The 144,179-nt window shown below is 44.3% G+C and overlaps 1 protein-coding gene across 4 annotated transcripts; it reads left to right on the forward strand.

Annotated features, from left to right (window-relative positions):
• Positions 1–6,152: 6,152 nt before the first annotated feature.
• On the forward strand, positions 6,153–82,828 carry LOC125467113 (protein phosphatase 1 regulatory subunit 1A-like). Of its 4 annotated transcripts, none has more exons than XM_048562533.2 (6): positions 6,206–6,414; positions 46,135–46,228; positions 54,852–54,883; positions 68,565–68,628; positions 76,105–76,235; positions 82,484–82,828. In XM_048562533.2, the coding sequence occupies exons 1-5, from the start codon at positions 6,313–6,315 to the stop codon at positions 76,227–76,229; spliced, it is 417 nt and encodes a 138-aa protein (XP_048418490.1). In that variant the 5' UTR covers positions 6,206–6,312; the 3' UTR covers positions 76,230–76,235; positions 82,484–82,828. The 4 variants fall into 4 exon arrangements, with proteins under 4 accessions (XP_059495241.1, XP_048418490.1, XP_059495242.1 ...); XM_048562534.2 differs by having other exon boundaries at positions 6,218–6,414; positions 46,135–46,201; XM_059639258.1 differs by lacking the exon at positions 76,105–76,235 and having other exon boundaries at positions 6,153–6,414.
• The last annotated feature ends 61,351 nt before the right edge of the window (positions 82,829–144,179 follow it).

The following is a 144,179-nucleotide window of genomic DNA, read 5'->3' on the forward strand; positions in this document are numbered from 1 at the left end:
CATGGTATGGTCAGTGATTATGGCTGCAGATCGTTCTGAAGGGGCCAGGCACACAGACATATTGTACATATGGTACATAGTGATACTGACAACATGGGGAGCAAAAGAATGAAGTCCTGAAAGCAGGATTTAGGGAGCTAGAAATGAAATCAACGAACAGAACCCAAAAAGTGGTAATCACTGGATTACATTCTGCTGCCATGTGAAAGTGAGTATAAGAATAGGAGGTTACTCCAGATGAATGCATAGCTGGAAAGAAGTTGCAGGAGAGAGGGCTTTAGATTCCTGGGACATTTTGAGGTGGGCAGTGGGATCTGTATAATGTGGAAGGGTTCCACCTGAACCCGAATTATACCAGCAACCTTGCAGCAGTTTTGCTGATGCTGTTAGGGATTTAAACTAATATGGCAGGGGGTGGGATCTAGGCAAAGAATGATGAATGACCAAATTTGGAAATAACAGATAGTGAGTCAGGAAGGCATGAACCTTACAGACCAGTTAAGAGACAAGAGAGTTTACTTTAAAGTATGAAACTGATGAACAAGGTAGATGAGATAACAAGGTGTAGAGCTGGATGAACACAGCAGGTAAGAAGCATCAGAGGAGTAGGAAAGCTGATGTTTCGAGCCTAGACCGTCTTCAGAAAATCTCAGATTCTCCAGCATCTGCACTTCCTACTATCTCTGAAACAAGGTAGATGAGTTGAGGGAACAAGTTAAAACATGTGGATACGATGTCATTGTTGTCACTGTGACAGGATTGAGAGAGGTCAGAAATGCATTACAATAGTCCAAGGATAACAGTGTGGAGCTGGAGAAACACAGCAGGCCAGTTGAAATGGTTCGCAACTGGGAGGTGCAGTAGTTTAGTGCGAACCGAATGTAGGTGTTCCACAAAGCGATCCCGAAGCCTCAGCTTGGTTTCCCCGATGTAGAGGAACAACTGCAACTCCCAGTCATGAACCACTTCAACTGCCCCCTCCCATTCCTCAGATAACATGTCCAACCTGAGCCTCCTGCAGTGCCACAACGATGCCACCTGAAAGTTGCGGGAAGAACACCTCATTCTCCTTGGGAACCCTGTAGCCCAATGGTATCAATGGACTTCACAAGCTTCAAAATCTCCCCTCCCCCTACCGCATCCTAACATCAGCCCAGCTTGTCTCAGCTGCCCTAACCTGTCTTTCCTCCCATCTATTCCCTCCTCCCACCTCATGCCCCATCCCATCTCCTACCTACTAACATCATCCAGCCTCCTTGATCTGTCCATCCTCCCTGGACTGACCTATCCTCTCCCTACCTCCCCACCTACAGTCACCTCCATCCCCGCCTCTTTGATCCGTCTGTCTCCTCTCCATCTATCTTCTCCTCCATCCATCTTCTATCCGCCTCGCCCATCTCCCTATTTATTTCAGAACCCCCTTCCCTCCCCCATTTCTGAAGACGGGTCTAGGTCTGAAACGTCAGCTTTCCTGCTCGTCTGATGCTGCTTGGCCTGCTATGTCCATGCAGCTCTATACCCTGTTATCTCAGATTCTCCAGCATCTGCAGTTCTTACTATCTCTAAGGTACAGATTTGACAACGCTAGAACTGTCATCATTGTTACAGATGAACGGATCCAAAGTATCCTATATAATGTCACATCAGAAACTTCACAAGGCAGAAAATCCAACCAGAAATCAACTTAAGTGTTCCTCAGTAGCAGAATTCTAGAGAACCGAACTGTGACCGAAAGATCCAAACCTGGACATCCAGGGATAAACTCTTGTTTGAAATTATCGCTGAATTCCAGTTAATCATATGAAAGCTAAGTTGAGTTGTGTGGCTTAACTTGTTTACATGATGAGGGGTTTTTTTTAGGTTTCCACATGCACTAAATCTAATTGTTTCAGTATTGATTGCAGATTTCTTAAGTAGCAAAATTGGTAGCTTGTGGTCATTTACACACAATAACATATTAGCAAACCGCTCGATAAAATTGAAAGTCATTCAGAGAAAGCAAGAACTGCAGATGCTGGAGTCAGAGTCAACAGTGTGGAGCTGGAGGAACACAGCAGATCAGGCCTAATCAGAGGAGCAGGAAAGTCAACGTTTCGGGTTTACGCCCTTCATAAGGACACAATTGTTTTACTTCTGATCTGAACAGCATGATATAAGAACAAAGACACCTTGGGGTGCAGGTTCATTGTTCCTTAAAAGTGAAGTTGCAGATAGATATGGTAATGGTTTTGGTGCACTTGCCTTTTGCCTTCTTATATACAAACCTTTAGAACAAGTCATAAAAGAAAATGCTTTTAAAAATGGCTAATGTGTCAGGAAGCAAGGTTTTCATTTTCCAGCCGCAATTATTTTTTAAAGCAGCGAACAATTTTGGGAGATATTTCTGAAGGACAGCAGCTGAATAAGTTATACATTAGATATGTACATATCCATTTTCTATTGTGGAGCCGCCTAGCTTTTGTTCAGGTTTTATTTTACTGTATAAGTAAGTAAACTTTCAATTTTATTATCAATACGGTGCGCAGCTGGAGGAACACAGCAGGTCAGGCAGCGTCAAAGGAACAACAAAGTCAACTTTTCGGGTTTACGCCTTTTATCGAAATGTTGACTTTTCTGCTCCTCTGATGCTGCCTGACCTGCTGTGTTCCTCCAGCTGCACACTGCATGTTGATAATAAAATTGAAAGTTTACTTACTTATACACTAAAACAAATCCTGAATAAAAGTTAGGTGGCTCCACAATAGAAAATGGATACGTACATATCCAATGTATAACTTATTCAGCTGCTGCCCTCCAGAAATATCTCCCAAAATTGTTTGCTGCTTTAAAAAATAATTGCGGCTGAAAACCGAAAATCTTGCTTCCTGTTACATCAGCCATTTTTAAAATAACAAAGCGTGAAGCTGGATGAACACAGCAGGCCAAGCAACATCTCAGGAGCACAAAAGCTGACGTTTCAGGCCTAGACTCTTCATCAGAGCTCCTGAGATGCTGCTTGGCATGCTGCGTTCATCCAGCTTCACACCTTGGATTCTCCAGCATCTGCAGTTCCCATTATCACTGATACAATCTTAGCCATTTTTAAAAGCAGTTTCTTTTATAACTTGTTCTAAAATGGGGCGGCTCAGTGGTTAGCACTGCAGCCTCACAGCACCAGGGCCCCAGGTTCAATTCCAGCCTCTGGCGACTGTCTGTGTGGAGTTTGCACATTCTCTGCATGTCTGTGTGGGTTTCCTCCAGGTGCTCTGGTTTCCTCCCACAGTCCAAAGATGTGCAGACTAGGTGGATTGGCCATGCTAAATTGCCCGTAGTGTTCAGGGGGGTGTGAGTTATAGGGGGATGGGTCTGGGTGGGATTCTTCGAGAGGCAGTGTGGACTTGTTGGGCCAAAGGGCCTGTTTCCATACTGTAGGGAATTGAATCTAATCTAAAAGGTTTGAAAATATGAAACATCCACAAAGATGGCATGAATTATTTTAGTAAAAGAAGATACAATCTTCTCACTGACTTTGGCATATATGACAGTTCCTTATGCAATCCGTGCAATCTTTATATTTCACTACAAGAAAGGAGGAGTTGAAGAAAAACAGCCAATTACCACTTTTCCCAATTGCACATGGTTCACCTTTACAAACTATCTGATGAAAGAAGAGTTTAACTTGACTTTGAAGTTTCATTCTATTCTTGGCCACAAGTTATAGAGAACTGGTTCTGCAGCAAATTTGTGCAACCTCTCCTCTGCCCTGCCACATACCATAAAGTCACAAACACATGTAATGTGGTGTCTGTGGATGAAAACTTGGAATTGTTCTGTGCAGACACAACATGTTAATGTTACTAATTTAGGATTAACTGTTGCATTCAGCCCTTGTGTATTATCAATGAGGAAAGATTTGTATCCAACTTTATGTCTGGGGCTCTCCTGTTTCTCTATCTGAATTGACAAATGCCACTGAGCAGAGAGTCCAGTAATTGCTGGAAAAAATAGAAATGTAAGGCTTAAATTGAAGATAGATTGACAAAATACCGTAATTATTACAGTGCAGTTTGAGGACATTTGTACCATTGAACCTCTTGGGCTCTCCAAATGAGTAGCTAATTTAGTGACATTCTCAAAATGATTCCTTGCAAACAGAAAGGGTCTACCGTTCCTTTGCAAATATCATTTTGCATTCAATTTTCAGATGCTTTCTTTGAATGTGCCTCTAAAAAGGTCTCCGGCAGTACATTGTTAACCTAAACTGCTTTGTTTTGTTCCAGATAGAGTTTTTCTCATGTCCACATTTTGCACTTGTTTATAAAATCAATTAATTTAAATCTGTGGTAATGGGAACTGCAGATGCTGGAGAATTCCAAGATAATAAAATGTGAGGCTGGATGAGCACAGCAGGCCAAGCAGCATCTCAGGAGCACAAAAGCTGCCGTTTCGGGCCTAGACCCTTCATCAGAGAGGGGGATGGGGAGAGGGGGAGGCGGACCGAAGATGGAGAGTAAAGAAGATAGGTGGAGAGAGTATAGGTGGGGAGGTAGGGAGGGGATAGGTCAGTCCAGGGAAGACGGACAGGTCAAGGAGGTGGGATGAGGTTAGTAGGTGGATGGGGGTGCGGCTTGGGGTGGGAGGAAGGGATGGGTGAGAGGAAGAACCGGTTAGGGAGGCAGAGACAGGTTGGACTGGTTTTGGGATGCAGTGGGTGGGGGGGAAGAGCTGGGCTGGTTGTGTGGTGCAGTGGGGGGAGGGGACGAACTGGGCTGGTTTAGGGATGCAGTGGGGGAAGGGGAGATTTTGAAACTGGTGAAGTCCACATTGATACCATATGGCTGCAGGGTTCCCAGGCGGAATATGAGTTGCTGTTCCTGCAACCTTCGGGTGGCATCATTGTGGCAGTGCAGGAGGCCCATGATGGACATGGGACATGGACATGGACATAATTTAAATCTGTGCCCTCTTGCCCACAATGTTCTCCCAACCTGGTGCGACTAGTCCCCCCCCCCCCCCCCCCCCCCCGGGTTTTAAAACCTTGTATAAACTTCTTTCAAAATTTGTTTCTCCTAAACAAAAAACAAAACCAGACTTAATAATTGTGAAGTCTACAAAAGTCCTGAAAACAGCCTGTAAACAACCATGTCAAGGCTCTTGAAAGTGGATTGGGTCCAGTAATTTCATAGCAGAGAGCACATAAGCTAGATCTACATAACTATCATTTTGTGCCATGCTGGGCTTAGGAATGATTAATTTAGCATTGTTTGGGTAGCTTTGTTTTGATTGTTTCTGGCCAACTCTTCCTTCCCCTGGCAACTAATTGTTTCTGTCATGCTACTGTTTTTGGGGACTGTGCAAAACCAGCCAAGACCTCTAAGCTGTGCTGACAATACTGTGTCTGCCATTGGTGTATTTAATGGAACTGAGTTTAGAGACATTCACTGTACATCTAATTTTGAGATGTTGTGTCGATACTATGGCATTAAGAGGTGTATTTTGCCATTACTTTTTTTTATGAGAAAGGCTGAGACTGAGGTAATGAGCGGTCTGCTCAAAGACAATAAATTTTGTGAAGCCTTGGGATTTTTTTTAAAGTTGGAACAATAGAAATAGCTTGAATGGGTGGAGTCAAAATCCAACAATGAAGATTTTTAGTTATAGTTTTAGTTCTCAGCAATTGCTGGAGTCTTGAAGCTGAATGTGGAAGCTCTTATTCCTCTCTTTGTTATAGCTAAAAGCTGGGGTTCTCTTCCTGCTGCTAGACAGGCTTATTTTATGTAACCCTATTTTACATAATTTGCTTCTACCAAGGGTTTGTTTATGAGATGTTCCGATATTGGAACAGTTAATTTAGTAGTAGGTAACATGTATATATTATTTTGCTAAGCATTTTCTACGCTAGTTATTTTATTTTTATTTTGTCTGTATTTTAAGTGAACTTTTGCTTGGTGTCAAGTAGTTTGACTAAATGAATTGCATCTGGAACACAATACCTTACACTTAGCTTTAGAGTAACCTAGACCGTAGTCTTTCGTTATATTCTTACTATATTTTGTGGGGGTTTGGTCTGGTCCATGACAATATCGATCTAGACAATCTATATATTCTGGACTGGAATTCTCTCATGAGACTGTGTTTGGGATATTTAATCTGCGTGTAACCCTTAATGCAGCTGAACTTTGTACTGTGTGATGACAGTTATTGCCTCGAGTTTGTAATCTGAAACTACCTCGCTATTTAGGGGTATGGAAGAGTGGGAGGGGGAAGAGAAGGCGATGCAGAGACTGGCAGTGCAGCAGCTGAAAGTTGTGCTGCAGACAGTGCAATACAGCTATGAGCAGAACTGCAGATTGGAAAATGGACAGTGATTCTCAGAGAATAAAGTTTGAAGAACCAACACTGGATTTGGGTCTTGACCCACAGATGGCAGAGCAGGTAATTATTATTATTTTTCCTCTCATGATACATAAAGGAATAAGACCCCACATAGCCCATCTAGCAAACAAGCTTAAAAAAAATAAGGCACATATTTCAATTATGTCATGTCATTTACTTAAAATTGTTTTTCTATTTCCGGCAATTGCATCCTCCACGTCAAGTCAAAATTCTGTCAAGTTCCTTTTGTTTTTAATAAGTCGTTTCCAGGTGAAAAAAGTTGTGGTAACCAGAGGACACAAAGTTAAGACCATTTGGAAACAAACATGACTGAAATGAATGTAATGGGTTTTAGTAATGTCAGTTCTGTGGGGGATCTCTGATTTTCAAATGCTGTATGAACAGCTGTTACCTTGCTGTTAGAGTGGAGCAGATTAGACAGATATGCTTTAAATCACTGATGTTGTTTTGACAGACTGATGAAATCATAATGATGTTGTGAGCAAGCAGAGTGCACAGATTTAATACAATTAATTGATGTTTAATGGAGTGCTGAAATAAGGACACAATTGTTTACACAATGATTTACTTCTGATCTGAACAGCATGAAATAAGAACAAAGACCCCTTGGAGTGCAGGTTCATAGTTCCTTAAAAGTGAAGTTGCAGATAGACACGGTAGTGAAGAAGGTGTTTGGTGCACTTGCCTTTCATTGGTCCATCCATTGAGTATGAGACTCCTGGAATACTGTGTTCAGTTCTGGTCTCCCGGTTATATGAAAAATGTTGTGAAACTTGAAAGGATTCAGAAAAGATTTGCAAAGATGTTGCCAGGTTTAGGGGAGTTTAAGCTGTAGCCTGAATAGGCTGTGGCTATTTTCCCTGGAGCATCAGCAGATAAAATCTCGAGTGGCCTGGATAGGGTGAATAGCCAAGGTGTTCACCCTAGGGTAAGGTAGCCCAAAACTAGAAGGTTTAAGGTAAGAGAGGAAAGATTTAAAAGGGACCTAAACGGCAACCTTTTCATGCAGAGAGTGGTGCTTATACGGAACGAGATGCCAAAAGAGCTGGTGGAGTGTGGTACAATTACAACATTTAGAAGGCATCGGGAAGGGTATATGAATAGGAAGGGTTTAGAGGGCCAAATACTGGCAAATGGGATTTCGATTAACTTAGGATATCTGGTCGACATGGACGAGTTGGATTGAAGAGTCTGTTTATCTGCTGCACGTCTCTATAAATCTATATATCTGCTTGAGGCCATTCATTAGCAACGTTTTGATTTGATTAGATCCCCTACAGTGTGGAAACAGACCCTTCAGCCCAACAAGTCTGCACCACCCCTTGGAGCATCCCACTCAGGCCTTTCCTGCTAAACACTATGGGCAATTTAGCATGGCCAATCCACCTAGCCTGCACATCTTTGGACTGTGGGAGGAAACTGGTCCCTGGTGCTGTGAGGCTGCAGTGCTAACCACTGAGCCACCGTGCCGCCCTTAATCAGACAATTGGACAGAGGCTGGAAGATAATAAAGGGCTTATGTAGATGGAACAGTTGCGTGAAGCTAACTAGGTGATTATTTTAATCTGGAAGAGATTTTGAACAGCAGTCCAACACTGAAACAAAATCCGTTGGTTCAGCTGATAAGGCTTTGCGTGAAGTCACATTTCTGAACTTGAGACCTCACCTCAATCGTTTGTTTTTTGACCGACTGTGAATGCAGAATGCAAGAGGTGGCTCCTTGTTTGTTCGGTTTAAGGTTGAACAGTTTGCCTGAGAATGGATACTCCGTGATGATTATCTTTCTTAGACTGCTCAATCCTCAAAAGCAGTGATTAGCTGCTGAGGGAACGGATCTGGTACTGACAAAAACAAAGTTGCTGCATAAGTTCAGCTGGTCCGGCAATATCTGTGAAGGAAAAAACAGAATTAACATTTCGGGTCCAGTGACCCTTCCTCAGAACCCCAGACCCAAAATGTTAATCTGTTTTTTTTCCTTCACAGAGCTTTTCCAGAAACTTTGTTTTTGTTCCTGATTTACAGCATCCGCAACTCTTTCGGATCTTGTACTGAGCTTGTTTAAAAATTAATCAGTCAATGATTAACCATCCAATGCAAAGTACCAGCATGGAAGATTAAATAGCAGGGCTCTTTTTGACACAACAGAACTTTTCCTATTGTCAGAGCAGAAACTTTGAGCTCAATTAATAACCTCACATCGACTTATGTTGTAAAAAAATTAAAGAATTTACAAAAAGGAAAAAAAGTGAAAGCACATCAAGAATTTCTACTTGAACTAGCTGCTAATTTTAGCATTTAAAACATGAAATAACACACCTGAATGCCAGTTGGTGTATGGTAACTTTAAGTGATTTTTGCTGCTGCTCTTAGTTGTGTACTGACCTTGGTAAATTGTACAAACAAGCAAGACAGCCAGCACACATATGGTGATAACAAGGTGCAGAGCTGGATGTACACAGCAGGCCTCGCTCTACACCTTGTTCAGCTCTACACTTTGTTATCTCAGATTCTCCAGCATCGGCACCTCCTACTTTCTCAGCACACATATGGAAACGGGTTAATACAGTGTGGAGCTGAAGGAACACAGCAGGCTGCAGCATCAGGGGAGCAGGAAAGTTGACATTTCAGGCCGGAACCCGACCCAAAGCATTAACTTTCCTGCTCCTCTGAAGCTGCCTGGGTTGCTGTGTTCCTCCAGCTTCACACTGTATTATCTCCAAGTACAGCATCTGCAGTTCTTGATATCTCTGGAGACTGGTTATAACTGGCAAAGAATGATATATAAAAATGACTGGCAATAAAACTGAACTAGGAGACCCAGCTACAAGTTTCACCTGTTGCAAATGCGTGTCATAACAAAATGAAATATGCAAAACTGACAAAAGAAAGGATTCTAAGGAGTGCCATGTGGAACAGTGACTGGGACGCTGTCCCTAATCACTAAATACAGGATTTAATGCAACCTATCCTGGAAGTATTTCGCAACTCGTCCAAAGAAGTACACTGAAATAATTCACAAAGACTAGATTCCTGTTGTCTTAAAATTGTCTGCTCAATTTATGTCTAACAGAGCTATTCAATTCATAAAATTTCATTCTGCTGTTCAAACAGCACTGCAAAATTTAACCTGAGTGATTAAATGCAAAATCTATGGTAAATTGACAAGTTCTGAAAGAAAATGATTGTATTGAATAGAAGAGATAAGAAGGTGTAGAGCTGGATGAACACACCAGGCCAGGCAGCATCAGAGAAGCAGGAAAGCTTTAAAATGAAAAGACTAGCAGGAGTATTTCAAAAATTAAAAAAAAGGGGGCAGCATGGTGGCTCGGTGGTTAGCACTGCAGTCTCACAGTGCCAGGGACCCAGGTTTGATTCCAGCCTCCAGCGACTGTCTGTGTGGAGTTTACACATTCTCCCCGTGTCTGCGTCGGTTTCCTCCCACAGTCCAAAGATGTGCAGGCGAGGTGGATTGGCCATGCTAAATTGCCTGTATTGTTCAGGGATCTGTGGATTTTTGGGGGATGGATTTGGGTGGGATGCTCCAAGGGGTAGTGTGGACATGTTTCCATACGGTAGGGAATCTAATTTAGTTTACCTGATGTCTGGTCCTGTCAGCTTTCCTACTCCTCTGATGCTGCCTGGCCTGCTGTGTTCATCCAGCTTGACACCTTGTTATCTCAGACTCCAGCATTGGCAGTTCCTACCATCTCTGTATTGAATAGAATTCGCTTTGGTTGCAATGGTAAATAAGTGAAAAAAAATGCATTTTGCTAATGGCTCTTTAGAAATAGTTCCTCTAAAATAAGCTGCACCAACTGATGTTTTGCCCTGATGTGTAATTGGGCTGTGACAATTCTGGCTGTTGATTGACTGTTGGCAATGAACATGGGAGCTGGCATTCAGTGTCCTATACAATGACATTGTGACGTAAATCCATAGTTTTGTGGGGTCAATTAATCGTTTCTCATCTTTACTGCCTATATTTCACAAGGCACATTATGCATAAATTGTCTGCCCTCATGACTTTTAAGAGCTTCCAGTAATCCAGGCAGCAGGCCTGAACTCGCTTTATCTTTATAATTTATTTTTAACTGCTTCCTGCCTAAAATGTCGCAGCTTTGATTCACCCTTAAGTTAGCTGCTGCAAATAAATAGGTGGCAAAGTCCAATGAAACGTGCAGCTTAGAAATGTAGCAATCTGCTGCAAGACCAAACACGGAACATCAGACACTCAAACATCAAGAAATGCACCAGACCTACATCATAAGTAAACAAACGAGCAGGGATAACAAGGTGTAGGACTGATGAACACAGCAGGCCAAGCAGCACAGCATCAGAGGAGAAGGAACACTGATGTTTCGAGCCTAGACCCTTCATGTCTTTCTCTGTCATGGTCAGAGAGACTCATTTATACAATGTTGTACAGAAACAAGCAAAGACATACATAAAGATAGCAAGAACTGCAGATGCTGGAGTGAGAGACAACACAGTGCGAAGCTGAAGGAACACAACAGGCCCTGCAGAATCAGAGGAGCAGGAAAGCTAACATTTTGGGTAGGGTTCTGACCTGAAACATCAACTTTCCTGTTTCTCTGATACTGTCAGGCCTGCTGTTTTCATACATAGACTGGCTTCCACACAGACAACTAGTCTTTCTCTCTTTCTGACCCACGCATACACATTCACTCACACATAGATGGACTCACATACTGTCTCGCACACAAACAAACATTAGTCACACATACACAGCAGATCTATCTCTGTCACACTCACATGTGCTCTATGATCCATTAGCCTTTACAGGCACACATGCATATGTGACCTCAGTGGCAATTACATAACGATACAGCCTTTCTGACATACAGATATGAGTACATACTCTGTTTTACATATATGTTTGAATTATATGGCATCTGATATGAGAGTAGGCTATTCCCTAGCTCACCTACAATTTGTTTCACATATGGATGTTGATCATGAGCTCCAAGCCTATCATCATCATCATTAGCCCAACCCACTCACCAAACTTGCTGAACTCCATTGGCAATGGTCTCCCAATGTTGGCAATTAAAATTCTTAATTTAGCTTTGATTAAAGGTAGGAGAAGCTGAGACAATAACCTGAGAGTTTACACCTGCAGCCAAGCTTGTACTCTGTCCTTCATAATAGATTCTATGCATATTTTGAAACAGAAAGCGAGTGGTTATTTACCCTGGCAAGATATGACCTGTGGAATTCTTACTTCACCATAATGTGGGTGGATGCTGCACATGAAAGCCATTCAATTAATGTGCCAGCAGTGATTCAATTGGCACAGACATAAGTCAGAAATTACATATTTTTCATTACTTTACTGCGATATTCCAAGTGCTGCCTTTGTGAAAAGATAGTTTGAGAATTGGCTGCATTTTAGAAAGTACAGTGCTGAGGGAATGCAACATCATGGCCAATAGGGCAATATTGAGGAGGGGAGGGGAAGTGACTACACCAGTGCTGGGCAGTACAGAGGGAGTGTAGCATTATTAGAGGTTGAGTACTGAGGCTCAAAATAAAGAAGGAGCAGGAATAGGTCATTCAACCCTCTATGTCTGCTCTGATGTTGAAGCAAATACTTCATGTGTTAGTGTTAGGTATTAGGGACAATAGAGTAACAGTGTAGTTAAGAAGGCATAAAGATGGTTGGTTTTACCTGTTATGGTATTGATTATAAAATAAGAGATGTCATGCAGCTGTAACAGAATTTTGTCTGGGCCAGAGCTGCAGTACTGTGCAGTTATGGTCACCACACTGCAGGGAAATGATTTGTTTACACTGGAGGGGTACAAAATAGATTCTTCAGGGTATTTCCCATGGGATAGACAGCTATGAAGAGAGGCCGCCCAATCTTCGATTTTTATATTGAGTGGAGAAGGTTGGGAGGGGAGCTGATAGAGATGAATACGTTTACGGGAAGCATAGACAGGTGAACAGAAAGAAGCTGTTCCCCTTAGTTGAGGGATTAATGGCAAGGGAGTGTATTGTTCAAGGGGAAAGCAAGAAGTTTTGATGGAATTTAAGCAACAGATTTTCACCCAAAGGTTAGCGACAGTCTTCAGAGATAATGGGAACTGCAGATGCTGGAGAATCCGAGTCAACAAAGTGTGGAGCTAGATGAACACAGCAGGCCAAGCAGCATCTTCTGTACTCCTAAGATGCTGCTTGGCCTGCTGTGTCATCCAGCTCCACACTTTGTCATCTTAGTGAGAGTCTTGCTCTGTCATTTCCCACTTTAGAAGTTCTGAGTTTGTAACTGGATTTTTGCTGTTCCCTCAGTTGTCTGGGAAAGTAATCAGAAACAGAGAATCTCCACAATGCAGAAGAGGCTGTTCAGCCCCTCCATTCTGCACTAACCCTCTGAAGACCATCCGATCAGACACAGCCCCCCCAGCTAATCCTTGAAATCCTGCATTTACCATGACTAATCCACTTTGCCTACACTTTCCTGAGCACTATGGACAATTTATCATTGCCAATCCATCCAACCTTCACATCTTTGGACTGCCTGAATAAATCGGAGCACCCGGGAGGAACCTACGCAGGCACAGGGGGAATCATGCAAACTCCACACATACAGTTCCCCAAGGCTGGAATCGAGCCTGAATCCCATATGCTCTGAGGTTAACTGCCCACCTCATAAATTAAAAAAGAAACTTGGGTGAGCACTTCAAGTGTCATAACATTCAAGGCTATGGCCCAGTACAACTGGTGTTTGACGTAGAGATAACAACGTGTAGAGCTGGATGAACACAGCAGGCCAAGCATCATCAGAGGAGCAGGAAGGCTGACGTTTCGGGCCTAGACCCTTCAGAAAATTTTCTTTTCTGAAGAAGGGCCCAGTCCCAAAACGTCAGCCTTCCTGCTCCTCTGATGCCACTTGTATTCTGTGTTCATCCAGCTCTACACGTTGTTAACTCTGATGTATGGCATAAGATAGTTCTGGTGGTACAGACTCCATGGACTGAAATGCTGTGTGATTCTATGATTAAAACCCACATTCCTGCCCTTTCCTATCAATCATTTAACTTCTCAAATAATACAAATTATCTACCCCATATTAAAGAAAAATTTAACAGCCGCTTCTATCACATTTTGAGAAAGTGGTTCAAAGACTCAGAGGTAAGGGAGGTAGTGAACTTTATTTCATACAATTGATAAGAATTAAGAAATGAGACTGTCAAAGTGATCAAAAATATTTTATTTAATGTTACAATACTCTTAAATGTCTTGAGTTGAATTCTTGTAAGTCTTATGTATTCAATTACATTGAAATGTCCCCAACTATGATTCTAACACTAATTTTCCAACTCTTACCGAATATGTTGATTATTCTTGGAGACAAACTTCATTTAATCATCAGGTCTTAATTGCACTGTATGAATGTTCAGGTTTTATGAAGCAAATCAACATTCAGTGCTGTTAAAATGTTAAACCAAGGGATGGGAGGTGGGTGATACTGTGTGTGATGGGACATAAGGCCACATGAAGTAAAAGCAGGAGAAGAAGACGTAATATAGTGAACTTGTTCAGCGTTTGAATATAAGCACGACTAATCTTGAATTTAACCTTAATTTTCCAGCCCCCTCCACAAATCTTGATTACACGAAGTTCACTATCCCAATTCTCAAAACTCTCACTGTCAGTGTGTTCATTTCTCACAGTGGTGGGGCATCCACATCCTCCCGCATTGGCATCTAAATACATAGGAGGAGTAACTAATATATCTGTCTTACATATCCCCGGAGCACATGCTCTGTCCTCCCCCAATTGATCATCTGAAATAACAACAGCTGTGAATAGGGATCCAATTCATCTACACACAGATGTACAGCATACTGAATTCTGGGCTTCTCAGCATCACCTTGGACTTGTCTGAGCAAGTCATGGTGCTTGCAAAATCATTGTAACACGCACTGAATACGTATCCAAAGTTACATGCTGGTCAGAGTCAAGCCCGCATGTTCCTACCCACATACCTAGCCCCAATCTTATGATGGAAGTTGATAATAACTATGCATCACCACACCCTCAGTGCAGGTGCAATGTCATTCAGTATGTTTCAAGAAAGACTTTTACATTCATGTTTAAGAGCAGTTAACTACAGATTTTAAATTGCAAATTCCACACAACTGTCAAATATCCAGATGACTTTTACTGATTCACATGTATCAGGAATTCTATTCCAAAACCATTCAGAACACATTATTAGATTGCAGGCTGTTACTCATTCCCAGGATTTAGTTACTCTGTACACAAACCAACTAACCCCCGCTAGTAGATTAGAGCCTTTTTTTCAGGCTTGTATGAATAGACAAAAACTGCCTCTTATTTCCATAAGTCAAGAATTCCATGTTTAAAAAGCATGAAAAAAAACTTTCAAATAGACCTTATTTTGGACTACACATTCAGGTATTGCTCTCTAGACCAGATGATCTCATGAATAGAATTGAATACTTAAGTACTTGAGTGCTATGTACTGACAACACGGAAAGAAGCATTTCAAGCATTCAGACTCAAATCCAATTTGTAATTCAGTATGGGGGAAACAAACTCACTGTGTTATCATTTGTTATGTTCTTGTTAATTACAACCCCTATCTTAGATATCAATATGCATCGCAGCCCCTTGTTGGATTATTCCATGTTTCACTACTGGAAACTTGCGGCTTAAATTTTAGCACACATCTGATCCATGAAATTGATCGTTCCATTTATTAATGCTCTGAATGTTTGAAGTTGGCCCTATCCTGTTCTGTTTATATGTGATATATTTTATTCTATATGAACAAGTACCACCTAAATCAGTTAAACTACAGTCTGTAACCCTCTGTCAGAATCACAGTCAGAGTAATTATAGATTATTCGATCCATTATGCCTACATCAAATCTATTATCAGTGTCAATCTTCTCTCTTTAATCCATACCTCTTCACACGTCTTTGCAGAGTCAAATTTACAAGAAAAGTCAAATTTACTTCTGACAACTTCAATTTACCCTGTCAAAATCTAACCAGGTGATTTTTGAGTTAAGATAGCTAGTAATACAAAATAAGATTGTGAGATTTTTTTTAGGTATGTAAAAAGTAAGAAACAGGCAAGAGTGGATATTGGACAGCAGGAAAACTATACTGGAGAAATAGCAATAGAGAACAAAGAAATGGCAGAGGAACTGAATTAGTACTATGCATCAGTTTTCACAGTGGAAGGCACCAGTAGTATACCACAACTTCAAGAGAATCGGGGGCAGAGGTGAGTGAAGTAGTTGTCACAAAGGAGAAGGTGCTGGGCAAGCTGAAAGGTCTGAAGGTGGGTAAATGACCTGGACTAGATGACTACACTCTGGGGTCTGAAGGAGATAATTGAGGAGATTGTGGAGGCATTTGTGGCAGTCTTTCAGAAAACAATAGTCATGGAAGGTCCTAGAGGTTTCAAAGACAGTCTAATGTAATGTCCCTGTTTAAGAAGGGAGGGGAAGGGAAATTAAACACCAATTAGCCTGACCTTGGTTGCTGGTAAAATTTTACAATCCTAAATACAAGATTGCAGAGTACTTGGAAATGCATGGTAAATTATGGCAGAGTTAGCACAGCTTCGTCAAGGGGCGGTCAAGGCCAAACAAAGTCAGTTAGAATTCTTTGAGAAGGTAATGAGCAAGTGAAGCAAAGGAGAGTCAGTGAAAGTGATCTATTTGTATTTCTGAGAGATCTTTGACAATGTACTGCACAGGAGGCTGCTAAATAAGATAAGAGCCCATGGTTTTGGAGACAAGGTACTGACATGGATAGAGGATTGTCTGACTGACAGAAGGCAGAGAGTGAGGATATAGGTTTCTTCCTCAGGATGGAAACCAGTAACTAGATCTTGCAGGTGAAGTAATGAGGCTACAGCTATTCACATTAAACATTAACAATCTTCATTTGATATGATAAGACTTGATTTATTGTAGAGATGCACACGCACACTTTATACTTGCAGATACATTTTATTTTGTTCAAATAGCTCACAATTAATAGTCAGTTAGTCAATGTGGTACTTTATAAATTCCTACTTTAGAAATAAAACCAGTCTGACTCCAAACCAAAATACAAACAGATTCTAAACAAGGCCTCACCTCTAATGTGTATTGTTTGACATAAAATGTCTTTACACTGATAAAACCTTTATTTTTCTCAAAACAGTAAATTGAAAGGAATTTGGGGATTTGTATATACATATTAATCAATTAAAACCTTCTAGCTGATTAAAGATTTAACAGCATCTTCGGTTTAATCAGTTGTGTGATCCTTTGACCTTTGACTTATAAATTCTGTGTCTGATGCCACCTCTCTCACTAACACCTGAAAAAGGAGCGAGGCTCCAAAAGCTTGTGTTTTCAAATAAACTTGTAGACTATAACCCAGTGCCATGTGATTTCTCACCTTGTCCACTCGTGTCCAACACCGGCACCTCTACACCATATGTACAATGAAAAGATTTGTCGCAAGCAGTGCAGGCAGGTCATAGCAAACAAGGACATACACATCATAGGGCACTTAGACAGAGCGAGGCATATAGGTTACAACTGCACAAGAGTTGCACAAAGCAAGATCAACATTATTTGAAGATAAGCAGTTCATTCAGCAGTCTAATAGGAGGGAAGAAGATGTTCTTGAACCTGTTGGTACATGTATTCAAGCTGCTGTGTCTTCTGCCTGATGGAAGAGTCAAAGCATAATACAGCATAGAAAAAGGCCCTTCAGCCCAAACTGGTCCATGAAGCCAACTCAGCTAGTTCCAACTGCCCGCATTTGGTCTATATCCCCCTCAACCTTCACATTGATCCAAATGGTTCCTAAATGTTGCTATTGTACCTGCCTCAACCACTTTCTCTTGCAGCCCATTCCATATACGCACCACTCTCAGCATGGAGAAGTTGCTCCTCAGGTCCTTCTTAAATATTTCCCCTCTAACCTTAAATCTATGCCGTCTTGTTTTCAATTTCCCATCCATGGGGAAAAGACTACATGCATTCATCCTAGCTATGCGCCTCATGATTCCATACATATGAACAAGATCACTCCTCACTCTCCTACATTCCAAGACAAAAGTCCCACCCTGGCCAGCCTCTTTTTATAACTCAGACCTACCAGTCCCGGCAACATCCTCGTAAATAACAAGGTGTAGAGCTCGATGGACACAGCAGGCCAAGCAGCATCAGTGGAGCAAGAAAGCTGACATTTTGGGCCTAGACCACATAGTTAAACTGGAAAGTGTACAAAGAACATTTACGAGGATGTTTCAGAGATAGTAGGAACTGCAGATGCTGGAGAATCCGAGATAACAAGGTATCGAGCTGGATGAACACAGTAGGCCAAGCAGCATCAGAGGAGCAGGAAAGCTGATGTTTCAGGCCTAGACATCCTTCAGAAATGGTGGAGGGGAAGGGGTTCTGAAATAAAAAGGGAGAGAGGGGGAGGCGGATATCTTCTCCTTTATCCATCTTTTATTCGCCTCCCTCTCTCTCCTTATTTATTTCAGAAACCTTCCCTCTCTACCATTTCTGAAGAAGAGTCTAGGCCTGAAATCAGCTTTCCTGCTCCTCTGAGGCAGCTTGGCTTGTTGTGTCTATACCTTGTTATCTCAGATTCTCCAGCATCTGCAGTTCCTACTATCTCTGAAATATCCTCGTAAATGTTCTTGGTACACTTTCCAGTTTAACTATGTCTATCCTCCAACAGGGTGACCAAAACTGTATACAATACTCCAAGGGCACCGTCACCAACAATTTGTACAACTGTACTCAATACCTCAACTGATGAAGGCCAGCATGCTACATGCCCTCTTCACCACCCTGTTTACCCGTGATGCTGGTTTTCAACAAACTCTGCACTTGTACTCCTTGGCCCTCTGTTCCACTTCTACAGGCCTTACCATTTTCTGCTTAAGTCAAACCATGTTTTTGCTTTCCAAAATGCAACGCCTCACACTTATCTGTGTTGAATTGCATTTGCCAATCCTCAGCCCACTTCCCCATCTGATCAAGATATCTCTGTAATATTGGTAACCTTCCTCGCTATCAATGATGCCACCTAATTTTGTATCATCTTACTAATCATCTTACAGATTTACTAATCATGCCTTGTAAATTCGCATCCAAATCATTTACATAAATAACAAATAATAAAGGCTCCAGCATCAACCCCTGTGGCACACAACTAGTTACAGACCTCCAGTCCAAGAAACAGCTTTCAACCAGAGAGCATTACAGGGGTGGAAGGAGTTTTTAATGACGTTGGCAGCCTTTCCATGGCAACAAGAAGTGTAAGTGGAGTCTATGCATTCCATGATGGTCTGGGGGATTGTGCAGACATCCTCTGTAGTTTCTTACGGACCTGGGCAGAGCAGTTGCTGTACCAGGCCATTATGTGCATGGATAGAATGCTTTCTATGGAGCATCTGTAAAAGCTGGTAAAGGCCCTTGTGGACGTGCCAAGTTTCCTAATCCAACTGACGATGCACTGTTGCATCTATGTGGGAAGTGCAGGCAGATTGTCGGCTATTGTCACTCTTAGAAACTTGACCTCTCAACCCTCTCCACCTCAGCTGAATTGATGTAGATGGGTGTGTGTCCTCCTCCTTCCTTCCTGAAGTTTTTGGAAAGTTTTTTTTTGTTTATTCATTCATGGGATGAGGGTATTGCTGGCTAGGCAGCATTTATTGCCCATCCCTAACTGCCCACAGGGCAGTTAAGAGTCAACCACATTGCTGTGGGTCTGGAGTAACGTGTAGGCCAGACCAGGTACAGATGTCAGTTTCCTTCCTCAAAAGGACATTAGTCAACCAAATGGTTTTTTCCAACAATCAACGATAGATTCATGGGTTCCCAATCAGAATATGATTTGCTGCTCCTGCAACCTTTGGGTGGCATCATTGTGGCACTGCAGGAGGCCCAGGATGGACATGTTGTCTAAGGAATGGGAGGGGGAGCTCTGCTTGGGAAGCCTGCAGCCCAATGGTATCAATGTCGACTTCACAAGCTTCAAAATCTTCCCTTCCCCCACTGCATCCCAAAACCAGCCCAGCTCGTCCTCTCCCCCCACTACTTCCCAAAACCAGCCCAGCCCATCCCCGCCTCCCTGACCTGGTCTTCGTCTCACCTATCCCCTCCTCCCACCTCAAGCCGCACCTCCATTTCACACCTACTAACCTCCATCCTGCCTCTTTTACCTGTCTGTCCTCCCCAGACTGAACTATCCCCTCCCCACCTCCCCGCCTCCCCGCCTATACTCCCCTCTCCACCTATCTTCTCCTCTATCCATCTTCGGTCCGCCTCCCCCTCTCTCCCCATCCCTCTTTTCTGACGAAGGGTCAAGCCCCGAAATGTCAGCTTTTGTGCTCCTAAGATGTTGCTTGGCCTGCTGTGTTCATCCACCTTCACACTTTGTTATCTTGGACTCTCCAGCATCTGCAGTTCCCATTATCTCTCCACTCACTATAACAGCCCGTTTAGTATAAATTCCAAGCAGAGTAGAATAAAATTGCATCAGCGCAGGCTACACTGATGAAGATACCTAACATGGTGGCGAAGTGCCTGAACAGAACAAGCTAGATCGGCGAGCAAGTCAACAATTTCATGAAAGAAATTCAGGGATTTAAATATACAATTTACTGCCCTGAGAGAACTAAAGGTTTATCAGTGTAAGGAAGGGGTGACATTTTAGGTCAGATAATGCATGTTAGGTGTGAGGCCTTGATTAGAATCGGTTTGTGCTTTGGTTTGGAGTCAGACTTGTTTCATTTCTAAAGTAGAAATTTATACAATGCAATTTACACATTGACTGACTGTGTCTATAAATTGTGTTCATTTTGAACAAAATAGAATGTATCTACGAATACAGATTCACGTGTGTGTGTGTGTGTGTGAGATGAACACAGGCTCACACACACACACGTGCGCACGCGCTCTCTCACATGCACATGTTCTTTCACATGCCCGCTCTCTCTCTCTCTCTCACACACACACTCGCTCGCTCGCTGTCACACACGCTCTCTCTCACACACGCTCTCACATATACTATCAAGCACACACAAACTCTCTCACTCTCAACACACACAACGCACATTTTCTCTTTCTCCCCCTCTCTCTCTATCTTTCTCTCTCTCTCACACACACACACACACATGCATACAAATCTCTGGGGTCAATCTGTATTTGCAAATACACTCTATTTTGTTCTGTGTCCTTACAGAACAGCAAGTGTTTCGCATGCTAAGAGTGGGGTAGAATGACAAAGTAAATAAGAGTGAGGCAGATGGAGAAATAGACCATCAATCCCATGATTCAATTAGCCAACAAATAATGCTAGTTAATTGCTGTGTCCTTTAGCTCCAATATCTGTCCCACTGTCATCTGTCAACTGGGGGAAATAGTCTTACTTAGCTTAACAGCCCAGTCACAATTTAATCTTAATCATATTCTGTCTCATTTTCCTATGTTCGAAGGGAAAAAAAAACACCAATCCGTTCAATCAGTTTTCATAACAGCCCATAAAATGTTCTGGGAAGTCTCCTCTGAACCCTTTTTAGTGCTATCACATCCCTCCTATAATGTGAATTCCATAATTGCGCACACAATAGCCAAACCAGTGAAAGTCTAAACAATAGGTTGTCTAACCAACATCTTATACAGGTGCCTTCTCCCTTCTTTTAAACTTTATTCCTCAACTAATAAAGGCAAGTATATCAAATGTCACCTTAACACCAGGCCACTTGTCCTGATCAATGTACTTGCATATCAAGGTCCCCCTGATTCTCAGTGTTTCCCGAGTTCTATATGGCCCAGTTTCATACATTTAAGGGCCTAGGCCCGAAGCGTCAACTTTTGTGCTCCTGGGATACTGCTTGGCCTGCTGTGTTCATCCAGCTTCACGCTTGGTTGTCTTGGATTCTCCAGCATCTGCAGTTCCCATTATCTCTTCATACATTCCCTTGTCTTGTTTGTCCTAGCCAAGAGCATCATCTCATTAGAATCGAATTCCACCTACCACTGATCAGCCTATCTGACCAGCCCATCAATATCCTCTTGTACGCTAAGGCTATCCTCCTGATTATTTCTGACACCACCAGTTTTTGTACAGTCTGCAAAACTAACTGATTAACTCTGCTACATACAAGTCTAAATAATTTATATAATCCACAAACAGTAAGGGAACATAGAACATAGAACTTGGAACGTAGAACAGTGCAGCATGATGTTGTGCCAAAATTTTACCCTAATCCTAAAGTCTATCTAACCTCCACCGCTACGTTACACTATCACCCATATGTCTATCTAATAGTTGCTTAAATGAGACAGGCTTCACTACCCTTTTCGGCAATGCATTCCATGCCCCTACCACTCTGAGTAAAAAACCTATATCTGACCTCTCCCCTAGATATAACTTCACTCACTTTAAAACTATACCCCCTCATAATATCTACCTCCACCATAGGAAAAAATCTCCGGTTGTCTAATCTACCTATACTTCTAATCATTTTGTACACCTCTATTAAGTCACCTCTCATCCTAAGTTGTTATACAGAGAAAAGCCCTAGCTCTCTCAACTTTTCCTGGTCAGACCTTTCCTCCATTCCAGGCAACATCCTGGTAAACCTCCTCTGCTCTTTTTCCAACACTTCCACATCTTTCCTGTAATAAGGCAATCAGAACTGGACACAAAACTGAAGATATGACTGAACGAGGCTTTTATATAGCTGGAGCATAACTTCACGGCTCTTGAACTCAATCCATCTGGTAATTAAAGCTAACACACCATTCGTCTTCTTAATGCCTGGGTGGCAGCTTTCAGGGAACTGTGGACATGAACCCCAAGATCCTTCTGCCCCTCCACACTGTCAAGAATCTTTCCATTAACTCTGTATTCTGCTTTCAAATTTGTCCTTCTGAAATGAATCACCTCACACTTTTCAGGGTTAAACTCCATCTGCCACTTCTCAGCACAGCTCTGCGTCCTATCAATATCCCTTTGTAACCTAGAACAGCTCTCCCCACTATCCACAACTCAATCCACCTTTGTATCATCCATGAACTTAATAATCCACCCTCCCACTCCTACATCCAAATCATTTACAAAAATCACAAAGAGAAGAGGACCCAGAACAGATAGTTGTGGTACACCACATGTAACTGAGCACCATGTTGAATATTTTCCTTCCACTAACACCCTTTGTCTTCTAAGGGTCAGTCAATTTTGAATCCAATCTGACACATTTCCCCCTATCCCATGCTTCCTTACTTTCTCCATGAGCCTACCACGGGGAACCTTGTCCAATGACTCACTTAAATTCATGTATACCACATCCACTGCTCTACTTTCATCCATATGTTTGGTCACCTCTTCAAAGAATTCAGTGAGGTTTGTGAGGCATGATCTACCCCTCACAAATCCATGCTGACTATTAAAAATAAATCCTATCTCTCTGAGCTCTTTCCGATAATTTGCGCAACATTGATGTAAGACTAACTGGCCTGTAATTTCCAGGTTTATCCCTATTCTCTTTTTTGAACAAAGGAGTAGGTTTGCCTTTCTCCAATATTCCAGCTGTGATAGGATTAGGGTTAGGGTTAGGGTTAACCCTAACCCTGGACAGTGAGGTCGAAAAGGAGGACAAAGGCCCACAATTTTTTCCCTTGGTTCCCATAGAATCCTTGGATAAATCCCATCAGGCCTGGGGGACTTATCTAATCTTCAAGTACCTCTAAATTCCTCGTACGTCTTCCTTACTAACAACGACCTCCTCTAGCCTATCAGCCTGTTTCACACTGTCCTCCTCTACTACCTGGTCCCTCTCAGTTGTGAATACCAAAGAAAAGTCTTCACTAAGGACCTCTCCTACCTCTTTAGGGTCTGTGCACAAACTCCTTTTACAATCCTTGATTGGCCCTACCCCTTCTCTGGTCATTCTCTTATTCCTCATGTATGCGTAAAAAGCATTGGAGTTTTCCTTGATCCTATCTGCCAAGATTTTCTTATGCCCCCTTCTAGCTCTCCTAAGCCCTTTCTTCAGCTCCTTCCGGGATAACTTGTATCCTCTAGAGCCTTTCCCGTTCCTTGTTTCCTAAACATTACATCAGCCTCCTTCTTCCTCTTAATTAGTCGTTTCAAACAGGCTTGAGCCAAGGCTCCCTCACTCAACTGTATCTTCCCTACGTGCTAGTGACAAACACATTGAGAACACACAGTACGCATTCCTTAAACAATCTCCACATTTCAATAGTGCTCTTCCCTGACAACAGGAACAGGCCCCTCGGCCCTCCAAGCCTGCGCTGATCCAGATCCTCTATGGAAATCTGTTACCTATTTTCCAAGGATCTGTATCCCTCTGATCCCTGCTCATTCATGTATCTGTTTAGATACATCTTAAATGACACTATTGTGCCGGCCTCTACCACCTTCGCTGTCAACACGTTCCAGGCACCCACCACCCTCCACGTAAAGAACTCTCTACACATTTTTCCCTAAAACTTTTCCCATCTCACCTTGAAATCATGACCCCTAGTAATTGAGTCCCCCACTTTGGGGAAAAAAAAGGTTCTTGCTATCCATTCTGTCTATACCTCTCATGATTTTGTAGATCTGAATCAGGTCCATCCTCAACCTCCGTCTTTCGAATGTAAATAATCCTAACCTAATCAACCTCTCTTCATAGGTAGTGCCCTTCTTACCATGCAACATCTTGGTGAACCTCCTCTGCACCCTCTCCAAAGCATCCATTTCATTTTGGTAATGTGGCGACCAGAACTGTATGCAGTACTTTAAATGTGGTTGAATCAAAGTCCTATGCAACTGTAACATGACCTGCCAACTCTTGTACTCAATACCTCATCCGATGAATAAAAGCTTGCCTTCTTGACACTCTATCCACCTACGTTGGCACCTGAACACCCAGATTCTCTGTGCATCAATTTTCCCCAGGGCTTTTCCACTTACCGTATAGTTCGCTCTTGAATTGGATCTACCAAAATGCATCACCTCGCATTTGCCTGGATTGAACTCCATCTGCTAATTCTCTGCCCAACTCTCCAATATATCTATATTCTGCTGCATTCTCCGACAGTCCCCTTCACTATCCGCTACTCCACCAATCTTAGTGTGATCTGCAAATTTGCTAATTGGACCATCTATACCTTCCTCCAGCTCATTTATGTATATCACAAACAACAGTGTCCCAACACGGATATCTGTGGAACACCACTGGTCACAGGTCTCCATTTTGAGAAACTCCCTTCCACTACAACTGTCTGTCACCTGTTGCCCAGCCAATTCTCTATCCATCTAGCTAGCACACCGTTGACCCCATGCAACTTCACTTTCTCCATCAGCCTACCATGGGGAACCTTGTCAAACAACACCTTACTGAAGCCCATGTATATGATATCCACAGCCCTTCCCTCATCTATCAACTTTGTCATTTTCTCAAAGAATTCTATCATGTTGGTAGGACATGACCTTCCCTGCACAAAACCATGCTGCCTATCACTAATAAGCCCATTTTCTTTCAAATGCAAACATATATCTTCTCTAGCAGCTTCCCCACCACTGAAGTCAGGCTTACTGTTCTATAATTACCTGGATTATCCTTGCTACCCTTCTTAAATAAGGGAATGACATTAGCAATTCTCCAGTCCTCCGGGACCTCACCCGTGCTCACGGATGCCGCAAAGATATCTGTTAAGGCCCCAGCTATTTCCTCTTTTGCTTTCCTTTGAACCTGAAATAGATCCCATCTGGACCTGGAAACTTGTCCAACCTTATGCCTTTTAGAATACCCAACAATTCCCCCCTCCTTATGCTGACTTTACCTAAAGTAATCAAACATCTATCGCTAACCTCAACATCCATCATATCCTTCTCCTCAGGAATTACTGACGCAAAGTACTCATTAAGAAACTCACTCATTTTCTCTGACTCCTCGCATAACTTCCCTCCTTTGTCCTTGAGTGGGCCAACCCTTTCTCTAGTTACCCTTTTGCTCCTTATGTATAAATAAAGTGCTTTCAAATTTTCCTTAACCCTGTTTGCTAAACATATTTCATGGCCCCTTTTAGCCCTCTTAATTCATCATTTCAGATTGGTCCTACTTTCCCGATATTCTTCCAAAGCTTTGTCTATTTTAGGTTGCCTAGACCTTATGTATGCTTCCTGTTTTCTGTTTGCTAGCCTCGTAATTTCACCTGATATCCATAGTTCCCTAAACTTGCCCTTTCTATCCCTCATTTTCACATGTGAAAAATAATGCGGCAGGGGCATGGGAACCAAATGAGGAGGTTAGTGGACAGTAAGGAGGTAGTAACTAAAGCCCGTAAGGAACTAGATAATGAAGGCAGTGTGACTAAAGGGAAGAGTAGGCAGAGAGCAGATGTTGAATACAAAGGGACAGGTGGTCTGAGGCGCAACTGTTTTAATGCGAGAAGTGTAGTAGGTAAGGCAGATGAATTTAGGGCTTGGATAAGTACCTGGGAGTATGATGCCTGCACTCTAATCAACCTCTCTTTAAAAGCCTCCCACATATCAAATGTGGATTTACCCTCAAAGAGTGCTCCCAATCCACATTGTTCCAGAAATAGTAGGAACTGCAGATGCTGGAGAATCTGAGATAACAAGGTGTAGAGCTGGATGAACACAGCAGGCTAAGCAGCGCTATAGGTGCAGGAAAGCTAACATCTCGGGCCTAGACCCTTCTTAGACGATGTATCAGATGAAGGGTCTCGGCCCGAAACTTCAGCTTTTGTGCTCCTAAGATGCTGCTTGGCCTCCTGTGTTCATCCAGCTCTACACTTTGTTATCTTGGATTCTCCAGCATCTGCAGTTTATCACTACACAAATCTATCAGTTCACTCATGTTCTGACAGCGCAATTCGACTGCTCCTGCTTAGCTTTGATGCTGAAATGAAGAACTTACCTCCTCGGCAGTCCCCTGGTCCTTGGTCCCGCCGCTGCTGCTGCTGCAAGAAATGGAGGGCATTGATTGCATGAGGTAAGTTTTTAACTGGAAAACTTACCTCCTGGCCACCCCCTGGTCCTCGCTCTCTTCCCATTTTAGTTACCCAGTTCTTGCCTAGCAGAATTATAATTATCCCTCCCCAATTATAAACGTTACCCTGCTGTACGTACCTATCCCTTTCCATGGCTATTATAAAAGTAACAGAGTTATGGTCGCTACCACCAAAATGCTCTCCTACCGACAGGTCTAACACTTGGCCTGGTTCGTTGCCAAGCACTAAATTCAAAGTGGCCTCTCCGCATGTTGGTCTCTCTGCAAACTGTGTCAGGAATCTTGCCTGAATGCACTGGGCAAGATCCGCTCCATATAAACTATTAGAACTAAAATGTTTGCAATCAATATTTGGAAGGTTGAAGTCATCCATGATTACAACCCTGTGACTTCTGCACCTTTCCAGTATTTGCCTCCCAATCTGCTCCTCCACTTATCTGCAACTATTAGGGGGCCTGTAAAAAAAATCCCTTGGGATCACATTGGATGCAGACAGAAATAAAAAAGTACCCCTCAGCCACCACCCTCTGCTTCCTGCCACTCAGTCAACTGTGGATCGAATTTGCCAAACTTCCTTGGATCGCATGGTTTCTTACCTTTTTTTCAATCTGTCTCCCTTATGGGACAACATTAAAACCTTTGCTGAACTCCAGACAGATTATATAAAAAGCATTGCCCTCATCTGCACACTTGGTCACTTTGAGAAATTAAATCAAGTTGGCCTTCCTTTAACAAAACCATACTGACTGTTCTTGATTAATCACTGCCTCTCCAAATGCGAATGAATCCTGTCACTCAGGATTGCTTCCAATAGTTTTCCTGCTATAGAGGTGAGACTGACCAGTGTCGATTACATGTTTATCCCTTGCTCTTTTCTTGAGTAATGGTACCATGTGCTCTGTCCTCCAATATCTTACCTGTGGGAAATGAGAAGTTGAAACTTTTTGTGAGCACCACTACTGGATGTGAGTTTGCTCGCTGAGCTGGAAGGTTCGTTTTCAGACTTCCGTTACCATTCTAGGTAACATCATCAGTGAGCCTCCGACGAAGTGCTGGTGTTATGTCCCGCTTTCTATCTATTTAATTATTTATTCTATTTAACCCAAGGAAGCCTAACCAGATAAAATAGAAAGCGGGACATAACACCAGCGCTTCATCGGAGGCTCACTGATGATGTTACCGAGAATGGTGACGAAACGTCTGAAAACGAACCTTCCAGCTCAGCGAGCAAACTCACATCCAGAACTTCAACCTGAGCTACAAATCTTCTCAAAACTCGCTAGCACCACTACTATTTCTTGCCTTGCCTCATTTAACAAGCTGCGATACATTTCAACCTGTCTCAGAGATATAGCTACTTATAAGCCTGCCAGACAACTCAAAACTTCTTCTCTGTGCTTGTTATTCCTTTAATTATATGACAGATTTTCACCCAAATTTCTATATCCATGCCTTCTCATAAGTGAACACTGGCCCAAAGTATTCATTTTGAACCCTACATACATTCCCTGGCTGAATGCAAAGATTATCATTGTGGTCCTTACTGTTCCTTATCTTTCCCTTCTTATCCTTTTATTCTTCAGGGCAGCACAGTGGCTCAGTGGTTATCACAACTACCCCACAGTGCCAGGGATTAGGGTTCCACCCACGAGTGACTGTGTGGGGCTTGTGCACTGTCCCCATGTCAGTATGGCTTCCCCTCACAGTTCAAAGATGTTCAGGTTAGGTGGACTGGCTATGCTAGGTTGCCCATAGCATTCAGGAATGTGTAGGTTTGGTGGATTAGCCATGGGAAATGCAGGTTTACATGGATACAGTAGGAGCTCTTTGGAAGGTCGATGTGGACTCACTAAGCCAAATGGCCTGCTTCTACACTGATGGATTCTATGATTCTTGATGTATCTATGAAACAACTTAGAACTTTCTGTTGTCTTTTCCCCCGTGTTGTTTCCTATCCCGTTTTAGCTCTCCGGATCTCTCTTTTAAATTCTCTCTTGCACATTCCATACTCTTCCAGGGCTTCAGCTACTTTGAGCCTTCGGTATTATCCCATAATCCTCCCACTTCTCTTTATCCAATGCTGGATATCCATTGACATCCAGGGTTATCAGAACTTAATAGTTCCATCCTTTTTCTCTATTGTAACTTGCTGGCCTTCTATTCTTCATACTTCCAATTAGAATTTTTCCCACTCTTCTGAGACAGATTTAGCTGTAACTTTCTGCTCCCAGTCCACTTTGCCAAATCATATCTGATCTTATTGAAATCAGCATTCCCCAGTTGAGAACTTTGATTTCATGCATAGGCTCATCTTCTTCCAGAACAATCTTAAAACAATGGAGTTATGATCACTGCCTGAAAAATACTTGCTTATTAATCCTTTAATCACTTGCCAAGCTTCATCTCCTAAATGTAAGTCCAGGGCCACGCCTTTTTGGTCCAGACTTTCAAAGCTGTTCATTTTAAGAATATCACTGCCTCCAAACATTTCACACAACCATTATCCCAGTTGATTTTGAGGAATTTGCCATTCCCTACTATCAATATCCTATTACTGTTGCACTTCCCGTAAATATGCCTACATTTATGCTGTTCTATTTAGAGTCATATAGTCATAGAGGTGTACAGCACAGAAAGAGACCACTCAGTTCAACTCGTCCATGCTGACCAGATATCCTAAATTAAATTAGTCACATTTGCCAGAATTTGACCCATATACCTCCAAACGCTTTCTATCCATATACCCGTCCAGATGTCTTTTAAATGTTGTAATTGTACCCACCTCCACCACTTCCTTTGGCAACTCATTCTATATGTACACACCAACTTTTGCATGAAAACGTCGCCCCTTAGGTTCCTTTTATATCTTTCACCTCTCATCTTAAACTTATTCCCTCTAGTTTTGGACTCCCCTACCCTTTGGATAAGACATTGACTATTCACGTTGTCTGTGCCTCTCATGATTTTATAATCCTTAATAAGGTTAACCCTTAGCCTCTGACACTACAGAGAAAATAGCCCAGCCTATCAAGCCTCTCCCTATCGCTCAAACCCAGCAATCCTGGCAACATCCTCGTAAAACATGTCTGAACCCTTTCAAACTTAACAATATCTTTCCTTTAGCAAACTGCTTTCTGTAAGATTTTTATCAGATTGTTATGGGATCTACAGCACACGAGTAGCAATGTGGTTGCTCCTTTTTTTGTTTTTTAATATTGACTCCTATAATTTCACTTGATGAACCTTCTACAATGTCATCTGCCGTGCTGTGAAAGATTCCCTGATCAAAATTAATTAAAGATGCTGTACCTTGGAATATGGAGCTGCAAAAGCTGTCCCCCTTTCAACTATGTTTCATTGACAGCAATGACATCATTTCCCTATGCTGTATTTGTACCCTTAACAATCTGCCTTATACATCAGAATCCTAGCATTAACAGAAAGACCATCCAGACTTGGCAAACTCCCTTTGCCTTGACCGGCGTCTAATGTCTATGCCTTCCTGACTCAATTTTTGTCACTTCTGATTTTTGGCCACTGATCTTCCCTGATAAACATGCTCTCTGAATTCCCCACCCTCTCCCTGCCAAGTTAGTACAAAACCTAGCCCTAACAGCACCAACAAGCCTGCCCATAAAGATGCTGGTCCCATTTCAGTTCAGGTGCAGCCTGTCCACCTTGTATAAGTTTCTCTACCTAAATAGTGGTTCCAGCGTCACAAAAATCTAAAGCCCTCCCTCCTGCCATTTCTCAAGCGATGTATTTACCTGGACTGACTTCTATTTCTTTATTCCCTCACGAATGGCATCAGAATTATTCCAGTCACTGCAGCCTTTGCTTCCTAATTTTTAAACTACTTACCAGATCACTAAATTGTGCTTTCAGGACTTCATTCCTTTTCCTACCTATGCTGTTGGTACCAATATGTTCCATGGTCTTTTCTTTTTTTGCCCCCTCACGTCAGAATACCGTGCAGCCATTCATTGACATCCTTGACTCTGGCAGAAGAGATATCATTCAGAATCTGTTCTGCTGACCAAAACATGAGTCTGCTCCTCTTACAATTGAATCTCTGACCACTATAGCTGAGCCTTTTACCCTCTCTCATGGCAGGAAGCCCACCCATGGGGCCATGTGGTTGGCTGCCCCTTGCACAGCGAACCTCCCCCAAAGTATCAAGTGGTATTTCTGTTACAAAGGGCCATGTTCACAGGGGTTCTTGAACTATCTGCTTTCATCTTCTCTACCTGGTGGTTATCTTCCTGCTTCATCAGTCTGCACCTGTGGTGTGACCATCCCACTGAATGTGCTATCCATGTTCAGCATCCCAAATGCTTCCCAGAGAATTTATTTGCATCTCTAGTTCTGAAATATGGTTTACCAGTGCCTTCAGCTGGACACTATTCCTGCACATAAGGTCACCGGGGTTAACTGAAGCTTCTAGAATTTGCCACATAGCGCAGGAAGTGTATATCACAGGTACAAGCCCAGCTGCGGTGAATTTTATGCCTCTGAGTAACTCCCTCTTCTTAAAGTATTTAACACTGTGAGAATGCTGTTAACGTAGAAACCTTACAGTCTAGATGAAGGCCATTTGGCCCATCAAGCCTGCATCAACCCTCTGGAGAGCATCCCCTAACCTCACATTTACCATAGTTACCTGGCCTGCACACACACTGACAAATGCAATGGCATTTCTATTATGTTACCATTCCGACTGCGCTCCCCCCCCCCAACCCCCAACCCTTCCTAATACAGGACCATAGCACTGTATCTGTGCTGGGAGCATCTGATTAGAAAGCTCAGAGGTAATGCTCCTCCTTCAGTATATACCTGTTAAACATGTCATGCAGTATATGATGGGAAACACAAACTGGGAGCTTCATTCTCAATCTAAGCCTGTCTTGTATCTCTCTTGAGAGGGCACTTTTGATGCAATGGCATATATTTTATATAGTATCAAACAGCGTGCTCCAGTTGTCAAGGCAGAGGTGCATGCAGCAGAAGATAAAGTTTTATTTTATGGCTAACCTGTTCTGTATTTGTTATAGGACTATTTGAGTATGTCAGGACAGAGTGACTTTGGATCTAACACGAAGCTCTGCGTCATTATCCAGTATTCAATCATAGAATTTTGCTTCACAGAAATATTGAGTCTGGACAGGCGAAGTTGTGATTTGCTCTGCAATTTATCCAGTGCAGTGTCTGCTCTCTGAATGTTTTGATGTTTGCAATATAGTTGAAGATTCAGTCTGCACTCAAGCTTCTCATAGACCTAACACTGTATTGTTTTGGACACACAGTACAGAGGGCAGAACTATGAACCCAGCAGTCAGAGGTGAGGTGGCCTGAAGTATTTTTTACGGTGTAGCTATCCCCATGTTGAAAATTTCAACCATGTACTTACCATGACAGCATTAAGTGCGATAGTACAGAGGGTCTCTTATTGTCTATGGATCATATGCCTAGCCTCCCTGGCATTACTCAATTGACCTTGTTGGGGAACTCTGATCATTGTCTGAACCTGTGCTACAGCTGTCCTCAGAGTGACAGGCACAGTCCAGAGCAAGAGTGACTTTGTATCCAAGACATTGTTATGGTTGTTTTGGCTGATTTATGGGTACAGTATGGATGAAGTGCTACTCTTGAACCATCTCAGCGCTTACAACTGTCTTGGGCAGATGCCGTGGGGATAATGTTTTATGTGAACTGGGGATTTTTGAAGTCTACACCAACAGGCAAGCTTTTCATTGTATCTAACCTGTGCATGTTAGCGAGCTTTAAGAAGATTTGTCACTCAAGTTGAGGTTCTGGACATGAGTTTGCTCACTGAGCTGGAAGGTTAGTTTTCAGACGTTTCGTCACCATTCTAGGTAACATCATCAGTAAGCCTCCGACGAAGCGCTGGTGTTAGGTCCGCTTTCTATTTATCTGGTTATGTTTCCTTGGGTTGGTGATGTCATTTCCTGTTCTTTTTCTCAGGGGATGGTAGATTGGCTCCAAATCAATGTGTTTGTTGATGGAGTTCCGGTTGGAATGCCATGCTTCTAGAATTCACGCACGAGAATTCCTAGAAGCATGGCATTCCAACCGGAACTCCATCAACAAACACAATGATTTGGAGCCAATCTACCATCCCCTGAGAAAAAGAACAGGAAATGACATCACCAATGCAGGAAACGACATCACCAACCCAAGGAAACCTAACCAGATAAATAGAAAGCGGAACATAACACCAGCGCTTCGTCGGAGGCTCACTGATGATGTTACCTAGAATGGTGACAAAACATCTGGGAACAAACCTTCAAGCTCAGTGAATCAGCTTACATCTGGAACAAAATAAAGACCCACTCTCTTGTGGACCAAGAGGAGGAGAGTGCTGGGTTGGAGGTGGAAGGAAGACGTCGGGTTGGCTGTGCACCCTTGCAACCGGTGGATCTTAATGCTGGCTTCGGCCTAACACTGGTTCAGGGGAGCAGCCAACCTGCAATGATGGCTGCGGCAAGTGCTCGTGCCCCAGGTCAGGGGGTCCGGAACACCATCCATGTTTCCGTGAAGAAGGTGGATGAAGGTGCACCTGTGGACCGCACCTTCTTCGTGAAGAGGGTCCTGTTGGACTGTTGTGGGTTCGCTGCTGCGGACATTTACTGCCTGCAGGATTTCCCCGGAGGAGGTTTTTACGATGTGACCTTCAGGAGTGCCAAGCTTTGCGAGCGTTTCCTGGAGGTTTTCAAGGAGAAAGGAGGTGAGGCCCCCCTCCCTGTATTGACCGCTGTCCCGCTGTATGTGCTGCCAGCGCAGAGGAGCCGTATGGTGACTGTACACACGTACAACCCGCATGTGCCAGCAGTTGATGTCCTGACCTTCCTTGGAAGGTACGTGAAGGTGGAAGGGGACCTAACTGACATCATGGACCCCTTTGGCATCTGGACCAGTAAGAGGCAGGTCAAGTTGTCGCTGAGGATGGACGCGGTCGGGAACGTCGTACACCCACCGTCCAGCTTCGCGATCGGCGGGAGCAAGGGCCACCTGACCTATGCAGGGCAACCTAAAGTCTGCCATGCCTGTGGTAGGTCAGGTCACGTGGCGGCCGACTGCAAAGCCACCATCTGCAGGGAGGAGGGACACCTTGCAAAGGATTGCCCATAAGAGAAAAGCTGCAACCTTTGCGGGGAAGCAGGCCACCTCTATAGGGCATGCCCGCAGCGGGGGACCACCTGCGCCTAGGTCGCCAGCAGGGCCAATGTGGGGCCAGACCCCCCCCGGAGGAGAGGAAGGGACCAGGGCCCTGCAAGGACCCCACTAATGTGCAGGAGGGCCAGGTCGTGCAGGAGGGCCCAGCCCCGCAGGATGGGCCCGAAGCCAGCAAAGCACCCCTGCAGGCTCCGCTCCCCGCCGACAACCCGGAGTCGATGGAGGCAGCAACAGGTGACCTAGGGGAGTGGACGACGGTCCAGAAAGTGAGGAGGAAGGTGCGTCGGCGGGCCCAGGAACCACAACCATCAGGCGGGAAGAGGCAGCTACAGGGGGGCTATAAGAGCTCCTCTGACGAGGGAGATTCGGAGAGGGCCCACCCGAAGCAGAAGCTAAAGATCTCAAGGGAGAAGGAAAGCAGCACCACGCTTCCAGGTGACGGGAGGCATCCTGAGGCTCCCTCTGACACCCAATCATGTGCCGCCGGGGCACTGGAGGGCCCCCCGGACCTTCCGGGGGGAAGGAGGAAACAGCGCGTCCCCAGCCTGACCCAGAGCCGGACTCTCCTGCCTCCGTACCCCCGACGGGGGGATGCCACCCGGAAGGCAGCACGGACGGTTTCCTGAGCCCAGAGAGCGTCCAGCAGTTAGCCCGAGCAATGGGCATGAAGGGACAGATAGAGGGGCTGGACCTTGGACTTGGGGAGGGTACTGCGGTCACTGCCCACAATGGGGGTACGAGTTGCGAGCATTAATGTGAGCAGCGTCAAGTCAACCGCAAGATGTGTGTCCACGTTGGCCTACCTGACCACCGTCAGGACGGACCTCCTGTTTCTGCAGGAGTGCGGGATACCGCACCTCAGCAGGTACGGGAAATGTTCTGGCGCCTGGACCTGTGGGCCTTCGATCTGGTCGACTGTCGCTCCTCGGGCCTGGCTATTCTGCTGCGGGGGCGCAACTTCACCATCTCTCAAGTTCAGGAGGTGGTGGGGGGGGGGCGCCTCCTAGTGGCTGACATCACCTACAGGAACGCTCCCCTGAGGCTGATCAACGTGTACGTCCCAGCGGTACGGAGTGAGCGTTTGGCCGTCCTGCAGCGGCTTCCACCCCTGCTGGCTACGTCCAGGCCGGTCATCCTAGGCAGAGACTTCAACTGCATCATCGATGCAGATGGAAGATCCGGCATGGGGACAGCGGGTGGGGGGGAGTCAACTGGACGTCACATCCAGATTCCTGATGGGCACGGTGAAGGACGCCAAGCTGCTCGACGTCTTCAGCGCCCCTGCAGACGGAGTGCAGCGGAGGTACACCTGGTCGCGGCCAGACGGGTCTATTTGCTCAAGGATAGACTTCCTGTTTGTGTCGTGGGCATTCTCGGTCAGGTCCACCGGCATCGAGCCAGTGTTCTTCTCTGACCACTGCCTCCTGCTGGCCGACTGTCACTTACAGGACGACCAGCCGGCTGGCAAGGGGACGTGGAAGCTCAACACAACTCTGTAGACCCCAGAGAACGTCGAGGAGCTTAAGAGGGAGTACGCCGGTTGGAGAACCTTGAAACCCCTCTTTGAGTCTCCGGGTGACTGGTGGGAGACGGTGAAGGAGAACATCAAGAGGTTCTTTGTCCTCAAGGGTGTTCAGAAGGCGAGAGAGAGGCGGGGAAAGCTGTCGCGACTCCAGAAAAGGGTGCAGAACTGCTCCTTCTGCAGTTGATGGGGGCCGATGTCACGGAGGACCTCCGCGAGGTGAGGGGCCAGCAAGCCTCGCTCTTCGCCACGGAGGCCTCCAGGATAATCATCCAGCTCAGGGTCCGCTCCGCGGAGCAGGACGAGACGTGCTCTCGTTTCTTCTTTCAGATGTTGCACAAAGAGAGCTCTGTGCTTAGCCGGCTGAAGGAGGACGACGGCTTAGTGACGTCGTCTCGGCCCGACATTTTGAGGATCAGCAGATCCTTCTATGCCGGACTGTACAACACAAAGCCCACGGACAGCACGGCCTCCGAGTCGTTCCTGTCGTCTATCACGGACGTCTTAGACGACGGCACGAGGGAGTGGCTGGACCGGCCGATATCCCTGGACGAGCTGACCAGAGCCCTCAAGTCCTTGGAGAGGAATAGGACTCCCGGAAGCAACGGCTTACCGGTCAAGCTGTATTCCGCTCTGTGGGACCTGGTCGGCCAGGACCTGCTGGAGGTGTACGATAGTGCGCTTCGGGCAGGGGAAATGTGCAAGTCCATGAGGAAGGGCATCATCACCCTCATCTACAAGAGGAAGGGGGAAAGGGAAGAAATTAAGAATTGGTGTCCCATTTCACTATTGAACGTGGACTACAAAATCCTGGCCAAGGTCATAGCCAACCGGGTCAGGTCTGTCCTGGAGTCAGTGATTCACCCTGACCAAACCTGTGCTGTGCTGGGCAGGAAGATCGCTGAGAGCCTTGCGCTCATCAGGGATACGATCGCCTACGTACAGGACAGGCGGGTGGACACCTGCCTCGTCAGCCTGGACCAGGAGAAGACCTTCGACAGGGTCTCTCATGCTTACATGAGGGACGTCCTCTCCAAATTGGGGTTCAGGGAGGGCATCCGCAATTGGATCCGGCTGCTCTACGCCAACATCGTTAGCGCAGTCTCGATCAACGGGTGGGAATCGGACATTTTTCCTGTCAGATCTGGAGTCAGGCAGGGCTGCCCGCTCTCTCCTGCCTTGTTCGTGTGCTGTGTGGAGCCCTTCGCCGCATCCATCAGGAAGGATGTGAGCCTGAAGGGCGTGACTATCCCAGGCAGCGGAGGCCTTCAGGTCAAGACCTCCCTGTACATGGACGATGTCGCCGTCTTCTGCACTGATCATCAGTCGGTGAGTAGGCTGTTGGACATCTGCGGCCAGTTTGAACTGGCCTCGGGTGCCAAAGTCAATAGGGGTAAGAGCGAGGTCATGTTCTTCGGGAACTGGGACGACCGCTCCTTCATCCCCTTCACCTTCAGGACGGACTACCTGAAGGTGCTGGGTGTTTGGTTTGGTGGAGCTGGGGCATGCACTAAGACTTGGGAGGAGCGTATCACCAAACTGAAGCAGACGCTGGGCAGGTGGAAGGTCCGGTCCCCCTCCATCGCGGGTAAGAACCTGGTTGTCAAGTGCGAGGGGCTTTTGGTACTGTTGTATGTGGCGCAGGCCTGGCCTATTCCCTGGACCTGCGCCGCTGCGGTCACCCGGGCAATCTTCCACTTCATTTGGGGGTCAAGGATGGACTGGGTCCGCAGGGACACCATGTACAAAGACCTGGAAAATGGGGGAAAGGGCGTACCGAACGCCACCCTCGCCCTGACGGCTACCTTCGTGTGCGGCTGCATCAAGCTGTGCATAGATCCTCAGTACACAAACACCAAGTGTCACTACTTACTGAGGTTCTACCTGTCCCCGGTGTTTCAAAGGATGGGCCTGGCCTCGTTGCTGCGGAACGCTCCGAGTAGTTGGACCATTCCGTACCACCTGTCCTTCGTGGAGAAATTTTTGAAAGGAAACACCTTTGACCACTAGGCTGTCAGGCAGTGGTCAGCACATAGTATCCTCGAGACCCTTCGGGAAAAGGAGAGGGTGGATCCTGTCATGTGGTTCCCCACACAGACTACCAAAGTCGTTTGGCAGAATGCCTCATTGCCAGAACTTTCAAACAAGCACAAGGACGTTGCTTGGCTGGCGGTGAGAGGGGCTCTGCCAGTGAGATCCTTTTATGCATGCCCGGAATCTCTGTGCCACCGCACGCTGCCCTCGAGGTGGCTGCGGGGGGACGAGACTGTCGATCACCTCCTTCTGGACTGTGCCTATGCGTAGGAGGTCTGGAGGGGGATGCAGTGGTATTTGTCGAGGTTCGTCCCGAGCAGCTCTATGACGCGGGACTCCGTGCTCTACGGGCTGTTTCCCAGGACGCACACTGAGACCAACATCAACTGCGCCTGGAGGACCATCAATGCAGTGAAAGACGCTCTTTGGTCTGCCCACAACTTGCTGGTCTGCCAGCTGAAAGAACTGACCCCGACCAAGTGTTGCAGACTGGCGCACTCCAAGGTCCAGGACTACGTGCTGAGGGACACGCTAAAGCTTGGGGCAGCCGCCGCCAAGGCGTGGTGGGGAAAGACCACGGTATGAAACCCCTCGTCCAGAATAGAGAAAAGGACCCTATCTGGTAACTGGGCCCAGCTGGCGCCTTCCCCAACTGGTCAGGGGGCCAACTGGGACTGTGCGGGGAGACGACTGCCGGGGTATTTTCTTTGCTTTGTTTTTTTCTCTTCTTTATTTGTTTTTTTCCTTTAGTTGATGTATGTACCCCCGGGTAACCCGGAGCGGCTTGCATGACTGGGTAGGTGTATAAGTATGTTTTATTTTTTGTACATCTTATGAATAAAGTATATTTTTTCAAATAAAAAATAAGGTGACAAAACGTCTGAAAACTAACCTTCCAGCTCAGCGAGCAAACTCACATCCTGAACCTGTGCATGTGATTGTGTTAAGCATGGAGGGAGTTTTAGTCTTCAGCAATGTCATACCTAATCTGACACTGTTTGATGGAGACAAACCACAGGGAGCTTTACACTGCATCTAAGCCCATTCTTTATGAGACCTATAACTGTTTCTTACAAACTGCATAGAGGTCTTTTTACTGTGTAGCTCTCTATGTACTGTACCCCCTCTGAAAGTTTCACAGAGTCATAGAGATGTATAGCATGGAAAAGACCCTTTGATCCAACTCGTCCATGCCAACCAAACAGCCTAAACTGATCTGGCCAAATTTCATATCCCTCTAAGGCCTTCCTATCACGTACCTATTGAGCTGCCTTTTAAATGTTGTCATTATTTGCCTCCACCACCACCTCTGGCATCTCATTCCATACATGCATAACCCTCTTGTGTGCTTTTTAAATCTTCTTGTTCTCACCTTAAACCTATTTCCTCTAGTTTTGGATTCCCTTACCCTGCAGGGGAAGACCTTGGCTATTTATCCTCTCCATGACCTGCATGATATTATAAACATCTATAAGGTCATTCCTCAGCTTCTGAAACTCAGGGAAAATAAACCCAGGCTATTCAGCCTCCTCCTATAGCCCAAACCAGTCAACCCTGGCAAAATCCTTGTAAATCTTTTCTGAACCCTTTCACGTTTCACAACATCTTTCCTGTTGGAGACAGGAGAGACCAGAACTGGACATAGATTCCACAAGTGGCCTAAGCAATGTCCTGTACAGCTGCAACATGATGTCCCGACTCCTATATTGAATGTAGTGACCGATAAAGGCAAGAGTGCCAAATGCCTTCGTCACTACTCTGTTTACCTGTGACACCATTTTCAAGGAACTATGAACTACACTCCAAGGTCTCTTTGTTTGGTAACATTCTGCTGGACCTTCCCATTAAGTGTATAAGCCCTGCCCTGATTTGCCATTCCAAAATGCAGCACCTCACATTTATCTAAATTAAACTTCGTCTATCACTCCTCAGTCCATTGGCCCATCTGATCAAGGTCCCGTTGTACTCTGAGGTAACTGCTGTCCACTGCATCTCAAATGTTGGAGTTATCTGCAAACTTACTAACCATACCACTTATGTTCATATCCAAATCATTTGTGTAAATGGCAGAAGGTAGTGGACCCGGCACCAATCCTTGCACTGCACTACTGGTCACAGGCCTCCAGTCTGAAAAACAATATCCAACCACCACCCTCTGTCTTCTATCCATGAGCCAATGTTTTACCCACATGGCTAACTCTCATTGTATTCCATGTGATCTAACCTTGCTAACCAGTCTACTATGTGGAACCTTGTCAAATGCCTTCCTGAAGTCCATATGGACAATGTTGACCACTCTACCTTCATTAATCTTCTTCATCCCGTCTACAAAAATCTCAATCAAGTTAGTGGCACACAATTTCCAACACACAGAGCAGTGTTGACTATCCCAATACCTTGCCTTCCGAAGCACATGCAAATCCTGTCCCTCAGATTTCCCTTCAGTAACGTGTCCACCACTGATGTCAGGTTCACTGGTCTATCATTCTCTGACATGTCCTTACCACCTGTCTTAGATAATGGCACCATGTTAGCCAAGCTCCAATTTTTCAGCACCTCACCTGTGGCTATCAATGATGCAAAATCTCAGCAAGGGGCCCAGCTAGCCCTTTTCTTGCTTCCCACAAAAGCTTGAAGTACACCTGATTATGTCATGGGAGATTATCCACCTTTTATGCATTTTAAAACCTGCAGCACATCCTCCTCTGTAGTGTGGACACTTTCCAAAACATAATTACTCACTTTCCCATGTTGTCTAGCTTCCATATCCTTCCCCACAATGAACACTGATGTGAAATACTCATTCAGTATCGCACCCATCTCCTGCAGTTCCACACATAAGCAGCCCTGTTGGACTTTTAGGGCCCTATTCTCTCTCTCTAGTTAATCTTTTGTCCTCAATGTAGTTGTGGAGTCTCTGAGTGGTTCAAGATGGCATCTCTCAAGGGCAACTAGGGACAAGCAATAAAAGCTGGCCAGCCAGTAATGCCTACACTTCGCAAATGCATTTAAAAAAAACAATGTCAACCCATTCTTCTTGACCAGGCCTATGGCCCATCACAGCTCCCATTTCAATTCCAATGCCTCGACTCCTTGAGCAGATCTCAGGAGCCGTGTGGAGATGAAAAATAAAAACTTCCAAAAATCAAATTCCCTGAATTGTACACACTAGATAACGAAAATGCTCCTCTTTCTTAAAATCCATTCCAAGCTTGTAAATATCTCATTCATATCCCATATTAATCTTCAATCTTTTTAACTGTTGCCTGAAAAGGAGTATTCAAACACTTTTACTGAGATATTCTTCCTTTGTGTGACAGACAAAAGGCAGGGAAAATGACTCAGAATTTAATTAAACAAACCCTTCTTTACTTAAGCCTTTAAATTCCAATGCTTTGTAAAAAAATATACAGAGATAATGGGAACTGCAGATGCGAAGAAGCATCTTAGGAGCACAAAAGCTGACATTTCGGGCTTAGACCCTTCATCAGAAAAGGGGGATGGGGAGAGGTTTCTGAAATAAATAGGGAGAGAGGGAGGCAGATCGAAGATGGATAGAGGAGAAGGTAGGTGGAGAGGAGCCAGACAAGTTAAAGGGGTGGGATAGAGCCTGCACAGTTGAGTATAGGTGGGGATGGAGGGAGGGGATAGGTCAGTAGGGGGAGGACAGATAGGTCAAGGGGACCAGATGAGGTTGGTAGGTACGAAATGGGAGTGCGGCTTGAGGTGGGCGGAGAGGATAGGTGAGACGAAGAACAGGTTAGGGAGGCGGGGACTGGCTGGGCTGGTTTTGGGAAGCAGTGGGCAGAGAGGACGAGCTGGGCTGGTTTTGGGATGCAGTGAGGGAAGGGGAGATTTTGAAGCTTGTGAAGACCACATTGATACCATTGGGCTGCAGGGTTCCCAAGCAGAATATGAGATGCTGTTCCTGCAACCTTTGGGTGGCATCATTGTTGCATTGCAGGAGGCCCATGATGGACATGTCATCTAAAGAATGGGAGGGGGAGTTGAAATGGTTTGCAACAGGGAGGTGCAGTTGTTTCTTGCGAACCGAGCATAGGTGCTCTGAAAAGCAATCCCCAAGCCTCTGCTTGGTTTCCCCAATGCAGAGGAAGCCACAATGGGTACAGCGGATGCAGTATACCACATTGGCGGATGTGCAGGTGAACGTCTGCTTGATATGGAAAGTCATGTTGGGGTCTGGAATGTGGGTGAGGGAGGAGGTGTGGGGGCAAGTGTAGCATTTCCTGCGGTTGCAGGGGAAAGTGCCAGGTGTGGTGGGGTTGGAGGGAAGTGTGGAACTGACAAGTGAGTCCCGGAGAGATTAGTCTCTCCAGAAGGCAGACAAGGGTAGGGATGGAAAAATGTCTTTGGTGGTGGGCTTGGATTGTAGATGGCGGAAGTGTCAGAGGATGATGCGTTGTATTCGGAGGTTGGTGGAGTGGTATGCGAGGATGAGGGGGATTCTCTTTTGGCAGTTATTGCGGGGACGTGGTGTGAGGGATGAGATGAGGGAAATGCAGGAGACATGGTCGAGGACTTTCTCGACCGCTGCGGGGTAGGGGGGATGTTGTGGTCCTTGAAGAACGAGGATGTCTGGGATGTACGAGAGTGGAATGCCTCATCCTGAGAGCAGATTAGATGAGATTCCCTACAGTGTGGAAACAGGCCCTTCGGCCCAACAAGTCCACACCGCCACTTGGAGCATCCCACCTAGACCCATCCCCCTATATCCCACACACCTCTGAACACTATGGGCAATGTAGCATGGCCAATCCACCTAGCTTGCACATCTTTGGACTGTGGGAGGAAACCGGAGCACCCAGAGAAAATCCACATGGACACGGGGAGAATGTGCAAACGCCTCACAGACAGTTACCCGAGGCTGGAATCGAACCTGGGTCCCTGGCGCTGTGAGGCTGCAGTGCTAACCACTCAGCCACCGTGCCGCCCCACATGCGGTTGAGCCAGAGGAATTGGGAATGGGGATGGAATTTTTGCAGGAACATGAGTGGGAGGAGGTGCATTCTAGGTAGCTGTGGGAGTTGGTGGGCTTGAAATAGGTATCGGTTTCTTGGTGCTTGCCTGAGATGGAGACAGAGAGGTCCAGGAAGGTGAGGGATATGTTGGAGATGGCCCAGGTGAACTTGAGGTTGGGGTGGAAGGTGTTGGTGAAGTGGATGAACTGTTTGAACTCCTCTTGGGAGCGGGAGGCAGCACCAATACAGTCATCAATGTAACGGAGGAAGAGATGGGGTTTAGGGCCAGTGTAGTTACGGAAGAGGGACTGTTCCACGTAACCTACAAAGAGGCAGGCATAGCTTGGGCCCCTGTGGGTACCCATGGCCACCCGCTTTGTCTGTGGGAAGTGGGAGGAATCGAAAGACATTTGTTTCAACATTAACTTCTTATTTCATCGAACATCTTCAGCTTTAACTCACTGCATTTCAGTTCACTTTATCTTACTTTAACTCTAACTCTTACTTTAACACTATAAGTTTGGCTTGAGTCAAATACTAACTAGCCTAATTTAAGTGAAGTGACCAACTTTGTTCTCTGAGATAGGTGTAAAGCTGGATGAACACAGCAGGCCAAGCAGAATCAGAGGAGCAGGAAGGCTGGCGTTTAGGGCCTTTCATCAGAAATGGGGGCGGTCAAGGGGGTTCTGAAATAAATAGGGAGAGAGGGAGAGGCAGATAGAAGATGGATAAAGGAGAAGATAGGTGGAGAGGAGGCAGACAGGTCAAAGTGGCGGGATGGAGCCGGTAAAGGTGAGTGTAGGTGGGGAGTTAGTGAGCAGATAGGACAGTCCAGGGAGGATGGACAGGTCAAGGGGGCAGGATGAGCTTAGTAGGTAAGAGATGGTGGTGGGGCTTGAGGTGGGAGGAGGGGATAGATGGGAAGAGGAAGGACCAGTTAGGGAGGCGGGGATGAGCTGGGCTGGTTTTGGGATGCGGTGGGGGAAGGGGAGATTTTGAAGCTTGTGAAGTCCACATTGATACCATTTGGCTGCAGGGTTCCCAAGTGGAATATAATTTTATTCTCTGTGCAGATCTCTCCACATGGTTCTTTGTCTTCTCTCTGACGATTACTTCAGGGAATGTGCTTCTAATTTGTTGTTTAGAAGTGTTGGCAGAGTTGAGGCAGTTGACTCTGAATTGAATCCCATGATATGCCTTTCCTTGAAATGCTTGATGTTGTGAAAATTGAAGGGAATCTCCTCTGGTACACCCTCAGTGTTGTCTCTCATTTGGGAGTACTTGATTAGGTCTGTGCAGCAAAATTAACTCTTTATGCCACCACATTGCACTTCCTTTGATTGTGTTTTGAAAGCTCTAACTAATCACCTTTAGACCTGTAATGATCATTGATTAATTTTATGCCAGGATTTTTTTCAGTCACAATGAAATCCATAACTCATTGTATTTTAACTGGTTCGATACAAAGCCTCAGCATAAAATCATAAATTTTATATGGCATTCCAGTTTTTAAGGGTTCAGATTAAGTTCTTCTTGTAAAAGCAGAACACCCACTCTAGACTTTACTCATTAAAGAAATTGTTGCCAGAAGTATATATATGTTATAAAAGTTCAGCTGCTCTTTAATCAAACATAAATGTATTGTAAAAACCGAAAGAACTATGTGTGCTGTAAATCAGGAACAAAAACAAAGTTGCTGGAAAAGCTCAGCAAGTCTGGCAGCATCTGTGAAGGAAAAAACTGAGTTAACGTTTCGGGTCCAGTGACACTTCCTCAGAGGAAACGGTACCTTTGTTTTTTCCTTCACAGATACTGCCAGACCTGCTGGGTTTTTCCAGCAACTTTGTTTTTGTTCATAAAATGTATTGTAACATGTTTCATTCTCCTTTCTCACCTGCTTCCCTCAGGTTAAGTGAGGGATCATAGAACATAGAAAAGTACAGTGCAGAAGCAGGCCCTTTGGCCTACAATGTTGTGGTGAACATAACTCCAAATTAAAGGAATCCCTTCTGCCCATCGTTAGTCCATATCCCTCCATTCCTTGCATATTCATGTGGTTATCTAAAAGAACTTAAACACCCTTATCTTATCTGCTTGCATCATCACCCCTGGCAATGCACTCCTACCGCTCTCCAAGTAAAAAAATTGCCCCTACATCTCCTTTGAACTTTCCCCCTCTCCCCCCTAGGACTAGACATTTCAACTCTGGGAAAAAGCTTCTGGCCTTCAGCCCTATCTACGCATCACATAAGTTCTGTCAAATTTACCATCAGCCCCTACCAATCCGGAGAAAACAAAGTGCATTTTTGTATCATGTCTTTATAGCTCATAACCTCTAATCCAGGCAGCATCCCGGTAAACTTCTTCTGCACCCTCTCCAAAGCGTCCATATCCTTCCTGTAATGTGACTAAGTGTAGTCTAACCAAAGTCTTTTAAAACTGTAAAATAACATTCTGACCCTTGTACTCAATTCCCCGACCAATAACGGCCATGCATGCATATGCCTTGTTTACCACCCTATCTACTTGTGTGGCCACTTTCAAGGGAGCTATGGACTTGAACCCCAATATCCCTTTATGCATCAATGCTGTTCAGCATTGATCACTCGCTTGTGTGATAATGGATTTATTGACCTGCCATTAACTGTATACATTTCCTTACATCTATGACTCTATGACTCTACTTATTCTCCCAAAGAGCAGCAACACACATTAATCTGGATTAAATTCCATCTGCCATTTCTCCGACCATATCTGCAACTAATCTATGTCCCACTGCATCCTCTGACAACCTCCTACACTATCCACAACTCCACCAATCTTTGAGATAATGGGAACTGCAGATGCTGGAGATTCCAAGATAATAAAATGTGAGGCTGGATGAACACAGCAGGCCAAGCAGCATCTCAGGAGCTCTGATGAAGGGTCTAGGCCCGAAACGTCAGCTTTTGTGCTCCTGAGATGCTGCTTGGCCTGCTGTGTTCATCCAGCCTCACATTTTATTATCCACCAATCTTTGAGTTGTCTGCAAACTTACCAACCCACCTGTCTCTATTTTCATCCAGGTCATTTATGTATATCACAACAGTAGAAGTTCTGGTATAGATCCCTTTGGAATATTAGACAATAGACAATAGACAATAGGTGCAGGAGTCGGCCATTTGGCCCTTCGAGCCAGCACCACCTTTCATTATGATCATGGCTGATCATCCACAATCAGTATCCTGTTCCTGCCTTATCCCCATAACCCTTGATTCCACTATCTTTAAAAGCTCTATCCATCTCTTTCTTGAAAATATCCAGAGAGTTGGCCTCCACTGCCTTCTGGGGCAGAGCATTCCATATATCCACCACTCTCTGGATGAAGAAGTTTTCCTCAACTCTACTCTAAATGGCCTACCCCTTATTTTTAAACTGTGTCCTATTACTAGTCACGGACCTCCAGCCAAAAGAACCCCCACCATACACTTTGTCTTCTATGGGCAAGCCAATTCTGAATCCAAGCGGCCAAGTCACTGTGGATCCCATGTATCTTAATCTTCTGAATTAGCCTACCTGAAGGGGCCTTGTCGAAATCTATAAACTGGATATCCAAAATATAGGATGCATGGGAAACTCAACGGTAGAACAAACATTAGACTCAGAATTCAGGAAAGACTGGAAATGCCAGAAGTAAAATTGGCAGATATCTCTGCTCTGCTAATCAAAAGAGCCAAATCACTCGCTTGTGTGAGAATGGATTTATTGACCAAGGACTTAATTGGAGGTTTGCTTATGTTAGTAGAGCATGGAGCTCAGGATTTATGTGATTTGTTATAAAGTGAGTATGTTGTATGCTGTCTATTAGCACTTCACCCACTATCAATGAGCAGGCAGATTGCCTATTTCTACCTTTTTGCTTATCGGTATTTGAAACATCACAAATGTGAGAAAATCTGATGGTTGTTTTCTTTTTCTTTAAGATACGAAGACGACGGCCAACTCCGGCGATTCTGATGATCCCCCATCAGCAGTTCTCTGGCGTATCAGGTAATCACACTGTACATTTGCTGAATGGTAAGAATCCATACCAATAAGATATGGCCTGACGTTTAACATAAATTTGTCAAATCAACTTGCAGCCCCTTTTACAAATCAATCCTTAAGCCTGGATAATTCTTTAGTTGAAAGAAAATTTGACTTTAGCGATTTTGTCAATTATTCAACATTTATAGAAACTGTTGTGGAGCCATTACTTCTCCTGTATCCATTCTCTTTAAGCCTATCATCACCTCGTCAGCTTATAACTGTTAAAATCCTGATGTTTTCTTCGAAACAGAATAGACTTATCTTTCATAACTGAAGCACTTCATTTCTGGCAAGATCCTGGTCAGGTACTTCCACATTCCTTCACCTTCACAATCTGGGTCAATTATAGTGCCACAGAAATATTCAAAATAAAACCTGTGCTGAGGCCTTTCAAATGACTTCTCTGTTTCTAGTCCAGCGTTTGCTTAAAATAGCTTGGTCAATTTGCAATGCATTTTGTCTCACCTCGCTCCCCTTTATGATGTTCCTCCTCATAATAAATGATGCTGGTATAAGGGCAACATTGTGTTTTTAATGGTAGATACTTCAAAATGGAGCTATCCTTGTATTCACAACATTCATACATCAAAGACTGCAAGATGGCACATTATTTCTCTCTTTCCTGAATGAATTGTATTACTTTAATTGCTATTGGGAGTTTTTTTTTCTAAAGTTGCAATCAATTTCTGGATGATATTTTGCACAAATTTGAGGAAAAATTTCCATCTTGCTCCTACTACATATCATGATGTCTAGCTTTTGATATCATCTATACTGTCATATATCATATCGTGTGACCACACATAGGATAGACTTGCAATCAGACTTCTGCTCCAATGAGATTATGTCAAATCCTGTCATAATGTTCAATTGAAATAAGTAAGAAAGGGTCAGCTGTAATGACAATGGAAGTATTCATTCCGTGTACAAGCAATTCTATTTTGTCATGTCATATAAGGTAAGTCTCTTCCCTCACTTGGTACTAATTACTTGCCTTTACATGAACGTGCAGAAATGCAATTAAATTGTAATTCTCGAGAACTGGCTCAATGAGGCGGAGATTTGTTTGACACAGATAAATAAACATCAGGTAGTCATTGAAACCAATCGAGCAGCAGGCATTGAGTTGTGCAGAGCAAATAACAAAAACATAACTTACAATATTGACTCTGCTTAACCCTTCTTATAAAGCAATGGGAGAACAAGATGTTATTTTCAAGCATTTACTTGTATTGAATAAACAACCTGTTCATTGTGTTAAAATCTGATTCAGCTTGGTAACTGGGATCCAATGTACACAGCAAACAAAGGAGTACAATCCGAGAGTCTGAAGCATGATTTAAAGTGAGCTAATTTGGAAAATTAGCCAAAGATAAAACATCTAACTACATGTAATTTTAACTTTGACCTGAATCAGAAATAACACAAATGTAAAATCACTTAATAGGCTTAAAAGGTCAAAAGCCGCATAGCAACAGGCTTATTTGAAAACACAAGCTTTCAGAGTCTCACTTGTTCCAGAGATGTTAGTGAGAGATGTGGCATCAGACACAGAATTTATAAGCAAAAGGTCAAAGGGTCATAGAACTGATGTGAATGTATTGAAAAAATCTAAGATGGCTGTTACATCTTTAACACATTGGAAAGGAGATACAGGTTTTGATTGATTAATATGCAAACCCCAGAATTTCTTTCAAGTCACTGCCTGAGATTACTAAAAGTTTTATCAGTATACCTCAGGCCACACCATACATTTTATGTGTGAGGCCTTGTTTAGAATCTGTGTTTTAATTTGGAGTCAGACTGATTTTATTTTCAAAGTAGGCTTTTATAAAATGCCACATTGACTGTCTACAAATTGTGTGCTCCTCTTGAACAAAATAGAATGTATCTGCAATACATCAAGTATGTTGGCACATTTGACACTGAACATCTCAGCCATTCCTCTACCTGTTTTGATGGAAAAAAATACGTACGGAAGAAAATGGAGACTCGTAAAAGTTCCATTGTGAGACCCATGAGTAAAAAAGATTCATATATAATCCATGAGGCTAATGCAGAAGTAATTGAAAGTTCAGCAGCCAAATAAATTTAAGAAGCACCAGACATATGAGGAACCGAGCAGAGAGTTTTAAATTGTAGCTGAAGGACAAGTTCTAGGTTCTAATAGTTCAAGGCACGCTCTCCTGCCACAACCACCTGCACTAAACCGGAAAATCAAGCGTGGTATGACCAGAAATTTGTAAGTTCATTCACTGATAAAGAACTGATATTAGCAACAGTTCCTTAAAAAAAACTGTAATTTAAATGAATGTGAGGTGATGCATTTTGGAAGATCTAATTCAAGAGTGAACTGTATGGTAAATAGAAAAGCCCCAGGGAAAGTTGATGCACAGAGAGATCTGGGTGTTCAGGTCCATTGTACCTTGAAGGTGGCAACGCAGGTGGATAGAGCGGTCAAGAAGGCATACAGCATGCTTTCCTTCATCAGTTTGGGTATTGAGTACAAGAGTTGGCAGGTCATGTTGCAGTTGTATAAGACTTTGGTTCGGCCACATTTAGAGTACTGTGTACAGTTCTGGTCACCACATTACCAAAAGGATGTGGATGCTTTGGAGAGGGCACAGATGAGGCTCACCAGGATGTTGCTTGGTACGGAGTGTGCTAGCTATGTAGAAAGGTTGAGTAAATTTAGGATTGTTTTCATTAGAAAGACAGAGATTGAGGGGGGACCTGATTGAGGTCTACAAAATTATGAGGGATATAGACAAGATGGATAGGAAGAAGCTTTCTCCCAGAGTGGGGGACTCAATTACTGAGGGTCTTGAGTTCAAAGTGAGAGGAGGGATGTTTAAGGGAGATATGTATGGAAAGTTCTTTATGCAGAGGGTGGTGGGTGCCTGGAATGCGTTGCCAGCAGAGGTGGTAGACGCAGACATGATAGTGTCTTTTAAGAGGTATCTGGACAGGTACATGGATGGGTAGGGAGCAAAGGGATACAGACCCTTAGAAAATAGATGACAGGTTTAGACCGAGGATCTCGATCGACACAGGCTTGGAGGGCCGAAGGGCCTGTTCCTGTGCTGTAATATTCTTTGTTCTTTGCTTTTTGTTATTAAGGGATTAACTGAAAACAATGGGGATAAATGAAAACAAGAAATGCTGGAAATCATAGTGGGCCAGGCAGCATCAATAGAGAGAGAGAACAGTCTGAAGTTATGAGTCGAGACAACTCTTTGTCAGAAACAAGTGAAAGTCAGAGCTAACATAATCAAAGAATGGAAGTGAAAAAGCGATAGCACTCAGGCTACTGTGCCTGGGTGTCATCCAGTTCTGTGTGCTTTTCTTTTTACTTTTGTTTGTTTTTCTTTGAAGTCTTTCTCTTACGTTTCGGCCTTAGTTGCAGCAACATCAGTGAGTGGATGAAGATGGTAGCACGGGCCCAGTGAATGGTGAGACAAAATAAATGATGAAGGAGGAGGCATCTGGTGGCAGCAGTGGCAATAACTCTGGGATGAGGCTGACGCAGCTCCATCCCAGCCCGAGGTCTCCCAGCAAGTGAGGAGCAGGTCCTAGGCTTAATCCTCTGGTATAGACTTTCAGGCTGAGACAAGGTTCCAAGTTTGTGGCTAGGCCCAGGCACCTGACAGTGGACGAAGCGACAGCAGCAAGTTTTGTCCCAACGCAGGACCCTGCGACACTGATATAGCAAGGTGTAGAGCTGGATGAACACAGCAGAACAAGCAGCATCTTAGGAGCAAGAAAGCTAATGTTTCGGGCCTAGATGAAGGGTCTAGGCCCAAAACATCAGCTTTCCTGCTCCTAAGATGCTGCTTGGCCTGCTGTGTTCATCCAGCTCTACACCTTGTTACCTCGGATTCTCCAGCATCTGCACTCCCTATTATCCCTGTGGCACTGATGGTGGCCGCATTCAGGGGGTTTGGCCCAGCACAAATTCCATGGTGGATATGGTAGAGGCAAGATAGCACCAAGGGGAGGAGACTTCCAGCAGGCATGTGGCAGTAGTTGCAGACTGTAGTCAGTTTTGCAGCAGGGACTCAAGGCATCGGGGTAGAGGAGCTCGGATCCGGGCTCATTGCTGAGTGAGAAGCAGAAGCTATTCCAAAGACCACCTAACTTTATTGAGATAAGACTGCAAGATGAACTTCATTGTTTTATTTTTCTGGCTTTATGTTTTGGTTTTTTATCCGTGTTTCAAGATGACACTAGGCAGTGGTGACACTTAACAATACTGTCTTTGTACATGTATTTTGCAATGAATACACGTAGCAATAAATCATTTTATTTAAAAAGTGCAAGCAATAATGATAAAAAGATGAGGAAACTAGCTTGGGACACTAGAAATAGAGGGAATTCAACACAAAATGTGTAACTTTAACACCAAGTGATTAAGAAATGTAAAAAAGTGGTCTAATATATAAGGACAAGTTCATATCAGACAAGAAAGCTCAGGTCAGCCAAGTTGAATGTGAAGGCAAGGTTCCTTACCAGTGTCCTAGATATCCACATGAGCTCACAGCTACAGGAACTTGGCAATTTATTAAACCAATATCTTATGGCAGTAACCATAAGTCTGTACTCAATCTGGATTTAAGCAGAAGTAAGATGAATTACTGAGCTTATAGTAATAGCACAATCTTTAACAAGATCTAATTCTACATACAGTTTAAGGGAGAGTTCACAATTATTATTTTGAATTTAAACTAAAAAAAAAAGACAGCAAGAAATCTACAGCTAGCAGAAGTGAACTTGCAATTTAGATTAAGTGATAGGCCAATAGAGATGCTGTAAGAAACATTTAAGGGGTTATTCCACAAACTGCAGAATAGATAAAATCCTACAAACATGAAAAAATACTAAGGGACGGACCCACCTCTCATGATAAAGAATAAAAAATCAATGGTAGTAGCAAACGGAAAGAAAGATATATAATTTTGCAATGGTAGGTGGCAGATCAGAAGATTGGACAAAACATCATTTAAAGAAAGGTAAAATAACACTAAAAAATTATTAAGGAGTGAAAATAGTGCACAACTGTAAGTTACAAAGAATGAATTAACAGAAAAGACATGTTTATTCAGATATCATCTTTAAAAAAAAATTAAGAAAATTGTAATTAACTTTATAAAAAATAAGTCTGGCTAATTAGTAATGGAAGAAAAAGAGCAGACAGATTGAACAGATATTTTGTTGGTCTTCTCTGAAGATGGAACTTGCGGTGTAGATAATACGAAGCTGTGGATGTATTGAATTTACACAATCAGAATACGTCTAATAAGGTGTCACATCAAAGGTTATTGTGGAAAATAGGTGTTCATCATGGAGGGTTGACATTCACATAGATAGAAAATTGGCTGTCTCACAGTTAATAGTTTGAGAGTTGGTGCCGGGAAGTCATCTGACTACTTTTGTAAAGGATTTGGATGAATGGGTTTGTGGTTTCCTGGCTGAATTTGCTGATGACACAGCATGAATTGGGATATAACGTAATCATACAAAAATAATATTGGTTGTTAATGAAGAATCATTGCAGAGTTCTAAAGGGTAAATTGTGCTTAACTAACTTGAGTTCTTTTGGAAAAGGTATCTGTTACAGCACAGACAGACAGGAATTCGAACCGGACTTGGAGTCTAGAAAGGGATGTAGATAGCTTAAGGGAGTGAATAAAGATCTGGCAAATGGAGTGCAATATCTGTGCTGCTCACAGATTGACAGGATATTAACACACTGGATGCAGTTCAGAGAAGGTTTGCTAGACTAACAGTTAGAATGAGCAGACTGCCTCATGAGAAAGGACTGGCTAGGCTAGGCCTGCATCCTCTGAAATTTAGAGTCAGAGATGGCTAAATGAAACATATGAGATCCTGAAAGTACTCGACCAGTTGGGTGCTGAAAGTATGTTTCCTTGTGTGGGTGGATCTAAAACTAGAGATCATAGGAAGAATAAGGGATTGTCTAATTAAAACGGAAATCAGTTTCATATCTTAAACAAGAGACTTAACTATTTATTAAATACACTAACTTCTGCGGAGATAAAGTTAAACAACATGATTAAAGCTGAAACATATGTTTTCAGCCCCCATTCACACAAAAGACAGACAAATATCCACAGCTGAGGGATAAAGTAAAAATAATAAGAGTGACCAGATTGATGAAATGACTTTCCTGGTCCATTATTTCACAAGCAGAAACATGGAAGCCTTGGCTTTTTTCTTCTCTCAAACATTGATCGGGGAGATCTTCTCAGTTCACTCAGGCAAACATTGCAATATTTCTCACTTATCTTTCTGATCTTTGGGCTTCCACAAGCCATCAGATTGGTCCATGAGCTTACAACACTTCATGCTGGTTCATCAGCAACCTAGAACCAGAAAATACAGCTTTTCCATTCTAGACAATAGGCTGTATACAGGTGAAACTTCTTCAATGGCATTAACCATGTAAATCCTTTTACGTTTTTTGTATAATTCAATAAGATCAAATTCTTCATTTTTTAGGAAAATAAAGGTTCAGTTTATCTAATTTCCCTCCATAGGACGGTGCACCTCCATTGCATAAATCTGTAGCAATAATAACCTTTCCAACATTGCCAAAAACTGCACAGAACAAACCTAGTGTTGTCCAAGTAAGCCACTACACAGTTAGAGCGTGAACTCATAACTGCTGCACTCAATCTCTTGTGATAAAGAAGAATCACCACGAGTTATCCTAACTGCTAACTGCACCTTCATTGCAGATTACTATGTATTATTGATGCTCAACACTCTTGTATATGTACAACCTCATGTAACTTATTATGAAGTGCTCTGCACGTTGCATTCCCACTAACAGTACGATTAATCTCCTTGCTTTCAACATTATATTATGTATAGTCTATATGAACGTGCAAGTTGAAATTTTGAGGATCATCCACCTATGTGATAAGAAAGATCAAATGGAACCAACTTGTTTAGGGCAGGCCAATTTCTCAGGATCATGGACGATCTTGTGGGAGATTGTCCTCACCTCCATACTGTTTGGCAATGAGAAAAAAACAAATCATGACCTTGATTGCATATTCAAGTCAATGCAAAACCTCTGTCCCGACATGAGCTGAGCGAAATAAAAATCAGATCATTCCTCAATGACTTCAACAAATTCAAACTGACTTAGCTGTCATTGCACTAACTTTGAAAACAGCAAACCTTTTATTTAACATTAAATCCTGCCCAAGCAGTCACATAGTAAATGCATAGAATCTACAGCGGATCACTGAACATCTATCCACCCAATATATAGAAATGAAGATAGATAGAAAATTGAAGCAGGTATAGGCCATTCAGCCCTTAGACCCTGCACAATTCCTTATGATCATGGCTGAACATTCAACCTTATTCCCATATTTTCTCCATATCCTTTGTGCCTTTTAGACTCCTTGAAATTGTACAATATTTTGGTCTTTACTGTTTTCTGTGGTAGTCACAGCTCTCCAGGTGAAGGAATTCTCATCATCTCTGTTTTAAATAGTTTGCCCCTTATCCTTAGACTGTTACCCCGGTTCTAGACTTCTCTTGACTTCGGGAACATCCTTCCTGCATCTACTCTGTCTACTCCTGATAGAATTTTATCACTTTCAATAATAACCCCCTTGATTCTTCTGAACTCCAGCAAATATAATCCTAACTGATTCAACCTCTCCTTTCTTGTGAGTCTTATCAACACAGGAATCAATCTGTTAAGCCTTTACTGCATTTGCTTCATAGCAAAAGCATCCTTCCTCAGACAAGGAAACCGAAAGTGCATATATTTTCATCAAGACATAATTGTAGACAATGTAATTTAAGCAAGACATCCCTGCTCCTATACTCAAATCCTCTTGCTACAAAGGCTAACATTCCAGTTGCCTTCTTGGCTTCTTAATGTACTGCATGCTTATGAGTGAGTAATGTATGAGAACACCCAGCTCTTGTTGAACATTTACCTCTTGTTATTACTGAATGGCTATAAAATAATGCCTCCCCTCTGCAAATTTGGAGATATTACATTTAGTTCCGTTAACAAAATCTTTCATACAGATTGAGAATAACTTGTGTCCTAGCACTGATTCCTGTTATACCCCACTCATCACTGCTTGTCATTTGGGGGGAAAAGCCTACTCTTTCTTTTCTGACTGTCAGACAGTTTTCTAAATCAGTCAATATACTGCACCTATTCCCATTCTACACACTAATCTCTTACGTGTGCCTTTGATCAAAGCCTTCTTGAAGTCCAAATAAGCCAGACCCATCACCTGCCCTTCACCAATTTATGTCCTTGAATAATCCTGATAGATTTATCAAACATGATTCCCTTTTCATGAATCTGTCAGACCCTGTTGTTGTTGGCCAAGTACTCAGCCTCTGTATCTTTACTCCTCCCTATTCTCACATGGTGTGCACAAACACATATGGACAAACAAGGAGGCAAACGAAAGCACTCAGATTCAATCTTACTCATACACTGTTGGCATGTTCAAACCAGCAAGAGGGATAATTAACAAAAATGCATTTATTTAAGCTAACTGTATGAATATATCTACAGTTATTAATTGGATTTCTTCTTCACTGGTAGATGAAAAGAAGACAACAGTCTGCCAGGTACAGGTAAGAGAATTTAACACTGACATTTCTGTAGTAATCACTTTCTATAATTGCTACCCAAAAATATTCACTGTATAGTTAATCTATAAGTTTCAGTCTGCCACTGTGACTAATGCAAAAGTTATTCCTTGTTTTGCCCAGACACTGAGTGCCCGTTTTATCCCCCAATGTATGCCCCACTTAGTTCGCAGTCTGGAATCTGAATGTATCATGTCATGACTCTCAAGGGGGCGTGCTAGAAATCAAGCCCTCTTATTCTCAGAGTTCTTATAAAATGTAAATATTTTAGAAGTTATTTATAACATTCCCGTATGTTCCGGAATTCCAGACCAAGATAGTTGTAACAATTTCTGTGTTTGACAAGAATTACTATTTATTACAAGTCATTAGATTTTGTTTACAGGAAACAGTTACAAGTCACCAGCATACAGAACTACAAATTGCAATTCTAATTCCATTATAAACTCCCTCTTACAAACGCACAAACAAACATAAAGGAGAAAATAGGTCATTGGGGGGAAGAAAGGAAGGAAAGCAGCTCAGTGGTTCATATTCATGGGTCGCTTGTTGCTGAGTTGATCCTTTTAATTCTTGATACTGTTCAGAAACTTGCTTTCCAGTCTACTCCACCGGATTGCAAGAGACACAGGTGCTGATTAATCTAACAAAAAGGCCTCTGACTAATCAGTTAAGAGTCACGATGACTGAAGCAAAGGTGAATTATTTCTCATCACTAATGTCCCTTAGGAAAGGAAACTGCCAATTTGGAACTGTCTACATGTGTCTCCAGACCCATAACAATGTGGTTGACTCTTAACTGCCCACTGGGCAATAAATGCTGTCCAACCAGCGATGCCCTCATCCCATGAATGAATAAAAAAACTGCAACATTTGTTTCGACCGCAGAGAACCAAGACATAAGCTCTTGAGCTGGTGGAGAACAAAATCATTTTCACTCTGACAATATTTTGCTGTCAGCTCCAAGTTTTCATTTAGCTGAGAAACAATCACATGTTGGCAGGCAAAATACCTTTGAATTCATAATTGATCACTAATCCAGAGACGCATCAACTTCATGTTGCTAATCAGGTCATGTCTCACAAACCTCATTGAGTTTTTTGAGAAGGTGACCAAGCATGTGGATGAGGTTCGGGCAGTTGACGTGGGTGTACATGGACTTCAGTAAAGCCTTTGATAAGTTTCCACATGGTAGGCTATTAGAGAAAATGCGGAGGCATCGAATTGAGGGAGATTTAGCAGTTTGGATTAGAAACTGGCTTTCTGTTAGAAGGCAACGAGTGGTGGTTGATGGAAAATATTCAGCCTGGAGTCCGGTTACTAGTGATGTGCCTCAAGGATCTATTTTGGGACCACTGCTGTTTGTCATTTTTATAAAGGACTTGGACTCAGGCATAGGTGTATGGGTGAGTAAGTTTGTAGATGACACTAAAGTTGGTGGAGTGGTGGACAGTGTGGAAGAAAGTTGCAGGTTGCAGGGAGACTTGGATAAGCTGCAGAATTGGGTTGAAAGGTGGCAAATGGAGTTTAATACGGATACATGTGAGGTGATTCACTAAGGGAAGAATAATAGGAAGGCAGAATACTGGGTCAATGGAAAGATGCTTGGTAGTGTGGATGTGCAGGGGGATCTTGGTGTCCCTGTACATAGATCCCTGAAAGTTGCCACCCAGGTTGATAGTGCGGTTAAAAAGGCTTACAGTGTTTTAGGTTTTATTGGAAGGGGGATTGAGTTCCGGAGCCGTGATGTCATGCTGCAACTGTATAAAACGCTAGTGCAACCTCATTTGGAACACTGCGTACAGTTCTGGTTGCCCTAATACAGGAAGGAATTGGAAGCATTGGAAAAGGTTCAGAGGAGATTTACCAGGATGTTGCCTGGTCTGGAGCGCTGGCCCTGGTCTAGAGCAAAGGTCTTATGAGGAAAGGCTGAGGGACTTGGGTCTGTTCTCATGGGGGAGAAGACGACTAAGAGGGTATTTAATAAAGACATTCAAGATGATCAGAGGATTAGATAGGGCGGACATTGAGAGTCTTTTTCTGAGGATGATGATGTCAGCTTGTACAAGGGGGCATAGCTACAAATTGAGGGGTGATAGATTTAAGACAGATGTCAGAGGCAGGTTCTTTACTCAGAGGAACACCCTGCTCTCCAATGTAGTTACCTCAGCCACATTAGGGGCATTTAAACAGTCCTTGGATAAGCATATGGATGATGATGGGATAGTGTAGGGAGATGGACGTAGTTTAGTTCATGGGTTGGTACAACATCGAGGGCAGCAGGGCCTGTTCTGCGCTGTATTGTTCTATGTTCTATGTAATCAAAGCTGTATCGTTGTATCGTTACATTGTATCTTGTCTCTAGTTAGTTAATATATAACACTGTCTTCATAATAACTGATAAAAGGATGATTGCATCTTCACCATATTAAGACTGTGGGCGTGAATCTCCTACAGTGATCCATCTCTTAGAGTGTCTGTTGAAATGTGACATGTATTAAGTTATATCACTGTGATTCCCTCATGAAGGACACTATTTCAGACTAAGTCCTTCACTGTGATCCTTGTACTTTTGTGTTTCCTTTGCATGGTTAATATTTGTTATTTCCCCACTGGCATTCTTGAGGAAGCGCATATCATTGAATGTAATCAATATCATTTTGACCACTCCTCACTGTGTTGAGCTTCAGCTCTTTTCTGATCAGTTCTGAACATGAGACCTTCCCTTTGATGATTTGCATGAGTGAGTGTCTGTGAACATTACCATTAGAATGAGATTCTTTAATAACCATCAGTATGCGAGGTTTGGTCTCTTAAAGAATTCAGTATGTGAGTACCTCAAATTGATCAATGGTTGTGTCAGTGCCCGCAATGAGATCATTCTGTTTTCAGTGCACATTCTGATCAGTGTGCAGAAGTGAGTCACTCAACATAATAGTGTAATTGTGAGATGCTATGTTTATGTACACATTTTTCAATGCGTTCAGTATGATGGCGGCTCAGTATGAATTCTTTAAACCTGTAAAACCCTTTCTCACAGGCTGTTGGGACTCACTCAGAGTTATAATCATGTTCTACGATTCCAATTCTGTGAGTAATTTATTTGTGTGCCCTTGAATGTATTGGTGTGAATATGAGGCACTCACTATGATAAATAAGTTAATGGGTATCTTGTTATGTTCAGTCTGTGATGTATGACACTCTCTGTCCATCACTGTGATATTTCATGAATGTGAGCCATTCAGTGTAATTGGTTTGAGGGGAGATCATCTCAGTAATACTTGCTTAATTGTGAGCCTTTCAATTAAATCAGTGAAGGAATGTGACCTTTGTGTGGATGTTAAGACACTCACTTTGTAAAGTAATAAAATGTGAGGCTGGATGAACACAGCAGGCCCAGCAGCATCTCAGGAGCACAAAAGCTGGCGTTTTGGGTCTAGACCCTTCATCAGAGAGGGCGATGGGGTGAGGGTTCTGGAATAAATAGGGAGAGAGGGGGAGGCGGACCGAAGATGGAGAGAAAAGAAGATAGGTGGAGAGGAGAGTATAAGTGGGGAGGTAGGGAGGGTATAGGTCAGTCCAGGGAAGATGGACAGGTCAAGGAGGTGGGATGAGGTTAGTAGGTAGATGGGGGTGCGGCTTGGGGTGGGAGGAAGGGATGGGTGAGAGGAAGAACCGGTTAGGGAGGCAGAGACAGGCTGGACTGGTTTTGGGATGCAGTGGGTGGAGGGGAGATTTTGAAGCTGGTGAAGTCCACATTGATACCATTGGGCTGCAGGGTTCCCAAGCGGAATATGAGTTGGTGTTCCTGCAACTTTCGAGTGGCATCATTGTGGCACTGCAGGAGGCCCATGATGGACATGTCACCTAAAGAATGGGAGGGGAAGTGGAAATGGTTCACGACTGGGAGGTGCAGTTGTTTATTGCGCAATTAGTACTCCCTTGTCTTGTTACTTCATGCTAATCTCCTCTGACCACCATCGATCAGCCCATCTGAACAAACAATTTTTGGGGCATTCATGATGCTGAAGATTAGATTCCCTACAGTGTGGAAACAGGCCCTTTGGCCCAACAAGTCCATACCGCCCCTTGCAGCATCCCACCCAGACCCATCCCCCTATAAACCTTGAACAGTACAGGCAATTTAGCATGGCCAATCCTCCTAGCCTGCACATCTTTGGACTGTGGGAGGAAACCCAGAGCATCTGGAGGAAACCCACACCAACATGGGGAGAATGTGCAAACTCCACACAGACAGTCACCCGAGGCTGGAATCGAACTCAGGTCTCTGGCACTGTCAGCTGCAATGCTAACCACTGAGCCACCGTGCCGCCCAAATGTCATGGTTAGCACATTTAGTGAGCTGATCACACCACAAGTAAGGGCTACTCAGGCAGAAAATCATTGGGTGGCCACCACGAGGATAAGTCGGCACGAACAGGAAGTGCAGGATTTCCCTGCGACCATCCCTCTTTCAAATAGAAATGGTTGTGCATACTGTTGGGAATAAATTCTCAGGGGAAGGCAATAACAGCCAAGTGTTTAGCATTACTGTTGGCCCTGCTGCATAGCAGGGAAGGGAAAAAAGGGAGAGCTTTATTAATTAGAGACTCATTTGTCAGGGAAATTGACAGGTGTCTCTGTGGCCATAGAAAGTCTCTTAAATGGCATTATGCCTCTCTGGTGCATAGGTTCAGGGATGTCTCAGGGCATTCATAAGGGGAAGATGAATAGGCAATAGTCATGGTACATGCCTGCACTGATGACTCGCATAAAAAACAAATGAGGTGCTACAACTGGAATTTGAAGAGTAAGGGAATGCAAAGGGATGTGAAAAAATGGGACATGTAAGGAACTTCTGAGGACAGAAAAGCGAAATTGTATCTTTCTGAATATTAAGAAGCCAGACTGGTAAGGCTGATGAACTTGCAGTAATGATTACCTTGTGGAAGTATGAAATTGTTGCAACAACTGAGACATGGTTGAAAGAACGACAGGACTGGCAGGTCCAGGGTATAAAAAGTTTAAGTCTAGTCATGGGTGGGGTGTAAGAGAGGTAGTGGCAATAAAGGTACATGATCAATAAAGAAGACCATTGCTGCCACAGTGAGGAAAGATGTCCGAGAAGGCTCTTCAAATAAGACCATCTGTATTAGAGTTCAGAAATTTAAAAAAAAGGGGATCACTTTGCTGGGAATATACGACATGCCTTCCAATAGTCAGAAGGAGATAGAGGAACAAATGTAGACAGATTGAGATGTGAGAGGAACATGTCAGAGATTTCAGATTTGCTACTGATAATTGGGAATGCATTGGTGTGAAAGAATTAGATGGAGTGGAATTTGTAAAATGCATTCAAGAGAGCTTTTCATACCTGTGCTTAGGTAGATTAGATTAGATTCCCTACAGTGTGGAAACAGGCTCTTCGGCCAAACAAGTCCATACCGCCCCTTGAAGCATCCCACCCAGACCCATCCCCTATAACCCACACAGCCCTGAACACTATGGGCAATTCAGCATGGCCAACTTGTAGTCCCACTAGAGATGTGAGGCCGATTCTAGAACCATAGAAACCCTGCAGTGTGGAAACAAGTCCTTCGGCCTAACAAGCCCACACCGACCCTCAGGGCATCCCACCCATTCAAACCCCACATAATGCACCTAATCTACACATCCCAGAACACTACAGGCAATTTAGCATGGCCAATCCACTTACTTCGCACATCTTTGGACTGTGGGAGGAAACCAGAGCACCCGGAGGAAACCCACGCAGCCATGGGAAGAACGTGCAAACTCCACACAGACAGTTGCCCAAGGCTGGAACCAAACATGGGTCCCTGGCACTGTGAGGCAGCAGCGCTAACCACTGAGCCACCATGCCACCCGATTCATAGGGAATGAACCCAGTAAGTTGTTGAAATGTCAGTGAGCAAGCATTTTTGTAATGTTGGTTGGAATTCTGTAAGTTTCAAAGTCATTATAAAAAAAGATGAGGATAGTACAGACATTACGCTGGGGAAGGTCAATTTCAATATCATTTGATTAGAGGGTGTCTGACAAACATAGGCTTTGAGTAGCTCCTTGCAAATTAGTTACATTTAGAAAGTGGGATACATTTATAAGGAGGATAGTGAGAATTCAGGGCCAGTGTGGTCAATCAAACATGAAGGTCAGTCAGCCCAGGTAACCCCAGATCTCCAGGGATATTGATTGTTTGATTTAAAAAAAGCCGATTTTTGGTACAGAGCATTAGGAACAGAGGAGGCTCTTCAAGGACAGTATAGGCAAGCGCTTAAACAAAGGGAATTAGGGCGGCAAAGAGGGACCATGAAATATCTGTGGCAGATTGGATTAATGTAAATCCCAAGCCATGTCTCAAATATATTAAGAGAAAGAAAGTTACCAGAGAAAGATTGGGGCTTATTCAAGTCAAAGTGACATTGGGTGCATGGAGACAGATGTATGTGAGGTCTCAAACAAATATTCCCCATCTTTATGTACAAATAATGATAGAATCCCTACAGTGCAGATAGAGGCTATTTGGCACGTCAAATCTGCATTAAACTTCCGTAAAGCATTCTAAACACACAACTCCTCTGAAACCCTGTTACAACAGCTAATCCAGCTAGCCTGCACACTACAGGGCAATTTAGCACGGCCAATCCACCTAATGTGCATACCTTTGGACATGGGCAGAAATCCACACTGACAGTCACATGAGGTTAGAATCAAACCACTTCCGGCTAGATGGCAGCAGAGCAAGTTGCTTCATTTGGAGATTCACTCGGCTTGGCTGATCTCTTTCCTTTCTTTTCTCCTCTTCTTCTCTCTCCTCTCCCCTCTGCAGTAATTCTAACCACCTCTCCAACCCTATTTAACTCCCTACCCAAGGAGCCAGAAGTCGAATGCACGGTTCATGTCTTGCAGTGACAGCACATTGAGCGGGGGCCAAAGCGACAGTGAGATAAGGGCTTGTGAGGGGGCAGTGGGTGGTGAGAGGGGGGCAGCAGTTGGCAGTGAGGGGGAGTGGGTGGTGGCAGCAGTGGCCTCCTGGATGTCCAAGCAGTGGAGAGGTGCCCATACCATTGTGGAGATGGGACTTGGAACTCTGAAATTTGGACATCTTGTTTTCTGGCTAACCTTTTGGCTCTGATAAAACTTTTAATTCTGGTTTTTGTAACCAGGTGGGTACCAGTGAATGGCGACGTTCTCCACTTTTCACTGTACATATGTATTCCTAAACTTAGTACATATGACAAATAAATAAATCTAAATCTAAGGTCCCTGATGCTGTAAGGCAACAATGCTAACCATTGTGCTTACCCACTTAGGAGAAAAGAGAAATACATTGTCATAGAGATTTCTGTTGTGAGGTCATGTTAAGATTCAGCAGGTGTAAAGGTGCAACACCCCCCTGCAACCAGCAGTGGTACCACTGGATCCGTATTGGGACTCAATGCTTTTTTTTTATGTTCGCTAACAACTTGAATTTAAATATAGAGGGAATAATTAGTAAGTCCGCTGATGGCATGAAGATTTCTGGTGTTGTTGACAGTGAGGATGGGCTCAGGCGACAGTCTGAATTTGATCAGCTGGTAGTTTGAGCAGATCAATGGCAGATGGAACTCAGTCCTGAGAGGGGTGAGGTGACGCATTTTGGGAGGTCAAATAAGGGGAGTATTTAGGTAATAAATGGTTGGTTCAATGGAGTACTAAGGAACAAAGGGACCTTGGTATAAAAGCCTGTAGATTCCTGAAAGTGTCAACACAAGTAGATAAGGCATTGAAAAAGGTTATGTGGGTTGCTTGCCTGCATTAACCAGGACATTGCATGTAGGAGCAGAGTTTTGTGACAACTTTATAGAGCATTGTTTAGGTGACAAAATTGTGCGTATAGGTTTGGACATCACACTATCCGAAAACTGTGATTTCACTGGAGAGGGTGCAGAGGAAACTTGTCAAGATATTCCTTGGGATGGAAAGTCTCACTTACAAGAAGTGACTAGATTATCTGACTTGTTTCCCTGAAGCAGAGGAGACTGAGGGGAGATCTGATTGTGTTGTTTAAAATTGAGGTACATTGACAAGGGAGGTTGTGAGAACATTTTTTCCATGGAAAACGTGGATAAGGGCAACACGTGGCTCAGTGAGTTAGCACTTCTGCCAGAGATCAGGGTTCGATTCCAGTCTTAAAATAATTTTTTTTAAAATTAGATTCCCTACAGTGTGGAAACAGGCCCTTCGGTCCAACAAGTCCACACCGCCCTTTGGAGCATCCCACTCAGACACATTCCCCTGTAACACACACCCCTGAACACTATGGGCAATTTAGCATGGCTGATCCACCTAACCTGCACATCTTTGGACTGTGGGAGAAAACCGGAGCACCCGGAGGAAACCCACGCAGACACGGGGAGAATGTGCAAACTCCGCACGGACAGTTACCCGAGGCTGGAATCGAACCCGGGTCCCTGGCGCTGTGAGGCTGCAGTGCTAACCACTGAGCCACCGTGCCGCTTTATTTGTCGGCCCATCTCCCCGTGTCTGTGTGGGTTTCCTCTGGCTGCTCTGATTTTCACCCACAACCCAATAATATGCTGGTTAGGGGGATTGATCACGCTAAATTCCCCATAGTATCCAGAAATTTGTAAGTTAGGTGGATTAGCCATGGGAAATGTGGGGTTACAGGATATGGTGGGGGACTGAGTGGGATGTTCTTTGTAGGGTTGGTGCAGACGCAATGGTCCAAATGGCTCCCTTCAGAGGGTATGACTTTAAGGTGAAGAGTAAATGGTTTAGTGGAGATCTGAGATTTTTCTTCCACAGAGGGTGGTAGAAATGTGGAATTTGCTGCATGAGATATTGGTGGATGCAGGTACTCTTGCAACATTGAAGAAGCATCTGGGTGAGCACTTAAAATGCCAGGGCATAACATATTATAGACCAAGTGCAGGCAAGTGGGATTTTTTCTGAAGAAGTGTCTAGGCCTGAAACATCAGCCTTCCTGCTCCTCTGACGCTGCTTGTTCATCCAGCTCTACACCTTGTTATCTCAGATTTTCTAGCATCTGCAGTTCCTGCTATCTCTGGGATTAGTACAGTTTGGTGTTTGTTTGTTGGCATAGTCATGGTGTCCTGAAAGGCCTGTCTCTGAGATTCTGTCTATGATTATATGACTTTATGATCTATGTCATCCTGTAACAGAAGACCTTCCTCCTCACTGTCAACCACAGCCAATCTTTCAGTTATCTGCTAATTTATAGAACTATACTCTGCCTTCTACCACTGAGGCAATTTTGGATCCAATTTGCCATGTTACCTTGGTCGCCATGTGCTATTAACTTTTTCTAATGTATCCCAAATGGGACCCTGTCAAAGCTTTGCTAAATCTATATAAACTACATTAACTACATGATGTTCATATACATATATCCACCTCCACAAAACATTCAAATTTCCTCCACATGATCACCTTCTGAGAAAGCCACACTGTTGATCTTTGATTAAAACAATTGTATTAACTTTGCTTCCAATTTCCACTTGTTCTCATACTCAACTGGTCCATCTCCAACTGCACCCTTCCCTTCCTCGATACCTCTGTTTCCATTCATGGGGTTAGGCTGGTCATGGATGTGCATTACAATCCCAACAACTTCCATAGTTACCTGGAATATATATCCTCACACCCCGTTTCCTGTAAGAACTCCATCCCATTCTTTCACTGTCTGCATCTTTCCCCTCTCACCCTAAACCTATGCCCTCTAGTTTTGGACACCCCTAGCCTGAGAAAAGTACCTTGGCTATTCACCCTATCCATGCCCCTCAAGATTCTATAAACCTCCATTAGGTCACTTCTCAGCCTCTGATTCTCAGTCTATTCAGCCTCTCTCTTCAGCTCAAACCCTCCAACCTTGGCAACATCTTGTAATTCTTCCAATTTTCACATCTTTCTTTTAGCTGACAGACCAGAATTGGCCTAACCAATGCCATGTGCAGCCACAACATGATCTCCCAACTCCAATTCTCAATGTACTGACCAATAAAGGCAAGCCATACCAAACGCCTTTTACACCACTCTGTCTACCTGCGTCTCCACTTTCAAGGAACTAATAACATCCACTCCAAGGTCTCTTTGTTCAACAGCACTCCCCAGGACCTTCCCATTAAGTGTATCAGTCCTGTCTGGATTTGTTTCACCATATATAGCACCTCACATTTATCTATATTAAGCTCCATTTGCCATTCCTTGGCCTATTTGTCCATCTGCAACATTGGTCACTTTAATTTCTCTGCCATACTTATCAATTTGAACATATCTGCCTTGAAACTGATTGCATTCCCGCTCTCAGATCAATCCCTGACTTTCTAATCAAACCTGCTGACAAGATTGGTGCTGTTCTTCTCTGGTATACTGATCTCTACATTCTGAAAGCTGAATGCTAGCTCTCAGACACCTTTTCCTATCCTCCTCACTATGTCACTGCACCATTGAGCACCAGGTTACTCTGTCTACAATAACCACTAATTTCAGTTCAGTTGATGATCTCCCCACCACTGCATGCAAGCTCATAGACCTCCAACACTGCACAGCCCACTTCTATTCCTTCCCAAAGTCCATAAACAGGACTGTCTGGGCAGACCCATTGTTCCTGCCTGCTCCTACCCCACAGAACTCATCTCTTCCTACATCAACTTGATGTTTTCTCCCCTTGTCTAGTCCCTTTCCACTTACATCTGTGATTCTTCTGATGCATTACACCAGTTTCAAGATTTAACATTTGTATGCGCCAGCTACCACCTCTTTACTATGGACATGCTTCCCTTTATACAACTGTCCCCCGTTAGGATTGTCTCAGCATTCTAGGGTTCTTCTGAGAGAAAAATATCTGAATCATCTCTATCCACCACCACTTTCCTCCACCTGGCTGAGTTTGTCCTTCCTTTCAACAACATCTCTATTAACTCCTCCTATTTTTCTTCAGCTGAAAGGCATGGCCTTTGGTACTGGCATGAGCCTCAGTTATGCCTGTCTCTTGGTTAGTTATGTTGAACATTCCTTGTTTCAGTCCTACACAGGCTCCCATCCACAACTCTCTCTCTATTTCATCCATGACATCATTGATGCTGCCTCCCCCTCTCCTCTGAAATTGGAATAGTTTATCAATCTCACTTTCATTTTCCACCATGCTCTCCCCTTTGCCCCAGTCCATCTCTGAGGACACTTCTCTTCCTTGACACCTCTGCTTTCCATTTCTGGGGGTAGACTGGCCAACAATATCCTTTACAAATCCATCAACACCTATGGTTACCTTGACTACACATCCACACACACTGCTTCCTGTAAAGTCTCTATTCCATGCTCCACTTTGCCCATCTCAAATGTGTTTGTCCCAATAATGCCAGGTTCTATGAAACAGCTGCCAAAAAGTCCACCATTTTCTTCAACTGAGCAACATGCACCATTGTGGTTGTCAGGCCCTCAGCTGTGCCTTGACTCATCTCCTGCATTTTTGCCATCACTCTTATCTCCCACCACAGTGATAGGGTACCCCTCAGTTGCAGTATAATCAGCATACACATCCAAAGGATCATTAGTCACCATTTCCACCACCTTCAGAGCATTCCACCAACGAACATTCCTCTCCCTTGTTGTCAGTTTTCTGCAGGGACTGTTCCCTCTAGGACACTTTAGTTCACTCCTTCCCCACTCCCAACACCTCCCCACAACTCTGTGGCACTTACTCTTGCAATCACCTTGCCTGTTTACTACTTTTGTCCTCATTATTCAATGGCACAGATATACCTTCCAGGTGAACTAGCACTTCACTCAATCTAGTCTATTGTATTCACTGCTCATAATGTCAGCCCTAAACTATGAAGTCAAAACAGAGACTGGGTGACTGCTTCGAGTTCTGTCTGCAAAAAAGGACCCTAAACTTCCTACTGCCTGCTACTTCAACACATCACCTTATGCACTCAACGTTTCTCTCTTAGGCTTACTGCAGTGAAGCTTCAGCAAAGCTCAGCATATGCTGGAAGAACAGCATTTCATTTTCTGCATGGAGACCCTGCAGACTTCAGAACTCCATACTGAGTTCAATCATTTTAAGGCCTGAGGGTCTTCTCCATGGCCTTACCACAAGCCACACACAGCAGACCTTTTCATTACATGGGTTGTTACCACACACAACCCATTGTCAGCTATTCATGGTGCCCGTTAGCAGCTATTTATTCTCTCATGCTGATCTTTACCCATTCCTTCGTCTGACTAACTGTTGATTTCTCTATCTCTCTGGACTCCATCTCCACCTACCTTTTAATCCTCCCTCCTCAAACACCCCCTTTTCAACAAATCTACTAACCTTTTTCCAGCTGCAATCAGTTCTGATGAACGGTCACGGGACCTAAAATTTTAGCTTTGGTTTCTTTTCACAGATACTGCCAAACCTGTTGAGATTTTACAGCAATTTCTGTTTTGGTTTTTCCTTTCCAGTAGCTGCAGTTCTTTTTTTTTATTGTTCTTGAATTTGATTCCCTCAATTTTATCTCCTCATCTTCTATTGCAATCTGTGTGTGTCTGTTAGTTACTGTTCTGTCATTGAGTACATTTAAGACTGAGATAGATAGGGGATCAAGGGTAATGGGGAGAAAGCAGTTGAGGAACTTATCAGCCATGATTGAATGGCGGAGCAGACTTGATGAGCTGAATGGGCAAATTTCTGGTTGTACGTCTTATGGTCTTATTGATTAGTGTGGAACTAAGTGCATTCTTCTCCATAACCAGTGTCTGTATGTTCGTGAATGCGTCACTGTGTTCAGTGCTTCACTATGTGCCACTCAATGTGGTCAATGTGTGGACGTGTTACTAACTGTCATTTGGCATGCACTCACTTGGATCAGTGTGCACACATTTCAACAGTCACTGTGTCTACTGTATGGAGGTGAACCTCATATTGCTTCCGCAATATTAGCAGTGTGACTGTGTGCTTCTCTGCCATTCTCTGCCACGTTTACAGTGTTTATTCTTTTGTGTCAATTTATTTCTAACTGTAGATGTACCTTGACATAATGTTCTTCCAAATCAAAACTGTTACATTATATATGTAAACTGCCATTTTTAGTATTTCTTGTGCTCGTTGTGTAATATTTTCTCCTAGTATTACATTGCTTAGAAGCTGACTGCCTGATTTCTAGAAATAAATTCCAATAATAAAAGCTGAAAACTAATGTAATAATGTATAGATTTTTAATACTGAGCCAAATAATCTTGGATTCTCCAGCATCTGCAGTTTCCATTATCTCCGAATATCAAGGACACAGCAGCTTTTCCTCAGAAATTGAATATCAAAGCCTCCCCACATGCCTTAACTGGATTCTGACTGATAACAGGATGAAACAGTAAATTTGAACTAGAGATTTGAGGAAATCAGCAGTGAAAAGAAAATAAGAGGTGTCATTTTGTGTGGACCTTAAATGGATCTGATATGAACTTTTAACTTCATTATCTTATGTTTACTGAACTAACAATATTTCTTCAAATTGTTAATGTTGTCTAGAGTACAGCAACACTGAACTAAACTTGGGAAACTCAACAAATTCAAATTATAACAATTACAGATGCCAAATGGATGTTACCAATACTAAATGATATTCTGTTGTCTTTACAGCCTTCCAAAGTATCCTCGCATAAAGAAGAACGAAGGAGTTTCCCTATATCTGACACAATGACAGGTCTGTAAACAAGAGATTGGCATTGAGCCAAGGGGTGTAGAGATATCAAAGTGTGTGTATAGAATTTTGGTGAGAGAAATGAGTTTGGTAGATGTGAGTTTTTTTTACAGGGTGTGTATAGATGTTGGTGTTCCATCAAGGACATATGGTTGTGTGAAATGCATTTGTTTTGCATTGAGTTAGGAAGGCTAATGCAACTTTCATCTTCATTGTAAAACAATTTGAGTGCGGGAATAATAAGATTTTGGAAACTGACACAGACCAGCCCTAAAGTAATGTAATGTGTGTAGTTTTGTCTCCATATCATAGAATAGTATTCTAAAATAAGATAAGCAATTAAGTTAAGTAGTATTCTTTCATTAATGGCAGGACACTACTTTAAAGAGAGATGAGCCAACTGGACAGATTATTTTATAGTTCTATGAAGAATGCAAGGTGACCTCCTTCACTCTAAACAAAATTTAAAGAAAAACACATAAAACACTAAGTCCCTAAGCGTACGAGTGGAATTAGGCCATTCGACCCACTGAGTCTGCTCCGCCATTTGATAATGGCTGATATGTTCCTCAATGTCATTCTCCTGCATTACCCCTGTAACCTTTGATCCCCTTGCTAATCAAGAACCTATCTACCTCTGGCTTCAAATACTCAATGACTTGGCCTCCATAGTCGTCTTCAGCAATGAGTTCCACGGACTGACCAATCTCTGGCTGAAGAAATTCCACTTAATCCTAGTTCCAAAGGGTTGTCCCTACGCTCTGGTGTTGTACCCTCAGGTCTCTCCTGGAAACATCTTCTCCACATTCACTGTGTCCAGGTCTCTCAGTATTCTGTAAGTTTAAGTAAATTACGCTTCATCCTCTGAACACTGTAGATGCCCACAAAATCATACCTGCTAATTTCAAACTGTGCTACAAGCTCATTTACATTGTTTCATATCTTTTGTGTATTAAATACACCATTCTCAGTCCTGCATCGACCACCCTCCTTCTCATAGTTGTCTCCTTCTCTTCTGTGCCTCAAATTAGATTCCTGATTCTTTCCATACTCTCCTGTCCTATCAGTTGTTCTGGAACCATTGTTAATCCTTCCTTAGCTTCCCCCTCTTCTAACTTTTCCCATAGTTTTCCATGCAACTGAATCCCACCCTACCCCACTACTTATTTAGTTTAAATCACTATTTACAGTGCTAGGAATGTGATTCTCCAGGTCACATGTCCCAGCATGGTGGTGGAACTCATTTCATCGGAACATCTCCCTCATTCCCCACAATTAGTGCCAATGTTCCATGAATTTGAGCCCATTTCTCCCACATGTTTACCTCTTTAACCTTGTTGACCAAATGCCAATCAACTCATGGCTCAGGTACTAATCCAGAGATTATTATCTTTTTGGTTTTTTAAAAAATTTAGTCCCTAGCTGCTCATATTCCCTCAACAGAATCTCTTTCGATATTGCTGGACCATGACATTTCAATCTTTTCCTCACTCCAGTTCCTCTGTTGCCCAGATGAGAGATTCTGATGCTGGGCACCTTGGGACTCTCAATTTTGGTGACAGAACAGAATCTATTCCCCTGACTCAATTACAACTACATTTCCCTTTTCTTCTCCCGTCTTGAATGGCTTCTTGTACCACAATACCATGGCCACATTGCTCATCTCTTAATGGAGTCATAGATTCATACAGCATGGAAACAGACCCTTTGGTCCAAACAGTCTATGTCAATCATAATCATAAACTCAACTAGTCCCACCTGCTTGGAATTAACCCATATCCACACAAAACTCATGTCCAAACTGGAAGAAATAATCTCAAACTTGTTAGACAAGTTCAAACTCTTTCAGTGTTACCCCCTGAGTCCCTCTAACTGCACTCTCATCCTGCTGTCCCTAGCAACTGACTGAATTCAGGGTAGTTAATCTAAGGGGTGTGACTGCATGGCTGAAATATAGCATCCAAGTAAATCTCCCCATCTTTGTTGTGTTGCAATGTTCAAAGCTCAGATCACCACTCAGCAACCCTGAACTAGAGTTTTTCAAGAAACTAACTGCTCCTCTTGCTCAATGTGGGAGCTCAGGGACACGGCTGATGTCCCTGACTCCTACACATGCAAGAAGTGTGTCCAGCTGCAGCTCTGTTAGGCCACATAATGGCTCTGGAGCTGTGGATGGACTCACTTTGCAGCATCTGCGACGCTGAAGAAGTTATGAATAGCATGTTCAGCAAATTGGTCACACTGCAGATTAGGATTGCTGAGGGACAAAGCGAATGGGTGACCAAAAGGCAGAAAAAAACACACGAAGGCAGTGCAGGTGTCCCCTGCGGTCATCTCCCTCCAAAACAGGTATACAAGCAGAATTTAGGGAGTTAGGAGCTGAGTTAAAAAGTAGGACCTCAAAGGCAGTAGTCTCAGGATTGTTACCAATGCCACATGCTAGTCAGAGCAGAAATGAAAGAATAGGCAGGATAACTGAGTGGATTGCAAGATGGTGCTGGAGGGAGAGGTTCAGATTTTTGGGACATTGGGACCAGTTTTGGGGGAAGTGGGACTATTACAAATTGAATGGTCTACACCTGGGCAGGACTGGAACCAATGTTGTCGGGGCTGCTTTTGCTCACGCTATTGGGGAGGGTTTAAACTAATGTAGCAGGGGGATGGGGACCAAATGAGGAGGTTAGTGGACAGTAAGGAGGTAGTAACTAAAGCCTGTAAGGAACTAGATAATGAAGTCAGTGTGACGAAGGGGAAGAGTAGGCAGAGAGCAGATGATGAACACAAAGCGACAGGTGGTCTGAGGCGCATTTGTTTTAATGCAAGAAGTGTAGACGCTAAGGCAGATCAAGTTAGGGCTTGGATTAGTACCTGGAAGTACGATGTTGTTGTTATTACTGAGACTTGTTTGAGGGAAGGGAAAGATCGGCAACTAAATATCCCAGGATATAGATGCTTCAGGTGGGATAGAGAGGGAGATAAAAGGAATGGAGGAGTTGTATTACTGGTCAAAGAGGATATCATAGCTGTGCTGAAGGAGTGCACTATTGAGGACTCGAGCAGTGAGGCAATACTGGCAAGGGCTCAGAAACACGAAGGGTGTGGTAAAAATGTTGGAGCCGTACTACAGGTGTCCCAATAGCGAGCGTGAGATAAAAGCACAAATATGTAGACAGATTGTGGGAAAATTTAGGAGCAACAGGGTGGTGATGATGGGAGATTTTAATTTTCCCAACATTGACTGGAAATCACTTTGTGATAGGGGTTTAGATGGAGCAGGATTTGTAAGGAGTATCCAGGAAGGTTTTATGGAGCAGTATGTAAACAGTCCAACTCGGGAAGGGGCCATGCTGGACCTGGTATTGGGGAATGAGCCTGGCCAGGTGGTTGAAGTTTCATATGGGATTACTTTTGGAATAGTGATCTCAACTCCGTAAGTTTTAGAATACTGACGAACAAAGATGAGAGGAAAGGAAGAGCGCTGAATTGGGGAAAAGCCAACTATAGCAAAATTCGAGAGGAGGTGGGGAATATGGACTGGGAGCAGCTGATTGAGGGTAAATCCACATTTGATATGTAGGATGCTTTTAAAGAGAGGTTGAATGGAGTGAAGGACAGTCATGTTCCTGTGAAAATGAGGGATAGAAAGGGAAAGATTAGGGAACCATGGATGACAGGTGAAATTGTGAGAGTAACAACGAGGAAAAAGGAAGCATACTTAAGGTCTAGGCAACTGAAAATAGACGAAGCTTTGGAAGAATAGCAGGAAAGTAGGACCAATCTGAAACAAGGAATTAAGAGGGCTAAAAGGGGTTATGAAATATATTTAGCAAACAGGATTAAGGAAAATCCCAAAGCCTTTTATTCATGCATAAGGAACAAGAGGGTAACTACAGGAAGGGTTGGCTCACTCAAAAGACAAAGAGGGGAAGTTATGCGAGGAGTCAAAGAAAATGAGTGAGATTCTTAATGAGTAGTTTGCATCGTTATTGAATGAGGAGAGGGACATGACGGATGTTAAGGTTAGGGATAGATGTTTGATTACTCCAAGTCATGTCGGCATTAGGAAGGAGGAAGTGTTGGGTATTCTAAAAGGCATTAGGGTGGACAAGTCCCCAGGTCTGGATGGGATCTATCCCGGGCTACTGAGGGAAGCAAGAGAGGAAATAGCTGGGGCCTTAACAGATTTCTTTGCAGCATCCTTGAGCATGGGTGAGGTCCTGGAGGACTGGAGAATTGCTAATGATGTCTCCTTTTTTAAGAAGGGTAGCAAGGATAATTCAAGTAATGATAGACCGGGGAGCCTGACATCAGAAGTGAGGAAGTTGCTGGAGAAGGTACTGAGGGATAGGATTTATTTACATTTAGAAGAATATGGGCTTATTAGTGATAGGCAGCATGGTTTTGTGCAGGGAAGTTCATGTCTTACCAGACTGATGGAGAAAGTGAAGTCACATGGGGTCTACGGTATACAAGCTAGATGGATAGAGAACTGGCTGGGCAACAGGATACAAAGAGTTGTAGTGGAAGGCAGTTTCTCAAAATAGAGAACTGTGACCAGTGGTGCTCCACAGTTTTGTTAGGACCATTGTTGTTTGTGATATACATAAATGATCTGGAGGAAAATATAAATGGTCTGATTAGCAAGTTTGCAGATGACACTAAGATTGGTTGAGTAGCAGGTAGTGAAGGGGACTGTCAGAGAATGCAGCAGAATATAGATAGATTGGAGAGTTGGGTGAAGAAATGGGAGATGGAGTTCAAAGCAGACAAATGCGAGGTGATGCATTTTGGAAGATCCAATTCAAGAGCGAACTATATGGTAAATGGAAAAGCCCTGGGGAAAATTGATGCATAGAGAGATTAGATTCCCTACAGTGTGGAAACAGGCTCTTTGGCCCAACAAGCCCACACTGCCCCTTGAACCAGCCCACCCAGACCCATCCTCCTATAACTCACACACCCCTGAATACTACAGGCAATTTAGCATGGCCAATCCACCTAGCCTCCACAGCTTTGGACTGTGGGAGGAAACCGGAGCACCCGGAGCAAACCCACCCGGGGAGAACATGCAAACTCCACACAGATAGTTGCCTGAGGCTGCAATCGAACTCGGATTCTTGGCGCTGTGAGGCTGCAGTGCTAACCACGAGCCACCGTGCTGCCCCATGATCTGGGTGTTCAGGTCATTGTACCCTGAAGGTGGCAACACAGGTCGATAAAGTGGTCAAGAAGGCATATGGCATGCTTTCATTCATCGGGCAGGGTATTGAGTACAAGAGTTGGCAGGTCACGTTACAGTTGTCTAGGACCACATTTGGAATACTGCATACAGTTCTGGTTGCCACATTGCCAAAAGGATGTGGATGTTTTGGAGAGGCTGCAGGAGATGTTCACCAGGATTTTGCCTGGTATGGAGGGTGCTAGCTATGAAGTGAGGTTGAGTAGTTTAGGATTATTTACATTAGAAAGATGGAGGTTGAGGGGGGATCTGATTGAGGGCTACAAAATCATGAGGGGTACAGACAGAGTGAATAGCAAGAAGCTTTTTCCCAGAGTAAGGGACTCAATTACTAGGGGTCACAATTTCAAGGTGAGAGGGGAAAAGTTTAAGGGAGATATGTGCAAGAAAGTTTTTTACGCAGAGGGTGGTGGGTGCCTGGAAGGTATTGCCAGCAGAGATGGTAGAGGCGGACACAATAGCATCATTTAAGATGTATCTAGACAAATACATCAATGACCAGGAATCAGAGGGATACAGATCATTGGAAAGTAGGCAACAGGTTTAGATAGAGGATCTGGATCGGCGCAGGCTTGGAGAGCTGAAGGGCCTGTTCCTGTGCTATAATTTTCTTTGTTCTTTGTAACACTTGTTGAGGTTGGTTGGCTCGCTGAACTGGTTTGTCGTTTTTCAGACATTTCGTTACCATGCTTGGTAACTTCCTCAGTGCACTCTGAGCTCAACCCCATATGCATTCTACTGTAAAAGAAAACCAGGCAATCCATCTCAATGGACTCCAGAGTTTAAAAACCAGGCAGGAAAACACACTGACGCTTCATCGGAGGCTGCACTGAGGCTGTTACCCAGCACGGTAACGAAACGTCTGCAAAGCAACAAACCAGCTCGGCAAGCCAACCAACTCCAACACCCACAACCCGAGCTACGGATCTACTCCAAAATCTTAGTTACTAACACTTGCTATAGATGTGCTCACTGTGAACCTCCACCAGCTCTCACATCATGAAGGCACAGCACATTGCCTAGCCCAGCACCTTGATCTAAAATACATTGCTTTTAATTTGTTTTCTTTAAAAATTACTTTTTTTTTTAGTTCATAACTTGTAAATATCTATTCTATTTACCTTCAGCCTGAAAGTTACCTAAAATGGATAGTTAAATATGCAGCTATAAAACATAGGAGCAGAAGTTAGGCCATTCCAGCCCATCGAGTCTGCTCTGCCATTGAATCATGGCCGATAAGTTTCTCAACCGTGTTCTCCTGCTTCTCGTAACCCTTGATCCCCTTAACAATCAAGAACCCATCTATCTCCATCTTAAATATACTCAATGACCCGGCCTCCACAGCATTCTGTGGCAGCGTATTCCATAGATTCACCATTCTCTGGCTGAAGAAGTTTTATATAGCCTCTGAAGTAAGTCTCTGCTTCTTCTTCTAATTCTCTCAAAATGAATGCCAAAGTTGCAGTTCCCTTCCTAACTACCGACTCAACCCCATTGCGGCTATTATAAACCAATGAACTCTGGTTTGTACTGGGTCACCAATCTGGGGCTTAAATTTATCCTATTTGGTAAGCACTTACAGACTATGTGCCAAAAAAGCAAACAAAGCACGTCTTCCCCTCTGCACCGAATTCTCACTCTGCCTCCTAAATCCCTGAATGATATATTTACTTGGGCTGTCCTTTCCATCCATTCGAAGCGCAAAATCAGGAAGCTTTAACAGGTCCTCTTAAATCGAGCTGAGATGACTTGTATTAGTTAAGCTTCAAGAGTAATCAACATTGTCTGACACCCTATTCAAGCTCCAAGTGACAGAATGAAATCTGCCCCAGAGACAGCTGAGTTAGCTTATTAACATTTTAGCTAAACTGCTGAATTTAAAAATTTGAAATGGAGAAAGAAAAGAATTTTATCATTTGTAGTATGTGAATGCTTGCTCAGCCAGTGTTTTAGTACATTTTGCATAAGTGAATGGTATTATAGATGTACAGACATGTTTTTGGAATTTTGAATGGTTACTGGAGCTGTGAAAATATTGTCTGGATTTATGTCCGAGAAATTTTAATTCAGATTCTCCAGTTGGAAGTTTATGATTAATTCAGTTCCAAAGTCAAAGCTTCACAATCCCATTTAGTTCACTTCTCCATGATTCAGGCCTGAATACTGATGCATGATATGCTGTGTTGTTGGCTTGGCTTGCTGTTTGACTATGTTAATATGTACCTTCTGTATCTTTGGAGAAATCCAAGAATCAGAACCTGGTGATGATGAACCAGACACTGCAAACTGTACTGGAAATCAGAGAGGAGCGTGTTCTCTTGGCGAAAACTCCTTGAGCTTGCAAAGAGGACAAGATACTGCTTGAACCCAGGTTAGTCAGTGGATTTCCCATGATCTATTCCCGTGGATAGCAATTCAATAAAAAGATTTGTTGGTAGAGATACTTCATTATAAAGGGGGAGAAAGGTTTTACAGTGTGTAACACACCAGGATAATTTTGTTTTATATAACATCAAATGAAACAGCTCTCCAGCGTGTTGGTACGTTGCTTGATGATAAATCAGTTAATGCACGGATTTAGATAGAACAAAGAACAATGCCACACAGTAACAGGCCCTTCAGTCCTCCAAGCCTGCGCTGACATATTTTGCCTTTCTGTACCAAAACTGTCTTCACTACATGATCCCGTATCCCTCAATTCCTTTCTTATTCATGTATTTGTCCAGGTGCTTCCAGCACCTCTTCTGGCTACGCATTCCATGCTCTCACCACCCTTTGTGTGAAAAATGTGCCTCGCACATCTCTTTTAAGCTTCCTTCCCATCCCCACACCGGGCCTTGAACCTGTGTCCCCAGTATTGATCCCTCCACCCTGGGAAAAAAGAACTTCATACCTTCCACTTTATCCACGCCATTCACAATCTTATATTAGGTTTGACCCTCAACCTCCTGTGTTCCAGTGAAAACAAACCCAGTCGATCCAAGCTCTCATCATAGCTAAAGTCCTCTATACCCAGGTAGTATTTTTTTGAAACTTCTCCAAAGCATCCGCATCCTTCTGGCCGTGTGGCGACCAGAACTGCATGCAATATTCCAAGTGTGGCCTAACTAAAATTCTATAAACCTATAGCATAACTTGGCTATCATTTACGTGCACCACAAACGGCAGAGGCCCTGGCACCGATCCTTGTGGAACACCACTAGTCACAACCCTCTATTCCAAAAAGCATCCTTCTGCTGTTACCCTCTGTCTCCTATGACTAAGCCAGTTCTGTATCTATCTTGCCAGCTCACCCTTGATACCATGCAATTTCACCTTTTTCTTATGTTTGCTTTGAGGGACCTTGTCAAAGGTTTTATTGAAGTCCATGTAGATAGTATCAACTGCTTTTCCCTCATCAATCATCTTTGTCACCTCCTCAAAAATTTGATCAAGTCAGTGAAGCACAACCTCCCCCACTCAGTGCATGCTGTTTATTGCTCATAAGCCCATTTACTTCGAATTGCATATAGATCTTGTCCCTAAGAATCATTTTCAATGATTTTCCCAACATCTTAATGAGGCTCACAGGCCTATGATTTCCTGCCTTGTCCCTGCTACCCTTCTGAAACAATGGGACAACGTTGGCTCAGAGATAGTAAGAACTGTTGATGCTGGAGTCAGAAATAACAGAAGGAATAGCTGGACGAACACAGGAGGCCAGGCTGTATCAGAGGAACAGGACAGCTGGTGTTTCAGGTTGGGACCCTTCTTTAGAAATGGGGGAGGGTGAAGGGAGCTCTGAAGTAAATAGGGAAGGGAGGGTAGAGATATGGAAGGTATGTAGATGGTCATAACATTCCTGGTCATCCTAGGTTCATGTAATTTGCCGTACCCTATCATTCATTCTCGAGGAATATGTTGCTCTTGAGCTCTAATCAACTGCTGTAATCACCCACCCACCTCACCCACCGAGTGTAACACCTTCACCCAATGGGCTGCTGTTATCCATGAATACTTAAAACTCATGGTTTATGGTCACTCCTCCTGAAATGCTGCCCCACTGAAATGTCAATCATCTGGCCAGGCTCATTTCCCAAAACCAGGTCCAGTACCCTTCCATGGTTGGACTGATTACACACTGTGTCAAGAAACCCTCCATAATGATCCTCTCAAATTCTGCCTCATCCAAGCCCCTCACGCAAGTGAGTCTAGTCAATATCAGGGAAGTTAAAATCTCCTACCACAACAACCTTGCTGTTTTTACATCTTTTGAAAATTTGTCTACATATTCTCTCTTCTATCTCCCGCTGGCTGTTGGGAAGCCTGTCATATACCCCCAGCACTGTGATTTCACCTTTCTTACTCCTGAGTTATACCCATATTGCCTCGCTTCACAAGTACAGTTGTGAGATACTCCTTTACCAGTAGTGTAATTCCCTCACCACTTTTACAACCCCCTTCTAACATACCTAAAACATCCTAAACCTGCCAATCTTGCCCCTCTCTCAGCCATGTCTCCATAATCACAAAAATGTTGTAGATCCAAAGCTGAGTTCTGCCTATCATATTCCTCACGTTGAAACGCATGCATTTCAGACCACTTCTCCTGCTCTTTGAGGCAGAATTCCCCTGCTTGTTCTTAGTTAAGTTTGCCCTTGGTTTCTGCCTTTCCCTCAATTTCTGTATCTACTCTATCTCCTCTGATTCAGATTTCCCCTGCCACGCCACTTTAAACCACAGTGTCAGGTAACCACTCCCCTCTCCTACACCCTGCCCCCCCACCTTCACTCTCCCTCTCCCCAACCAAGTAATCACTCCTCTCCCCCCACTCCCCGGGACATAAGTCCCTATCCTGCCTGGGTCTAACCCATCCAGTTTGTACAGATCTCACTTCCCCCAGAATCAATCCCAATGCTCCTCAAATCTGAAACCCCTCTCCTCACACCATCTTTTTAGCCAAATGTTCATCCTATATACGCTGCTGTTTCTACTCTGACTAATAGTAATTCTGAGATAACTACCGTTTTGAGGCCCTACATTTCAACTTTCTTCCTAGTTGGTTAGGCCGCATTTGGAAAATTGGAAAGATGTGGTGGCTTTGGAGAGGGTATAGAAAAGATTTACCAGGATGTTGCCTGGTAGAGAGGGCATTAGCTGTGAGGAGAGGTTGTAGAAACTTGGGTTGTTCTCACTGGAACAACGGGGGTTGAGGGGGTAACCTGATAGAGGTCGACAAGATCATGAAGGGCATGGACAGACTGGATAGTCAGAAGCTTTTCCCCAGGGTGGAAGAGTCAGTTACCAGTGGCCATGGATTTAAGGTGCAAGGGGCAAGGTTTAAGGGTGATGTACGAGGCAAGTTTTTTTTTACACAGAGTGTGCTGGGTGCCTGAAACTCACTGCTGGGGGAAGGTAGTGGAAGCAGATATGATAGTGACTTTTAAAGAGCGTCTTGCTAAATACATGAATAGGATGGGAATAGAGGGATACGGTCCCCAAAAGGGAAGAGGGTTTTAGTTGTGAGGGGCAGCATGTTGGTGTAAACTTTGGAGGGACAAAGGGCCTGTTTGCATGCTGCAATTTTCTTTGTTCTTTGTTCTCCGGATGTAGTGCCAATGTTAAATGAGGTCCCCGTCAAGAAGCCATCAAATGCCTGGCATGACTAAGTTTCACTTTGACTTCAGATTGTTCTAAAGAAAGGAGGCACAATATTGCAGTTGAAGCCAAACTATTAATTTGCACTAGTTTAATGCAACGTACTTGTTTTTGTTCTCTGCTTCCTTTTTTTAAAATAAATCCAAAAATCTGCATGATTTGTTAACCGACCTATCATTATAGTCATTATAGGTTGTAATGCTTTTGAAGGTAAACACAGTTCCCACCATTCTTGCATGAACTTAGGAGAATTTTCCAGTTGTAGGTTTGCATTGCAACTCTGCATTCTTATGTTGGAATGAATCAGTAGATAGTGCATTATGTAAAACTCCATCTGCAATGTGGTTTCAGTGAATAGTCTATACCGCCCCTAACCCACTGACTCCCGTATGTTGTTTCATCCTCTCCCATTCCATCACTGTTTATCGGTACTCTGTTGCTGTGCTATGCACTATTCCAAATTTTAGTTCTGCTACACTCATTCCTTTTCTGCTGTTAATTCCTCTCCTCCACCAGTCTCTACTAAACAGGTCTTTGTGTTTCCATTCTGCTGCTCTAATTGTTACTGTTTTCATTTCCTCCCTGTGAGTCTGTATGTATTGCTATTCAGTGTTTGTAGACCTTTGTTACTGCGTCAATCACCATGGACAATATTAATGTGTGTGTTTCACTACATCTTGCTTTGGAATCTCTCCAAGAAAAATGCACTTGCTTGACCGAAGGGTGTGGAGGAATTTTCATATGAAAAAAACAATGACCCAGTTGGATGTCTACTGAATAGAATTTAGAAGGAGGTTACCCTGATTGAAATTGTGAAAGTGCCAAGAAACAGGGAGGCATAGTCTCAGAACAAGGGGTTGCCAATATAAGACTGGATAGAGAGAAGCTTCTTTTACAACATAGTCAATCTGTGCAGTGCTGTAAAAGTTGATTAATATATTCAAGACTGTGATAGTCAGATTTTGTATTCAGTAAAGAAATTGAGAGTTATGGATGTAAGATAATAAAGAGGACTTAAAGGACATCAAACCAGGAATAATCTATTTGAATGGTGGAGCGGGATCGATGTGCCAAGTGATAACGGGAACTGCAGATGCTGGAGAATCCAAGATAATAAAATGTGAGGCTGGATGAACACAGCAGGCCCAGCAGCATCTCAGGAGCACGAAAGCTGACGTTTCGGGCCTAGACCCTTTATCGATGTGCCAAACTGCCTCCTTTTGCCCTGTGCGTTTTGGTCTTGCACTTTTGCTACTCTTGAGTGTCAGTAGAACTGTCCTTGTGCGTATTTTGATGGTGGGCTGTCATTGTGAGAGAATCTGTAGGTTGTCTGATCATGACTGCACGGGTTTTTTCCAAAAGAACTGAAGTCTGTACTTATGTTCCTAGAAGGATGAAGACTCATGATCCTATATTTTAAAACAAAAGAATTTCTTTTTTTATAATCATAATTCAAAAGAAAGCAAGGATTAATATCTTGTATGTAATCGGCAGAAGGCAAATTAGTGTGTGAAACCATATTTTTCAAATAAACTTCCATTTAAATTAAACATACTTAATTAGATGGACAATACTGCCAATCAAGTCAAGTAGATGCTGTAATCATATGACAAGAATTACGTCAAACCCTCGAATATTCAGCCATCACATCATTTAACGTCTGCTTAATTCATATTGTGTCGATTCTGTGAAAAACAAGACACAAAGGAAGAAAAATAACAAGAAAAATAACAAGCTGGATGAACACAGCAGGCCTAGCAACATCAGAGGAGTAGGAAAGCTGATGTTTCGGGCTGAGACCCTTCCTCAGAAATGGAGGATGGGAAGAGGAATCTGAAATAAATAGGGAGAGTGGGGGAGGCGGATAGAAGATGGATAAAGGAGAAGATAGGTGGAGAGGGGACAGACAGGTCAAAGATGCGGGGTTGCAGTCAGTAAAGGTGAGTGTAGATGGGGGTGGGGCTTGAGGTGGGAGAAATGGTTAGGCACTTCACAGCATCCCCTCCTCTGACCACATCCCAAAACGAGCCCAGCTCGTCCCTGCCTCCCTAACCATTCTTCCCACCTCAATCCCCACCCCCATCTCCTACCTACTAGCTACATCTCGTCTTCTTGACCTGTCTGTCCTCCATGGACTGACCTACCCCTCCCTAACTCCCTACCTACATTCACCTTTACTGGCTCCAACCCCACCCCTTTGACCTGTCTATCTCCTTTCCACCTATCTTCTCCTTTATCCATCTTCTATCTGCTCCCCCCTCTCTCCCTATTTTATTTCAGAATCCCCTTCCCCTCCCCATTTCTGAAGAAGGGTCTCGACCCGAAACATCAGCTTTCCTGTTCCTCAGCTGCTTGTCCTACTGTATTCATCCAGCTCTACACAAAGGAATTGCATGTTTTTATTTTCCAATACTGGATGATAATTGCATTCAAATTACCTTGATATGACCATCAGCACCTGTTCACAAGCCTCTGAACATTCACATTATTTTACCGTTCTCATAATTAGCTGTCTTTATTTCTTAACTCACTTATCAATTCAGTACATTATCGTTGTTTTTTTGTTCGGCAAAACACTACAAGCATTCCCATTACGCTTGTAACTGCCTGGATTGTTTCTCTACCCCATGCTATCCAATGCAACTTTTAGGCCCGACTCTTGAGTGTGATTGCATTTTACCTTCAAATATACGCTCCATTGAAAACAGGCAGATCCTCCAAACATCTGTCTTCATTTTTCCTTTCAATTAGCTTCCAAATTCCTGCAGTTCACTGTACATCAGGTCTGAACTGTACAAAATAATATTTAACTGCTGCTGGTCTAAACTGCATCTTAGTTGTTTACAGTACATGGTAACATTGATCACTTTACAGTTCTTCCCCCCACCCCCCACTCCATCAAATGTTGCTTTTGCTGTGTTGATGTTGTGATGGATTTCAATAATTCTAGTAGTCTTATTTCAGATTCTTGTTTAATTTCAGCCTGAACCTGCAAGGGGGAGTCGCTTTCCTTGAATGAAGGACAATTTTTCCCTCAACTTCTGAATCTTATTGACATGGCCTGTGTTCTCTATCATCTGACAGCAACTTGATCCATGATTTTCCTGAATAGTGATTCCCAGGACAATGCAATCAAAAATGCGTTTCACGAGGAGTTTTTTTTTCTTTAGTGGACCTACTACCGGATGTGTTATCCGTTTGTCAAGGACAATGCTCTGGGGTCATGTCTTCATATTCAAATATGGCACTGGTAAAATTCAAAGTTACATGAAAAAAATTTTAATAAAATGAATCTCAATAATAATAAACATTAAATTCACATTTACATTCACATTCTCAAATATTAGTTATTGAAGGAAATCTGATATCAGTGCCTAGTCTAGTCTACATATCTTACCAAAATCACATCAATGTGGTTCAGTCTGAACTGTGGTCCAAAATGGGCAAGCAAATTATGCACTTCAAGGCCAAATAGGCATGGGAAGCGATGGACAGTGACAGCCAAATTCCATGAAAAGTAATAAAATAATGCATTCAAAGCAGCTTCTGAACTTCAATCGGTTGAAATATACAGTGGACATCTCATCGATAATGCTGTCAAGATACTCCACTTAACTAATAAGTCCTCCCCTGATTTGTCCTACCAAAACGTAGCACCTCCCATTTATCTAGATAACTCCATCTGCCAGTCCTCAGCCAATCAGCCCATCTGATCAAATTTCCGTTGTCATCTTCTTCCTAGTTTCTTGTAATGACCTGGGATATTCTTGATCAGGTCCTTGGGTTTACCTATCTCTGTGTCTTAAGGCATCCAGAACCACCACTTCTGTAATGTTGACCTTTTTCAAGGCATAATTAAAAACCAAAAAAATTGCAGATGCTGTAAATCAGGAACAAAAACAGAGGTGTTACTGGAAAAGCTCAGCAGATCTGGCAGCATCTGTGAAGACAAATATAAGAGTTAATATTTCAGGTCCGGTTTTGGGTTTTAAGGAAGGGTAACCAGATTGGAAACATTAACTCCGATTTTATTCCTCGCAGATGCTGCCTGACCTGCTGAACTTTTCCAGCAACTTCTGTTTTTGGTCCTTTTTTCAAGACATCACTATTTATTTCCCAGAGGTCTACAGCTTCCTTGTCTTTATCCATAGTAAATATTGATAAAAAATATTTGTTCAGGATTTCACCGATCTCCTGTGACTCCACACATAGGCAATTTCACTGTTCTTTAAGGGTTCTCATCCTTTGGTTACTCTTTTGGTCTTAATACACTTGTAGGTTCTCCCTTACCCTATCCATCAAAGGTATCCAATGTCCCCTTTTACCCTCCTGATTTCACTTTTAACTGTACTCTTGCACCCCTATACTCCTCAAACAATTCATTTGATTCCAGTTGCCTATGCCTGATATATGCTTCCTTCTTTTTCTTGACCAGAATATCAATATCTCTAGTCATCAGTGCTCCCTACGCTTGCTAGCCTTGTGCTTCATACTGACAGGAATATGCTGGCCTGAACTCTCAATACCTTGCTTTTGAAAGCCACCCACTTGCTGGATGTCCCTTTTACTGTGAACTCTCTCTCCCAACCAACCTTTGAAAGTACCTGTCTAATACCAACAAAATTGGCCGTGCCCCAATTTAGAACTTTAACTTATGGACCTATGCTTTTCTATAACCATTTTAAAACTAATAGAAATATTGTCACTGGTCCCAAAATGCTCCCCTACTAAAGCCTTAGTCACTTTCCCTGTCTTATCTTCCAAGAGGGTTGAGTTTTGCTCCTTCTTACCCCTCCACATATTTATTGAGAATTCTTTTCTTCCCTGAACCCATTAACATATTCTTCCCAATCTCAGCCCTTAGACTGGGACTGCTATAGTACTATGTTTGGAAAGTCAAAATACCCTCCTGTTCGAATCCTATTATTCTTACAGCTATCTGTAGATCTCCCTACATATTTGCTCCTCAATTTCCCACTGACTGCTGGGGAGCTATCGTATAACCCTATCAAAGTGATAACACCTTTATTTCTTAGTTCAACTTAGCTTCAGTGAATGACCTCTCATGAATATCCTCTCAGTACTGCTGTGATGTTTTCCCTCATTAGGAATGCTGCTCTTCCTCCTCTTTTGTCTCCACTCTATCCTTGTTTAAGCATCTAGATCCCAGAACATTGAGCTGCCAGTCCTGTTCTTCCCATGTTTCTGTAATAGCTATGATATCCTAGTCTCATGTTCCCTGAGTTCATCTGCATTACCTCATGTATTGAAATAAATGCACTATAATTCATCAGTCTTTCCTCGTTCCCTGCCATGCTCTTTCCTGCCATATCTATCTCTTTAACTTTGATGCTGGCCTCAAATTTCTCTTTTGTCTCACTACCCTTTAGGGTCCCAGGCCCCTTTGCAGGCTAGTTTACCCCCTGAATAGCTCTAGCAAATCTCCTCACCAAGGTATTGGTCTCCATGTGGCTCAGACACAATTCATCCTTCTTGTAATAGGTCACCTCTGCCCCGGAGGAAATCCCAATGATCCAAAAACTTGAATCCTCTGCCAATCATTCATCCACCTATCCTCCTATCATGTGTCACCAGGAGTAATCCAGAGATTACTATCTTTGATGTCCTGCCTTTTTACTCCTTATATTCACTCTGCTGGACCTCATTTCTTTTTCTGTCTGGGTCATTGGTACCAACGTGTACAACAGCCGCTGGCTGCTCACGCTCGCCTTTGAGAAATTGCTCAAGATGTCTTTGGCCTGGGTATCAGGAAGGAAACGCACTGTCCTGGAATCCCACTCGGGGCTGCCTGCCTGTGCTCCTGACTATAGAAGTCTCCTATCACAATTGATTGCTTGGGAGTTTGCCATAGCGGTGGACAAGTTGTTGGAAAGGATCCTGAGGGATGAGACATATTTGAACAGTCAAGGATCTATTAGGCATAATCAACATGCTTTATGCATGGAAATGGTGTCTCACGAACTTAGTCATGGAATTATAGAATAATACAGCATGGAAAGTGGAACACCCAAACTGGTCTGGCTGACCATGGTGCCAGTTCAGGTGTTTCCAGTGCCTGCATTTGGCCCATACCCCTCTAAACTCTTCCCATCTATGGGTTTATCCAAATGATTTTTATATCTTGCTATTGTATCTGCCTCAACCACTTTCTCTGGCAGCCCATTCCATATATGCGTCACTTTCTGAGTGAAAAAGTTGCCCTTTAGGTCCTCCTTAAATCTCTTCCCTCTCAGCTTAAACCTATGCCCTCTATTTTCAAATCCCCATCTGTGGGGAACAAGACTAAATGCATTCATCCTATCTATGCCCCTCATCATTTTATACAACTCAATAAAGTCACCCCTCATTTTCCTACGCTTCAAGGAATAAAGTCATAGGCTATCCAATCTCTCCGTATAACTCAGACCTACTCATCTCAGCAATGTTTTTGTAAATCTTTTTTGTACTTTCTAGTTTAACTATTGTCTTTACTATAACAGGGTGACCAAGATTGTACACAATATTACATTTGTGGCCTCACCAACAACTTATGCAACTGTAACATAATGTCCTGACTCCTACACTCAGTGCCTTGACTGATGAAGGCCCACAAACTAAATGCCTTCAACACCACCCTGTATGCCTATGACACTGCTTTCAATGCACTGTGTACTTGTGCTGCTCGGTCCCTCTGTTCCACAACACTCCTCAGGAACTTACCATTAACTGTATATGTCTTACCTTGGTTTGACTTTCACATGTCACACCTTTGTGCACTGAATTGCATTTACCAGCCAATCCTCAGCCCACTTCCCCACCTGATCAAGATCCTCTGTAAATTTTGATAACCTTCTTTGTGATCAACAATACCTTCTAATTTTGCATCATCCATAAACTTACTAGTCATACCTTATACATTCATATTCAGATCATTTATGTGAATAATAAAGAACAAAGTTCACGGCATCGACCCCTGTAGCACTTACCACTAATCATAGGCCTCCATTCCGAGAAACAACCTTAGAAATTGAGCGTTTTTCTGCCCCCTCCGCCTTCACGCTTACTTTTTCAACCATGAGTCTAACCCTCCCTCTACTGAGCCCTTCTCCCACCTCCAACATAAGCCTTCCTTCTGGACACCACTCCAAGGCCTCCTACCCTTCGTCGACCTCTTCATCTCCAACTGCCGTCGAGACATCTATCACCTCAACCTCTCCACCACTCTATGTGCAGCACTCTGCTCCCTCCGCTCCAATCCCAACCTCACCATAAAACCTGTGGACAAGGGAGGTGCAGTTGTAGTATGGTGCACTGACCTCTACATCACTGAGGCCAGGCACCAACTCTCCGACATCTCCTCTTACCGCCCCCGAATCATGACCTCACCTCCAAGCACCAAACCATCATCTCCCAAACAATCCACAACCTCATCACCTCAGGTGACCTTATACCCACAACCTCCAACCTCATTGTTCTCCAAACCCGCTCTGCCCACTTTTATCTCCTTTCCAAAATATAGAAACCTGACTGCCCTGGTCGACCCATTGTCTCTGCCTACTCCTGCCCACTAAACTCACCTCCACCTATCTGGTTTCTTTTTTTCCACTTTGGCTCAGGATCTCCCTACCTATATCCGTGACACCACCCACGACTTCCACCTCCTCCAGAACTTCCAATTCCCCAGACACCAACGCCTCATTTTCACCCTGGATGTTCAGTCCCTATACACCTGCATTCCCCATGCAGATTGCCTAAAGGCCCTCCGCTTCGGGTCTAGGCCCGAAACGTCAGCTTTTGTGCTCCTGAGATGCTGCTGGGCCTGCTGTGTTCATCCAGCCTCACATTTCATTCCCTTAGATACTGACCTGGTATTCATAAACCACCCCTCCTCTCTAATTGTGTGGCACTCTCTCATTTCTGACCCTTTTATGATGAGGCACTGCCTCAGTATTGACCATGCCTATAATTCACTCCCTCAGTAATGACACTCTCTTGGAGATGCAATACTCAGCACTGACCCTTTACTCATGTGGCCCTCCCTCAGTTCTGAAACCTTGAGGCGGTGCTTCAGAACTGACCCTCTAACAATGAGGAACTATCAACGAGTGCCAATCCCTTTCCAGCCTCTCCCCTAGACATTGTTTTCATCCAATACCCTCTTGTAGGTCTCCATTGAACCTTATTCATTGTATTTACAGGCAGTATACTCCATAACTTCACTGCATGCTGCGTGACAAAGTTGTTTTCTCACGTCACCCTTGTCACATTTTCAGATCACTTTAAATATGTCTGCTCTATGGGCAGGATCTACTTGTCTCTATCCACTCTGTCCAGCCCACTCATGATTTCAAAAATCTCAATAACATCTCCTCTCAGCCTGCTCTTGAGAGAGAACAGTCCCAGCTTCTTCAATTTATTCTTGTAACTGAAATGGCTCATGCCTGGAACTAATCTAATCATATGGTTCAGCATATCAATGCATTTGCCTTTTTCCCATAACATGGAGCCCACAATTGTACACAATACTCCAGCTGAGGTCTAACAAGTACCTGTACAAGTTCAAAACTATCTTCTTACTCTTATGATTTACAACTGAATTGAGAACTCAGTAAGCTTTATTTACAATAACAACCAAAACAGAATCCCCCTCGTCCTCACGTACCATTCCACCAACCTCCGGAACCAACACATCATACTCCGACACTTCCACCATATGCAATCCGACCCCACCACCGAAGATATTTTTCCCTCCCCACCCTTATCTTCTTTTCGGAGAGACCACTCTTTCTGTGACTCCCTTGTCCGTTCCACACTCCCCTCGAACCCCAGCTGAAAGAAGTGCTACACCTGCCCCTACACTTACCCCCTCACCCCATCCCAGGCTCCAAGAAAACTGTCCACATGAAGCAGATGTTCACCTGCACATCTACTAATGTACTACACTACATCCACTGTTCCCATTGTGGCCTCCTCTACACCAAATGGAGGTTTGGGGACAGATTTGCAGAACACCTACCCTCTGTTCACACTAAAGAACTGTACCTCCCAGTTGCGAACCATGTCAACTCCCCCTCCTATTCCTTAGACGGCATGTCCATCTTGGGCCTCCTGCAGTGTTAGAATGATGCCACCCGAAGGTTGCAGGAACAGCACGTCATATTCCGCTCGGGAAGCCTGCAGCCCAAAGGTACCAATGTGGACTTCACAAGCTTCAAAATCTCCCCTCCCCCTACATCATCCCAAAACCAGCCCAGCTCACCCCTGCCTCCCTCACCTGTCCTTTCTCCCACCTATCCACTAGTCCCACCTCAAGCCCCACCCCCATCTCCAACCTACTAACTTAATCCCACCCCTTTGACCAGTCCATCCTCCCTGAACTGACCTATCTCCTCCCTAACTCCCCACCGACACTCACTTTTACTGGCTCCATCCCCGCCTCTTTGGCCTCCACCTAGTTTCTCCTCTATCCATCTTCTTTCCACCTGCCCCTCTCTCCCTATTTAGTTCAGAACCCCCTTCCCCTCCCCCATTTCTGAAGAAGGGTCTAGGCCCGAAACATCAGCCTTCCTGCTCCTCTGATGCTGCTTGTCCTGCTGTCTTCATCCAGTTCTACCCCCTGTTACCTCAGATTCTCCAGCATCTGCAGTTCCTACTATCTCTGAAACAAACTTTATTTACAGCTGTCTCCAGCTGTTTTGATACCTTCAATTGATCTGTACGCATATGCATTCAGGCCCCTCTGTTCCTGTACCCCCTGCAGCATTGTCCTCCTATTTTGCATTGTCTTTCATTATTCTTCTGACTGAAGTGCATCAGCTCACACTTCTCTGCTTTGAGCCTCATCTTCCACCTACTTGCCCATCCACCAACATATCAATGTCCATTTGGAGTTCCAAGTTATCTTTCGCACTATGTACACTTCTCTCAAATTTAATAGCATCTCCAAACATAGAGACTGTCCCTGCACACCAAGATCAAGGTAATTAATTGTATTTGAGAAAAGCAACATTTCCAGTATTGAACCCTTGAGAATTTCACTACAAACTTGATTCCCAGCCCGAAAAATAGCCATTGAAATATGGGACTGGACAAAAAGGAAAGACATCCTTCCCTTGATTAATGCCACAGGCATTTCTTTATTCATCTCAGGGCAAATAGAAACTCATTGCACTATAAATCCAGCAATGCTGCAGGTCTTCGAAAATGTCAAAACAGGATATAAATCCACAATTTCCGAGTATCTGTGCCAAGAATGCAACCGTTTACACCTCAGAAAATGCCAAGTAGAAGTGCTTTCTGTGCACCGTCTTTTCTCAAATCTTCGCACCAACAGATGAGCTGCCTCTAGGGCTGGAATGTCTTCACAAAAGGAATTTTCTTGCAGGGCTATCAGCAGAGAGAAAGAAAGGGAGTCTTTAAAGAACTGCAGTTCAAGAAGGTTTGACAGCCTAGATTCTGTGATACCATTTTTGTCCCTCAGTGTTTTGACAAGTTTCCCCATGGTGGGCTGGTTGACAAGGTTGGATCACATGGAATATGGGGAGAACCATTGGGTGTATAAGATCTGCCCTGCTTTGCCCTACCAAAATATAGCACCTTAGATTTTTCTCTATTAAACGCCATCTCCCACACCTTCGCCCATTAGCCCATGGTATCAAGGTAACCTTCTCCACTGTCCCCAATGCCTCATTGTTAAAGAGTCAGTTCTGAGGCCTGTACTGAGGGAATGAATCATTGTCAGAGGATGAGTTCTGTGGCAGTGCCTCAATAGATTGGTGCCAGAATTGCCAGGGTGCCACATGTTTAGACAGTCAGTTCTGGGATAGTGCAGCCCTCTCTGAGGGTCAGTAATGATGAAATGCTTCATTATTGTAATGTTAGTTCCGAAGCAGTGCCTCATTGCCTCAGTTTCAGTTCTGTGGCAGTGCATCATTTTAATAACATGATTTGAGAGTGTGCCTCATGATTAGAGAGTCAGTCCTGAGCTATTACTGCTCTATCAGAGTGTCAAGACTGAGGGTGACGTAATTAGTAACATAGTTCGATGGTGTCTAATTTTCATGGAATCAGTTTGAGGGAGTGCTACACGATTAGAGTGTCTGTACACAGGGAGTATGTCATTGTCACAGTGTCAGTTCTGTGGCAGTGCACCATTTTAATCACATCATTGAACATGGAACAAAGAACAGTGCAGGCCCTTCAGCCCACGATGTTGTGCTGAACATTTACCCTAATCCTAAGGAGTGTCTAACCCCCACTCCTACCTTATACTATCATCCATATGCCTATCTAAAAGCTGCTTAAATGCCCCTAACAAGGCCAACTCCACTACCCTCTCTGGCAATGCATTCCATGCCCCTACCCCTCTCTGAGTAAAGAACTTCCTCTGATGTCTCCCCGATATCTACCTCGACCCTAGGAAAAAGTCTCTGGCTATCAACTCTATATACACCACTGATCATTTTATACACCTCTATCAAGTCACCTCTCATCCTTCGTTGTTCTAAAGAGAAAAACCCTAGCTCTCTCAACCTTTCCTTGTCAGACATTCCCTCCATTTCAAGTAACATTCTGCTAAATCTCTGCACCTTCTCCATCACTTCCACATCTTTCTTGTAATGAGGCAACCAAAACTGGACACAAGATGCTAAATGTGGCCAAACCAGGCTATTGTATAGCTGGAGCATAACTTCACGGCGCTTGAACTCAATCCCTCAATTAGTGAAAGCTAACACACCATACGCCCTCTTAACAACTCTATCTACCTGGGTGGCAGCTTTCAGGGAACTGTGGACATGAATTCCAAGATCCCTTAGCTCCTCCACACTGCCAAGAAACTATCCATTAACCCTATATCCTGCTTTCAATGTTGACCTTCCAAAATGAATCACCTCACACTTTTCAGGGTTGAAATCCATCTGTCACTTCTCATCCCAATTCTGCATCCTATCAATGTCACTTTGTAACCTAGAACAGCCCTCTGCACCGTCCACAACATGACCCACCTTATATCAAATGTGAACTTGCTAATCCAGCCTTCCACTCCTTCATCCAAATCATTTACAAAAGTCACAAATAGAAGAAGACCCAGAACAGATACTTGTGGTACACCACTCATAACTGAGCACCATGTTGAATATTTTCCATTGACTAACACCCTTTGTCTTTTAAAGGTCAGCCAATTCTGAGTCCAATCTGTCACAATTCCCCCAATCCCATACCTCCTTACTTTCTGCATGAGCCTACCATGAACCTTGTCAAATGCCTTACTTAAATCATTGTATACCATATCCAATGCTCTACCTTCATCCACATGTTTGGTCACCTCTTCAAAGAATTCAATAATGTTTGTCAGGCATGATCCAACTCACAAATCCATACTGACTATCATGAATCAAACTGCATTTTCAAGTGATCATAAATCCTATCTCTTAGAGCCCTCTCCAATAATTTCCCCACCACTGATCTAAGACTAACTGGCCTATAATTTCCAGGTGCATTCCTATTCCCTTTTTTGGACAAGAGAAAGACATTTGCCTCTCTCCAATCTTCCAGCACTCTACTCATCAGCAGTAAGGACATCACCAAAGGCCCTGCAATATCTTCCCGTGCTTCCCATAGAATCTTCGGATAAATGCCATCAGGCCCAGGGGAATATCTACCTTCAAATTCCTCAAAATTCCTAGTGCATTTTCCTTACTAACATCGACCTCCTAAAGCCTACCAGCCTGTTTCACACTGTTGTCCTCTACAACTAGGTTCCTCTCAGTTGTGAATACCAAAGAAAAGTATTCACTAAAGACCTGTTCTATCTCTTTAGGCTCCGTGCACAAATTCCCTACCCTTTCTCTGGTCATTCCCTAATTCCTCACATACATGTAAAAAGCCTCGGAGTTTTCCTTGATCCTATTTGCCAAGGTTTTCTCGTGCCCCCTTCAAGCTCTCCTAAGCCCTTCCTTTAGCTCCTTCCTGGATAACTTGTATCCCTCTAGAGCCTTTTCCATTCCTTGTTTCCTGAACCTTACATAAGCCTCCTTCTTCCTCTTAACCAGTCATTCGACCTCGAGAACTAAGGTTCCCTCACTCAAGTGCATATTCCCTGCCTGCGAGAGACAAACATTGAGCACATGCAGTATGCTTTCCTTAAATAATCTCCACATTTCAATAGTGCTCTTCCCTGCCAGCATCTGTTCCCATTTTATGTTACCCAGATCTTGCCTAACAGAATTGTAATTGTAATTAGTCACACATCAGAGTTTAGACTTCGAGGTAAAGAGGCTTTATTCGTGGTATGACAGGGATCCAATGCTGACAAAAGATCAGGTCCATAGTCTGAGTACAGAAACAAGGCAATACTTATACATGCCATTCGCGATTGAGACCTTGAATCAACATGCATAGTCACTCTGTTAATGAATGGGGCATCATACCATAAGTGAAAGGATCTCATTTTAAGGCATTCCTGTTATTCACAACTAGGATCACTGGTTACAGTGCGGGGGAAGAAAAGGACAGGGTTGAAGTCCACAGGGGAGGCAGCCAAATGTAGGCCCTAGGGCCACAAACAAAATAGGTATTGTTATAAGGGATAAACTGAGTATTATAACCAAGAAACCAAACATGGACAAACGTTCCTGCTGATGTGAGGTTAATAAACTTAAGTTGAGATGGAGGCCAAACCTTGGGCATAATATTAAAATATTTGGTGTAATTACACTAACCCATAAACCAACGCCTAAGCATGATCTGGTGAAGCAAAATGGGATTTACCAGTTTTTTCTCCTTTGCCCCCGACATAAAAGTGATGGCAACATATAGTGGAATACCTGTGGTATTAATTAAATCAAGGTTGATACCAACCTTTAAATGTTAAAAAGGTGTACCCTGTCATTTTTCACTTTTCTTGGAAAGGTCTGTCAGGAAACTGGTTTAAAATGGCCTGAAGCTCTGCCTATTACTCTTTACTCCCTAAGGAATCAAGTAAATAGAACAGGCCTAACCTCATTTGAGACCTTACTGGGAAGGCCCATGATCAAAGTCACCAAGCCCCTAATGACAGGGGCTGATGTAGCATTATTTTGGGTCAATGAGAAAACCTTACAGCATGCATAGGCCCGAAGTGAAGTGGCCCGGTCAAATCATGATAAAGTCTTTGCAGCACTGCCAAAGCCCAAGAAGGGGAATACTCAGCCATTTAAACCTGGTGATTTTGTTTATATCAAAGCATTCAAAATGAATTATTTGTCTCTTAGACCATCTGTTTCTGGTTGCAAAGGCTTCCACCCACTTGGAGAGCATGTCCATTATCACCTGTACAAATTTGAAACCTCCTGACAATGATGTGCACAAAATCTACTTGTAAATTTCCAAAGTGTCCAGCCGGTACTGGCAAGTGATCAAACGTGGCTGGTGTTCCCAGCCCACCCCTCCCCAATCGTACCGTTGGCAAACGGTACAAGGGTCACTTACTTGTTAAAGAGCAGTCATTATACCCAATGCAAACCATTGTTGGTTGACATGATGCAGGATCCCATCTTTTCCCACATGTCCCCGCCCATGCGCCAGGCGGGCAAGTGCGTCTGGAAGAGACCCTTCGGGCAAACAACACTTCCACCAGGGTGGCGCCTGAAATGGTCGGGGTCCCGGGCACAGCCCTTTATAACACAGGTATCTTTTTCCTGATGAGCCTGTGAGGTCAATGGACTTGGGTAATGATTGGCGGACAAAAGAGGACACCACCGCCACCCGGGACAAAGCGGCATCTTTGGCTTCATCAGCAGCGGCATTCCCGGGTGAAATATCGTCTTGAGACTTGAGTGTGCGCATTAATTCCGGCCGACCCACGGGGAGAAGCGAAGTATTTGTCAAGGTTGTATGTTGACTGGGCTTACCAAAAAAGGTGATGGAACCACAGTGCTGCCATAGGGTGCCAAAATCGTGAGCCACCCCAAAAGTGTACCTCAGGTCGATATAAAATGTTATCAGTGCAACCCTCAGCGAGAATACAAGCACGGGTAAGGGCGAACACTTCGGCAGCCTGAGCAGAAGTGCTAGGAGGTAGAGCAAATGTTTCCAGAACTGCAAAGAGAGTGACAGTGGCGTAGCCTGCCAGAGCGGCAGGCAGTGTCGTCAGGCTGGTAAGAGCCCCCAGTGAAGAGCACCAAATCGGGATTATCAAGTGGTGTTGACTGTAAGTCAGGGTGGGGAGATATGACAGTCGACAAGCTACACGTAGTCGCGTTCTATGTCATCTACAGCAGTGCTGTCGGGGGTAAGGGAGGGAGCTCGGCAGGAGGAGATATTTGGCTCAGACAGTAAGATGACCTGGTACCCAGTGCGGTGAGCAGCAGTAAAATGTTGAGTCTCTGCTGAATTTAGTAGCAGTAAAACTGCATGTTGGGAGCCAAAATGACACATTTGTGGTCTAAAACAATAGGATTGGATTTTTCAAAGATGACAGCAGGGACAGCAACAGCACGCAGACAACCGGGCATTCATCTCTCAACAGGGAGACAACTGAACCGAATAATGCTCTACCGGCCGCTTGAGTCCATGTTCTTGAGTCAGTATGTCGCTTGCAATCTCCTCCTTGTCACTAACATAGAGTGCAAAAACTCAGCACGTCTAGCAGCATCTGTGAAGAAGAAAACAGAGTTAACCGTTTGATTCCGGTGACCCTTCCTCAAAGGAAGGAGGGGACTAGATAGGAAGAAGCAGTACCTGCTCGTAGTGGAGACAAGAATGAGAGGGTATCCATTTAAAGTGATCTGCAAACGTGGCAAAGATGATTTGAGAAAAGAAGTTTTTTTACACCAAGTTCAGTTAGTTTATGGGGTTCACTGCCTGCCAAAGTAATGAATAACATTCCATGGAGACGTACAAAAGGGCGTACGGAAGAGATGGAAAAACCAGATTCTAGGTGAAAGAACGGAAGCTGTGTGGAGGAGCAGAGGGATCTTTGGGTTCATGTTCACAGTTCCCTGGTGCATAGAGTTGTTAAGAAGGCATATGGAGTGTTAGCTTTCATTAATAGAGGGAGTGAGTTCAAGACCTGTGAAATTATGCTCCAGCTATACAAAAGCCTGGTTCAGCCACATCGGGAGTACTGTGTCCAGTTCTGGTTGCCTCATTACAGGAAAGATGTGGAAGCGTTGGAAAAGGTGCAGGGGAGATTAACCAGGATGTTGCCTGGAATGGAGGGAAGGTCTTACAAGGAAAGGTTGAGGCTTTTCTCTTTAGAACAACAAAGGATGAGAGGTGACTTGATAGAGGTGTACAAAATGATGGAGGAGACAGCCAGAGACTTTTTCCTAGGATGGAGGTAGCTATTACAAGGGGTCATAGTTTTAAAGTAAAAGGAGGTAGATGTCGGGGAGATGTCAGAGGTAGGTTCTTTACTCCTACAGTGGTAGTGGCATGTAATGCATTGCCAGAGAGGATAGTGGAGTCTGCCTCATTAGGGGCATTTAAGCAGCTGTTAGATTGGCATATGGATGATAGTATAAGGTAGGGGTGGGGGTTAGATAGACCTTAGGTTTTGGGTAAAAGTTCAGCACAACATCGTGGGCAGAAGGGCCTGCACTGTGCAATGTTCAGATGATAGTTCCTCATTGTTACAGGGTCAGTTCTGAACCACCACCATAGTCATGGTGTCAGAAGTTAGGGGGCGTCATATATTTAAAGGGTCAATACTGAGGAAGAGCATCTTTGACAGACAGTCAGAACTGAGGGAATGCATTCTCGTCAGAGGGTCAAAATTGAGTCAGTGGCTCAGTATAAAAGGGTTAGAATTGAAAGAGTGCCACACAATTAGAGAGAGGGCCTCCTTAATAGCAGGTCAGTATTTAAGCAATTGGTATATTGTTAGAAGGTTGGTTCTGACACAATGCCTCTTTGTCAAAGGGTCAGCACTGACGCAGAGCCTCAATGTAATACTGTCAGAATTGAGGGTTTGCCACACATTTACAGCATCAGTACTGAAGCATTTCAGCACTGTCAGAGGATCAAAACTGAGGCAGTGCCTCTATATAAAGGGGTCAGAATTGAGAGATGCCGCATGATTAGAGGGTCAATCCTGGGGGAATGCCTCATGATCAGAGGGGTCAGATCTGTTGACTGCATTGTTGTCAGATGGTCAGTACAAAGAGTCAGTTCTGAGGGAGTGCCTTATGTTTAAATGATAAGTAGTGAAGTACAAGCAGAACTGTCAGCGGGTCAGCACTGAGGGAGGAACTCATTATCAGAAGGTCTGTGCTATGGAAGTGTTTTCACTGGATCAATACTGAGACAGTTTCCCCATTATGAGGGGGTTAGAATTAAGGTATAACTAATGTGTCAGATTTGAGGCATTGCAGTATTGTCAGAGCAATTGCTGCTGTGGTCTTGAAGCTGAATGTGGAATCTGTTTTTCTTCCTGTTACAGTTAAAAGCTGGGGATTTTCTTCCTGCTTCTAGAATTGCATGTGAGACAATCTATTTTTCTGAATTTGCCTTTGCAGTGGCTATGCTTATGGAATGTCATTTTATTGGAAAAGTTACTGTTTAGTAGTTAAATAATCTATTATTCTGTTAAGTTTCTCGATAGAGTGAAGTTATTCCAATTCTTTCATTTGTTGTATTTTAACTATAGTTCATAAGTAAAGGATAGTGCAGTGGCTCAGTGATTAGCGCTGCTGCCTCACAGTGCAAGGGATCTTGGATTCAATCCCAGCCTTGGGGAACGTCTGTTTGGAGTTTGCACATTCTCCCTGTGTCTGCATGGGTTTCCTCCCAATGTTCTGTGAGGGTTAGGTGGATTGGCCATGCAAAATTGCCATTAGTCCCCAGGGATGTATAGGTTAGGTAGATTAACCATGGGAAAAGCAGGGTTACAGGGATAGGGTGGGAGAGTTGGGCTGGGATAAGGTGCTTTTCAGAGCGTCAGTGTGGACTTGTTGGGCTGAATGGCCTGTTTCCACACTATAGGGATTCTATGAAAGGAATAGAACTGAGGGAGGGCATTGTTATTAGATGTGATGAGATCAGAATTGAGGGAGGCTGCTCAATGTTTGGGTTTTGCAGCACAGTCAGAGACTAGTGGGAGTGCACTGTATTCAGAGGGTCAATACTGAAGCAGTGCCTCCATATAAAGGCTACAGAATGTAGGGAGTACCACACACTCAGAGGGTCAATCCATAAGGAATGCACCTGTCAGCGTATCAGTACTAAAGGTGTGATTCATTGTCAGAGATCAAAACTCAGTGCCTCAATGTAATGGGGGTCAGAACTCAGGGACAGCCACTGAAATCAATAGGTCTGCAGTGAGAATTTGAAGCATTGTCAGGGCACCAGGACTGTGGTAGTTGCATTACCAGATCTCTAGTACTGTCAATATTCAGCTGGTGTCTGTTTGTTCTGACACACTAAAAGTGAGCTCTGTATTTTAGCATTTATTCACAGGGTGGGGGGGAGCCCTATGTTTTAGGGTTTATTTACAAGAGGCTCTGTGTTATAGGGTTTATATACAGGGAACTTTGTGTTTTCATTGTTATTTATGGGAGCCTCTATCTTCTTGGGTTTATTTACAGGAGCCTCTGTCTTCTAGAGTTTATTTACAGAAGACTCTGTTTTAGGAAATATTTATAGTGAGCTCCATGTTCTAGGGATTATTTATAGGGGTCATTCTGTTTTACAATTTCTTTAGATGTGGTTCTGTATTAGAGATAATAGAGACTGCAGATGCTGGAGAATTGAGATAACAAGGTATGGGGCTGGATGAACACAGCAGGCCAAGCAGCATCTTAGGAGTAGGAAAGCTGACATTTTGGATTTACACCCGCTGACAATGAGGCAGGCCCTCAGTAGTGAGCCTTTGACAATGAAGCACTCCCTGATGACTGACTCTCCAGCAATGACATTCTCCCTCAGTTCTGAAGTCCTAACAGTGATTTTATTATCTCAGTACCGACCCTTTGTCGCATTCCCTCAATTCTGGCCCCATTAGGTAATCTATAAGGACCCTCCGATATTGAGACACACTCAAGGATTAAATCTCTGACATCCTCAATCCTGAATCCCTGACAATGTGGCACTCCATCAGGACTTAGATTCTGATACAGCTGCAATTCCTCAGCATTGGCCATCTCATAGTGAGGCACATCCTCAATTCTGCAGGCTTTCATAATTAGGAACTGTCTCAGTTTCTACCCTTTGACAGTGATGCACTCCTTCAGTTCTGATCCTCTGACGGTGCTGCAATTCCTCAGTGTTGAGTCTCTAAAAGTGTGATACATCTTCAATTCTGACTGTATGACAATGAGGCAATTCTGCAGTGATGACCATCTGGCAATGGTGCACTCCCTCAGTTCTGACCCTCTGAGAATAAACCCTAAAACACAGAGCCCCCAGTTAAAAAAAACCCCTAAAACAGAGACCCCCCCATAAATAAACCCTAAAACAGAGACCCCCCACAAATAAACCCTAAAACAGAGATCCCCGCAAATAAACCCTAAAACAGAGACCCCCCGTAAATAAACCCTAAAACAGAGACCCCCCCCGTAAATAAACCCTAAAACACAGAGCCTCCTGTAAATAAACCCTAAAGCACAGAGCCCCTTGTAAATAAATCCTAAAACTGAGAGCCTCCTGTATATAAACCCTAAAGCACAGAGCTCATGTGAATAATCCCTAAAACAAACAGCACCCTGAATATAAAACCTTTAAACACAGAGCCCTCCGTAAACAAACCCTAGAATACAGAGGCCCCGGTAAGTACACCCTAAACCACAGAGGCAACGGTATCCAAACACTCGAACACAGAGCCTCCAGTAAATAAACCCTTAAACACACAGCATACTGTAAATACACCCTAAAATACAGCCTACTGTAAATAAACCCTAGAACACAAAGCCCTTTCAGTAACCCATATAACAGAGCCCACTGTAAATAAACACTAAAACATAGAGCCACTGTAATTGTGCCATAAAACAGAGTCCCATGTAAATGTACACTAGAACACCGGGTGGCATGTCTTTAGTAATGCAGGGTCAATCGCCTTAAAATATCAGTTTCTGTGAGACTCTAACATAAACGTCTTTACTTTTGTACTAAAAGTGTTCTTTACCAATGCACTCACAAGTGCTCCATATTAAACTATCACGCTCTCATTCATTCATAACTACTGACCACTCACAAGCGTTCTATTATTACTATTACCGCATTTCATTCATTCATACAACTGCTATCTTGCCATTCTTTTCACTGTTAAAGGGAGACTAAATTAAAATGTCCCTTCCATCCCATTATTGCCTTTTCATAGGTTTAACCCTTCACGGCCCCATGTTGCTAAGTGTCCAAACCTGTGTCTATATCAGAATCTATTCCTGAGTATGTATTAATTTTGTAAACTATTTAGAACAATACCATGTCAGCCATCGTGTCACCTGAAACAATGAAAGATCATAACATTAATTCGCCCTTAACCACCATCTCCCAGGACTACAACGGCTTGCAGGGCATCAAACAAGTGCTCTGCCCTCTCATGTATCTGGTTTGATACATATTGAATAGGTCTGTGTTCCCCTTCAGGAAGTTACTCTCAAAATAGCTCTTCCATAAAAATGAATTACGACAGAATGATTAAAGGGGCAATGGTGAAACCTTAAAAGACCCAGCTGCGGTAATCAGGCCACTGACTGTTCTGCTGTTATTAAGTGATTCCCAGCCCATTCAAATCATATAGGGTTGATAATCTGAGATAAGAAGGTGTAGAGCTGGATGAACACAGCAGGCCAAGCAGCATCAGAGGAGCACGAATGTTAACGTTTTGGCTCTGAACCCTTCTTCAGAAAATCTTTCTGGTTGATAATCTTTCTAGTATTCTCTAACTTAAAATAAAAAGGACCCACACCTATCATTGCCCTACTTCAAATACCTCAGTACTGACCCTGTAGTAACAGGCCCCTCAGCCCAACAAGTCCACACCGCCCCTTGAAGCATCCCACCCAGACCCATCCCCCATAACCCACACACCCCTGAACACAACGGGCAATTTAGCATGGCCAATCCACCTAACCTGCACATCTTTGGACTGTGGGAGGAAACCGGAGCACCCGGAGGAAACCCACGCAGACACGGGGAGAATGTGCAAACTCCACACAGACAGGTGCCCGAGGTGGGAATTGAACCTTGTCCCTGGTGCTGTGAGGCTGCAGTGCTAACCACTGAGCCACCGTGCCGCCCATGAGGCACTATCTCAAACTGACCAATGTCACAGTGCTGTATGTTTTTGGATTTATTTACAGGGAACCCTGTTTTAGGGTTACTTTATTGGAGGCTCTTGTATTTAGGGTTTATATACTGGAGGCTTTCTGTTTTAGGGCTTGTTTACGGGAGGCTCTGTGTTTTAAGGGTTTATTGTCAGGGCCCTCTGTGTTTTATGTTATGTTTCCAGGGGGCCCTGTGTTTTAGTGTTTATATAAAGAGAGTTCTGGGTTTTCGGGTTTATTCACAGCGAGCCCTGTGTTTTAGGGGTTATTTACAGGAAACTCTGTTTTTGGTAGTAATCACAGTGAGATTTGTCTTTCCGGTTTTATATACAGGAAGCTCTGTTTTACGTTTTGTATACATGGAACTCTGTTTTAGGGTTTATTTAAAGTGAGCTCCATGTTGTACAGGTTACTTAAAGGAATATCTGTTTTAGGGATTGTTCACAGGAGGCTCTGTGATTCAGGGTTTATTCACAGGGGCCTCCGTGGTCTAGTGTTGATTTACAAGAGCCTCTGTCTTTTCATATATTCATTTACAGGAGGCTCTGTTTTTAGGGTTTGTTTATAGGTAGGTCTGTGTTTTTGGGTATATTTAGCCTCCCTTTAATAGTGAAAAGAATGGCAAGATAGCAGTGTTTGAATGAATGAAAATAGAATACAAGTGAGTGGTCTGTAGTTATGAATGAAAGCTAGATAGTTTAATATTGAGCCCTTGTGGGTGCATTGGTAAAGAGCACCTTTAGTATAACAGTAAAGAGGTTTACAATGTAGTGCCTCACAACCACAGAAAATGATATTTTAAAAAAGTTTGACCCTGCATTACTAAAGACATGCCACGCAGACCCCAGAAGCCTTGCTAAGTGCTAACCGATATGAGTAAGCAGAGCAGACCACAGTACATACAGAGGCGAAGGTTAGAAGATAAGCAAGTGACCCATATAAGCGAATGGGTACCGTGTGTTTGAATCTGACTAGTAAATATGTGATGCACAGCAATTTGATGCAACTGACTGCCTAGTAAATTCAATTATGAGTTTGGTGTAATTAATTTTCAGAGCTGATGTAACTATCTGCCTAGTCAGAGATAATGGGAACTGCAGATGCTGAAGAATCTGAGATAACAAAGTGTGGAACTGGATGAACACAGCAGGCCAAGCAGCATCTTAGGAGCACAAAAGCTGACATTTCAGGCCTAGACCCTTCATCAGAGAGGGGGCTGGAGAGAGGGTTCTAAATTTACCCCCCCCCCCCCCACCCCGACTGCATCCAAAACCAGCCCAGCTCGTCCCTGCCTCCCTAACCTGTTCTTCCTCTCACCTATCCTTTCCTCCCACCTCAAGCCGCACCTCTATTTCCTACCTACTAGCCTCATCCCGCCTCCTTGACCTGTCCGTCCTCCCCGGACTGACCTGTCCCCTCCCTACCTCCCCACCTATACTTTCCTCTCCAGCTATCTTTTCCTCTATCCATCTTCGGTCCACCCCCCTATTTATTTCAGAACCCTCTTCCCATCCCCCTCTCTGATGAAGGGTCTAGGCCCAAAACGTCAGCTTTTGTGCTCCTAAGATGCTGCTTGGCCTGATGTGTTCATCCAGCTCCACACTTTGTTAACTGCCTCGTCAATTCATTTACAGACTTGTCATTACCGCTTTGTTAATTGACTTTTTGAATTGATGTCATTACTTTCAATGTATCAATTTGCAGAATTACATGATAAAGTGGGTATTCTGTCGAGTCAGCTCGATGTAGAGCTCCTCTCCTTGCTCTTATTGATTGTCGCTCCAATAAACTGCCATTCCCGCTTAAACCTTCACTGTCTTCTTACCTCGCAAAAAAATTTGATCACTCCTACATATTGCACCACTGTGAGAGGCTGTGGGTGAGACAATACCTCATTGTCAGAGGGTCAGACTGAGGGAGTGCACCATTGTCAGATGGTCATCACTGAGGAATTGCCTCATTGTACAGTCAGAATTGAGGATGTGTCACACATTTAAGAGGCTCAGTACTAAGGAATTGCAGCATTGTCAGAGGATCAGAGCTGAGGGAGTGTGTCACTGTCAAAGGGTAGAAACCGAGGCATTTCCTAATTATGAAAGCCTGCAGAATTGAGGGTGTGCCTTACAATTAGATGGTCAGTGCTGAGGAATTGCAGCTGTATCAGAGTCTAAGTCCTGACAGAGTGCCACATTGTAAGGGATTCAGAATTGAGGATGTCAGAGATTTAATCCTTAAGAGTGTGTCTCAATATCAGAGGGCCATGACAGAGCTGGTACCTTAATATAAGGGGGTCAGAATTGAGGGAATGCGACATCAAAGGGTCGCTACTGAGGTATAGAAGCACTGTTAGGACTTCAGAACGGAGGGAGAATGTCAATGCTGGATTCAGTCATGTGGGAGTGCCTCATTGTTAAAGGGTCGCTTCTGAGGGAGTGCCTCATTGTCAGCAGGTCTAAACCCTAAAACACAGCTTCCCCCTGTAAATAATCCCTAGAACACGGAGCTAACTGTAAATCGTTCCTAAAACACGGAGCATCCTGTAAATAACCACAAAAATACAGAGCCTGCTGTATATAAACTCCATAACACAGAGCCTCTTGTAAATAAACTCCACAACAGAAAGCCCCATGAAAACAGGCCATGAAACACTCGGCCTGCAGTAAATAAACTATGAAACACAGCCTCCTTTTATATAAACCCTAAATTAAAGAACTCACTGTAATTAAGCCCGAACATAAGAAAACACAAACCTCACTGTAAATAATCCCTAAAACAGAGCCCCTTGTAACCAAACCCAAAAACATAGTTCCCACAATATACAAACCATAAAAGAGTGTCCCTGTAAATAAAATGTAAAACACTTCTCTCTATTCACTCTAAAACACACAGCCAACTGTAAATTAATCTGATAGCACAGATCCTCCTGTAAACATCTGCCTTCCTGCTCCTCTGATGCTGCTTGGCCTGCTGTGTTCATCCAGCTCCACACCTTGTTACCCCTGAAACAAAGTCACTTTTCAATAAGCTGTAAACATAGAGCTCACTGTGAATAATCACTAAAAACACAGCCTCCTTTAAATAAAGGATAACAAAGTGGAGAGCTGGATGAACACAGCAGACCAAGCAGCATCAGAGGAGCAGGAAGGCTGATGTTTCGGGCCTGGACCCTTCTTCAGAAATGGGGGAGGGAGAGGGTAAAGGGGTTCTGAAATAAATAGGGAGAGGGGTAGAGGCAGAGAGAAGATGGAAAGAGGAGAAGATGGAAAGGAGACTGACTGGTCAAAGAGGCGAGGATGGAGCCAGTAAAGGGAAGTGTAGGTGGGGAGGAGATAGGTAGGTCCAGGGAAGACAGACAGGTCAAGGCGGCAGGATGAGGTTCGTAGGTAGGAGATGGGGGTGGGACTGGAGGTGGGAGTGAGATGTTATTGGGATAACATCCCATTCATTCTATATTCTCTATAAATTAATGTTCTTTATCTGCTTACACAGAGGTATGCAGACACTGCCTTGAAACTTCCTGCCCAACTAGAATTGGGTGTAAAACTTTGTAAATCCTTATCTTCCTACACTTAGGTGGAAACACACTGCCTGAAACTTCCTACCTGAACAGAATTAGGTGTAAAACTTTGTAGACCTTTATCTTCCTGCACAGGGGTATGTGGAAACTATCTCAAATAAGATTAGGTGGGCAGCATTTGTAAAGGTGTGAGACTTCTAAGATCCTGTAAAGAATATAACTTCTGTTTCTGCTAAAGGGGCCAGGGCATTGACTTTTGTTCAAGCCAGACACTTTGGCGGCTTGAAATTACATTCTGTCACTTCGGCAACTTGAAATTGCCTCCTGCCGTTAACAGTCACTTCGCGAATGATCGATAATATTTTGATACTGATTCAATTTTAATTCCACTGCGAAGCCTCTTCTAAGGATACCTAATCTGAAGAAGTTACCCTCCTCCCTCCGGACAAGCCTCAGGGGACCTCTCGCACTGCAACTCTCTTGTAATCTCTTCGGCCCTGAAACTGCTTGAACATGTCCTGAAGCAAACCAGGTACTGCAGCCACATCACCTTCCTCAGCACCTGCCTATGGAACCAGATCATCCCCAATGGACTACAGCCCACATTCAAGCCTTCCCAATTTGTCTCCAACCATGACCATATCTACATCCAGAACACTGAGACCCTTCAGAAGTGTTTCCCCTTGCAACTCCTGAAACACACACTTGCAGCAATATGTCGGCATCTCCAGGCACTGCAATCCAGCCTGCCCCAGCTCAGGGCCTCCCTCTCCCAGACCTGCAAAGGACCGCTTCTGTTTTTTTTTATTCTTCGTAGGATTCACAATTCTACTCAGCTTTATTGGACACTAAAAACCATAAGTACAGTAAACCTACTGGCCCCTGCCACCCAAAACAGGATTCCGTCACTTCCCCAAATCCCCAGCTGTACCCAGGACATTCCCTACAATGTACCCGCCACCAGTGGCCATGAGACCGCTGTTGGAGAACCCCCCACAGATGATGTCACATCGCCACCGCCGGGTACACCACTTCCGGGACCGCGAACACCATTGCTGCTGACGCCATTTCCGAGACCAACACCACAGACACGACCATCACTGCTGCTGCTGCCACCTACCTAGCTCGGCCCACTTCCAAAACTGCTCCGCCCATCAAGGACGCCGACACAACCCCGCCCACAGCTAACGCCAACACAACTCCGACCACCATTACCACAACTCCGCCCACAGCTGATGCCAACATCGCTCCGCCCACATCGTCTGCAGCCAGCAGCTGCAGAGGAGACAGCGAGTCTTCACCATCCCCTCAGACCTCCCTCTGACCAAGAACAAAAGGTCACTCTTCAGTAAGGAGTTCACCTTTGTCTCCCTCCACACACACATCAATGAATACCAGTCACATTTGGACATTCCGCTGCCTTCGCCTCCACGCCTACTTCTTCAACCACAGATTAACCCGCGCTCTACTGACACCTTCTCCCACCTCCAACTCACCCCCTCCTCCTCGACTCCACCCCAAGGCCTCCAACCCTCCCTCGAACTCTTCACCTCCAACTGCCATTGAGACATCAATCGCATCAACCTCTCTACCCTTCTCACCCACTCCAATCCCTCCCCCACAGAACGTGCAGCCCTCTGCTCGCTCCAATCCCAACTTCACCCTAAATCCCGTAGACAAGGGAGGCACAGGTGTAGTATGGCACACTGACCTCTACATTGCTGAGGCCAGGCGCCAACTCTCCAACACCACCACCTACCGCCACCTGGAACATGACGCCACCCCCGAGCACCAAACCATCATCTCCCAAACCATCACAGCCTCAACACCTCAGGTGACCTCCTACCCACAGCCTCCAACCTTATCATTCCCCAACCATGCATCGCCCACTTCTATCTCCTTCCCAAAATCTACAAACCTGCCAGCCCTGGTCAATCCAATGTCTCCGCCTGCTCCTGCCCCACCGAACATATCTCCATCTATCTGGGTTCCATGTTCTCCCCCTTGGTCTAGGAACAACCTACCTACATCCGTGACACCACCCATGCCCTCCACCACCTCCAGAACTTCCAATTTCCCTGGTCACCAACACCTCATTTTTATTATGGATGTCTAGTCCCTATACACCTGCATTCGCCATACAGATGGCCTAAAGGCTCTATGCTTCTTCCTGTCCCACAGGCCTGATCAGTCCCCCTCCACCGACACCCTCGTCCGCTGAGCCGAACTCGCCCTCACCCTCAACAACTTCTCTTTTGATTCCTCCCACTTCCTACAGACAAAGGGGGTGGCCATGGATACCCGCATGGGCCCAAGCTAGTCCTGCCTCTTTGTGGGTTACATAGAACAATCCCTCTTCCGTAACTACACTGGCCCTAAACCCCACCTCTTCCTCCATTACACTGATGAATGTATTGGCGCCGCCTGTTGCTCCCACGAGGAGCTCGAACAGTTCATCGACTTCACCAACACCTCCACCTCAACCTCAAGTTCACCTGGACTATCTCTAACAACTCTCTCACCTTCCTGGACTTCTCTGTCTCCATCTCAGGCAACCACCTAGAAACCAATATCCATTTCAAGCCCACCGACTCACACAGCTAGTTAGAATACATCTCCTCCTACCCACCTTCCTGCATAAATGCCACCCCCTACTCCCAATTCCTTTGCCTCCACTGCATCTGCTCCCAAGATGAAGCATTTCACTCCCGTGTATCTCAGATGTCCTCGTTTTTCTAGGACCATAATGTCCCCCTCTCCGCAGTGGTCAAGAATGCTCTCGACCGTGCCTCCCACATTTCCCGCAACTCATCCCCGCAATAATCACCAAAAGAGAATTGCCCTCGTCCTCACATACAACCCCACCAACCTCCGGATACAACGCATCACCCTCTGACTCCTCCGCCAGCTGCAATCAGACCCCATCACCAAAGACATTTTTCCCTCCCCACCACTGTCTGCTTTCCGGAGAGACCACTCTCTCAGTGACTCCCTTGTCTGCTCCACACTCCCCTCCAGCCCCACCACACCTGGTACTTTTCCCTGTAACCGCAGGAAGTGCTATACCTGTCCCCACACCTCCTCCCTGACCCCCATCCGAGGCCCCAGGAAGACTTCCTATGTCAAGCAGATGTTCACCTGAACATGTGGCTAATGTGGTATACTGCATCCGCTGTTCCAATTATGACCTCCTCTGCACCAGGGAAACCAAATGGAGGCTTGGGGACCGTTTTGGAGAACACCTACACTCAGTTCACAACAAACAACTGCACCTTTCAGTCGTGAACCATTTCAACTCCTCCTCCCATTCCTTAGACAACATGTCCATCCTGGGCCTCCTGCAGTGCCACAGTGATGCCACCCAAAGGTTGCAGCAACTCATATTCCACTTGGGAATCCTGCAGCCCAATGGTATCAATGTGGATTTCACAAGCTTCAAAGTCTTCCCTTCCCCTACTGCATCCCAAAACTAGCCCAGCTCATCCCTGCCTCCCTAACCTGTTCTTCCTCTTGCCTATCCCCTCCTTCCACCTCAAGCCGCACCCTCATTTCATACCTACTAACCTTCATCCCACGCCCTTGACCTGTCCATCCTCCCCGGACTGACCTATCTCCTCCCTACCTCCCCACCTATACTCGCCTCTACTGGCTCCATCCTGGCTCTTTAACTTGTCTGTCTCCTCTTCACCTATCTTCTCTTCTATCCATCTTTGATCAGCCTCTCCCTCTCTCCCTATTTATTTCAGAACCCTGTTCCCCTGTCCCCTCTCTGATGAAGGGTCTAGGCCCAAAACGTCAGCTTTTCTGCTCCTCAAATGCTGCTTGCCCTGCTGTGTTCATCCAGCTCTACAACTTGTTATCTTGGATTCTCCAGCATCTGCAGTTCCTATTATCTCAAATAATGTATCCTGCTCTCTTTGTTTTCAATGCTTTAAGTACTATGCACTCGATAAGGTTTTAGACTCCATGTGCAATTTATATACAGGAGGCTCTATGTTTTCATGATTGCTCACTGGAGGCTCTATGTTTTACAGGTTTATTTTCAGGAGACTTTGGTATTTTAGGCTCCACGTGCTGGAGCCTCTGTGTTTTAGTGCTTATTTACAGGAGGTTCTTGGCTTTAGGGTTTCTTTATTGGAGGCTCTGTCTTTCTGGGGTTGTATATAGGGAGCTCTATGCTCAGAGTTTATAAACTGGGGACACCCTGTGTTAGGACTTGTTTACTGGAGGTTGAGTGTTTTACAGGTGTATTTTCAGGGCCCTGTGTGTGCTAGGTTTTGTTTCCAGGGACGGATGTGTTGTCAAGTTTATTTACAGGAGGCTCCATGTTTTAGGATTTATTTACAGGGGGCCCTGTTTTAGGGTTAGTTTATTGGAGGCTCTGTGTTTTAGGGCTTATATACTGGAGGCTCTGTGTTTTACAAGTTTATTGTCAGGGCCCTCTGTGTTTTATGTTTTGTTTACAGGATGTTCTGTGTTTACAGGGGGCTATGTATTTTCGGTTGTATATGCATGGGATTATTATCAAGGAGAGGAGCTCAAAGTCATCACACAGTATGATTGATCTGACTCGACAATTCCGAAGTAGGTGATTACATCAAGTCTAAAAGTCAATTAATGAAACAGTAATGGCATCAAGTCTGTAAATGAATTGACTAGGCAGTCAGTTAGCACTTAGCAAGGCTCCCGGCTTCTGAGTGGTGTGTCTTAAGTGCCGCAGGGCCAATCGCTGTAAAATATTGTATTCTATGGTTTTTCAGAAACTACATCATGTGTCTCTGTTGTACTATAAGTCCTCTTTACCAATATACCCACAAGTGCTCAACTTTACCACTGTCGCACTCTCATTCATTCATAACTTTACTGACCACTCACTAGTATTATGTTTACTATTACTGCATTTTCTTCATTCATACAATTGCTATTTTGCATTCTTTTCACTATTATAGGGAGACTAAACTAAAATGTCCCAAGCCATTACTACCTTTTCACAGGCATTTCTCTTAACAGCCCCACATTACTCAGTGTCCAAACCTGTGTCTCCATCAGAGTCTATCCCTGAGTATGTGTTAATTTTGTAAACTATTCAGAACAATATCATCCCAGCCATCGTGACACCTGAAACTATGAAAGATCATAATATTAATTACAGGAACAAAAGCAAAGTTGCTGGAAATTTTTTGAAGAAGGTTCTCAGCCCAAAACGTCAGCTTTCCTGCACCTCTGATGCTGCTTGGCCTGCTGTGTTCATCCAGTTCTATACCTTGTTATGCTGGAAAAGCTAGGCAGGTCTGGCAGCATGTGTGAAGGAGAAAACACAGTTAAGGTTTTGTGTCCAGTGACCCTTCCTCAGAATGTCAGCAACTTTGTTTTGTTCCTGATTTACGGCATCCAGAGTTCTTTTGGTTTTTACACAATATTAATTAGCCCTCAGCAACTGTCTCCCGGTACTTCAATAGCTTGCAGGGCATGAAACAAGTCTTGCCTCTTGTCACATGTTGAATAGGGCCCATGTTCCCTTTAAGGAAGTTACTCTCAAAATAGCCCTTGCGTGAAAATGAATGACAGAATGTGTGAACCGGCAACAGTGAAAACTCATGACCCAGCCACGGTAATCAGGCTTTCTGCTGTCATCAAGTGACTCCCATCCCAGTCAAATCATATAGAGTGGATAATCTTTCTGGTATTCTCTAACTTAAGATAAAAAGGATCCACCCTCATCATTGCGCTACTTCAAATACCTTAGTACCTCGGCACTCCCTCAATTCTGACCCAATTGACCGTCAGACTGCACTTCCACAGTTCTGACCCTCTAACAATGAGGTACTCCCTCTTTACTGACCCAGTGGCAAAGAGGAACTGCCTCAGAACTGACCTGCTGACAGTGAGGTACTATCTCAAACCAACACTCTCTCAGTGCTGCAATAACCCAAAACTTAACCTCCAATCGTGTGGCACTACCTCAAGCTGCCTCAGCATTGACCATCAGTCAACACTGCACTCCACATTACTGACTATCTGACAAAGAGGCACTGCCTCAGTACCTCATATTCAGCAAGTGAGTTCTATCTCAAACTGACCAATGTTGCAGTGCTGTATTGGGGGCACTGTGTTTTAATTTCCTGGGGTCTCTGTTAAATAGTGTTGATTTACAGACAGGAGGTATGATCGAGGTTCTTGAAATCCTTAGTGGAATAGACCATGTCAACAGGGAGAAGCAGTCCTTGCTCATAGGAGGAGACAAGAATGAGAGGGGAGAGATTTAATGTGATCTGCAAATGTGGCCAGGGTGACATGAGAAAACAACTTTGTCACAGAGCATGCAGTGATGTTATGGAGTATACTGCCTGTAAATGTAATGAATAAGGTTCAGTGGAAACCTACAAGGTGGTACTGGATGAAAATGATGTCTCGGGAGAGGTGGGAAAGGGATTGCCACTAGATGATAATTCCTCATTATTAGAGTGTCAGTTCTGAGGCACCGACTCAATGCATTGGTTTCAGAATTGAGGGAGGGCCACATGATTAAAGGCTCAGTACTAAGTATTGCAGCTCCATGAGAGGGGTCAGTACTTGCGATTGACTCATTGCCACAGGGTCTGAGGTATTGAAGGACTGCTAGAGCATTAGGGCTAAGGGAGTGCCTCATTGTCAGACGTTCAGTACTAAGGAAATGCAGCACTGTCAGAGGGTCAGAACTGTGGGAGTGTGTTATTGTCAGATGGTCAATAATGAGGCAGTGTTTCATTGAAAGGGGGTCAGAATTCATGGTGTGCTACATGATTAGCGGGTCAGTACTGAGATAGTGCAGCAGTGTCAGTAGGTCAGTCCTGAGAGAGGGGCACCTTTTCATCTGTGTCTCTTTGCCAGAGAGTCAGTTCAGAGATATTGAAGCATTGTCATTGAGTCATAGACTCTTCTGTCCAAGCCATCTATGCCAACCAAATGTCCTAAATTAATCTGGTCCCATTTTCCAGCATTTGGCCCATGTCCCAATAAGCCCTCCCAGATGTCTTTTAAATGTTCTCAATTTACCAGCCTAGACCAATTCCTCTGACAGCTCATTCCATACAACATGAAACATTTGTCCCTTCGATCCTGTTTAATTTTTTCTCCTCTCACCTAAAAGCGATGCCATCTAGTTTTGGATTTGGCTGTGGGTATGACCCACATAATTTTATAAAGGTCTGTTATGTCGCCAATTTCATTCTAGGGAAAGTAATCAAACTCAAACATTGCAAACCTGGCAAAATACTTGTAAATCTTTTCTAAGCCCTTTCAAATTTCACAACAACCGAATGATAGCAGGGGGACCAGAATTGAAGACAATATTCACAAGTAGCTAACCAATGTCTTGTACAGCCTCAACATGACCATCCAAAATTTATAGTCAACACAGTGGCCAATGAAAAACAGCTGACAAATACCAGCTACACTATCCTGTCTACCTGTGACTCTAATTTCAAAGAACTATGAATCTGCACTCCAACGTCCTTTTTGTTCAGCAACACATCAAGGACCTTGCCCTGAAATACATAAATCCTGCCCTGATTTGCCATTCCAAAATGCAGCACCTTATATTTATCTAAATTACATTCCTTCTGCATCTCCTCAGCCTATTGGCCCATCAGGTCAATGTCCCGCTGTACTTTGAAGTAACCTCTTGTCTGGGCACTAAACCACCGTTTGTGGTGTATCTGCAAACTTATTACACGTACCTCCTATGTTCACATCCAAATTTGTATAAATGAGTTAAAAAATGGGACAAATTTTGTGGATCATTAAATGGACCTTGCAGAAAAGTTTAAAGACAACATCAAGAGGTTCTATAGCTCTAAGGAGAGTAAAAGAGCGACGAGGGAAAGTACAGATTCTCTTAAAGATCAGCATGGGCGTCTGTGTGCAGCCACAGGAGAAGGGGGAGATTTTTAATGACTGTTTCTCTCCAGTGTTTCCTGAGGAGAGAATCATGGATGCTCAGAAAATATGTGAAACAAGTGGGGATGTTTTGGAAGAGCTGTTGTAAATAAACCCTAAAACACAGAGCCTCCTGTAACTAAACACTAAAACAGAGCCTCCTGTAAATAAACCCTAAAGCACAAAGGCCCCTGGAATATAAGCCCACACACAGACCCTCCTGTAAATAAGCCTTAAAACACAGAACCCTAAAAAAAGCCTACTGTAAATAAATCCTTAGACACCTGTAAAGAAACCCCGAAAACAGAGCCCCCTTTCAAGAACGCATAAAATACAGAGCTCACTGTAAATAATCCCTAAAACACAGATCCCAATGTAAACAAACTCTAAAACATACAGCTCACTCCGAATAATACCTAAAATACAGAGCACCCTATATAAACCCGCTCCCTGAACCAAGACCCGCCCACTGCGGGGCACACCCTGCGCCAAGACCCGCCCACTGCGGGGCGCACCCTGCGCCAAGATCCGCCCACTGCGGGGCGCATCCTGAGCCAAGATCCGCCCACTGCGGGGCGCATCCTGAGCCAAGACCCGCCCACTGCAAGGCGCACCCTGAGCCAAGACCCGCCCACTGCGGGGCGCACCCTGCGCCAAGATCCGCCCACTGCAAGGCGCACCCTGAGCCAAGACCCGCCCACTGCGGGGCGCTCGCTCGGCTTTGCAATAACCCAAAAGTCATCGTACAATTTAGCGGCGCCCCCTCAATTCTGATCCTATTACAATGAGGCGCTGCCTGAGCAATGACCATCCGACAATACTACGCCTTCCCGTACTGACTCTTTGTAAAACAGGCATTTGCCTCAGACTAGGATGTACTATCTCAATACGAACAATTTGCCGTCCTGTACTGGGGGCTGTGTTGATTTACAGTGGGATTGTGTTTTCGCCTTTATTAATTGTAGGCTCTGTGTTTTAGGGGACCCTCTAAGAGTTTATTTACACGAGGCTTAGTTTTAGGGAGGATTTGCACTGTTTCAGGGTTTAATTACTGGAAGCACTATATTTTACACTTTATTTACGGGGGACTCGGTATTTATGGTTTCTTGCTGGGGGCTGTCTCTTAAATTTTATTTCCTGAGGGACCCATCTTCTGTTATATATAGTAAAATGTGAGGCTGGATGAACACAGCAGGCCAAGCAGCATCTCAGGAGCACAAAAGCTGACGTTTCGGGCCTAGACCCTTCATCAGAGAGGGGGATGGGGGGAGGGAACTGGAATAAATAGGGAGAGAGGGGGAGGCGGACCGAAGATGGAGAGTAAAGAAGATAGGTGGAGAAGGTGTGGGTGGGGAGGTAGGGAGGGGATAGGTCAGTCCAGGGAAGACGGACAGGTCAAGCAGGTGGAATGAGGTTAGTAGGTAGCTGGGGGTGCGGCTTGGGGTGGGAGGAAGGGATGGGTGAGAGGAAGAACCGGTTAGGGAGGCAGAGACAGGTTGGACTGGTTTTGGGATGCAGTGGGTGGGGGGGAAGAGCTGGGCTGGTTGTGTGGTGCAGTGGGGGGAGGGGATGAACTGGGCTGGTTTAGGGATGCAGTGGGGGAAGGGGAGATTTTGAAACTGGTGAAGTCCACATTGATACCATATGGCTGTAGGGTTCCCAGGCGGAATATGAGTTGCTGTTCCTGCAACCTTCGGGTGGCATCATTGTGGCAGTGCAGGAGGCCCGCGCTATGCCTGCCTCTTTGTAGGTTACGTGGAACAGTCCATCTTCCGCACCTACACAGGCCCCAAACCCCACCTCTTCCTCCGGTACATTGATGACTGTATCGGCGCCGCCTCTTGCTCCCCAGAGGAGCTCGAACAGTTCATCCACTTCACCAACACCTTCCACCCCAACCTTCAGTTCACCTGGGCCATCTCCAGCACATCCCTCACCTTCCTGGACCTCTCAGTCTCCATCTCAGGCAACCAGCTTGTAACTGATGTCCATTTCAAGCCCACCGACTCCCACAGCTACCTAGAATACACCTCCTCCCACCCACCCTCCTGCAAAAATTCCATCCCCTATTCCCAATTCCTCCGCCTCCGCCGCATCTGCTCCCACGATAAGATATTCCACTCCCGCACATCCCAGATGTCCAAGTTCTTTAAGGACCGCAACTTCCCCCCCACGGTGATTGAGAACGCCCTTGACCGCGTCTCCCGCATTTCCCGCGACACATCCCTCACACCCTGCCCCCGCCACAACCGCCCCAAGAGGATCCCCCTCGTTCTCACACACCACCCTACCAACCTCCGGATACAACGCATTATCCTCCGACACTTCCGCCATTTACAATCCGACCCCACCACCCAAGACATTTTTCCATCCCCACCCCTGTCTGCTTTCCGGAGAGACCACTCTCTCCGTGACTCCCTTGTTCGCTCCACACTGCCCTCCAACCCCACCACACCCGGCACCTTCCCCTGCAACCGCAGGAAATGCTACACTTGTCCCCACACCTCCTCCCTCACCCCCATCCCAGGCCCCAAGATGACATTCCACATTAAGCAGAGGTTCACCTGCACATCTGCCAATGTGGTATACTGCATCCACTGTACCCGATGCGGCTTTCTCTACATTGGGGAAACCAAGCGGAGGCTTGGGGACCGCTTTGCAGAACACCTCCGCTCAGTTCGCAACAAACAACTGCACCTCCCAGTCGCAAACCATTTCCACTCCCCCTCCCATTCTCTTGATGACATGTCCATCATGGGCCTCCTGCACTGCCACAATGATGCCACCCGAAGGTTGCAGGAACAGCAACTCATATTCCGCCTGGGAACCCTACAGCCATATGGTATCAATGTGGACTTCACCAGTTTCAAAATCTCCCCTTCCCCCACTGCATCCCTAAACCAGCCCAGTTCATCCCCTCCCCCCACTGCACCACACAACCAGCCCAGCTCTTCCCCCCCACCCACTGCATCCCAAAACCAGTCCAACCTGTCTCTGCCTCCCTAACCGGTTCTTCCTCTCACCCATCCCTTCCTCCCACCCCAAGCCGCACCCCCAGCTACCTACTAACCTCATTCCACCTGCTTGACCTGTCCGTCTTCCCTGGACTGACCTATCCCCTCCCTACCTCCCCACCCACACCTTCTCCACCTATCTTCTTTACTCTCCATCTTCGGTCCGCCTCCCCCTCTCTCCCTATTTATTCCAGTTCCCTCCCCCCATCCCCCTCTCTGATGAAGGGTCTAGGCCCGAAACGTCAGCTTTTGTGCTCCTGAGATGCTGCTTGGCCTGCTGTGTTCATCCAGCCTCACATTTTATTATCTTGGAATCTCCAGCATCTGCAGTTCCCATTATTTCTGTTATATATAACGTGGTCTCTGTTCTTAAGGGGGCTCTGTTTTTAGTATTTTTTTTAAATGAGACTGCACCTGAAAATATATACAGGAAGCTGTGTTTCAAAGTTGGTTTACGTTAGTGTTTTTGGGTATCTATACACGATGCTCTGTGTTTTAGGGATTATTTACAGTGATCTGTGTTTTGCAGGTGACTGAAAGGCGACTCTATCTTCGGGTTTATTTACCGGGACTGTTATTTATAGGTACATCTATCTTTTAAGTTTATTTGTAAGGGGCCCTGTCTTACGGAAAATTTACAGGTGGGCTAAGTGTGGGGTGTAATTACAGGTGCTCGGTGTTTTCGGATTTATTTAGAGGGAGCCCTATGCCCTTCTACTTCCAGGGTGATGTGCGTTCGAGTTCATTTAAAAGGGACCGGGTATTTGTGGGAATTTACATGGGGCTTTTTTTAAAGATTGGTTTAAATGGGGCTCTGTGTTTTAGGGGTTTTTACTGCGAGCTCCACATTTTCCGGGTCATTGAAAGGGGTTTCTGAGGGTACATTTACAGGGTGCTTGGTGTTTGAGGGGTTTTGTGAAGGGCTGAAGCTAGCGTTAGAGGTGAGATTAGGGTCAGCGTTGGGGCTGAGGGTTATGGTTTGTGTTCGGCTTAGGGTTTGGCCTGAGGTTAGGCTCAGATCTTACGCAAGGGTTGGCGTTAGGGCTGAATCTCGGGTTAAGGTTTGGGGCAGGGAGAAAGAAAGCAGCTTCGCATACCAAGAGACAGAACCAGAGAGAGAGTAACAGCGTATTCTACAGGAGACTCGGGATGTATTGACAACTTAACAGGTCAATAGATTAGTTTACAATTAAACATTATTGCCCTAAGAGAATGCCTCGTTGTCAGAGGGTCCGCTTGAGGCTTGTCCCACTTTGTTGTCGTGTCAGTACTGAAGGAGTGCACAATTGTCAGAGGATCACATTCAGCCGATGCCTCATTTTTTAAAAAAAGTGTAATTTAGTTGTGTAACACTCCCCCAAAAAGAATTTGGAATAAGGCTCAGCCTCAGCCTTGACCCTATTGTCAAGTTCGTTTTCGGAGACCCTCACAGACTTGCTGCAATAACAAGACACTGACCTGTTTAGAAAAACACAAATCCTTTATTACAGAGCAAGTACAAGCTGTGGAGAATCACTGTACTTAACCTGGCACAGAGTGCAGAGTCTCGTAAGTAATTCTCCCTGAGCAGCAGACAGTCCCCGCTTTTTATACTTTACAAAAGACATGACGCATAAAACAATTTCACATTTTACAACGACATGATACATGAAACAATTACTACAATAAAGACAGGATACCAAACAATTATTACATCAAGAACATAAAAGACCAGGATATAGTATCGATTGTTAGTGAAGTGGCTGCTAATGGCAGGAGGCGATTTCAAGTTGTTATCGGGCCAGATTGTGATTTCAAGTTGCTGGTGTGTCTGGCTAGAACAAAGTCAGTGCCCTGGCCCCTTTGTCAGCGACAAAAGTTACATGCTTTAGAAGTCTAAGATAACAAAGTGTGGAGCTGGATGAACACAGCAGGCCAAGCAGCATCTCAGGAGCACAAAAGCTGACGTTTCGGGCCTGGACCCTTCTTCAGAGACCCTTCATTTGAGCTCCTGAGTTGCTGCTTGGCCTGCTGTGTTATCCAGCTCCACACTTTGTTATCTTGGATTCTCCAGCATCTGCAGTTCCTATTATCTCTGCTTTAGAAGTCTCACACCTTTACAAATGTTCCTTACTTAACCTTATTTGAAACAGGTTAATTCTAATTTTATTCAGTCAGGTGGCTTAAGACAGTGTCTGCATACCGATGTGTGGGAAGATAAGGAGTTACAAAAGTTTTAGACTGAATTCCTAGCTGGGCAGGAAGCTTCAGGGCAGTGCCTGCATACCTATGTGTAGACAGATAAAAGACTTTAATTTATAGAAGTATAGAAATCAATGGGATGTTATCCTATTAACATCTCACTATGATTGATACACTGCCACAGTTCTGACTGACTGACACTGCTGCGATATCTGCAGACCCGTTGACAATGAGAGCCTTTACTCCTTTCAGCCTGCTTTTGAGAGAGAACAGTCCCAAATTCTTCATACCTGGAATCATTCTAATCATATGCTTCAGCACATGATTATTTTCCTTTTACCCATAACCTGGAGTCCATAATTTTACACAGTGCTCCAGCTGAGGTCTAACAAGTAACTGTACAAGTTCAATACCACCTTCTTACTCTTATAATCTCTGTCCCTATTTATGAATTCAAGGACACAGTAAGCTTTATTTACAGCTCTCTCCAGCTGTATTGGTCCCTTCAGTTGATCTGTACACATACACACTCAGGCCCCTCTGTTCCTGTACCCTCTGTAGCATTGACCTCCTATTTTGCATTGCCTTTCAGTGTTCTTCTGACTAAAGTGCATCAGCTCACAATTCTCTGCATTGAACGATTCTACCCTCAGGCAACTGTCTGTGTGGGTTTCCTCCCACATTTCAAAAATGTGCAGGTTAGGTGGATTGGCCATGCTAAATTGCCCATAGTGTTCAGGGATGTAGATTAGTAGATTAGGTGGATGGTTCTGGATGGGATGCTATGTGGTCTTGTTGGGCTGAAGGGACTGTTTCCACACGTAGGGATTCTATGATCTATGAACCTCATCTTCCACCCATTTGCCCACTCCACCAACTTGTTAATATCCATTTGGATTTCGACACTATCCTTCTCACTATTTATAATTCTCCCAAGTTTAATAGGGTCTCTAAATATGGAAACTGCCCCTGCACAAGATCAAGTTAATTAATTATATATGAGGAAAGCAACACTCCCAGTATTGACCCCTGGAGAATTCCACGACAAACCTATTTCCCAGCCCAAAAAATATCCATTGACTATGATTGAAATATTGGAGCGGGCAAAAAGTAAAGACATCCTTACTTGGAATAATGCCACAGGCTTTATTATAAATCTCAGAGGGCAAATAGAATTTCTTTGCACTATACATCCAGCAATGATGTACACCTTCAATAATGTCAAAATGGGATAGAAACCCACAAGTGCCTAGTATGTCTGTCAAGAACACAACCTTCTGCGCCTCAGAAAATGCCACATGGCAGTGTTTTATGTGCACAGTCTTTTTTCAAATCCTTGCACGAACAGATGAGCTGCCTCCATTGCTGGAATGTCTTCGCAAAGAACAAAGAACAAAGAATATTACAGCACAGGAACATGCCCTTCAGCCTCCAAGCCTGGGCCGATCGAGATCCTCTGTCTAAACCTGTCATCTTTTTTCTAAGGGTCTGTGTTCATTTGCTCCCCGCCCATCCATGCACCTGTCCAAATACATCTTAAAAGACACTATCGTGTCTGCGTCTACCACCTCCGCTGGCAACGCATTCCAGGCACCCACCACCCTCTGTGTAAAGAACTTTCCACTTTCTGGGAAAAAGCTTCTTGCTATCCACTTTGTCAGTACCCCTCATGATTTTGTAGACCTCAATCAGGTCCCCCCCTCCATCTCCATCTTTTTAATGAAAATAATCCTAAACTACTCAACCTTTCTTCGTAGCTAGCCCTCTCCATACCAGGCCACATCCTGGTAAACCTCCTCTGCACCTTCTCTAAAGCATTCACATCCTTTTGGCAATGTGGCAACCAGAACTGTATGCAATACTCTGAACATGTCCGAACCAAAGTCTTTTACAACTGCAACATCAATACCCCGTCCAATGAAGGAAAGCATGCTGTATGCCTTCTTGGCCACTCTATTGACCTGCATTGCCACTTTCAGGGAACAATGGACCTGAACACCCAGATCTCTCTGTACATCAATTTTCCCCAGGACTTTTCCAAAAAATGTCACAAAAGGAATTTTCTTGCAGAGATATTGGGATATAAAGAAGTGGAGTCTTTAAAGGATTGCAGTTCAAGAAGCTTTCAGAGCCTTGATTCTATGATGCCATTTTTGCCCCTCAGTGGTTTGACAAGGTTTCATATGGAAGACTGGTTGACAATGGAAAACAGGGAGAACCATTATGTGTATAAGACCTGCCCTGCGTTGACCTCCCAAAATATAGCACCTTAGATTTTTCTGTATTAAATGCCATCTCCCACACCTCGGCCCGTTAGCCCATGGCATCAAAGTAACCTTCTTCACTGTCCCCAGTCCTCATTGTGAGAGGGTCAGTTCAAAGGCAGGGCCTTTTTGTCATGAAGCTATACTGAGGGGTTGAGTCATTATCAAAGGTAGGGCTCTGTGGCAGTGCCTCAATAAACTGGTGCCAGAATTCAGGATGTGCCAGATGTTTAGGCAGACAGTCCTGTGGTAGTGCAGCCCTCTCCAAGGGTCAGTCATGACGAAGTGTCTCATTGTCACAGTCTCAGTTCTGAAGCAGTGCCTCATTGTTACGGTTCTGTGGCAGTGCATCATTTTAATAACATCAGGTTTGAAAGTGTGCCTCATGATTTGACAGTCAGTCCTGAGCTATTACTGCTCTATCAGAGCGTCAAGACTAAGCGACTTAATTACTATCATCGGGTCAATGATAAGATGGTGTCCCATTTTCATGGGGTCAGGTTTGGGGAGGTCTACGTGATTAGCTTTTCTGTACACAGGGAGGACATTGTGGTCACAGATTCAGTTCTGTGCTAGTCCATCTCTTTACTAGTGTCAGATCTGAGAGTGTACCTCACAATTAGAGGATCATTACCAAAGAATTGCAGCTCTATCAGAGAGTAAGTGGTCTGGCAGTGCCTCCTTGTAACAAGGTCAGAATGGAGGGATTCCCATATAATTATAGGACCCATACCAGGATATTACTGCTCTGACAAAATGTTAGTGCTCAGGGAGATTCTCATGTCATTGGGTCAGCCCTGAGGCAGTGCATCATTTTAAGAGGGTCCTCTCTAAGGCTATGTCTCAATGTAGTGGGGTCAGAATTGAGGAGGGGCAACATGATTAAAGGATCAGTCCTGAGATATTGCAGCTCTGTCAGAGGGTCAGTGCCGAGTGAGTGCCTCACTGTCAGAGGGTAAATATGAGACAGTGCCTCAGTATAGTGTGAACACAACTGAGAGTGTGCCACACAATTAGAGATACAGTACTGAGGTTATGTAGTTCAGGCAGGCGTCAGTACTGAGGGAGTGTCTTGTGGTCAGTGAGTAAGTTCTGAGGCTGTACCTCATTATAAAGGTGTCAAATTTGGGGCAGTACTACACAACTAGAGGGTCAGTCTTGAGGAAGTGCTTCAATAGAACATAGAACAATATAGCGCAGAACAGGCCCTTTGGCCCTCAATGTTGCGCTGATCTGTGAACTAATCTAAGCCCCTCCCCCTACACTATCCCATCATTATCCATACGCTTATCCAAGGACTGTTTAAATGCCCCTAATGTGGCTGAGTTAACTACGTTAGCAGGCAGGGCATTCCACGCCCTTACCACTCTCTGAGTAAAGAACCTGCCTCTGACATCTGTCTTAAATCTATCACCCCTCAATTTGTAGCTATGCCCCCTTGTACAAGCTGAAGTCATCATCCTCGGTAAAAAACTCTCACTGTCCACCCTATCTAATCCTCTGATCATCTTGTATGTCTCTATTAAATCCCCTCTTGGCCTCCTTCTCTCCAATGAGAACTGATCCAAGTCCCTCAGCCTTTCTTCATAGGGCCAGCGCTCCAGACCAGGCAACATCCTGGTAAATCTCCTCTGCACCTTTTCCACTGCTTCCACATCCTTCCTGTAATGGGGCAACCAGAACTGCATGCAATATTCCAAATGAGGCTGCACTAGCGTTTTGTAGAGTTGCAGTATGACATCATGGCTCCGGAACTCAATCCCTCTACCAATAAAACCTAACACACCATAAGCCTTCTTAACAGCACTATCAACCTGGATGACAACTTTCAGGGATCTCTGTACATGAACACCAAGATCCCTCTACACATCCACACTACCAAGAATCTTTCCATTGACCCGGTATGTCAGTATGAAGTGAGTGCCTCAATATAATGTTGTCAAAACTGAGGAAGTGCCGCATGATTAGAGATTTTGTGCTGAAGGAGTGCCTCATTGTCACAGGTCAGTACCGAGGCAATGCCTATTTGTCAGAGGTTCAGTTCCAAGGGACTGCATTAGTAAGAAAGGTTATTACTGAAGGAGTGCCTTCTTGTTGGAGGGTCAGAACCGAGGGAGCACATTATTGTCAGTTGTTCAATACTGAGGTACTGCCTCATCTCAATAGTTTCAGTATTGAGAGAGTACCACACGATTAGATGGTCAGTACTGCCGCTCTATCAGAGGGTCAATCCTGAGCGAGAGCCTCATTGTCAGATTGTTAGAAGTCAGGGAGTACAGTCATGATGAAGGATCAATACTGAGCTGGTGCCTCCTTGTACTGGGATCAGAATCAAAGGAGCGCTACAGGACGTCACTACTGAGGTAGTGCAATACTGTCAGAAAGTCAACAGTGAGAGTGCTTTATAGTCAGAGGTTCAAATGCTAAGATAGTGCATCATTATAAAGTGGTCAGAATTGACGGAGGGCAACATGATTAGTCCTGAGGTATTGCAGCTCTATTAGAGGATAACTACTGAGTGAGTACCTAATTGTCAGAGGGTCAATGTGAGACAGTACTGACGCTCTGATGATGCTTAACTTCCTCAGTCCTGGCCGTCTGCTAGAACACTGAATCACTATTCATGTGGCCCTCCCTCTATTCCAATCCCATTACATTCAGGCACTCCCTTAATACTGATCCTCTGACAAAGAGACACTCCCTCTGGACTGACTGTCTAATCATGAGGCATTCCCTCAATTCTGAACCGTTTATAATGAGGTGTTGCTTCAGTATAGACCTTCAGCCAATGCACTCTCACAATTCTGACCCTTTGACAGAGCTGCAATACCTCGCTGTAGATCAGCTAATTTAGTGTACCTCTCTAAGTACCAACTGATCCTATACCCATGAAGCACTCGTTCAATCCTGACCATATTACCAATACCTTGCAGCAGACTTGCTAACTGAAAGCCTTTCCTCAATTCTGATTCCATCGCTTTGAGGTACTGCATAAGTATTGACCCTCTGACAACAATTTCCTCCCTCATTTCTGGCTCTCTGACAGTGCTACAATATCAACACTGATCCTCTAGCTGTATGGCACTACCCCAATTCTGATCCCTTTATAAAGAGGTACTGCTTCAGTACTGATCGTGTGACATAATAGGAGAGAAATAGTGCTGAGAAAATTGTTGGGATTGATGACTGATAAATCCCCAGGGCTGATCACCAACATCTCTGTGTATTTAAGGAAGTAGCTCTAGAAATAGTGGATGAATTGGGTGGCTATCTTCCAGGATTTTATAGTCCCCACAGATTGGAGGGTGGCTAATGTCACTCCAATATTTAAAAAAGTAGGTAGACAGAAAATAGGAAATTATGGACTGTTGAGGGTAATATCACTAGTGGGGAAAAATCTCAGCATCATTCTCAAGGATTTTATAGCAGAGCATTTAGAAAGCAGTGGCAGGGTCAGACAAGTCAGCATGGATTCATTAAGGGAAAATCATGATTGACAAATCTGTTGGAATTCTATGAAAAGTAGCGTTCACAAGACGGACCCAGTCAATGGACTTTCAGAAAGTGTTTAACAAAACCCCACATAAGAGATTAATGCACAAGATTAAAGAACAGGAGATTAGGAAAGGGTAGTGAGATGGGTAGGAATCTGGTTGGCAGGGAGGAAATGATCTAATAAATGGGTCCTTTTCAAATTGGCAGGCAGTACCTATTCAGATGTCACAGGGATCGGTGCTAGGACTCCAGCTCTTCACAATATATACTAATGATTTGGATGAGGGAGCAAAACATATATCTCCAAGTTTGTAGATGATACCAAGTTGGGCAGGAGGGTGAACTGTGATGAGGATGCAGAGATCCTTCAGCATGTTCTTGACAGGTTGAGTGAGTGGTCAAATCATTACCAGATGTCCGTTCAAATGCAGTGCCTCAAAACTGAGGGAGGCCCACATAATTATAGGGTCACTACTAAGGTATTACATTACTGTCAGATGGTTGGAATTGTGGGAGTGCATGATAGTCAGAGTCTTGACTGTGGGACTGTCTGATTGGATCTGAGGTAATGGCCTAGTGATATTATTGCTGGATTGAAATTTCAGACATCCTGATAACATTCTGGGGAAATAGAGATAACAAGGTGTAGAGCTGGATGAACATCACAGGCCAAGCAGCAGCATAGGAGCAGGAAAGCTGACATTTCGGGCCTAGATCCTTCTTCAGAAAATGAATTTTTCCTATTATCTCTGTAACATTCTGGGGACCTAGGTTTGAATTCTCTTAAGGCAGATGGTGCACTTTGAATTCAATAAAGTATCTGGAATTAAGTATTTAATGATGACTGTGAATCCACTCTCAATTCTTGGAAAAGCCCATCTGGTTCACTCATGCCCTTTGGGGAGGGAAACTGCCATCGTTATCTGCCCTGGCATACATGTGACTCTAGACCCATAGCAATGTGGTTGACTCTGAACTGCCTTGTGGGCAATTAGTGATGGACAATAAATGCTGTCTGGTCGGCAACTTCCTCATCCTGTTAATGAATAAAGAAAGAATAAAGGTACTGAAGCACTCTCTGAAGTTCAGTACTGAGATAGTGCCTCATTGTCAGAGATCAGTCCAGATGCAGTGCCTTAGAATAGAGGGAGGCTCACATGATTAGACGGGTAGTCCTGACTATTATAGCACTCTCAGATGGTCGGAAATGTGGGAGTGCAATATTGTCAGAAGGTCAGTACTGAGGTATTACCGCATTACCACAGAGTCAGTATTGAGGCAGTGCCTCATTGTCAGAGGGTCAAAACTGCAGGAGACCATTATTGTCACCAGTAAGTTCTGAGGTAGGGCCTCATTGTTGGAGGATCAGATCTAAGGAAGTCCATCTTTGTCAGGAGGATCCCTACTGATAGGACGGTCAGTACTGGCATATTGCAGAATTGTCAGAAATTCAGAACTGAGAGAGAGAATAATCTGAGTTATCCAAGATGGACGACAGGGAAAAAAATTGTGGTTCTAACAGCTGTTCCTGTTTTAAGTGGAGATCAAAACAATAGAGTTCAACAACAACTTGAAAAATGAGGAAGAGAGAGGGACTGAAGGGACCATGTGGAAGGTAAAAGAAATGGAGCAGTAACCCTGATGGGATTGGCAGCATCAGAGGAGCATGAAAGCTGACATTTGGGGTTGGGACCCTTCTTCAGAAAATTGCTGACCCTCTGGCAATGCTGTACTGCCCCTCCCTGAATGCTGACACTCTGGTGCTGCAATTCTTCAGTACTAACTCTCTTAAAAACAAGCACACCCTCAATGCGCGTCTCCCGCATTTCCCGCGACACATCCCTCACACCCCGCCCCCGCCACAACCGCCCCAAGAGGATCCCCCTCGTTCTCACACACCACCCTACCAACCTCCGGATACAACGCATTATCCTCCGACACTTCCGCCATTTACAATCCGACCCCACCACCCAAGACATTTTTCCATCCCCACCCCTGTCTGCTTTCCGGAGAGACCACTCTCTCCGTGACTCCCTTGTTCGCTCCACACTGCCCTCCAACCCCACCACACCCGGCACCTTCCCCTGCAACCGCAGGAAATGCTACACTTGTCCCCACACCTCCTCCCTCACCCCCATCCCAGGCCCCAAGATGACATTCCACATTAAGCAGAGGTTCACCTGCACATCTGCCAATGTGGTATACTGCATCCACTGTACCCGGTGCGGCTTTCTCTACATTGGGGAAACCAAGCGGAGGCTTGGGGACCGCTTTGCAGAACACCTCCGCTCAGTTCGCAACAAACAACTGCACCTCCCAGTCGCAAACCATTTCCACTCCCCCTCCCATTCTCTTGATGACATGTCCATCATGGGCCTCCTGCACTGCCACAATGATGCCACCCGAAGGTTGCAGGAACAGCAACTCATATTCCGCCTGGGAACCCTGCAGCCATATGGTATCAATGTGGACTTCACCAGTTTCAAAATCTCCCCTTCCCCCACTGCATCCCTAAACCAGCCCAGTTCATCCCCTCCCCCCACTGCACCACACAACCAGCCCAGCTCTTCCCCCCCACCCACTGCATCCCAAAACCAGTCCAACCTGTCTCTGCCTCCCTAACCGGTTCTTCCTCTCACCCATCGTTTCCTCCCACCCCAAGCCGCACCCCCATCGACCTACTAACCTCATCCCACCTCCTTGACCTGTCCGTCTTCCCTGGACCGACCTATCCCCTCCCTACCTCCCCACCCACACCTTCTCCACCTATCTTCTTTACTCTCCATCTTCGGTCCGCCTCCCCCTCTCTCCCTATTTATTCCAGTTCCCTCCCCCCATCCCCCTCTCTGATGAAGGGTCTAGGCCCGAAACGTCAGCTTTTGTGCTCCTGAGATGCTGCTTGGCCTGCTGTGTTCATCCAGCCTCACATTTTATTATCTTGGAATCTCCAGCATCTGCAGTTCCCATTATCTCTGACACCCTCAATCCTGACGCTTTTACAATGAGGCACTCCCTAAGTACTGACCATCTGAATACGAGTCAAACCTTCAGTATTGACCATGAAGCAATGAGGTATTCACTCTGTTCTGATGCTCTCACAAAGAGCTGTCCCTCAGTCCTGGCCGCATAATTGCGAGGAACACCCTCAGTTCTGATCCCATTACCTTGAATCACCATCTCAGCACTGACAGTCTGACTTTGAGGCTCTCCCTCAGTTCTATCTCTATAATGCACTCGCACAGTTCTGACCTCCTGACGGAGTGCTTTACATCAGTCCTAATGGTCTGACAGTGATTCAATACCTCAGTACTGGCGCTCTGACATGAGGCATTCCATTAGTACTGACCCTCCATCAATTCTGGTCCCATTACATTGAGGCACGGCCATGGAACAGGCTCTTAGTACTGGCCATCTGACAACAATCTCTGACAATAGGGCATTCCCTCAGCATTGACCCTCTGATAGAGCAGCAATACTGAGTCTCGAATCATGTACACTGTCTCAATTCTGAACCCATTTATAAATAGGCTCTGCCTCAGTTTTGACTCTGTGATAGTGCTGAAACACCCTCTGGTTGAGATGGAAGACCTCTGAAGCAATACTCAGGCATGCTTCATTGGAAGTGGGTCAGAAATCTGCCTCATTGACAGTAGGTCAGCACTGACAGAGGGTATCATTTTCAGAGGATCAAATTGAGCCAATTCCTTATTGTATTAGAGTCAGAAATGTGGGTATGCTATACTATTAGAGGGCCAGGACTAAGGTTGTGCTGTACTGTCGGGGTTCAGTACTGACCGAGTTTCAGAGGGTCAGGTCTAAGGCACTGTTGTTCTATCGGAGGGCCTTATTGCCAGCGTGTTGTTTGTGAGGCAGTACCTCATTATCAGTCGGTCATTTCTGAGGCAGTGTCACTTTGTCAGAGAGTCATTACTGAGAAAGCACATCATTGTCAGACAGCAGTGCAGGTTTACTGCTCTGTTTGTTTCACCTCCCACGTGGTCCCTACACTTTCTCTTCCCCATTTTTCAAGTGTCATTGTATTGATCACTTTCTTTTTGAAGTTTCCAAACATTGCAACAGCTTATAGAATAGTAATTATTGCTCATGGAATTCAAGGATATCAGTTCCAATATTTAAAATACCTCCAATAAGGAACAACTCCTACAGCCAATTTTTTTTTTCCTGTCCTCCATCTTAGATTACGCAGAATGTACTCTCCTGCATACTGACTCCCTGACAGTTCATCAATACTCAGTACTGACTCTCTAATAATGTAGCGCTCCCTCATTTCTAACCCCTCTGTAAGCAAGCACTCCCCCAGTACTGACCATCTGACAGTGCTGCAACATCTGATTACTGGCTATAATCATGTGGTACTGCTTCAGTTCTGACCCCTTAACATTGAGGCACCGCATTGAAACAGACCTCTGATAATGAGGCTCTTCCTCAGGTCTGACTGTCCAACGAAATGGCACTGTAACAGAACTGACCTGCTGATAATTACGCAATCCCTCAATTCTAACACTCTTGACAGTGCAGCCCTGATACAGTAATGACCTTCTAAACATGGTACACTCCCTCACTTCTTCAGCATGCAGTGATAAAAATGTACACCCACAGTCCTATCACTCTGACAGTGCTGAAATACCTCAGAACTGACCTTCTAATGATGTGGTACTGCTTCAATCTAATGCCATTACTTGGACGCATTGCCTCAGACTGTACCCTCTATTGATGAGACAGTGCCTCAGAACTGACCCTGTGACAATGAGACACTGCCTCATTATGACTGAATAAACATGTGGCAAACCCTTAATTCCAAACCCCTGACAAGAAAGTGCCTCTAGCAGTTTTAAGGCAGTGCCTATTTGTCAAGAGGCACAATACTGAGGCATTATAAAGGAGTTAGTGTTGAAGGAAGGCAACATAGAACATAGAACGTAGAACAGTACAGCACAGAACTGGCCCTTCAGCCCACGATGTTGTGCCGACCATTGATCCTCATGTATGCACCCTCAAATTTCTGTGACCATATGCATGTCCAGCAGTCTCTTAAATGTCCCCAATGACCTTGCTTCCACAACTGCTGCTGGCAACGCATTCCATGCTCTCACAACTCTCTGTGTAAAGAACCCGCCTCTGACATCCCCTCTATACTTTCCTCCAACCAGCTTAAAACTATGACCCCTCGTGTTAGCCATTTCTGCCCTGGGAAATAGTCTCCGGCTATCAACTCTATCTATGCCTCTCATTATCTTGTATACCTCAATTAGGTCCCCTCTCCTCCTCCTTTTCTCCAATGAAAAAAGTCCGAGCTCAGTCAACCTCTCTTCATAAGATAAGCCCTCCAGTCCAGGCAGCATCCTGGTAAACCTCCTCTGAACCCTCTCCAAAGCATCCACATCTTTCCTATAATCGGGCAACCAGAATTGGATGCAGTATTCCAAGTGCGGTCTAACCAAAGTTTTATAGAGCTGCAACAAGATCTCACGACTCTTAAACTCAATGCCCCTGTTAATGAAAACCAAAACACCATATGCTTTCTTAACAACCCTGTCCACTTGGGTGGCCATTTTAAGGGATCTATGTATCTGCACACCAAGATCCCTCTGTTCCTCCACACTGCCAAGAATCCTATCCTTAATCCTGTACTCAGCTTTCAAATTCAACCTTCCAAAATGCATCATCTCGCATTTATCCAGGTTGAACTCCATCTGCCACCTCTCAGCCCATCTCTGCATCCTGTCAATGTCCCGCTGCAGCCTACAACAGCCCTCTACACTGTCAACGACACCTCCAAACTTCGTGTCGTCTGCAAACTTGCTGACCCATCCTTCAATCCCCTCATCCATGTCGTTAATAAAAATTACAAACAGTAGAGGCCCAAGGACAGAGCCCTGTGGAACACCACTCATCACTGACTTCCAGGCAGAATATTTTCCTTCTACTACCACTCGCTGTCTTCTGTTGGCCAGCCAATTCTGTATCCAGGCAGCTAAGTTCCCCTGTATCCCATTCCTCCTGACCTTCTGAATGAGCCTACCATGGGGATCTTTATCAAATGCCTTGCTGAAGTCCATATACACCACATCCACAGCTCGACCCTCATCAACTTTTCTAGTCACATCCTCAAAGAACTCGATAAGGTTTGTGAGGCATGACCTGCCCCTCACAAAGCCGTGTTGACTGCATTTGATCAAGCCATGCTCTTCCAGATGGTCATAAATCCTATCACTCAGAATCCTTTCTAACACCTTGCAGATGACAGACGTGAGACTTACTGGTCTGTAATTGCCGGGGATTTCCCTATTTCCTTTCTTGAAGAGAGGAATTACAATTGCCTCTCTCCAGTCCTCAGGTACGACTCCAGTGGAGAGCGAGGATGCAAAGATCTTCGCAAGTGGCGAAGCAATTGCATTTCTCGCTTCCCAAAGCAGCCGAGGACAAATCTGGTCCAGGCCTGGCGACTTGTCAATCTTAATGTTTGACAAAATTTTCAGCACATCAGCTTCCTCTATCTCTATCCATTCCAGCATGCACACCTGCTCTTCAAAGGTTTCATTCACTACAAAGTTCGTTTCTTTTGTAAAGACCGAAGCAAAAAACTCATTTAGGGCTTCCCCTACTTTCTCAGACTCCACACACAAGTTCCCTATGCTATCCCTGATCGGCCCTACTCTTTCTTTGACCATTCTCTTATTCCTCACATAAGTGTAAAATGCCTTTGTGTTTTCCCGGATTCCTTCTGCCAAGCCTTTCTCGTGCCCCCTCCTGGCTCTCCTCAGACCATTTTTGAACTCCTTCCTCGCCTGTCTGTAATCCTCTAGAGCTGAGCTTGACCCTAGCTTCCTCCACCTTATGTAAGCTACCTTCTTCCTTTCGACGAGAAGCTCCACCGCTCTCGTCATCCAAGGTTCCTTTATCTTACCCCTTCTTGCCTGTCTCAGAGGGACATATTTATTCATCACTCGCGACAACTGTTCCTTAAACAGTCTCCACATGTCTATAGTGCCTTTACCATGGAACAATTGCTCCCAGTCCATGCTTCCTAACTCATGTCTAATCACATCATAGTTTCCTCTTCCCCATGATTAGAGAGTCAGAATTTTGCAGCACTGTGTGACTGTCAGAACTGAAGGAGAGCCCCAACGTTAGCGCACCAGTGCTGAGGCAGTGCCTCATTGCAGAGGGGTCTGAATTGAGGGATTGCCAAACGATTAGAGGGTGAGCATTGAGGCATTGGAGCACTGCTAGAGGATCAGTGCTGCAATGTTGCAGTACTGTCTTATGGTCAGAATTGTAGGAGTGCATTATTGTCAGAAGGTTAACACTGAGCAAATGCCCCTGAGAATAGAGGGAGTGCCACACAATTACAAGGCCAGCACTCCAGTATTGCAGCACTAATACTCAGGCATGCTTCATTGGAAGTGGGTCGTAAGTCTGCCTCATTGACAGTAGGTTAGCACTGACAGAGGGTATCATTTTCAGAGGATCAAATTGAGCCAATTCCTTACTGTATTAGAGTCAGAAATGTGGGTATGCCAAACTATCAGAGGGTCAGCAGCATCATTGAAAAATGTCAGAGTTGAGGGAATGCTCACATTTAGAACATCAGTACTGATGTAGTGCAGCGTTGTCAGAGGGCAAGTATTGATCAATGGCCTCATTATCAGTGTGCGATTATGAAGTGTCCATTCTGAGGCAGTGCCTCATTATAAAGGGGTCAGTATTGAGGGAGTGGAACATTATTGCAGAGTCAGTACTGAGGTATTGCAGTACTATCAGATGGTCAGTGCTAAGACACTGCCTCATTATAGTAGTGTCAGAATTGAGGATTTGCGTCACATTTAGAAGCTCACAAATGAGATACTGCAGCTGTATCAGAGTTTCAGTCCTGAGGGGCTGCATCATTGTCAGAGGTACTGCCTCAAGGCTCAATCTCTGACAGTAAGGAACTTCCTCAATTCTGAACCTCTGACAATGAAGCACTCCCTTAGTACTAAGTCTCTGGCCAGTACTTCAAAATCTTTGACCTGATCCTCTGACAAAGAAGCACACGATCTGGCAGTGCTTGAGTACAGGATTAAGGATAGGATTCTTGGCAGCGTGGAGGAACAGAGGGATCTTGGTGTGCAGATACATAGATCCCTTAAAATGGCCACCCAAGTGGACAGGGTTGTTAAGAAAGCATATGGTGTTTTGGCTTTCATTAACAGGGGGATTGAGTTTAAGAGTCGTGAGATCTTGTTGCAGCTCTATAAAACTTTGGTTAGACCGCACTTGGAATACTGCGTCCAGTTCTGGGCGCCCTATTATAGGAAAGATGTGGATGCTTTGGAGAGGGTTCAGAGGAGGTTTACCAGGATGCTGCCTGGACTGGAGGGCTTATCTTATGAAGAGAGGTTGACTGAGCTTGGTCTCTTTTCATTGGAGAAAAGGAGGAGGAGAGGGGACCTGATTGAGGTGTACAAGATAATGAGAGGCATAGATAGAGTTGATAGCCAGAGACTATTTCCCAGGGCAGAAATGGCTAGCACGAGGGGTCATAGTTTTAAGCTGGTTGGTGGAAAGTATCGAGGGGATGTCAGAGGCAGGTTCTTCACGCAGAGAGTTGTGAGAGCATGGAATGCGTTGCCAGCAGCAGTTGTGGAAGCAAGGTCATTGGGGTCATTTGAGAGACTGCTGGACATGTATATGGTCACAGAAATTTGAGGGTGCATACATGAGGATCAATGGTCGGCACAACATTGTGGGCTGAAGGGCCTGTTCTGTGCTGTACTGTTCTATGTTCTATGTTCTATGTTCTATGTTCTAACTTCAGTATTGACCATCTAATCCTGCAGCAGGCCCTCAATTCTGACCTCTTCACAAAGTGACAATGGTTAAGTACTGACCCTCTGTTACTAACGCACTCCCTCAGTTCTGACCCACTGACAATGATAAACTCCCTACAAACTGATGACCTGTCAAATAGGCACATCCTGAGAGCTGACCCTCTGACAATAAGGAACTCCCTCAATACTGACCTGCTGAAAATGAGACCCTGCTTCAGTACTGACTTTCTGATAGAGCTGCAATACCAAGTGACTCCCTTATCATGAAGCATTCTCTCAATTATGACCCTAAAACACAGAGCCCTCTGTAAATAAACCCTCAAACACAGAGTTTTCTGGAAATAAACAGAGATGCCTGAAAACAAAGCCTAAAACAGAGACCACTTTCAATAACCCGTAAAACATGGAACTCACTGTAAATAATCCCTAAAACACAGTGCCTCTTGTATATAAACCCTAAAATACAGAGCCTCTGCCAACAAGTTACACTTACAACCTCACTCTCTCACAGTGCTGCAATCTGTAGCAGTGTCCAGACTTGTGTCTACAGTTGAGTCTTTCCCTGAGTATGTGCTAATTTTGTGATCTATTCAGAAGAATGCCACACCATCTATCATGTTACCTGAAACAAAAACTAACAAAAGATTGTAATATTTATCAGTCCTGATCAACCGTCTCCCAGGACTTGAATAGCTTGCAGGACATCAAACAAAATGTTCTCCCTTGGTTTCCTTTGATGCTGACTGGCCTGCTAGCTCCTCCACCTCCACACTGTTATCTCTGACTCCAGCATCAACAGTTCTTACTATTTCTGAGCCAACGTTGTCCCATTGTTCCAGTATCTGCAGTTCTTGCCATCTTCTTCATTAATAATGTCTCTGTTAGATACATATTGAATAGGGCCTCTGCTCCCTTTAAAAAAGTTACACTCAAAATAGTGATTTCATGAAATTAAATAAATGAATATGTAAACCGGCAATAGTGAAATCTTAAAAAACTCAGTCTACTACCCTCACTGCTGTTATTATGTGCATATATGATTCCCAACCCAGTTAAATCATATTGGCTTCTTAGGTTTCTGGTATTCTGTAACATTTAAAAAATAAAAGGACCCACACCCTTCATTCCCCTACTTCAGATACCTCAGTACTGACTTTGTAATGGTACTCCCTCAATTCTGGCCCAATTGACCTTCAGACAACACTGCATCTACACAGTTCTGATCAGTATTGATTCTCTGATGAAAAGCTACTGCCTCAGTCCTACAGGAGTTTCTGTGTTTCAGGGTTCATTTCCAGGTAACAAGTTGTAGAGCTGGATGAACACAGCAGGCCAAGCAGCTTCAGAGGAGCAGGAAAGCTGATTTTTTTTTTTCTGAAAATTTTCTGAAGGAGCATCCAGATGCGAAACATCAGCTTTCCTGCTCCTCTGATGCTGCCTGGACTGCTGTGTTCATCCAGCTCTACACCTTGTTACCTCAGACTCCAGCATCAGCAGTTCCTGCTATCTCTAAGCTCCATTTACAGGGATGTGTGTGTTTTTGTGTTTATTTATAGGTGGCTCTGTCTGTATGAGTTTCATTTCAAGCTCTGTTTGACGGAATATTTACGGAGGGCACTGCCTCAACATTGACCATCAGACTACACTGTATTTCCACAGTTATGTGCCTCTGACAATGAGGCACGCCTTCAGGACTGACCCTCTGACAAAGAGGCACAGTCTGAGAACTGACCTGCTGACAATGAGTACTACCCCAAACCCAGCCTCTCGTGTTGCTGCAATAGCCCCGTACTGACCCTCTAAGCGTGTGGCACTCTTCACTTCTGGCCCGATTAAAGAACATAGAAGCTAAGTGCAGGCCCTTCAGCCCATGACATTGTGCTGACCTATTATCCTACTAAGATCAATCTACCCTGCAGACCCCACATTTTATTATCCTCCATGTACCTATCCAAGAGTCGCTTATAAGTCTCGAAAGTATCTGACTCCATTACAACTGCCAGTAGCACATTCCACGCGCTGATGACAATGTGTGAAGAACCTACCTATGATGTCTCCCCATACCTTCCTCTAATAACCTTAAAATTATGTCCCCTCGTAATAGTCAGTTCCACGCAGGGAAAGTGTCTCTGACTATCCACTCTACCTATGCCTCTCATCATCTTTCAAACCTCTATCAAGTCACCTCTCATCCTTCTTCGCTGCAATGATAAAAGCCCTAGCTCCCTCAAACTTTCCTCAAATGGCCTGCCCTCCAATCCAGGCAGCATCGCGGTAAGCCTCCTCTGCATTTTCTCTAAACCTTCCACATCTTTCCTGTAATGAGTTGACCAGAATTGAACACAATATTCCAAGTGTGGTCTAACCAGAATGTTATAGAGTTGCAGCAGAACCTCACAGCTCTTAAACTCAATTCCCCTGCTAATGAAAGCCAGCACACCATATGCCTACTTTATAACCCTATCAACTTTGGTCGGCACTTTCTCAAACCAGCCCTCTGACAATGAGGCATTTCCTCAGTGTTGACGTTCTGATAAAGGTACAGTACCTCTGTGATGACCCTCTAATCATAAGGTCTTCCATCATTTCTGACCCCATTACAATGAGTGATCCTCTGACAATGAGACACTCCCTCAATACTGACCCACCTAAAAAAGAGGGACTGCCTCAGAACTGAACTCATATTTAGAGGGTCATTACTGAGGGACAGCCTCATGATCAGTGGGTCAGTGCTGAGGGACTGCCTTATAGCCAGTGGGTCAGTTCTGAGGCAGTGCCTGAACGTAATAGATTTAGAAATGGGGTAGGGGAGACATGATAAGAAGGTCAGTAGTAAGCTATTGCAGCTCAGTCAGAGGGTCAGTACTCAGCGAGTGCCTCAATGACAGAGGGTCCATACAGAGGTATTGAAACACTGTTAGAGGGTTAGCACTAAGGCAGTGCTTCCTTGTCAGAGATTCAGAACTGAGAAAGTGCCTATTGTCAGAGGGTCATTCCTGAGGCAGTGCCAAAAAAAAGTAAAAAAAAAGTTCTTTGAGAAGGTGACCAAACAGGTAGATGAGAATAAACCGGTTGAGGTGGTGTCTCGGGATTTCAGCAAGGCGTTCGATAAGGTTCCCCACAGTAGGCTATTGTACAAAATGCGGAGGAATGGAATTGTGGGAGATGTAGCAGTTTGAACTGGAAATTGGCCTGCTGAAAGAAGGCAGAGGGTGGTAGTTGATGGGAAATGTTCATCCTGGAGACCAGTTACTAGTGGTGTATCGCAAGGGTCAGTGTTGGGTCGACTGCTATTTGTCATTTTTATAAATGACCTGGATGAGGGCGTAGAAGGATGGGTTAGTAAATTTGCAGACGACACTAAGATCTGTGGAGTTGTGGATAGTGATGAAGGATGCTGTAGGTTGCAGAGAGACATAGATAAGCTGCAGAGCTGGGCTGAGTGGTGGCAAATGGAGTTTAATGCAGACAAGTATGAGGTGATACACTTTGGTAGGAGTAACCGGAAGGCAAAGCACTGGGCTAATGGTAAGATTCTTGGTAGTGTAGATGAGCAGAGAGATCTCGGTGTCCATGTACACAGATCCTTGAAAGTTGCCACCCAGGTTGACAGGGCTGTTAAGAAGGCATACAGTGTTTTAGCTTTTATTAATAAAGGAATCAAGTTCCGGAACCAAGAGGTTATGCTGCAGCTGTACAAAACTCTGGTGCAGCTGTACTTGGAGTATTGTGTACAGTTCTGGTCACCGCATTATAAGAAGGATGTGGATGCTTTGGAAAGGGTGCAGAGGAGATTTATTAGGATGTTGCCTGGTATGGAGGGAAGGTCTTATGAGGAAAGGCTGAGGGACTTGAGGCTGTTTTCATTAGGCTTGAGATCAGTATGACAGGTCGGCACAACATCGAGGGCCAAAGAGCCTGTACTGTGCTGTAATGTTCTATGTTCTATGAACCACTGACAATAAGGCACTCCCTCAGTAATGACACACTGCTAATGAGAACCTCCCTCAACACTGATGCTCTGGCAAACAGGCACTCCCCCAGTACTGACCCTCCCGAGCTGCAAAACCACAGCACTGACTCTATGAATTTTAGACCCTCAATACTACTGACTCTCTAAACTAAGGCACACCATCTGTTCTGACCCCATAACCATAAGGCCTTGTCTCTGCACTGACAGTAAGACACTCCCTCAGTACTGTCATGTTGATAATGAGGCACTCCTTCAGAACTGATCCTCTGACAGTAATGCAGTCCCTCAGTAATGACCCTTGACACTGAGACACTCCCACAGGACTGACCCCTGGACAGAGCTGGAATATCTCAATACTGACCATTTAATCATGCAGCATTCCTTCAATTATGACCCTTCTACAGTGAGATATTGCTTCAGAATGGAACATCAAACAATAAGTATTGACTTCTGAATATGTGGGCCACCCTCAAGACTGGCCCCTGACAGTGCTACAGACCCTGTAAATGTCTGACCTGGTTGACATGGTCGACATGGTCATTGAATCATAGAGGAATCCACCATGGAAACAGGCCCTTCAACCCAAACTGGTCCATGATGACCATAGTCCACATTCAGCTGGTTCCAATTGCCACATTTGGTCCATATCTCTCTAAACCTTTCCCATCCATGGACCTGTCCAAAGTTGTTAAATATTGCTCTTGTGTCTGCCTCAACCACTTTCTCTGGCAGCCTAATCCATATACACACATCTCCCTGTGAAGAAGTTGCCCCTCAGGTCCTTCATAAATCTTTTCCCTCTCACCTTAAACCTATGCCTTCTAGTTTCCAATTCCCCATCCCTGGAAAAAATAGGTGATATGCATTCATCCTATCCATGCTCCTCTTCATTTTATGCAACTCAGTAAGGTCATGCCTCATTTTCAATCTCTCCATACAACTCAGACCTACCAGTCCAGGCAACATCCTCGTAAATCTTGTTTGCACCTTTCCAATTTAACTATTGTCTTTCTGATAAAGAGATGACCAAACTGAACATAACATTCTAATTGCAGCCTCACCAACAGCAGCAACAAAACGTCCCAACTCTTGACACTCAATGCTTTGACCAATGAAGACCAGCATGCTTAATGCCTTCTTCACCACCCTGCACTCCTGTGATGCCACTTTGAATGAGCTACGTATTTGTACTCATAGATCCCTCTGTTCCACAACACTAAAGACTAAAATTGGGCCCTTGAAGTCAGAAACAGGTGAATTTATTGTGGGGAACAAGGAAATGGCAGAAGAGTTGAATAGGTACTTTGGATCTGTCTTCACTAGGGAAGACACAGCAATCTCCCAGATGCAATAGTGGCTAAAGGACCTAGGGTAATGGACGAACTGAAGGGAATTTATATTAGGCAGGAAATGGTGTTGGATAGACTGTTTGGTCTGAAGGCCAATAAGTCCCCGAGACCTGATGGTCTGCATCCCAGGGTACTTAAGGAGGTGGCTCTAGAAATTGTGGACGCATTGGTAATCATTTTCCAAGGTTCTATAGATTCAGGATCAGTTCCTGCGGTTTGGAGGGTGGCAAATGTTGTCCCACTTTTCAAGAAAGGAGGGAGAGAGAAAACAGGAAATTATAGACTGGTTAGCCTGACGTCAGTGGTGGGAAAAATGTTGGAGTCAATTATAAAAGATGAAATTACGACTCATTTGGATAGCTGTAACAGGATAGGTCAGAGTCAGCATGGATTTATGAAGGGGAAATCGTGCTTGACTAATCTTCTGGAATTTTTTGAGGATGTATCTATGAAGTGGATAGGGGAGAACCAGTGGATGTAGTGTACCTGGACTTTCAGAAAGCCTTTGATAAAGTCTCGCATCGGAGATTGGTGAACAAAATTAGGGCACATGGTACTGGAGGCAAAATACTGAGTTGGATTGAAAATTGGCTGGCTGTCAAGAAGCAAAGAGTAGTGATAAACGGGTACCTTTTAGAATGGCAGGCAGTGACTAGTGGGGTACCACAAGGTTCGGTGCTGGGACCGCAGCTGTTTACGATATAGATTAATGATATAGATGAAGGCATTAAAAGTAATATTAGCAAATATGCTGATGACGCAAAGTTGGGTGGCAGTGTGAAATGTAAGGGGGATTTTATGAGAATACAAGGTGACTTAGACGGGCTAGGTGAGTGGACGAATGCATGGCAGATGCAGTTTAATGTGGATAAATGTGTGGCTATACACTTTGGTGACAAGAACAGGAAGGCAGATTACCATCTCAATGGAGTCAAGTTAGGTAAAGGGGAAGTACAACAAGATCTAACTGTTCTTGTACATCAGTCAATGAAAGCAAGCATGCAGGTACAGCAGGCAGTGAAGAAAGCTAATAGCATGCTGGCCTTCATAACAAGACGAATTGAGTATCGGAGCAAAGAGGCCTTTCTGCAGCTGTTCAGGGCCCTGGTTAGACCGCACCTGGAGTATTGTGTGCAGTTTTGGTCTCCAAATTTGAGGGAGGGCATTCTTGCTATTGAGGGCGTGCAGTGGTTCACAAGGTCAATTCCCAGAATGGCGGGACTATCATAAGTTGAAAGATTGGAGCGACAGGGCTTGTATACTCGTGAGTTTAGAAGGATAAGAGGGGATCTGATTGAGGCATATAAGATTATTAAGGGGTTGGACACTCTGGAGGCAGGAAGCCTGTTTCCGCTGATGGGTGAGTCCAGAACCAGAGGTCACAGTTTTAAAATAATGGGTAGGCCATTTAGAACAGAGTTGAGGAAAAACTTCTTCACCCAGAGAGTGGTGGATATATGGAATGCTCTGCCCCAGAAGGCAGTGGAGGCCAGCTCTCTGGATACTTTCAAGAAAGAGATAGACAGAGCTCTTAAAGATAGTGGAATCAAGGGTTATGGGGATAAGGCAGGAACAGGATACTGATTGTGGATGATCGGCCATGATCATAATGAATGGTGGTGATGGCTCGAAGGGCCGAATGGTCGACTCCAGCACCTATTGTCTATTGTCTATAACACTCCTCAGGACCTTACCATTAACTGTATAAGTCTTATCTCCGTTTAACTTTCCAAAGTGCAACATCTCACAATTAACCCCATTACAGCCTTTTCACAGTTTTACCCCTTCACAGCCACATGTTGCTAATAGTGCCCAAACCTGTGTCTACATCAGAATCTATCCCCGAGTATGTGTTAATTTTGTAATCTATTCAGAACAATTACATCCCAGCCATCGTGTCACCTGAAACTACGAATGATCAGAACATAAATTAGCCCTCACCAACCATCTCCCAGGATTTGACTAGCTTGCAGGACATCAAACAAGTTTTCTGCGTTAACATGTCTCTGTTAGATACATATTGAATAGGGCCCGTGTTCCCTTTCAGGAAGTTTCTCTCAAAATAGCTCTTCCGCAAAATTTATTGGAAGAATGAGTAAACCGGGAACAGTGAAACCTCAAGACCCAGCCACAGTAATCAGGCTACTAACCTTTCTATTGCCATTATGTGATTCCTAACCCAGTCAAATCATATAGGGTGGATAATCTTTCTGGTATTTTCTAAAAGGACCAACACCCTTCATTGCCCTGCTTCAAATGTACCAGTGCCGACCCTGAATGACAGGCCCTCAAATCTGACCCGATTGACCGTCAGTCAACATTGCACTTCCACAGTTCTGACCCTCTGACAATGAAGTACTTCTTCTTTACTGACCCAGTGACATCGAGGAACTGTCTCAGAACTGACCTGCTGGCAGTGAGGTACTATCTGAAACCAACCCTCTCATAGTGCTGCACTAACCCAAAACTTAACCTCCAATCGTGTGGCGCTGAGGCACTGCCTCAGCATTGCCCATCAGACAACACTACACTCCACATTACTGACTATTTGAAAAAGAGGCACTGCCTCAGAACAAGATGTAGAGCTGGTTAAACACAGCAGGCCAAACAGCATCGGGGAGCAGGAATGCTGACGTTTCAGCTCTGGACCCTTCTTCAGAAATGAAGGTGATTCTGAAATAAATGGGGAGGGGAAGGAAGAACTGACTTGATGAAGATGAGGTACTATCTCAAACTGGCCAATATCACAGTGCTGTATTGGGATCTCTGTGCTTTTATTTCCTGGGGTCAGCATTATTTAGTGTTGATTTACAGTGGGCCTTGTGTTTTAGGTTTTAATAACTGGAGGCTCTATGTTTCATGGTTTCTTTATAATCCCCTCTGTTTTAGGGTTTATTTACAGGAGGATCAGTTTTAGGGAGGATTTGCAAGGGGCCCTGTGTTTCGGGTTTTATTTAAAAGGAGCTCGATATTGTACATTTTATTTACAGGGGTTTCTGTCTGTTACGGTTTCTTACTGGGGGCTCTGTGTTTTACATTTTCCTAAAAGTGGGACCTTGCTTCGGGTTTATTTAAAGCGGTGTCTGTGCTTGAGAGAGTATTTACGGGGGGCACTGTTTTTAGCATTTGTTTAAATGAGGGTCTGTGTCGGAGATTATTTACAGGAGGCTTTGTGTTTCAGGGTTCATTTACAGGGATGCCTGTGTTTTAGGGTTTATATACAGGGCGCACTGTATACTCAGGATTATTTACAGTGATCTCTGTGTTTTACGAGTTATTTACAGGAGACCCTGTTCAAGGGTTTTTTTTAACAGGCGTCTCTGTTTAAGGGAGTATTTTCAGAGGTTCTGTGTTTTAGAGTTTATTTAAAGGGGACTCTGTGTTTGAAGTTTTATTTGCAGGAGGCTCTGTGTTTCAGGGAATATTGACAAGGGGCTCTCTGTTTTCAGCTCTACTTACGGGATGCTCGGTGTTTTTTGGCTCTTCCTGCAGGGGGCTGTTTACGTATAGGTCGCTCTGCCTTTTTGAGTTTATTTGTAAGGAACCCTGTCTTACAGATAATTTACACATGGGCGAAGTGTCTCATTGATAGGTCAGGACCGTGGGAATGCCACATGATTTAAGGGTCATTCTGGAAGGACTGTGTCTTTGTCGAAGGTTCAGTACTCATTGTGGGAGGTTATATTGATTCTCGATAGGAGTGGGAGAGACAGGGTAGTTGTCATGGGGGACTTCAACTTTCCAAATATTGACTGGGAACACTATAGTTCAAGTACTATAGATGGGTCAGTTTTTGTCCAGTGTGTGCAGGAGGGCTTCCTGACACAGTATGTAGATAGGCCAACAAGGGGCGAAGCCACATTAGATTAGATTCCCTCCATTGTGGAAACAGGCCCTTTGGCCCAACAAGTCCACACCGCCCCTTGAAGCTTCCCACCCAGACCCATCCTCCTATAACCCTCACACCCCTGAACACTACGGGCAATTTAGCATGGCCAATCCACCTAAATTGCACATCTTTAGATTTGGTACTGGGTAATGAGCCCGGCCAGGTGTTAGATTTGGAAGTAGGTGAGCACTTTGATGATAGTGATCACAATTCTGTTATTTTTACATTAGTGATGGAAAGGGATGGGTGTATACCACTGGGCAAGAGTTATAGCTGGGGGAAAGGCAATTACGATGAGATTAGGCAAGATTTAGGGAGCATAGGATGGGGAAGGAAACTGCAGGGGATAGGCACATTAGAAATGTGGAGCCTATTCAAGGAAAAGCTCCTGTGTGTCCTAGATACGTATGTATCTGTCAGGCAGGGAGGAAGCTGTAGAGCGCGGGAGCTGTGGTTTACGAAGGACGTGGAAACTCTGGTCAACAGAAAGAAGAAGGCTTATGTTAGGATGAGATGTGAAGGCTCAGTTAGGGCGCTTGAGGGCTACGAGGTAGCCAGGAAAGACCTAAAGAGAGAGCCCAGAAGAGCCAGGAGGAGACATGAGAAGTTGTTGGCGGATAGGATCAGGGTAAACCCTAAGGCTTTCTACAGATATTTAAGGAATAAAAGAATGACAAAAGTAGGATTAGAGCCAATCAAGGATAGTAGTGGTAAGTTGTGTGTGGAGTCAGAGGAGATAGGGGAAGCACTAAATGAATATTTTTCAACAATATTCACACTAGAAAACGACAATGTTGTCGAGGAGAATACTGAGATACAGGCTACTCGACTAGGTGGGATTGAAGTTCACAAGGAAGAGGTATTAGAAATCCTACAGAGGGTGAAGATAGATAAGTCGCCTGGGCCGGAAGGGATTTATCCTAGGATCCTCTGGGAAGCCAGGGAGGAGATTGCCGAGCCTTTGGCATTGATCTTTAACTCATCATTGTCTACAGGAATAGTGCCAGATGACTAGAGGATAGCAAATGTGGTTCCCCTGTTCCAGAGGGGGAGTAGAGACAACCCTGGTAATTATAGACCAGTAAGCCTTACCTCAGTTGTTGGTAAAGTGTTGGAAAAGGTTATAAGGGATAGGATTTATAATCATCTAGAAAAGAATAAATTGATTTGGGATAGTCAGCACGGTTTTGTGAAGGGAAGGTCGTGCCTCACAAACCTTATTGAGTTCTTTGAGAAGGTGACCAAACAGGTAGATGAGAATAAACCAGTTGAGGTGGTGTCTCGGGATTTCAGCAAGGTGTTCGATAAGGTTCCCCACAGGAGGCTATTGTACAAAATGCAGAGGAATGGGATTGTGGGATCTATAGCAGTTTGGATTGGAAATTGGCTTGCTGAAAGAAGACAGTGGGTGGTAGTTGATGGGAAATGTTCATCCTGGAGACCAGTTACTAGTGGTGTACCGCAAGGGTCGGTGTTGGGTCCACTGCTGTTTGTCATTTTTATAAATGACCTGGATGAGGGCGTAGAAGGATGGGTTAGTAAATTTGCAGACGACACTAAGATCGGTGGAGTTGTGGATAGTGACGAAGGATGCTGTAGGTTGCAGAGAGACATAGATAAGCTGCAGAGCTGGGCTGAGTGGTGGCAAATGGAGTTTAATGCAGACAAGTGTGAGATTGATGCACTTTGGTAGGATTAACTGGAAGGCAAAGTACAGGGCTAATGGTAAGATTCTTGGTAGTGTAGATGAGCAGAGAGATCTCGGTGCCCATGTACACAGATCCTTGAAAGTTGCCACCCAGGTTGACAGGGCTGTTAAGAAGGCATACAGTGTTTTAGCTTTTATTAATAGAGGGATCGAGTTCCGGAACCAAGAGGTTATGCTGCAGCTGTACAAAACTCTGGTGCGGTCGCACTTGGAGTATTGCATACAGTTCTGGTCACCGCATTATAAGAAGGATGTGGAAGCTTTGGAAAGGGTGTAGAGGAGATTTACTAGGATGTTGCCTGGTATGGAGGGAAGGTCTTACAAGGAAATGCTGAGGGACTTGAGGCTGTTTTCGTTGGAGAGAAGAAGGTTGAGAGGTGACTTAATTGAGACATATAAAATAATCAGAGGGTTAGATAGGGTGGATAGGGAGAGCCTTTTTCCTAGGATGGTGACGGCGAGCACGACGGGGCATAGCTTTAAATTGGAGGGTGAAAGATATAGGACAGATGTCAGAGGTAGTTTCTTTACTCAGAGAGTAGTAAGGGAATGGAACGCTTTGCCTGCAACGGTAGTAGATTCACCAACTTTAGGTACATTTAAGTCATCATTGGATAAGCATATGGACGTACATGGAATAGTGTAGGTTAGATTGGCTTCAGATCGGTATGACAGGTCGGCACGACATCAAGGGCTGAAGGGCCTGTACTGTGCTGTAATGTTCTATATTGTAGATAGTACACACTGTTGCTCTTGAGCATCGGTGGTGGAGGGAGTGAATGTTTGTGAATGTGGTGCCAATCAAGCTGGCGGCTTTGTCTTCCATGGTGTCAAGTTTCTTGACTGTTGTTGGGGCTGCACCCATCCAGGCAAGTGGGGAGTATTCCATCACAGTCCTGACTTGTGCTTTGCAGATGGTGGGCAGGCTTTGAGGAGTCAGGAGGTGAGTTACTCGCCACAGTATTCCTCGCTTCTGGCCTGCTGTTGTAGCCACTGTGTTAATCTGGTGAGTTGCGTTTCTGGTCAATGGTAACACCCAGGATGTTAATAATGGTAACACTATTGAATGTCAATGGGCAGTGGTTGGATTGTCTCATATTGGTAATGGTCATAGCAGCGCATTTGTGTGGAGCAAATGTCACTTGCCACTTGTCAGCCCAACCCCAAATATTGTCCAGATCTTGTTGCATGTGAACATGGACTGCTTCAATTGCAGCTTTGTTGACAGTGAGCTCTGTGTTTTAGAGTTTATTTCCAGGTGGCTCTGCATTTTAGGGTTTATTTACAGGGAG

Source organism: Stegostoma tigrinum, chromosome 33 (genome assembly GCF_030684315.1).
Source record: "Stegostoma tigrinum isolate sSteTig4 chromosome 33, sSteTig4.hap1, whole genome shotgun sequence".
Classification (NCBI taxonomy): domain Eukaryota; kingdom Metazoa; phylum Chordata; class Chondrichthyes; order Orectolobiformes; family Stegostomatidae; genus Stegostoma; species Stegostoma tigrinum.

Coding starts and splice junctions, on each gene's coding strand:
- LOC125467113 (XM_048562533.2), top strand. CDS start 6,313: ATGAGCAGAACTGCAGATTGGAAAATGGACAGTGATTCTCAGAGAATA. Junction 6,415..46,134: donor ACCCACAGATGGCAGAGCAG/GTAATTATTATT, acceptor TTTTTCTTTAAG/ATACGAAGACGACGGCCAAC. Junction 46,229..54,851: donor CACTGTACATTTGCTGAATG/GTAAGAATCCAT, acceptor CTTCACTGGTAG/ATGAAAAGAAGACAACAGTC.